This window comes from Ammospiza nelsoni, chromosome 4 (assembly GCF_027579445.1).
Source record: "Ammospiza nelsoni isolate bAmmNel1 chromosome 4, bAmmNel1.pri, whole genome shotgun sequence".
Taxonomy (NCBI): Eukaryota; Metazoa; Chordata; class Aves; order Passeriformes; family Passerellidae; genus Ammospiza; species Ammospiza nelsoni.
Genome location: NC_080636.1, coordinates 10,944,380 through 11,046,258, shown reverse-complemented (window position 1 = coordinate 11,046,258; position 101,879 = coordinate 10,944,380). Strand labels below are relative to the sequence as shown.

At 38.6% G+C, this 101,879-nt stretch overlaps 1 protein-coding gene across 2 annotated transcripts; it reads left to right on the top strand.

Annotated features, from left to right (window-relative positions):
- The first annotated feature begins 12,416 nt into the window (after window positions 1-12,416).
- Window positions 12,417-75,999, top strand: STIM2 (stromal interaction molecule 2). Of its 2 annotated transcripts, XM_059469751.1 has the most exons (13): window positions 12,417-12,688; window positions 48,167-48,297; window positions 58,604-58,718; window positions 65,584-65,695; window positions 66,344-66,459; window positions 67,671-67,848; window positions 68,749-68,926; window positions 69,501-69,668; window positions 69,861-69,961; window positions 70,207-70,445; window positions 73,714-73,915; window positions 74,189-74,337; window positions 74,727-74,999. In XM_059469751.1, the coding sequence occupies exons 1-13, from the start codon at window positions 12,511-12,513 to the stop codon at window positions 74,762-74,764; spliced, it is 1,905 nt and encodes a 634-aa protein (XP_059325734.1). In that variant the 5' UTR covers window positions 12,417-12,510; the 3' UTR covers window positions 74,765-74,999. The 2 variants fall into 2 exon arrangements, with proteins under 2 accessions (XP_059325734.1, XP_059325733.1); XM_059469750.1 differs by lacking the exon at window positions 74,189-74,337 and having other exon boundaries at window positions 12,418-12,688; window positions 74,727-75,999.
- The last annotated feature ends 25,880 nt before the right edge of the window (window positions 76,000-101,879 follow it).

Here is a 101,879-nt window from a genome sequence, read left to right as displayed (position 1 = left end):
TTTTTAAATTAGGCAATTAATAGTATACCTACCAAATTACAGCATTACTGGCCAATTTTGCTTTGGAGAAGCATCTCAGGATACTTGTCTTTTCTGTGGAGGACACAGTGCAGCACAAGTCTCCAGTTATTAAGAATGAGTCTGTGGTTAGGACAAGATGTTTGGCTTGGGTTAATCACCGTGCTTTATAAGACTGCAACAAATAAACAGTGGTACTGCCATCTGACTGAGCTAAATACTAACCAGGGATCAGCCTTAAAATTAATACAAAGGGAGAAATATTGCTTTTTTGGCAATTTTTTTGAGTCTCTGTTTAAGCCCAGGGAAGTTCACCTGATTTTGTGTCTTGTCAGACATTGGTGGTTACAGGAAGTGAACTTGAGGTTCTCTGAAGAAAGTTGCAGAGGGGCCTGAGTGTGCCCAGATTTCAAAATCAGCATGTTGTAGATGTTGGACTACTGATATGCGCAAACAGTTATCTCTAGAGAATTGGCTTTATGGAGGACAATGGTGCTTTGCCAAATGACATTGTGTTTGGCTGAACAGTTTGAACAAATTGTTTCTTTTGGAATTATAACCAAAATAAATGGAATATTTAACAAAAGAGTTAAAGACACACTTTGTGCAAGACAAAGCATGTGACCAATTGCAGTGCTTTGCTTTAAACAAAAAAGTCTGTATCATGTTGCTAAGAGACAAGCTGGAATCTGATAGTCAACGGCAAAATATTATGTTTTATTCACATAATATGTTTTAGTGGGTATCTGATTGTTCATTTTATTCAAGCAACATCTCTGAGTGTTACATTCTATGGGTTTGGGTTTTTTTTCTGAAAATCTCTATTTAGGATAGTTATACCCTAATAAGTCTAATTATAAATAGTAAATCAGCAGAAAATATTAAAAGCAATAATATTTAATTTTCTATGTGTTCAGTACTAATTCTTATCTATTTTTTTTTATAATAAGTCTAGTGTCACAACATTTTCCCTTTTCTCCCTTTTTTCCAAGTGCATCTGGGTTACAAAAACAAGGATTTCTTTGAAGCCCAATTGTGGGTCGTTAATGTTAACACCAAGTTCTAACTGTGGAAAACTGGCATAGTTACAGCTTGTGAAGGAAGTTCCAGTTGCTAGCAGCACTCACATTACTGGTGAAGTTCTCTCCATCATTTCTGACCTTAAGACATAATTAGATGTCTCATTTTAGTTTGTGATATATTCTCACTGGACTCAGTTTCTGAAAGCATTTCAGCTAGACGTGGGAAAGGGGTGTTAGGAGCATTAATGCCCCTCATTTCCATTAACACAGAGGCAGCAGAGCCCATCTGCCACCTCTGCCTCACCCAGTGCACTTCCACTGTGGGGAAAGCCATCCTTGAAAGAAAGGGAAAAGGTGTTCAAATGCTGTAAACTGACCTCTTCAATACAAAAAGCAATCATTTGCTACTTGTATTTTTAACAAAGTAAACTTTCTTCTACTGACTTAATATTGCATCTTTATTGAACAATTATTTTTTTTCTTATTTTAAAAGCTTGAATAAGTTTGTTAATCATACAAAAGAGAAAATGTCTTTTTGAAATGTTTGTATAAATTTTGAAATTCAGACTTGTACCACTAGATTTTTCTATTCCAGAGCTTTATCTTCTCTCTTCTCCTTTTGCTATGTTCAACAAATATCCTTACATAGTTCTTGTCTAATCTGGACTTCCTGTATGGGAATTACGGTTTACAGCTTAGAGAAAAATAGGAAACTTTCTGATTAGGGTTCCCCTGAGAAATATGTTTCTATTCTGTTACAAAGAAATTCTGGAAAAACTTTAAATTCAGTATCAGTCCATTCCTGCATTAGGTGGTAATGGGGATAAGGGATGAGGATTATAGTGCAGAGTTGGTTTAGGGCAAGTATTATTTATTTAGGCAGCTAATCAATATTCAGTCTTGAAAACACACAATTAAAAGGTGGAAGTGGTAGATGTTTGACTTTGCAACAATCTAGGTTAATAAAGACCTAAAGAGAGGTTTGCAATCTTAGAAAGCCAAATATATCAAAGATCTTCCTGTCAGTGCAGTCTTCCAGAAACAGCAGGAAGTGATGCCCAGGGTGTTTTCTTGAACATCCTAGGTGACCATTCTAAATGCAGACACTGGAGAGCTCTGTGGACAAAGGGAGTGCTGCATTGCCTGCCAGGATTTCAGGTAGAAGGGAGTAGTGAAAGAGAAGCAGGGAAACTGCAAGCACCATAGGAAGTGCAGATTTCCTCAGGCTGGGTGATAACCTAAGTGTTTACTCAAAGTTGGAAAAAACCTGTCTAAGACCTTGGCCACCTTGGCTTTGGAAGAAATCACAGACACAGCAGTGTTAGGCACTGACTTGCAAGCAAATAATGGAAAACATTGCCAGAAATCTCATCCCTACTACTAGGCTTTGGATGAGGGAAGGGCCAAGGTGGGAGATTGTACAAATAAACTTCTTTGTTTTGTATACACTAGATCTTTACACAGGATTCTAGAACATGAGACTAGGACAAAGTGAAATACTGTTTCCAGAGAAAAGACAGAAAATGTTAGGGCTAGAGTTAGGCTTAAGTTAACCTGGCAAGCTGGGCAAAGCTTACATGGTATCTACAATAGTCATACATAATGTTAGCAGCTGGACAGTTTTATCTAGTTTGTCAGATTTTCCTGGTCTTTGCAAAATGATGAAATTCTGCCCCTGAGATTTGTAGGGGTTTTTTCTTTTTTTTCTTTTATTTTTTTCTTTTAAGAAACTAGAGAGTTTTTTGAATATAAAGAGCATGAGTCTCTCTGACATGTAAGGTCCATCTTTGCCCATTCAGATGAGATTTTTTTGTTTTCATTGAATTATTAATTTTGTGTTTGTATATTATTATATGTATTTGTATTTTCCTAGTTTAAAAGCTTGATCTGTAATTTTTAGTTCTGTGTTTTCAACTCAAGGCTACTATTCTTCTTGCTAGGCAGTTCTGAACATTATTATAAAATCTCAGTTCAGTCTGTTTTATTTTATAAAGGAAAATATCACCTTCTTTTTCAGTAAAAATACATGCAATGTAAAATGTTTTAGAAGAAATAGCCCTTCATAGATGGAGATTTTTTGTTCACAAGTTCCAGACAGTTTAATAAAAAAAATATTCTGAGTTGAACTGGCTTTTTTTTTAGTTTAGTTTTTATAGAATTTACTGTAGATCTTCCAGAAAACTGGGCACAACCCAATGAAATTAGTATGTTCTTGATGCAAATGTAAGCCATCTTTTCAGTTTTCTATAGATGGAAGTTTTGTTCTATTACAGCGACCTGAGGAGGTCACTGGGGTGAGAGAAGGATGAGAATCTTGTTGATGATCAGAAGGCTGGATTTATTGATATATGATATATAATATATTATTACTATACTAAAAAGAATAAGGAGAGAAGTTGCAGAGGATTGCTAAGCTAAGAATAGAATAGCTAAGAATGAATAACAAAGTTCTGTATCCAGGGAATCTTTCCCCGAGCTGCTCCTGTGATTGGCCCTCAACTGCACACATGGAACATGAACCAATCACAGGTGCATCCTCTTGCATTCACAGCAGCTGATAACAATGGTTTACATTCTTCTTCCAGGGCCCTCAGCTTCCCAGAAGATGGACAAATCTGAAAGAAAGGATTTCTATGAAAAAATGTCTGCGACATTGTTCCTTCTTAGAAAACACCATGGTGAGATTTTTAAATGACAAGTGCAGGATAAATGACTCTCTCCTGACTTCAGTCCAGACATTTAAACAGAGATGGTTACTGATACTGCCCAGGAAATTGTTCCAATGCAAACAGGTCAGTGCTGTGCACTCTGCTTTTGGTGGGACCATGCCATTCAAAGGCAGGGCTATTATAGAACAGAAATGTTCTTTCAAGACTCAGTGCTTTATTAAGATTTCAGTGAGGATTAATGCTAGGCATTTAAGCTTTCTATTTCCTCCATAATGTAATATATTTTGAATTTTCACTAGCCCACTTACTCACTGTGAGTTTTCAGGCCGTGAGATATGTTAGATCTAAAAAGGGAAGTTTGTAGCGTTTAAGAAGTACACCACTTGTTCTTTTCAGCTTAAAACTCTCAGGACAAGGCAACCACCCTGTCTTAAGGAACAACACCCACTGCCATAGTTTATGTTTTACTGCAGTCCCTCTCCAGTAACTCCCTATAGGTGTCACACCTGCCTCAAGCCTTTACAGTTCAGAGCCATTAGCAACATACAAGGTGACCTGTAAGGTCCCTGCTAACCCAACCCATTCTGTGATTCTGTGAACCTAATTTTTTGGGTCATGTAGGTAACTGTTTCTTGAGCTTGTCTCTTCTTACAGATTACAGAGAGATTGTGTAGAAGAGACCTCCTCTGAAGTGATACCAAAACTTTCAGTATTGAGTGATGACAGACACTAATTCCAGGGGAAGGGGAACACTGCTGGTGCTAGCACAGGTAATCCCAGTGGGAGCACATCTTAGGAACCAAATACTCTTCTGAGTCTCCCTTTAGTCATTTTTTTTCTGAAGACATTCTCTGAAATTACTACAGCATAAACATGAAAGCAGATGCTAAAACATTAGGAAAAGTTTACCCATTGCTATGGGATGTGCATTCCAACTCCTTCATGCAGTGAGCAGTTTCTTTTATGGCTGCTTTCTGGTTATATCAGTAAGGCTTAGAAGGTATTTTGATTCCTGTGTCCCAAGAACAGGAAACAGAGAAAGGCATCAGGGGCAGTGTTAGTTGGTCATTTCCTAATGGATAAGAGACAGAACATACATTGTTTTTCCTGAAAGCTGATTTGCCTCTCCTCTCCATGTTTGAAAAGCTTCAGATCTTAGATGCTTATTTTAGTAAGAAATTAACAACCTGAAGTTCCCATTACTCTCTGTTGATTCTAAAGGGATTAAGAGTTGACTGTCTCAGATTTAGACTTTTAGTTGAGCCCTTCCCTGCATTTCCTATTAACTACTATAAACAGTTCAGAAAGAACTGCTCGAACTCATTAAGTAGAAGATAAAAAATATGACCTGTCCTATACAAGTCATATCAGAAAGCTGAAAAACTTTACTGAATACAGAACCTTTTTGTCTCATCCTAACCAAAACTGTCACAATTTCATAATGGGCAGATTAAGGAATAAAAAAAAGTCCAGATCCAAAGAAGATCATGAAAACTTGTTAGACTCCAATGCTCAAGGAAGCTTAGCACATTGCACACAATCTTGCAAGTACCACAACCTGCAAAGCAAGCAGTAACAAAAATGAACTGTGTTTACTCTTTCTGAAAACATAAGCAATGGATAAAATTTTACTCTTTTTAAGAATTCATTTTAATTTTTTTGTGAGAAATACAGCTGTTTGTAGCAAGTGATAACACCAAATGCCAGGGTTGTGTTCTGACAGTAGGAAGATGGTTTGTATCCAATGACCTTGTAACTGAGGATGCAGTCTCCAATGCTTTCCCCTCTATTACCCAACTCAAAACATATAAAAACTGAGGCAAAGAAAAAATATCTATTGTTTGATTTTCTTAGCAGTGGTTTTTATGTGTCCTTCAACTTTCTGGGTAATTTGAGACCAGCTTTCTCTGCCTCTGGAGAATGATCTTACTTACTACAGTCTGTGTCACTCACAGTACCTGGCAGTGCAATGCCACAGATATAGAGAGCTCCTGTTTACAGGATGTGCAACTTGCCTGCAGAAATTCCAGGAAACAGGCTGCTTGCTGTGACCTCAGAGCAGCCATTTCAATTCACCACAAGCCATCTGACAATGGAATTCTATTTACATGATACACATGTTCACTAGGCTTTTTATTGCTCTAATCTCCTACTCACTGAAGTTCTGACTTCTGATTGAGTGATTTCTCATTCCACTTTTCAATCAACAGCTTCTAAAAGTATCAAAACCACACTTGAAGTAAAAGCTTTTGCCAATTTCTTCTTGCTTCTTCAGAAGGTCATAAATAGTCTTTGTTCTTATCCCAAATATTATCTTAAAGGGACAAATGATTTCCATTGTAAATAATTAATCTGACAGCATTTTCTGACCATGCTCATTCAGGTAAAGAACAGCTCTATATATTATGAATTAAGCCTTTATTTAGACAAAAAAAATTTTGAAAGTTACTACTCACATTATTTTTAATGCAACAGTTACTTTATAGGCACTGAGAAAATGAAAACTGATCCCCAGAATGCCTCTACCTCAGACTCCATTCTGATTGTTCCTGTTACACGTGAGTAGGAACTATTTTCTCTGAGCAAAACCATACCCAAATGTGTCCCAGGAGGCATTCTTCAATACTTGCTGCACTCACAAGAATGTGCTAAATGACTCTGTCCAAATGATATTTTAATCGTGATTTTTTTAAATTGTGATTTTTATTCTTTTTTTTTTTTCACACAGTTGGTCAATATGCTTGTTATTAAATAAAAAGTAGCCATGTGCAGTAGTGACTCTCATCACCTCCTGATTGTGCTTTTCCTTGTTTCCTGTCTAGCAGGAAGGGAGGGAATAAGAAGACACAAAGCACTGACTGTCTCTGCTTAGGTAATGGCAGATTTAGAGATTTGCTGAGATTCAGGGAAAGTGAAAGAAATATTATGTACATACTGGGATCTTTTTTTTTTTGTTTTTTTTTTTTTTGGTGGTAAAATGCTCTGTTCTCCATTCCCTCTAAGATAGCCTTTTTTGGCCAGTCATGTCTATAGCTCTCACTTCTGTGTTGAAATTTGTTCAATTCTCACGTTGCTTGAAGAGTGAAAAAGTCAGCAATTTATTTTTAATGTATAGATTTGTTGTGTTAATATTGCTGTTCATTAAACATCAGGAATGGTTGCACTGATCATTTAAAGACAGTTTGAACTACAAATGAACCCATTATGATTTTACTGTGAATGCAATCAAAGTCTTGTTAAAATTTAATATGATGCTTGGACTTTTACAGTCTGGCAATCAATTTTGGCAAAACCAGCTGTATGTTCTGAGTAGATCGGATTATGAACTTTGTCATATCATGATGTCCAGGATTGTCCCTTGGTAGTTTTTAACATATTTCTGATCACTTAAATCTGTAAGGTAATTCATTTCCACAACCATTTTTGTGTTGCTCCAAATGGTCTTTAGCTGTCAAAATATGTAACAACCCATCACTTTGTTGTAATTTGACAAGCCAAAATACTCAAGATAGCAAGGTCCCTCCCTGCTCCTGCACCACCAGTAAGATTGTGTCCTGGCAACTGTTTGGCTCCTACTATAGATTCCAGAAATCCAAGTGCTGCCTGAAATATTTTATTCCCTCATTCTGCCATTGTTTTCCTTCAGACTCGGTATCTCCGGATGTGCCTCCAGATCTTGTGTAAACATATTGAGTCTTTGTTTATTTTTGAAATAAACAGAATCCAACCACAGTCTGCCTAGCCAACATCTTCTAACTGGAATGGCATTTCTGTTCCCATAAAGAACTCAACAATTTGAAAAAAGGATAAGCAAAGCTTCTATGCAAATACAAGAATCAGCTGCAATGAACACTTGCTGAACATTGTGTGTGTGTTCCAAGATTTCTTTTCTATTTGTCTTTACTCCATAAGTGTTAAAGAAAAAAATCTTCTGCAATGCCTGTGAGAATGCTGATTGAAAAAAAAAATTCTCAAACTAGGAAACTTAATTAAAAAGTTCTTTGCAGATCTGCAGCTCTTGTTTTGCCCTTAATGACTGCTCATTCTTTCTTATTGAAAGAGATTTTGTATTTTTTGCAGCATTTTAGCCTATTACCAGGGAATTTGCTCATTTGAGGGATATCTAGACTCATGGTCACTGATAAGATCCTAAGGGCTAATACTCCCATCAGATAAGGAAGATGTTTCACTGACCTCCATTCTCTGAGTTCAATTTTCTTATTGAACTGAGACAACAACTATGACCCATACTTTCTTAGTCCATTAACAGCTGGAACGACAGGACCACTTCAAATACTTTGTATAGGTTCCTCTTGAACTAACAGGTTTCCCTCCCCACAACATAAGCTTCAGTAATCCAGAAACAACCAAGAAGGGGTTCCTAAACGGACCCTCTCATCCTGGCAAATATATATCTTACAAAATTCCACCTTCATTTGATATTTTATCAGCACATGAAATCTGAGAACTAGAAAGTTTTACATAAATATTTCAAAATATAAATATTTATTTATAAATAAATATAAATAACTTCTCTAATCAAGAGAAGACATTTGAATTTTAATCTCAAGTCTATTCAAAAATGAATGTTTCTTTTCACAGCACTAATAGAATCAAATGTTTCTTGGACAACTTACAAATAATCTGAATTGCTTATCTGAATTTGAACTTATTGCCAGTTTGTATTTGCATTGTTTTTTTAACAAAAAAAAAATTGTATTAATTTCTGAGCCTTCTTTCCTTTAAGATGACCTTATAGCATTTTTTCCAAGTTCGTGCTTTGTTTCTGTTTCCCCACCAGGTTTCTTTCTCATCTGTTATTATTAGTCTGGCTCATTTTTCCTCATCAGTCTTCTCATCTACCCAGAGCATTCACAGCTTTTAGTTTGGAGAGACTGCAAATGGCACTAAAGGGCAGAAAAAAAATATTATTTTTCCTTTATTCTATTGTTCAGACCTGCTTCAGGTTTACTGTAGGGCTAGCTGAATGTATATATTGGAAAGAACTATTGGCATCAAACAACTCTGAAGAATATTTCTCCTCCCTTTTTCTGTTCAGATAAATCAATGTGGTGATTAAGGCTAGGTGAATGATAAAATTGCTAACAGGAAAGGCAACTCAAAGCAGTTAATACACATTAATAAAAGGGAAAAAAAGCTTTCTGCTCTGAAGATCAATGGAAGAATGCAGGACAGAACTCACATAAAAGCCTCTCAGGTTATCCATACGGCAAAGAACACTTAGAAAATTTGACCAAGACTGTAGGAGTCCATTAATACTCATCAGGATTCGTGACAGAAAGTAACATAAATGGCTGAACTCTTAAGGCTTCGAGACCAGTTTGCTCCCTGCAGAAAGATAAACGTAGGCACTTTTGGGAAATGCTGTTGCAACATTTTGTCAACAATGTGCATGTGTCAGTGCCAGACCTTCTTGGGGGTAGGTGGTTGTACTTGGAGCAGACCTGGAAACAAAGCAACTTTAACTTTTGCTCCCACTCTCAGGGTGTCCCACGCAGCGGAGCCCCATGTCCAGCATCCATGGCAGTTACACAGGACAGAAGTGACACCAGCTCTGAGGTTCTCCTCATGTCTGGGTTCCTCTTGGCTGGCAACAGGCAGAGATTTTGGATATGCCTCTTTGTAGCCTTTAGCAGCTGATAGGGATCAGTGTCTCTATCCTGTCTCACCTCTCTAAGTCATCAGGATTTCTTCATTGCTCTTCTCCAGAACAAGAGAAGTGTCTTGCAAAACTGCACACAGATGTGCTGGGTTGGATAATTTGGATGCCAATAGCATAGTCCGAGGTGAGAACTCTTTTGCTGCTGTGTGCTTCATTCAGCAACCCCATGCCCAGAAATTACCATCCATTCTCCATTCACAACAAATTCCAGCCCTTCTATTACAACTGTCTACATCCAGAGGTAGAGAAAGCATTCTAAATAGCAAGCATACCCCAAACCCACACAGCTCTGCTGATGGATGGGGCGGGTCACTAGTGATAAAGAACTGTGAAAAGGCTGAGATGCTCAAAGCCCTCTTTCCCTTGTTCTTTACTAGCAAGGTCAGCTCTTAGGGTTCACAGAGCCCTATGCCTACCTAGTTTGGCAAGGTTTGGAGGAGACTTCAGCAAATTTAGCAAATTACATGTTTGCAAGTCCTTAGAGCCGAACAGGAGCTGCTTGCAAAGGTGCTGAGGAAGGTGAGTAACTTCATTGTGCTGCTTCCTATCACCTTCTAAAGGCTGTGGCAATCAGATGGGATTTCCAGTTTTTGGGAAAAAGCAAATGTGACATCCATCATCAAAGCAAGGTGCAGGAAACTGCAGAGCAGTCATCCTTACCAAGTATCTCTCTCAGAGGAGATAATGAAGGAAAAGTTTCTGGCAGCCATTTCTGGGATGACAAAGGAGATGAATCACTTCTGAAAACCAGCACAGTTCCACCAACAAAGCTGCCTTTGGTCATGAGAGAGTTGGCTCTATGACTGAAGTGATAAGAGCAGCACATACTGATTTCAGCAAGGGTCTTTTGATGTGACATCCACAGCATCTTTGTAGTCCAGTAGGGACTGGGTAAGTAGATGAGGTGGATAGCAGTCTGAACCACTCTATTAAAAAGTATTGGTGACCAGTCTGAAATGAAACTGGCATCTTGTTATGAGTGATGTTCCTCAGGGCTGAGTAAGGGAGTTAGACTAGAGGAACTCTAGGGGTCACACATTTTTCTCTGGTTCTGTGATGAAGCCTTGCAGGGCACTCCTTTGAATATTGAAACCACAAATTATTTAGGTTTCTGTGGATTAATGGGTTAGGCTGCAGCCTTTCCTTGATTCTGAGCTCATGCAGCTGATTCAGCATGATATGAACTGGCACTGCATCGTGAAGCATTTCCAGCCAAGAAGCTTCTCACTGCGAGATCTGCTATGGTGTCCTGACCAGCAGTGACATCCCCTCAACTCCAGAACAGAGACATTGCTTGAAAACAATCCATTCCATGCTTGATGATTTGGGGACTTGAAGTTAAAAGCAGGAGGTGAGAATGAACCAATACTGAAAGAGGACTTTTATTAAGGATCATTTATTATTTTAGGCCCACATCGTTTTTATTGGAGCGTCCCCATCTCACAGCTATTCTGATGCAGAATAGGCTTTTCTTTACAGTGCTTGTGCAGTCTGGGTCTTTTGACTTCACTAACTCTCAGTTAAAACAGTTCACACTTGCTCAGGAAACTTGCCTCTTTCATGTGCCCTTTATGCATTCCTCTCTCTTTGTAATATAATATTAACTAATTAATTAAATTAACAGCTGGTTTCTTTGTTTCCATCTGGGAAATTTACTCTGCTCCAGCTCCCCTCCCAAAAGTTAAACAACACTGAACAAGCTTTCTTCAGATACAGGCTTTTCATTGTTCTCTTTGCACAAGATCTGGTCAGATACTGTTGGTCTTTAAAAGCTGTTGTATTCACCAGCAGAAATGGTAACGCCATGCACAGACTTCAAAATTCAATCAGAGTTCATTAGCTTTAGACACATTTTCCAAATCTTTATATGCTATATGATTACTTTTAAGTTTTGGTATTTTTTTCCCCATAAAAACATGTTTCAACTGGGATGGAGTTTGCATGCCAACTATATTAGTAGAGAAATTGTTTCCTGCTGCATTTCATAGTACTGTAATGATTTCAGACTTAGCTTTCCAGATTTTGCTGACCCACAGAAGCAGCCTGTACAACTCCATTTCGTGCTCCTGTCTCCTGCAAGGTCTACATAGCAGGCAAGGGCTTTTCTCAAGGCTCTTTCAACCCCTCTTCTGTTATTTCTTAGGTAATTGCAATAGTTAATAGAAAATGTAATGTTTATATAGCTTTTAGCACCTGTGTTGCATTTTTTTCTCACGTACTGTGTATCTAAGATAGTAGATTGAATTTGGTCTTTAAAGGCTGTGTTATTCTCGTTAAATGGCTCTAAACGGAATGCTGTAAAGTCCTGCAGGTTTGGACAGGACAAAGCACAGGCTTTACTGCCATTCAGTGGCTTGATGGAAACATCAGCAGCAAAAGTGGTTTTTTTTGGTAAAGATTTTAAGCACAATGAAATCACGGTTGAATCTTTGTGAAGAGTTAGTTCTCCTGGCTTCAGTTGTGTGAGATCAGATTTGAGACTCCTCCTTTTCTCGTTTTGTCGATGTTTTGAGAGTGCTGTAGTACACCCGAACCTGAACTTCAGGCAGTTCTCCTCAGGTGCGTGCCCTGGCCGTGCGATAAGGGCAAGTTTAACAAAGTCCAAGGTTTTGCCCTGTAGCTAAAACATCTTATTTTCACCTTGTGCCTTTCCCGGGTCCGGCCCAGCCGGTCTGGATCGGAGGGGTTCCGGGACACGCCAGGCGGCGCGGGGGTGCCGGCGCTCCGCGGGTCCCGGCGCGGGCTGCCGGGGAGCCGGGCGGGACCCCGCACCCCGACAGGAGTGCCCCGGAGCCCGGCCATGCAGGCACCTGCGGCTGCCGCCGGTCCGGCCCTGTCCTGTCCCGTCCTCTCCGGTCCGGTCCCGTCCGGGCCGCGCCGTCCGGGCAGCGGGACCGTGGCCGCGCGCCGCAGCCGCCCCCTCCCCGGTGACGTCACCGCGCGGTGACGTGTCGCCCGGCGGCGCGGGGACCGCCGGAAGCGGCGGGAGGCGGCGCGGAGCGGAGCGGAGCGGGTTGGTGCCGCCGGAGCGGCAGCGGCGCAGCGCGGAGCTCCAGCCCTGCGTTCCCTCCTTCCGTCCTTGTGTTCCTGCCTTCGCTCCGCGGCAACGCCGGTACCGATGAGCGGGCTCCGAGCGCCCGGCGTGCGGCCGGTGCCGACCTGCCTGCTCCTGCTGGGGCTGCTCCTGCCCGCCGCCGCCGCGGGCGCGGGGTGCGAGCTGGAGGCTGCGGACGGCGGCGGCGGCCGGCGGGGAGGACGGTGCGGCGCGGCCGGCTCTGCGGCGGAGCCGGTGACAGGTAACGGCCCCCGCGCGTCCCGCCGGCGGGCGGCTCTCGGCACAGGGGTGGGACGCCGCTCTCCCGGGCGCCTCCGAGCAGCCTCCCGCCGCCGCGGGGCCGGGCGCGGTGCGGCTCTGCAGAGGGCGCCGGGCCGGTCTGCAGGGGGTCCGGCGGCGGCGGCACTGCGGTACTGCCCGGCGCGGCCCTTCCCGGGAAGCAGCCCGCCGCAGGATGTGTGCAGGATCCTGTTGAACAGCGATATTGTTGAGATCCGGAGCCGCCGCTTCCGTGTCGGCTCCCGCGGTGCCGCCCGTGCCGGTGTCCGGGGCGCCGCCAGCCGCGGCCGAGCGCGCCCGCCCCGGCGCCGCACCCCGCACGGCCCGGAGCCGGCACGGGCAGCGCGCCGGTCCCGCTGTGTCGCTGCTCGGCTCCTGCAAGGCACAGTGGCCATCCCTGCCCCCAGGGCGGTTTAGTTCTCAGAGAAAGGGGAAGCATTCCAGCCTTCGCTTAATTCTTTAAAGAAAAGTCACATTACCGTACTTAGGGCAGTTGGGAATGCCTGCAATTAAACCAGCGGTTCTGCTGAAACATTTGAAATCTAATTTCGGCAGGCTTTGATGGCTCTGAATTGCTTATACGTATTCTGAATCTATCTTGTAATGACCAGGAGGAAGCTTTACTGCCTCTACACAGTTCACTTAGAAAAATGGCATTTGTACGTTAGGAAATTCTCGGAAACATTTAGAAGTTTGTCCAGTCTCATAATGTGCTTTTCCAAAAGCTCTGTAATTGAAAGGAAGAACTTGGAAGGTGGACGAAACAAGAAGAACCCATATCCCTTCAGAATCAAAGTAGTGTGCGTTTCTCAGAGAAAAACTTCTGATGTTGTTTGGAATATTATTGACACCCTGAACGGAAAGTGTTGAACTTCAGCTGATGACACACACCTAGTTTTCTTCTCTGCCCAACACCTTGAAGACATGAATTTTAGTTAGAATTAATGAAACTTCAGCAGCAGTCATGACATAACTCCAAGGTAGAGATGCAAGGCTACGTGATCTAGCGGGGGACGCGACATTCCTGCAGTGTGAATTGTCCAGACTGTTGGCTTGCAGGATGAACCAAAGGAAGCTGGAACATCCGCAGTCTGTGGAGCAGCAGTTGTACCTCCCAGGGGTGTTGTGGAAGTGCTGTATCAGAACAGCTCTTTCTGCTTTTTGATTGTGATTGATCTGGTTGTAGGTGGTGTTAAGCGGTTCTTACTATGAATACGGCTGATGCTGTCTACATTTTGTGCTTAATCAATTTTGATGTGTCAGTCTGTATGGAAAAAAACAAATTTTTTTAATGTTTTATGGACTGTAAAGGTACTGAGATGCCTATCAGTGGTGTTCTCTTCCACTTTGTAGTGACTGGTGAAGAAGAAATACAATTATTTGAGAAATCTAACATGCTCTAAGGGGATTTATTGTGTTACATGACAATATCGTCTGGAAAATACATATGCTTAAAAGCCATCTTACAAACTGTTTTAAATTTTAGGAGGTTTCAACATAGTTCTGTGTTCATCCACATGTAATAAATACATATTTCAATTTGTCATGGAGGTCGTTTGCCTATCTAACTAACTCTCAAATAGTTTTAAGTTATTTTTTGCAAAGCTGGAAGACCTCTTGAGCATTTGGAAAAAAACAGATGGCTTTTTCAGGGGGTGATTTTAGTTATATTATCTATCATTTTCCTAAAAGGCGAAAGTTCCAAATATGCTGCTGAGTTAGGAGAGAATATTAACACTTGTCTGGAGAACAACAGAACAAACTCTTAATTCACTAATCTTGACTGGTTTGAGAAGTACAATACAGAAGATAAAAAGCTGATGCACATAAAATGCTGTGCTAGGAAGAGGCTATGGGATGCTTAGATAGAGATGCTTGGGAAGCAGAGCTGTAGGAAATAATTCAGGACTTCTAGTCACAAATTGGTCCGAATGAGAAACATGCAGCTGGCAAAAGTAGATGCCATCCTTGGATATGTTGATTGAATTTAAAGTACAGAAGGTTTTTTTCTTTTTTTTTTTTTCTTTTTCCTTTTTGATTGCACTTTTGTGTCTAGGTTTGAGTATTAAATCATGTGGCTTGAGAGGTTGAGAACCTATGAATGAATTTTTTTTTAATTAGAGTATTGGATTATTTTGATGTGGTGGAAAAAGCTGTGGTATGGATATGTAAGAAATGGTTCACGGAAGCACTGCGAGTTTTTTAAAGCTTTTTTTTCTGTGTTTTTTTTTTTAACTTTCTTGTAATTGGGGTGTAGGTTAAGAGGAAGTAAATTTTTGTGGGTGTGATTTAGATTAAATATAGGCTGGAAAGTTTTTACCTATAACAGTCAAATTGTGTAGATTGTTAAACAGGTTCCCAGTATCAGAGGTTTTTATTAGCTTAGAGAGGAAGCTGGCAAAGATAATCTAGATGTTTGACAGAAAAGGGATGTGTAGTGATGAGTTTTAGGACTGAGGGAGAGCTTATGATTCTATTTTTGCCATATTTTATCAGATATTCAGGTATTTACTTAAGTGAGTATATAGATTATCATTACTGTTGTCTTTCCTGTGTGTGTGTGCCTTTTTAACAGTATTTTTAAATGACAGCTGAATATGTAGTGTGACTTGACTGTGCCTGAAGGTATTTAGTCATGATTATGAAAATTGGACCAACAGAACTGTCTCCCTTGGAGGGAACACCATGAGGCTGTTTGCTATTCACTCCAGCTCTGCTTGTTCATTGCTTAATTTGGTAGAAGGTTTTCAGGAACTTTCTGTTCTAAGCTTGAAGATAGCACTGGCTTTCCACATTTTTATATTCACCCAATTTTAAGTTGCTTTGTAGTTCTGGATTATTTTCATGTTTAAATTTAATTCCATGATCATGGATTAGCTTGGCTGCCTTTGGGTGCGACAGAGATCCTATACCTGTATTTGGCTAATAAATTTCTCTCTAATTATGTCTCACAATATTTGAGACCAGTTTTAACTACAGCACTGCATTGAAGCAATAATAGGCAACGTAATGTAACCTGTTTTTTTTTTTTAGTAATTCAAAGATTTTTCTTTAATTACATTTCTATTCTGGAACTTAGCCATCATATTAACACTCTGAGCTCTTCAAATTAATCAGGCTTTGGCATTTGAGAAGTGAAGGTTTCTGGAAAATGTGGTTTTAGCTGCAACTCTAGAGTTGGCTTAAGCTGTTCTAGTGTGGGTGGCTGTTTAAGTGGGGCTTTTTTCTCTGGATTGACCCCAGCTGGTCATGCAGGCAAGAGTTCCCAGAAGAGAGCTGGTAGGAGTAGTCATGCTCATCCCACTGCTGGAAACCCAGCGGGAGGGAAGGACTTGTACAGTCCCTCTCTGCTCCGTTACCACCTGACTCGCCCTGATGTTGTGATGAGCACTGTCTGTGGCTTTGGCCTGCAGGAATGTGACAAGAACCACAGGCAAGGGGTAAAACCATGAGTTGTTATCAGACTGTTTCCTAACTTACTTTAAGCCTAGCACCAGTGCAAAGGAGAGGGAGACCATGGTGTCAGGAGAGGGGAACAAGGATGGTCTGCTTCCTGTGATGGCACCTAGTCTGAACAGAGCTGTTCATAGAGTTTTATCACTAAGGTGGCTGTGAAACTCCATCAGTGACCTTTTTGGGGCTTGAATAATGCTTTTGGAATTTGGTGGTTGTGTGTGAGACTTCATTGTATGGTGAGCTAATACCAAGAGGACGGTGAATTCAGGCACACGGTGAAATGCTTTTGCATGACTAGTTTGGCATGCACTTGTCCTACAAGTTTGAGAGCTATGAGATTTCCATTGCTTTCTTAGTAAATTGCTAGTAGATTTCTCTAGCTATGGAGACTCAGCACTACAGGTTTGGGGTTTTTTTTGTTGTGTTTTTTTTTTTTTCCATTTCTTCAGTTTGCCTCTAGAAAAGCTCCTTGTAATCTGTTTTTACTATTTCTGGTGGGAGGACTAATTTCACGTCCTGTCTCTAAAGGGTGTTGACTTCAAGCTACTATTTACTTTTTGATAGCATCTCAATGCTGTCATTTGTCTTTGAAATAGAATGAGTTTCTCAGTTAAATTAAGTTTTTAATTTCTTAGCATGTTTTTTTATTTTTAGTGATGAAGAATAGAAGAAACTCAGGAGAGAGCTGTGTTTTGATAGCTCACTCAGCAGTTGCATTGTCATAACTGTGAGATACAGTTAAAAAAGCTGTGAGTGACTGGATTTGTAGACAGTTTTGAAACAAATATTAATAATTAATAAACAATTAACCAGGAAAAATCCTGGCCTTTATGTAGCTTAGTGACATTGGATTCCCACTCAGAGATTAGACAGCAAGCACTTGTAACTTCCTTTGCCCTTAGCAGAGTTTTTTTGCCTTACAGCCTTCCAGTGTTTTGATTGTAACTCTTCAGTGCTTCTGCCAGTGTGTTCTGCACCTTCTGGTGTCCTGTGAGGATTTTCCTTCACCTCTTCTGAGGATTCATTCTGAGTGTTTTCATTTAGACAGGTTATTTAGCTGGTATTTTTTTCCTGTGTTAGAGTAGTAGCATGTAGCAGACCCTTTCTTAATACCCCCAGTGTTGCTCCCTGGAATGCTGGAGCTCTGTCATCTCTCCAGCAGCAGGATTTTGTGCTGCCCTTTCAGCTGTGAGCTTTCTGAAGACAGCTCTGCTTTTCTGAGGAGCTCCTACCCGATTCTGCAAAGCTGGGCCCACGCAGCCTGGGCATGACTCATTTTCTTCTGCCTGACTCCAGGGATGCTGATCTGTCAGAGCTGCCGTGTATTTGTCAAAAGGGGACTGTGCCCAGTGACAGGAGCAGTTATCTTGATAAGATTTCCTATGATGATGCTACAACTGTGAAAATCACCTAAAAATACTGGGGTTTTTTAGCATTTGTATGAAGAAAGCAGTTTGATAGTCTTCTAATTGATTTTTAGGTAGTGTTCTCTAGCTTGGACATCTTTACATCTTTTTTGTGTTTAGTGTTCATTCTCAATCAATAGGAAGAAGAATGCATAGTAAAGAGCTGTGATGTGAGGAAGCTAAGAAAATTACTAGTGTTTTTTTTATTTTTTTTTTTTTTAAATATTAGTGCATGGTCAAAGACTCTTCAAAAGTTAAAAGTTTATTATTTTACATAAGTGCTGACTAATTTACTGCAGAAATCTGATATATGAGAAGACTTCTTTGGGATTAGTCTGTTACAACCTGTCTGTGAAACTGGCTTTTTGAAATACAGAAACTTGAGATATTTATCTTGACCACATAGGGAATGTGTAAAAAATTAATAAACACACAGTTTGTTTTTCTAAAAGAAGCATATACCCTTTTTTAGAAACCAAGGTAAGTTTCAAGTTATTACATAAGTTAGTGTTATTCTGCCTTTGGTTACTACTAAGTAGTGCCAGTTCCTATGGAAACTGCATATCTGAAAGAGGAGGGGTGAATAAAATTATCATGTGTTGTTAGAATTTAGAATCAGCACAAACAGAATGTGATGATTGTCAGAAAATTTTCCCTTGTTCACTTGATTTCTCTGAGCAATTCAAACTTAACTGAAGAGAGTTTATTTATACCTTTCCTCCCCCTGCCCCTTTATTCTGGATCTTGCTCATTTTCCTTCAAATCCAAAAAATCCCTGGCATTTTTCAGAGACCTGGTAGAGGCAGGCATCTTTAAATCTGTATAATGAGATGTAGAATTTTAACTAAAATTCATCTTGGAAATCAAAGATAATGTGCTTGTCAGTACAATTCAGAATTAAGAGCTCACAGCACTCAGAACTGTTGACTCATTCATTTCAACAGAATTCAAATTAAGAGGCAAGAGCCACTGACCTTTTTGATCTCATTCCTGCGGTGTCTGGCCAAGGTTTTTATATCAGGAGATTTTCTCTCCATGCAGGCAGTGTTCTGTTCCTGCAGGTGAATCTTCAGTGATTCCTAGATGTTGAGATGGGAAGGGAACCATCACTGAGTTACTGCAGCTGGTACTGCAAACCATAAGCAGCACCACAGAAACTTGTAAATTGGAATTGTTGTTGAGGCAACAACTGGAATTGTTGCTGGATTGTGTTAAGATTAACTTCTGCAGTAACTCAGAATTTATAGGAATGCAAAGATAGCTTAGATCCTTTTCCTCTAGGCAACAGTTTCTGTTTCCTACCTTTTCTTATGCATCATAAATAATTTAAAAACTCAGCAGCCCAGCCTTCTGGTACTGTCTCCAGCTAAAATTTTAATACCTGATTTATTTTTTGTGTGTGCTGTGTTTCTGTAGTTAATGTTCATTTCTAAGAAATTGTCACGTCCTCAGCCTCTAGAACTGAGTAGTTTACTAAAAACAGTAGGTTACCTTAACCTATTTAAAGCTGTGTTTAAAAGCAAACAAACCCAAACAAACCTTCTGATAGAGTATTCATTTAAGCAAGGTTGTCTTGAATAAAAATTTGCTTAAAATGTTTTGGTTTTCTAGGCTCTGTGTACTTTCTCCTTAAAAGGGGAAACTTTGTGAAAGTGTGGTCTGAATGCTCCTTCTCACTTTGTAGTTTAGAGTAAAGGAAGGGGTTAATTGTATGCAGTTATTAAACAAGTGTTACAGAGATAAAGAAACAGTTTTTCTCAGTTCCATCTAGTGGCTCTGTGAACTGAATTACTTAAATTCAGTTTCCTGCCAGTTAAATATGTTATTTAGAAAATAAATTTTCACACAAATGTTATTTTATTTTTAATAGTAAATAACTTCTTGTGGCTCCCCTGGATATTTGTCAAGAATATCTCCTGAATGGTGTGTTTTTTGTTTCTAAAATTTGTTTTTGTTTTGATTTGTTTTGTTTGATTGTTTTTTTTTTTTGATTATATGTAGCCTTGACAAATGAGTGAATGGCTCAATAAGTGATTATTTTTAAGATATACTCAGTTTTCATACAGAAGTATGTTCAGTGAGCTTTGGTGGGGAAATACAAGCTTTGACTAATAACTTTTGTCAGTCTGAATTTTCTTTTGTCCGAGCCACAGGCTTTACTTGAAATGCATTCCTCCCTCCTGCCCTCACTAGATGCATTAAGTAGATGAGTCTTCTATTTTTGTGCTTAGATCTAAAGCATACAAAAAGAATATTTTCTCTGTAGTTGTCTGGAAATGACAAGCTTGATTAGTTTTTCCTCATTTTGAAGTGTTACACAGTATTTTCATTTGAAGAACAACAAATAAGAAGTACTATACTGTTAACAAATAAAAATCCTATGCAAATCAGGTGTTCTGTGATGATTTTTAAGCAGATATGAAAGGTAGTTATTCTGAGTAGGAGTCTCCCTTCTAGCATAGTTTTAATTCTAGATTGCTATATATAGAAGGTTGCAAGGTAACTTCTTGCTGTAACATTGTATGTCTATATGAAAATACTGCTGGCTTCAGTTGTTTTCATTGCTTGAAGTATTAAAAATTGTTTTGAAGTGAAAATGAAATTGCCTTTTTTTTACTGCCAAGTACTTTTCACTGTTTTGCTAAATATGAAATTTAGATTATATAATATCATATAGTTCCAAAATTTATATTGTTAAGTGTCAGGAAGGAAAAATATATCCTTTCCTACTGGTAGATCTTAGTTGCAAATGAAATATATAGAGACAGTTCTGTTTTTCCCAGAGTGTATTTTTAGTTTTTATTTGAAAAGCTTAACTTTGCCAGTATTTTTGTGGAACCTGGCTGCCTCAGTCTCTTATTGATACCTGGTTCATGTTCCCTGAATATATTTACTGAAACTATCTGTGCTGTAGAAGGTATTCTAGTTACTTTGGAAGCAGCACACCAAAATGTCAGTCTAAAACACAGATAAGAGCCGCTGAAAAGGATTCCATTGACTTGAGTGTATGAGTGTATTCATTGGGATTGCACTCCAAGACTGCATTTAAAGTAAAAGAGATGTTTTGGTTTTGGTCCTGTGAAGCTCCACTGCTGCCGACTGGTTTCAGAGTGGCCGTGCTGGGGGCCTGGAGCTGTGCTGCTGTAGGGGATGTTGGTTGGCCGTGTGACTGCTTTACCTTGCCCTAGAAATGGGCTCTTTCTGCAGGAGGGGCTGCTCCTCCTGTGTGCTCGCTGCTTTCTCTCCCTCCCTGCCTGTTCTGGGTGTTCTCACTGCTCACTTGTCCTGTCTGCAGGTGTCTGCTTGGGGGAATCATTGAGCTCAAAGCTGGGGTTTCTCATCAGGATCAGGTCCTTGCTTCAGTTCAGTGCACTGCTGCACAACAGCATCTTGTGAGGAGATGAAAGTGTTGGGGGAAGTTATTATTAGCCATTTTAGTGGAAGCCTGCACATGCCAAGTAAATAGCAATTGAGAAAGGTGGGTAAGGGAAACTGAACTTATAAAAAAACAACATTTTACCCAGATGTTACCAACTGTGGATCTGGAAAGTGTCATTCAAAATTGATAAGGAAGTACTTTGGCTTTCCATAGTATGTGGGGAGGCTTTTAGATTAGCAGTAGAGCTGTGATTTTAGTAGGGCTCCTTAAAGAGATTAGTTATTGTAGATGATAGTAACTTTGCTTGCAGAAAAATGGATGGTTTGGAATGAAACTTTTGTTTTGGGAGTTAATTTGTTTTGTGCCTGTTGAGTTATTGTAAGAGAGTTTGTATCTCAAAATTAAAATGGCTTGGCAGGGATAATTATTTACTTCTATTAAGTGAAACTGATGAAATGAGATTTTACTAATACAGGATAATAAGAACATGTCCCATTCTGATTTGGCTGTAGATGTTTGTAAGCTAAAATCCCCACCTATCAGAACTCTAAATGCATCCAGTTGACTACTTTACTTTTATAAAAGAATCCAAGTAAAACTAGTTTGTTTTGTTTATTAAGTAAACATCCTAAGAAACTGTGCATCTGTGATGTGTTATTCTTTTGTCTCTGAAGCACTCGGAAGTTTGTTTTATGTTGCCTCATGTCTGTTTATAGTATCCCATGAACAGTAGTCAAGGCTTTAACTTCTCTTGATGTTGACAAGTGGTAAGAGTTCCTTATTCCAGCAGAGTGGGAGCTCTGTGTGCAGCCTGCTCTGTGATCAGGTTTCAGAAATCACAAAACAGCTGTGAACAATCCCAGGTGCTGTGTTGTCCTACTGGAAAAGAAAAGGATGCATCTTCACAGTACTAGACGGTTACAAATGGAGCATCAGAAATGGCTGGGAGTTTGGAGTGTAGTGGGGTGATGAACTGGGACTCAATCTAAGCTGCTGTTGCTTGCACAGGTCTCTGAAAGTATTTCATGATGCTGTGTGACATGGTAGTGCTGACATGCAACGGAGGGGTGCAGGGAGGGAAAAGAGGAGGGAGCTGACTTTAATGAGTGCTTTTGTACCATTCAGTGTATTCTTAGAGTTGATTTAACTGATTAAATGGATCTCTGATTAGCTGTTATACTTGAGATTTTTGGGAGTAATTGTGGATTGTTCTTTGGAAAAAGCCTGGGTGTTGGTCAGGAAGAAATACTACAAATTATGAATACTGAGAAATGGAATACTAATAATTGTCTCTTGAAAGGATATGTTAAACTAGAAAATACACAGAAACGCAGAGAATATTCTGAGTTAGAAGGGATCTGGAGGGATCATAGAGTCCCTGCCCCTAAGTAAATGACCCATACTGTGACTAAACCCACGTCCTTGGTGTGACTAGAGCCATGCTCTAACCAGCTGAGCTAAGATACTTGAATCAAGCTTGCCAGTGCTTTTATATACATATTTTTGTGTAAGATAATCTAGTAGACTCCTTGGTGTTAAAAGACCTGCCCTGTGGCCATTGTTCCTCAGAAGCTAAAGGCCTTCAGCATGTCTTCTTCCTCATGCTGAGCAGTTCAATTGTTGCTGGAATAATACACTGCAATTAGCTAAGCAAAGGTTGGATGAACACTGGGCTGGAAGCAAGGAAGGCCAAGAAGGTGGAGGGAGGGATGGATGGAAAAGCACTGTGATGGTCAAATGGGTTTCAAGTCTTAGGAGGGAGGTAGCAAGGGTGTGGTGGGCCTTTTTTGAAATAATGAGCACTATAAAGCAGGCAGCTGTAAGAAAACAGGTACATATTTTCATGCTGTGAGACCCGGAGGCATTAATTGTAGAATCAGCAGAATGTTTGAAAATAGAAATATCCCTGCCCTGCTTCCCAGTTTCCAGGGTGAAATGGGAGAACATGTCTGTATGAACAGGTACAGTTGAGCTAGCTCATTACAGTGGACTGTTTTGTTAAAGAAAAATCTGTTGTTTGGGGGGGAAAATTGTTGTTGCTATCACCCTCTGTACTGCATCATTTGCTGCTAGATAGTTCTTGACAAGATGGAGTTGGGTGGACACCTTGGAGTAAGAGTGGCTATTTCATATGTTTTTGCTAATCTTCTGTGAAATTACAGGTATGATTGTGTTGTTTGAGACAAAACAATTTGACAGTATAGTTGCCATTTCCATGATTTTTCTTTTTGTGCAAATGTTTAAAGTGATTGCTAAAGTAGAAAGAATAAGGGTAGAGTACTTAGAGGAGAATGTCATAATGTTGCAGTAAGCTGCATCATAATTTAGTTGCTTAGGTTTTGGGAGGTGTAACTAATTTTGTCTTTTCAGTTTGAGGACCAGCAAAATTTTTGCTGGCATTGACTTTTAAAATTGATTTTACTGAACTGTGTTTCTGCTGTTGATTTGTATTGGTTCGCAGTCTCCTAACACTGAAATTTCTTTCCTGGCAGAAGTTAGCAAAATCACAATGACTTTTTTGGTTTTGATTTTCTTACTTAGTTCATACTTAGTTTTCTGTACTCAAAAGGCTGTCAGCAGCACATTAACATTTGTATAGAAGCCAAAGAACAAGACAGCATTGCCTTGTTGTCCAAATTATTGTTTTTATTCTTTTAATAGGAATGTAATAGTTGATTGTTCATTTGAATAGATGTTCTTTATGCTTTAGTAGAAATGTCTTAAGAAGTGCTTCTTCTGATAATTTGTTGTTTGCTACTGTGTTTTTAGGTTCTGTGAAGTGTTTGAGAAGACTTCAGGCAGAGAATAAGCATACCAACTGAATATACAGAGTTTTCAGAGTTCAGTAATAGTGTCACTGCTTAAAGACCACATATTGTGGCTTGCTGTCTTTGGTCTTTGGCCTTCAGGTCTGACTGTGAGTGGCGATTTTAGGCAGCTGTAAGGTTTTAGGTGATAGTGACGATTTTGCAGGTTAGTCAACTAATTTTTGAAGATTATTCATCCAAATTAGTTCAGAAAATGAGCATTTGCTCTGTAGTTACTACCAGGGCATTCTTATTTGTAGGATACTGAGGGAACATAACTAACTTCTCAGACTTTGTGGCCTCTTGTATTTTTTTTATTCAGTCCACCATGTGCCCTGCCCCCAAAGGTTTATGAAGGTTATTGGAAAGAGAAGAATTGTTTCACTGCTTCTTATATGATTGTGGATACTTGAAGTGAAACTGTCTGGTCTTGTGTGTGCTCTGGAAGCTGACTGTAGAAATGTTTCATGAATTATGTCTAGTTCAGTTTGCCTTCTTCAAAATTTTGTTGATGTACGCAACTAAAATGAAAAGTGGAAGTGAAACACTCTGCTGGTAACGAAGACTTGTTGCACGTAAAAATTAAGGGAAATATGATGTTTAAAAGAGGGAAAATTGTGTTTGCTTTTCCAGGTCTGTGCTGTAGTTAGAATAATCATAAAGGATAAGCTTAATTCTTTTAAGTTAATTGAAAATGTAGTAAGAGACTGGTTAGAAGCTGGAAAGGAGCGAGTATTTAACTATCAAGACAGACCTTGGCGAGTTTTGCATTCAGAATGTTGAGGAAGACTGACTTAAATATGAAATTCTTTGTTGCCTTTTGCACACAAATGAGAATTGGAAAAATCAGTGGTAAACCATTATGGAAAGCAACATGTTATGTCCTAGGATCAGCTCAGAGGCTGCCATTTATACTCCTGATTGGGTGTTTCAAAGCTCCTTTTGTTTGGCTAGGTAGTGAATTTGACCTCAGCACCTGACCACAGAACAGTTTGTATTGTGTGGAGCTAAAGCATATAAGGAATTTGCCTAAAGTATTCTGCTTAACCCCAGGTTGTTTGATACCTCATGGAGAGGATAGTTCTGAGTCTTTTCTTAGTGTTGGTGTGTGAGCTGGGTGTAAGTTAGAGACATAGTAAAGGGTGAGTTATGACATTGATGCTGCTGTCGGGTACAGATGCCAACATCAATAATGAAGTTCTCAGTGTATTGCAGTGCTGGGGCAAGGTAAATGCTGTTCTTATAGAGAGTTTTAAGTAGCCTGTAATATTTGCATGACTAATGAGCCATTGTCTTTGATGTGTTCACCTACTTTATGAAGTAGCCTCAGCTGATAGTCTTGGATATTTTGAAACTTGCTACTTCTTTGGCCTATCTCAAACTGCTGTTAAACAGAGAATACTTCAAAGTACAAGCTGAAGCTAGTTTGTTAAATAGGCAAAATCCCTTGATTTTACAGATTGTATTTTTCTGTTAGCAACTGAAATGGTTATGAGGTTTAATTGTAATGAAAGTAACTTCAATATTTCATTCCTAACCTAGAAGATTTTAAAGACAATAGGTATACCTAAATATCTGAATATGGGTTAAATACTTCCATCAGAAATGATACTTTATTTTTGTTATTTTTATACTTGTGTTATCATGCAAAGGGAGGCTTTCAGGCATCCTCCAGTTCTCTCTTGGTTGTTGTTCCTTTCAGAGGAAATAGGGAAATAATGATTTGCATTTGGCAGGGCAGGCAGAAAGCTTTGTTTTTGCAATGCTGGGTGAAGCCTTGTGGTGGTTACTGGTGGGGTGCAGGGTGCAGGGCAGAGGAAAGCAGCCAGACCAGTAGCAGCTGCTGCTTCTCACACTGGAGATATCCAGCAGTGAGCCTGCTTCCTTCTTGGCTTTTCTGAGTGACTGTTGCTCATGCCAAGGCTATTGTTGTTGTTGTCCTGGGCTTTGAGAATGCAGCATCATTTGGGAGCTGGTGTTTCATACCATGCAAACTTCAAGATGTGGTTGGAAAAGCATATTTGCATTTACTATGCAGTTTCCTGCTTCACCTAGTCATATTATTTTAATTTGTTGTTTAACATCGTTGAGTTTGTAGGGCCCAGAGATGTTCAAGTGCATACCCACAATGTTACTGACCAGAATTTTTAGGCATAGGATTCATTTCAGGTCTTTTGAGGTGTCAGCATTTGGGCTCCTTCTGTAATAGACTAAAATTGTTTTGTTGTGAGATAGGAAATGCTGTTTGGGCATACGGACCTTGCCACTAAGTCTGCTCACTGTGTCAGATTTCTGTTGAGTGTGAAGATGACTCTTAGGTCAGAAACGGGTGAAAAAATATTGCTCATCTGGCTTTATGTGAGAACTGTTCTAAAAGCTTTATTCTGTTTAAGGATATATGTTTATATGTAAACAGAAATGTTTTTTGAGTCAGGGATTTTTGCCACATTTCTTTAATGTCTTTAAGTTTTTTGAATGCTACAGAACGAATAATTAATTTGATATTTATGTTTGCAATGCTTACTAAGTGCACTTAAGTTTTGTTTCCTCTGTTATTTAGTTTGAAAATGTTGCAGGATAAGGTTTCAGCCAATCAGTAATAGTACTTCAGAAGCTACAGTTAATGTTACTCAAGGAAAGGGAAGTGGTATTAACTCCTCCTCCTCATCTTTGATAGCCTTGTTAGCAATAATTTATTACTTTCAGGAGGTTTGAGCTTTCCTAGTAGATGGTTTATTTACTAGAGAAGATCAATGCTTGAATCACGTCAGCTTTTGAACTGTTTTACAAACTTTATCTGACTTGCAGTGTAACAGAAATTTTTAGGATGTAATGTTTCCTAAAATATTTGGTGAATTCTTTTTTAAAATGTCTTATCTGTTGCATGTGTCTTGCCTTGCTTTCTTCACCCCAGCATCAAATCCTGTACAGATTTTATATGTTCTGCATATTTTATATGTTCTGTACATATTTTATATGTTCAAGCACCTGTAACAGACTGTCTCAACTCCTTTGGTTTCCCACTTATTTTTTGCTCCAAGCTTAGAATGGAACAGGAATACTGAAAAGGTAAAGACAGCATTTCTCTAATGCTAAATTTTTGATGCAGGAGTTGTGTAGGTTTTGTAAAATGCTGGATGCAAGAGTACATAACTGGAAATGCCATCTAGATTCCAGAAAGAATTTCACTGCTTTACTGGATCTTTTTTGGGGGAGCATATAAGATGCACAGCTGGTTTCATAAGCTTCTGCCTGTGTTCATAAAGAATGTCAGAAGTAAGGAGTAGACTGCCATCAGTCAACATGGTTCTCTTAGCAGATAAGACTGAAGCAGAGCTATGGAAAAAAGGAAGAACAATTCCACCTCTGCATTAATTGCATCAGGGAGCTTAACGTTATGCTTTGTGCTTCACAGCAGAATGTTGTGCTGAATTAGAAATTGTGATATGCTCGCCCACAATCGTTCAGCATCGTGCAGCCGTGGTTGGTTTAGTCACAGGCACAGTGCTGGGCTGCCTGCTCTGCCTGTGAAGCTGCCACAGCCCTGGAGATGCTCCGAGTGGCTTATTAGCGTTCATTTCTTTTTCCAGTCAGAGGGATGAGAGTTGTGGGCAGTGCCTTTTTTTCTGGTGGCATAGACTTGTCTTTGAAAGATATCACAGAGACACAGAAAACCCAGAATCTTCAGGAATTTCTGGTAACATAATTTGCAGCTTGTTAGGAGGCTACAGTTGTCCTGTGTTTGAGGATCTTTCAGAAATTGTTGGGAATATCTGACAGGATTCTCCTGAGTGGCTGTTCACTTTTTTGGACTAACGTTGGAATCTGCAGGAGCTCCTGTCTGTTATCTCTGATTAATGCAAGTTGTAATAGATGAACATTTATTCCTAAGTTCTGCACTGTAATTCTGAGCACAGCAAATGTTTTTAATGTAATTAGGGCTTCTAGAAATCTTCCGGGGAGCTCTTTATATGCAAATCTTTTTAATAACTAAATATTTTTAGAAGTAATGATTTTTCTAATATAGAATTACTAACTTTGTCATGTAATTTTTAAAATATATATCTTTTTGTTTGGGGAAAACTCTGGCATTTGATGCCTCTTTACCTTCATTTTTGGTCTTTTCCTCAGTTGACTGTCCAGTGGAACTTGCTAAGCAATGGGTTAAAAAAATTCCAGAAGTAGATTTCTGTGCAGATTTTCCTTTTATATTGTTCAGAAAGTAGTTTGGTTCAGATAGAAGATAAATGATGTGAGGGAGAGTACTTGAGAAATCTGTTCTTAATAAATATGATGCACGGCCATTTAGATTAGTTAAGGCTGTATTACTGTCTGAATTTATTTTAACTTTTTGTAATTTCTGCCCAATTATTGAATGCCTGTATCATTGAATATATGCAAAAAGACTGTTTTATGCAGTGTGACAATGTAATATCCCTGAACTGGGACCTTGCTTGTGTATAGTGATGCTAGTAAATAACTGAACGTTCCATAGATATGAAATACTCCATGATTAAAAGTGTCATAGTCAGCTTTCAGCAAAAGTTATGTCAAAGTTTTCACTCTTCCATTCTCTCCATGCTCCTGCTTGCTGCAGTATGTGATGTCCCAAATTGCTGTCACTGGGGCCAGACCAGGTTGTAGAAAGAACAGAGTAAGGAGGGAGTGCCAGTCTGGCCCAATGAATGTTCCACAGGAGACAGGGACTGACTGAACATGGGCAGAGCAAATCAGTAAAAGCTGCCAGTGGAGTGAGGGTGGGTTGGGAAAACTCTGTAACAGTAGGGTAGCAAAGATTGTCCATGCTGTTCCATTGTAAAAAAATTTGAGTTATTTTTGCATTTTTTTAGGAAAGAAACCCCTGGCCATTAATGGCATACTATCCCAAAGACATAGAGGTGACAGATTGGTTTTGTGTAGGGTTGAGGGCTTGCATACACAGTTCCCAGCAGTAAACAAGCCAGGAAGCTGTGAAATGTTGCTTTGATTATTCCTTGTCTCCCATTTTTTTGGTGTATTTGTTCATGTAAGTAAATGATACTTTTTAGCTGTATAAATTTTATAACTGTAGAAGAAACAATTACAAAGCAAAACAGACATGCTAAATTAAGAAACATCTTTAATTATGTTGTTTATTTTTATAGGAGAAATATGGTGATTTTGAAATGTTCCACTCTGAGGGTGCCTGACAGGTTACATTGTGTATTTTTTATTCCACTCATGGCATATTCTTGCATACTTTTGTTACGTGCCTGGAAGTTCTTAGCTAATTCACTGACAAAGCACCTTTGTGTTTGGAGTAGGTTTACTTTTTTAAAAACCTTGGTTTAGCAGAATTTGTTTTAGTGGACGCATGAGAACAGATTGTCCAAAAGTCAGTAGCACTGAAAATATGCTGCAACAAATCCCAGAGGTTTTTCACTTTGTTGTACATAATTTAGCCTTACTTACAATTATTTGTTTTCTTCCAAAGACTTGGATAACAGACAAGGAGAATGCATGTATCATATTCTTTTCCTAACCCATTTTAAAGAAATTAATTAATGGAATCAAATTTTGGATGTAACTGTAGATCTTCACAGACTGTCCAAATACTGCATTCAGAACAAAGTGGTCTTGGGCACTATTTTTACTGCTTTCATAAAAGAATTAACTTGCATTTCTGCTGAGCATCTATCACTGTCATCTCTTACTCAGAAGCATATTGCTAAAATTTCACTTCCTGATATGACAGAGAATTCAATTCCTGTGGGATAAACTTTAACTAAAACATTGGTGTGTGCTTTTGTAAGCAAAAAGCCATGTTTATTATCCATGCTGCTGTTATGTAGAAATCCACAGTGGCTCTTTAGGGAGTTGTATTTTTTCCAGAGACTGCTCTGTCAGACAAAAACTGATGCTATTCACAAATAGGATTTTAGGCATGTTATTGTGTGATTTCCCTCCTGCACTGGTCCATGAGTAACTGATTAAAATCTTGTTTAACAGCCTAGTCATTACCTTACAAATTCAGAAAATAAATACCTTATCTAATATCTTGAAATAACCATCTGCCTGGGGCTTGAGAAAGGGTATTGCAAGAAGTCTAGTGCACAGCAATTTAATATAATTCTTCCTTACAAAAAACAATTACTAATTGCCTTGTGTCCTGAACTGTGAAGATACATTCCGGACTGCTTGATTTTTATCTTACCCAATATAAACAGGGCTTTATCTTCCATCACGTAGATCTCATTTGGAAGAAAATTGGTGTCTTGGACATGATGATCAGTAGATTTCATAATCGTAGCTATGTATCAAGGCATTTCTGTAAAGACAGTTTGTATCTAGTTTGTATCTTTTTTTATCTAGTAGCTTTTCAAAATACTGTCAATTGGAGAATAACTCTTCTTTATTTTCTGTTGTATGCTTTTGGTTTGTTTCCTTTCACTTTGTTATCCTTTGTATGCTTTTGGTTTGTTTTTCTTAACTTTTTTTTTTTTTTGCTTATGAAGACTTGTTTTCTTTTTTTTTTGCTTATGAAGACTTCCCCTTTCTTTCTTTGAAATTATGCTGATTCTGTTTAGAGATGAGATGAGCAGAGCAGTATGCAGAACTCAAGCAAAGAAGGTTTAATTACCTCTGCTTTTCTCTGTTTAGCAACTTTTAATAGCTGCTTATTAAGCAAACAATTTAATGGAGTTAACACCAATTAGCAATCTTTCTGGTAAGAAGTTCTCAAAAGCATTCCAGTATGTTTAATTACCTCAGGTGACTTAGTGTGCCAGTCAGCAATGGTCAGCTGCTCTGCCTCTTCCCCTCCACGTCTCCCTCTGCAGCTCAGACCTGAATTTCTCTGCAGATTGTCATAGGTGGTGCTTTCTGCTAACATGTTTTCCTTTGCCAACAGCAGAATTCAGTAGGAAGGAAGAAGATTGTTATGCTCAGTGTCATTTCTGCAGCTGAACTTACAGCTCTCCAGCAGGAAAAAAGGAAGTTTAGTGTTTGTTTCAGGCATAAAGTGGTTGTAAGCCTCTGAGTACAAAAGAAGTGCTTCATACATTGTGTTCAGTATTTCTCTGATGCATTTGTATCCTGTCTCTGAAGATTGTCTTCTGTTTGGTTTTACATGTCTCTTCTGTTGAGCACAAGAGCTTATGAAAAGGATTTTGTATGATCTACTGCTGTTGAGTTTGTCTACAAGTAAAATACTAGCTTTAAGAAACAAAGACCTTCAAGAAACAAAGTCAGTATTTTTCAGACAGAATTGAGTGCAGCTGTTTCTCTCCTAGAACATATTTATGAAATATTGTATTGATGAGGGAAGAGAAAACCCAATGTGCTCTGGTAGGCTGAGTTAAAAAGGCCCCTTATGGGGAGGGGTAATTTTCTCATCTTTGGTAAACACGTGATGTTAAATAGCAAACAATTGGAGGACGTTGTGTCAGGAATCTGTTGGCTCTGTGTGACCAAGCATTCCTGTGGATCCAAACAAGGCAAAATTTTCCTGATTTCTGCTAAAACATTTCACATATCAAATGATGAATGATACCACATTTTTTGGGGGGGGGGGTAACACTTATTAAGAAGAAACATTTTATTTATGTATTATGCATATTTATGCACAAACCTTTGGTAACGTTGCTTAGATTCTAGTGAGTTACTGTATCTCCAGTTGAATATGGAATTGTGGGGATTCTATTTCCTGTAGTTTCAACACATTTCTTGTCTCTCTATTGTCCCCTAACAGAAGGGGTGAACTGAGTGTGCAAGACCACAGACTGGTGATTATGTTCACTTTGTAAGTCCTGCTTGAGGCATGTGCAAGCTGAGTTAAATATTTGCACCCATACAGAAGAACTCAAAACTGACTTATGAAATCATCTTTCTGTTATCTTCCTCATTAGTTAATGGGGCACCAAAGGCTGCAGCTTCAGCTTGTGCTGCAGTTTGTTCTGGTGCTTTGTGCCTGTGCAGGGCAGCCAGGGTGGCTGGGCAGGGCAGCTCTGGTCGGAGCTGGGACGATGCTCCTGAGGAGAGAGAGGTTCTTGAGTTACTTGGGAGGCTCAGAGGTGACAGGCAGACACGAGGCAGCAGACATGGCTGTATGTTTGACCTGATTTCCTTGTTGCTGCTTGAAGCCTCTCTGAGGTGTGGCTTCTATCAGCCACATCTTCATGTGGGTGGGTAATTTGCTACACTGCAGAAACAGATTAATCAGACTCGTGTACAGTGTGCAGGCAGAGCAGCATGCAGATGCACTCTTAGGTTTGGATCAAGATGATAGGGATCATTGAACAAATTCTAACATTTTTTGAAGGATAAATGTACCATGAAACTGTTGCCAAGTTTCCTCTAAGTTGCCATCTGGCTTATTTTCAACAAGGTAGAAAACTGTTCTCAAAAGCTCCTCCTCCCTTCTGGGTCTTCCTAGGCTGCTGCAGGTGTTTTTCATATGTAGGTCAATGGGCCTGTGCTCAGGTATTGTTGTATGAACTTGGCATATATTGATGTGGTTTATTATGTAGCAATACATATGGGAATAAAAATAAAATATTGTGAGAACATATAAATCTTCAGATCCCATTTGTATCAAGATGTCTGTGTGAAAAATGGGGCTAAAATCTTACTTGTCTTCATTTTAATTTTCTGTAGCTGCTTGTGTTTTGTTTCCTCAAATATCTTTTATTTATGAGCTCCTATTTGTGCTCATGTGTGTACTTTTTTTTATGCATGTATAGAAGTACACAATTCTAACAAATGCTGTCTAATTTGAAAAGTGCGAGTGGATGTTAAAGCATATAAAATATCTCCTTTTATGGAAGTCCTTACCCTCTTGCTCTTTTTTGGAGCCATTTCAAATAGGTCTGCAGGTAGAAAGCCCTTTCAGGTAAGAAGAGCATGTGCTTGTGTTTATTAAAGGAGATTTTTTTAAAGGGTATATGAAGTTGCATGTGCTGGAGAGTAGGCAGGAATTAGAAATTAGTTGTTACTAGTTTTTAGAATAAAGGAATACTAGCTTTTAGCATAAAAAGCTGTGAAAATTCATGTTATGGAGCTAGTTATTTCATTTGTCACCTCATTGGTCTGCATTTTTGGAATCGCTTTTTCTTGTTTGGCCTGGAAGGGCGCACACAAATGATGGCAAAAGGAATGATTAATTTACAGGCAATGCTTTAGTAGCATCATAGGTTGCATTTTTAGTAAAGTAGATTTTTGTATTATCTCTGCCTGTATTTGCAAAATTTTGTTGCAATTTGAAAAATTGTACTCAGCTCTCAACTTTTTAAATTAAAGTTGTGGGGTTTTGTGTTTTCACTTGTTTGATGGTTTCTGTAAATTTTTGGTTATCTGTACTTGGACTAGCATGTACTTAATTTTTACCCCAGTCTAGCGCTCTTGCAGTTGTGTCTTTGCCTTTAATAGTTGTGTAATATTTATTTCAATTGCCAAGCTAAAAGAATTCTAAATATCAGGTTTTACTACAACACATAAACCTTTGTAAGGGATCAGCAAATCATTAACCATGTGGTCTTGTATCAAACAAGGGAATTTAAAGAACGCAAGTGTTTAAGTTTGTTTGTTGTAACTTACTTGTTGTACCCAAAATGTAAGTTTGTTTTTCTGTTGAAATAATTACAGTTCTTGGGGAAAAAAAAGAAGAACAGAGAAGCTGTTAAATTTTGCTGTCATAATTTGTATTGTCTTCTGACTTCTATATTCTCAAAACCTGCAGATTTAAAAGCCAATGAATCTTGCAATTGTTTACACCAGTACATTTAGTAAACTTAAGCAATGTTTGTTGCATTGATTTCTCTCTGTTTGTTACTTGAGACTGATTAAGTACTGTTACTTAAGTATGTTAATAATTTTACTCTGCTCACTGGGTAAGCTACTCCTGGCAGGGTGAGAGACAAGGTTTTGATTGATTGATTGCATTCTGTCCTACCTTGAGGCAATGCCCCAGCTCAGTGAGCAGTTCCATGGAACAGCTGATGCTGTTCAGAAAAGGTTGGAATTCTTTTGGGTGTTCTGTGTAAGTCCTGAATTTGCTTCAGGGTTTGCACCTTCTGTTAGATGTTACTGTAGGTAGCTACAAACAAATGAGCTCTGAGCTCAGTATTTTTCATATTAAGGTAGAACTTCTTTGAATTTAAGAACTGAACTCTATTGAGATGGATTTGGGTTTTTCAGGGTGTTATTGGTTGCATTAATTCTGCATATTAATTTCACTTCATATGTGGAATATTTTCTACAGCTTTCCAGCCAAAATATGGATAAAGTTGAAGGTTATCTAGGGTTGCAAATAATTTTGCAATTATTTGAATGTTTTTTGTAAGATGCTTTTGTTACGCTGCTCTTAAACAGATCAATGAAATTGATGGTTTACTATCTTGTCTCTTTTTCTATTATTTCCATACTCTTCTCTTTCCCTTCCCTCTGCTTTTGACTGCGACTTAGCTAACAGCATCTCACATCTTATTTTTGATCATGACTGCAGTTGTAGTGCAGTAACTTATGTAACACATTTTCATTAATTACTTTTTTGGCTTGTAAAAACATTTTCAAAAAAGCCTGTCTTTTCTTCCATTCTCCTTCTGCACATGAAAATTGCTAATTCTTCACAAGATGTTTTAAAACTTGGTAAATGCCATAAAGCCATATAAAACTTTTTTGAATGTATTAATTCCCAGAGAATCTCAGATGTCTCTATTATTAAATCACTGAAAGGAACGGTGAGGCTTCTTACCAAAACAATGTGGAATTTTGCTGGAACTTTAGAAGACTGGCAGTGTCAGAGAGTTTCTTTGCTCTAGCTATAGGACAGATGTGTAGACTTTCATAATAGATCTCACTTAAAAGTATGGGTTGCCATTTATTTGGGGCTACACATGGCCATGCAGGTAGATTTTTAGGGTTTTTTTTCCTTTATAAGGTTGTGCATACAAATTTCTCCTTGTGTAAAAAGCAGTTGGAACTGCAAGATACAAAGCAATTGTATACAAAGCAGTGTAGCTTTACAGAGATCCTCATTCTGGAATGAACATGCCTGTTCTTGTTGAGATGAATTCTTTCTTCTGGATGGTTATTGCCCTGTTCTCAAGCTCTGGGTTTCTACAGGCATACCAATTCTTGGCACCCTGTTCTCTTAGCATGCCTTAAGTTCCACTGAAACTCGTCTCTCTTCGTTATATTCAGTGTATTGGTCCTAACTGGTGTGATGGTAAAAACAAACGGATTTTGCCAAGGAATTGCTTAGGAGAAGTTTATTTGTATGCATGAATGAATACAGACATTCTTTACTATTGACACAAGATACATGTTAAAAGGAAGCAGAACTTGTGCACAGGTAATCCTCTCTGGGATTTGATCAGGACTTTCCAAGGGTTTCTTCACCTTACCTTGTTTCTTGTTCTAATTTACTTCATGCTTTGGGATGTAAATGTGCTGTGTCAGCAACTTCCTTAGTACAGAGTGCTTCCTAGGAGAAAATAGGGTGAGGACACAGTATTTCATAAATAAGGATGACATTTTTATTTGCATTTGTGAATTGGAGCCTCAGTATCAGGGGGTAGGGGAGGAAATGATGATGACACAGTTGTTTTTGTGGGATTTGCCTTTGCAAAGAGATGATAGATGCTGATTGAAAAGGGACCACTGAATGTCAAACTTGTGCTTTGACAAACTTGTAGAATGTCACCATTGCATAAGAACACATAATTTGGCCAGCTCCTAAACACTGAGGAGAAGTAAATTTATAGACTTGCTTAAAAGAAAGATTTCAAATTGAATTTCTGACATGCCTGGATGGAAGACTTTTCCTTTAATGCCTTGACACCTTCTCCTTTAAACAAATCTTAAGAATACCAAATTTAAATGTTAAAGAAGAAAATAAGGACAAATTGAGAACTTAACTGATGATTACTAAGCTAGTAGGAAAGTGGGTCAGTAGCATAGTCTGGTGTAGGCTGTGTGTAATGTTATCATAGGTAAAGGAAGTGAGAAAACCTGCATCTGCTTACAATATGGTGAGTGTACTAAGCTCCCAATTTACAGTGATACCACTTGAAGTAAACTAGAAAAGCCTTGGTTTTCGAAGTTGAGTTCTCTTTTCATGATAGCCTCATCTTTGTCATGTATGCAAGTACTGCTGTTCTTTTGTCTCCAATGTGTTTTCTCTAGAGAATTTTTGAATAGGAATGGGAATGAAATTTTTCTGAGTATATTCTCCTAGTTTGAAAAGTGTTGATATTTTTTTTTTTAATAGTGTTAACTGAGTAAGTTTAAAAACATTTTAGAGGCAATGTTATGGCCTTGGTTTGATATTGGTAGTAAAATTTCACTTGCATGAAGAGAACTTCAGCAAACATATTTAATGCCAGAAGAGGATTTTTTATGTGTGTCTGTTTTCATAGGAGCTGGAAACTTTTCTAAGTGTGACCTTATATGTGTTATATTTTCTTTGTTTAGTAGAGCAAATAGAGAATTTAGCATTTTGTTATGAGCAGTATGGCATAAATATGCTCCTGTTTTCTGGTATCAGCTGTATGTCAGTTGTACTCAGTATTTTTCAGAAATACAGAACAGAAGAATGCTGTCTGCCTGCTCCCAGCAGATGACTCGGCATAAAAAATACTTAAAAATTGTTACAGACAGAAAAAAAATTAAAGCGAAGATTTACAGCCTACAAGGCACTGTGTTGGTATAGAAAATATTAAAACATTTGTGCTGGTTGATAGATGTGACTGACACGGAATAGTTGTTTTTTGGATGTCAGCTTTTAGGGTATTGCATTTAGGGCATGAGAACAGAGATAAAGCCTGGAGTATGTATGTTCCTTACATTTGATTAAATCAAAGTGAGATTACAAGGCAGAATAGTATTACCAAATGTGTTTCTCAGAGATGTGAATGAACAGCTTCATATTGCCTGTGAAAGCCATAGCCCAGCAATAGGACGCCTAACAAAACAAGATAGAAACCCCAGCATATTTGAAAACAATTCTGATGTATTAAAATTGTTTTTTTTTTCTATATGTTGTACTTGCATGTATTTCTATGGGAAGCAGAATCACATTTCTTGTGAAATTAGCTTCCTGTGGTTTTTGAAAATGGAGTCTAATTGAATGTATTGAAGTAGAATTAATCTTTCATGGTTCTGGTTTATTTTTGTTTATGTTTAATGAAGGGCAAATGGCTTTTTTAACTCTAGGAAGTTGCTTCCTTTTTGATATTGAAAATTATGGACTGCCTGTATGTGTTGATACTTGATACATTAAGAGGAGGTAATGTAGTGGAAACACTTGTCTGTGGCAGTTTGACTCAGTGCCTGTTTTCCTGCTGCTGTCTGGTGGGGAGAGCAAACAGCACCTTCAGTAATGCAGTGCAAGGGATACAGCTCCATTTGCAGTATGTGTCCAGGAGAGTTGGAAAAACCTGGAATATTATTTTTCATGCATTAGTATTTTCAAATATGATAGACACAAATCAGTGTTAGTGTTTGAATTCTTATGTGACAAAACTATACACTTAAATTTCATGTTTAAATAAATAATATGTATAAATGCCATAAAGTATGTGTAATGAATCTCAGAAGTAAAAGTGTCATTGTCTGGGAAAAGCACACTGCCCTTCATTTCTTCTTGACTTTTCCCAGTGTGTGTCAGGAACATACAGAGGGGTTTAAATGAGGCCTGAAGAGTAGATTATATATCACCTAATGTCATTGGTTACCTTTAAGGATCTTATATCAATATTCTTTTGCAATTGGTTATAATTTCAGTTGTCACAGTCTTAAATTATAAAATGTCTTTTTACTTTCTTTCTTTCCTTTGAGCTTTCCTTAAGTATGTCTGTTTCTTCTCTTCAGAAAGTTGTCGTCTCATCTGCCAATAATAAAAATTTTTAAAAGTCCCTAAAGAGCAAAACAGTCCCAAACACAAAGCCATTTGGTTTTGTGTAGCCAAATGTCAGAGTTTGTCAGCTTTAGGACAGATTCTGTTATGCTGCTTTTTTATAGCCTTGTGTGTTTAGTTGTTAATGCATGTTCTGGCGCCAGGGTTTTGGAAAAGGGTCAAAAAAAATGGAGCTGAAATGAAGGCACAGCATAAATTAGGGCAGTGTTTGGGGCAGATGTGCACTCAGCAGACACCTTGAGCTTGCTGGTGTGTGTTTGTAGAGATGTGGTGTCTGTTTGTGCCGAGGACTGGCTGCTGCCCGAGTGGGCTGTGCCGGGAGATGGGGCTTCCCATGGCTCATGCTTGGAGAAAGGACAAATTGTTGGCTTGCTGGCACTGGTGTTTGAAACTGTTCTGGGAGATGTTGTGGAGAGATCTTTTTGAGTTCGCTATTACTTCATCTCCTGCTGTAGTGTTGCAAAGTTCTGTTTTAGGTTTTGTAAGGCTACAAAATACACTCGAAAAACACCTGATAGTTGTTAATTGCAACAAGTTGTCCAGGACACATCCTTGTCCTGCACCTCCTAGTAGTGAAAGCCAGGATCTAAACAATGAGGTGGAGTTTTCCACTCCAGTAGTGTAGATGTTGTTCCATTCGGTGTTTTCAGTGCTCGGTCCCTGCCGTGCTGCTGGCGGATTCAGCTGGAGCGTGGGGTTGGGGCTGTGCAGGGCATCTCTCTGCCTCTCGAGGTCTCCTCCTCCTCCTCCTCCTCCTCCCCTCACCTTTGCTGTCAGAAGTGTTTGTGCAGGTGCACAGAGATCAGATTCAGACGGGATCAGTTTCCCGAACCTTCCTGCAGCAGGATGGTACAAATGTGCTTGTGTTGGTACCAGGAAGGAGATGGTACAGGGACAGAAATGAACAGCAGGGGCAGGAACAATTAGAAATCCTTTTAGCATTAGTCTTTGGCTTATTCTGCCGTAGAGCATATGTGGAATTACTGTCTTGGCTCTTCCTTGCATCCCAAATATGCTCATGCTGTTGGGGAGAAGCTGTACAAGTGCTGTTTGTACAAAGTGTGCTGTTCAAGCAAATGGAGAGTTTCCCTTGTTGTGGTGTTCTGTATGCAGTGACTAGAGGTGGAATAGCACTACTTTAAACTTTTGTGCAAATTATATCTAACTCATTTTGATAGCAAGAGCCATGTGTTTGTAGCATGGACTTTTTGTTAAACAATCAGTCTGAACTAAATTTAACATGATAGAACTTATTGTAGGTTTTGGAGTTGTTTAATTACTGAATTTCTTCTTTTTCTACTCTGAGTGATTGCATTGCATGACTTTATGCACAGAGTATATCCTCAGTGTGTGCTCATTGTCTAAGAGCTGCCTTCTGTTTTATTCACCACTCTAACACCTATGAAATACATGCTGGAAAAGTACACCATTTCCTACTGTTTTTTTGGGCCCAGAAATACATTTGCCAGAATGGTATCAGACAAGATGTATCTAAGATATGTGCAGCTCTGGTTTATTCTAACATCCTGATAATTGTATATCTTACTAGCTGTGTTTGGTTTGAGCAAAAGCATAATGCTGATATGGTATCTCCCAAGATCAATGACTATTTAATTTTTTAATTTTTTTTTCTTCTTTATAGGATTGGGTTTTTTTAAAGGCTCTTTACGTCTAATTTCCATCAAATAAGCCAAGGTGAACTGAGACACCATAAGTAGATTTGTCAGCCTGGTTTATCACTTGGTGAAATTCATCATGAGAAAAATATTTAGCAGCATATTAGTAGGAGCAAAACTGCCAGTTATGCAATCTGGAGTTGGAGTGCTAACAGCAGAGCAGTTCACGTAAGCTTCTGGAAGTAGGCTAGTCCTTAACCAGCCAACAATCTGTACTACTGAATTTTCACAAAGGCTAATAGGACTCTTTAAAGAAAATTATATTTGTACATACTTAAAATTACTGGTTTGTTGAATGGAGCTAAAAGGAAGTGTTTCATTATGGTGTTAGTAAATAAAGTGAATCTATGCATTCAGTGCCTTTGTATTTCTGAAAGTATAAAAATGGGCTGGCAAATTTAGTACTCAAATCCTAACAGATTATATATATTAAAAAAAGAGTGCCCAGGTGCTTTATTTTAATCTTCTTTTATAGTAAATACTGTGTTACATCTTTTCAATATAGGTTTCAGTTCTATAATTTTGATATGATCTCTTAAAGTATAAATACATCTTGACAACATGTTGTTACAGGAACTGTGAGGGAACTGATGATGCTACAGATGGTGCTCACAGAGGATTAAATTTGATTCCTTGGTTGGAACAGTTAATAATATGAGTACTAGATCAAATGGTGTAGAAGAGTGAAGTAATTCAGTAATGCCAGCAATGTCATGCTTACATGCCTGATTCATGGATATGGGATATGATTATGAATCACATGTGAAAACAAATATATCAGAGGAAACACTGACGTGATTCAAACTTTAAGTTTAAAGATGTATACCTATATATTTAATTTTATATGAAAATAATTAATTTGACTTTAATAAACTCCTCTAACTTTAGAAAATTTCAATTTGTTTGTCTGAAAGTATCAGATGTTTTTTAAATTTTAAACCCACATCTGTAAAACTTTCTAAGCCTTTTATTAAGCTTAAAAAGAAAAATAAGGAGCCAAAATCCTTTTCTCCAGTGTTTTCCTCCCTTCACCTTTTTCACACTTGGAAGCTGTAAACTACCTTTTCAGTATGAAAAAATGTGTGACTTCTTAATATCAACCATATTATCACAGTTGCTATATTTTGCAGACACTGTCTTCCAAAAAGGAATTTAGTGGTTCATGCTCCTTCTAGGTCTTGAGCCATACTTGAATTGAAATGAATACACTCAATATTGATTATAGGCTTTCACCAGGTATCTGGAGATCAGACTTCCAGGTTAATGTATTAATAAGGATGGAATTCTGAGCAAGAAAATGAGTTTTTAGTAAGAAAATGGTTACCAGCATATTTGCTTTTGGAATCACATGGGCATGTTATCAGATATTTGAAGGTCACCTGTGTATATCACTTTTCTCATTTCCTGACCAAATTAAGAAAGTGGCTTAAATGCTATGCTGCTGCTCCTTCTTAAGAGCTGACAAATTCTTGGGCAGATTAAAGTATATAACCAGGGATATACTGCATCTTTTCCAGCTCCCTGCTGCTAGAAAAGAGCAGTAAAGAACTAATCAGACCTGAAATACACGAAAACATAGAAGCGTGATGTTATATGTGCTTAGATGTGTGTTATGCCTTGTCACCAAGTACATATGAATACAAATCTGTAATTTTTTTCATGAGATTGATGAACATTGTATTGAGAAATGAACTCAAAATTCACTAAATCCTTTTTCTCTAAATGCGTTTCTTCTAAACATATAGGGAAAATAAGATTGTCCTTTTAAATTTTGTTTGAGTGAAGGATGTGTTTATTCCAGGTGAATTCATGTCATATTTAAAAGTCTGTAAGTTTTTTTTTCTTGGAACTATTGTAATTTTACAGTGTTGATAATCACTATAATGTGCAGAGTACATCATACATTTCTGAAGATGCATTTAAACAGTCTTTACTACCAAATCATGAAAACTTAAATCTTTAAACTACTTTAAGTATTTCCCTTCTTGGTCTTTTACTAATAAATATAAGTAAAGTGAAAGAGACTTTTCTGTTGCTGAGAGCAAGTATCAAGCATGTGGCATCTTTTTTTTACTCTGAATATCCATCCATATGTGTTTGTAGGTTTGTATAGTAGGTATTATAGAAGTACAAGTAAAGTTAGAAGGAGGAAAAACCAGGATTTTAGGGGCTTGCGTAAGATGCATCTCCCAGTTTCCTCTGGTTCTGCTTTGTTAGGGTTGGCAGGAGTTCCTCTTCTAAATCAGTCTACTTTGACCATTGTATACAATAATTGTCGAACTTCCTCTTCCCTTCAAACTGTGTAATTGCTCAGGGAGGGTGTGGGAAGGAGATGGAAAAGCCATGAACTCATCTTCTTGATTTTTATGTAGTCAGACAGAGCAGCACTGTAATTTTAATAATTAATTTCCTATCAGTCTAAATGAAGTATTTATACTGATACTTTCATCTTGACAGAATGATCCTTGGCATGATTAACATATTCAACCCCCTTTTTGCAACTTCCTTTTTAAACAAGCATTACTGATTTGGAATAGTTGCTTTTAATGCAGTTACATTAAAGTAAAATTAATTTGCCATCAAATCTTATTCTCTAGGGAATTCCTGTCATATATTTTCCTTTGAGTTACTGTTTATCTGGGTATGAAGTTCTTAAACATTCTTCTGAGATAGTGTGTGATGTTTTGATGTCTTAATGAGCGACCAGAAAATTAAGTGCTTGCTGCTTCTTTTGAAGATTTTACCTTGGAAAGATTAGAAAAGCTTTAATAAACCTGCCTTAACAATTTTGTTAATAATATTATTTGACTGAATTTCTACTTTAAATAAACTGATCTCACTGATACTCTTTTTTTTTCCCAGTGCCTAGAGAATGAAGTTCAGAATTAGACAGCTTTTTTGTGGGTGTGGAGAGAGCAGAGATGAGCTAGTGATGATTTAAGAAAAAAAATCAAAGCCTTGCTTGCCTCATCAAGTTTCTATGCGGGGGAAAGAATCTAATTGATCTGTATATATGATAAGATACTGAAATAGCAGAATAAATGGACACTTTTCAGTAGTGACAAAATCAGATTTGAATCTCTCATGCGAAAATCGTTTGTTACGTATTGAAACTGTAATGATTTTTTTTAAGGCTGTTTGAAATGTCATTTTTTTATTGAAGGTGTTTAGTGGATTTTGAAAAAATCATGGCAATTTTCTTCCAGCTTATCTGCAAGTAGTTTGGGGCTTTTGTTGAATTTTTTTTTCCCTGTTAAACTGCAGTTTTACCAGTCACTAAACATTACATGTGTATTCAGAAGCAAGCGCTCCAGATACCAGACTTAGCAGTCAGGAGTTTAATATATGAATTTAATTACTGCTGTTGCATGAATTTATAAAGTCACTTGAATTTCTCATACAGAGCAATGGAAAAGCCCAATGTGAAACATTTTTAAAATCTTTGGGGACAACAATGTTCCAAATTTCCTTTCCTGTTGCACCTCTTCCCCTTGCCCTTGCCCTGCTGTCATTAATAAGCATTTTCCTCTTCAGGAAGCTCATTTAAATAGCATCACTGTTGTGGTTAGAAGATAAGGTATTCTATACTTTTAGTCAAAATTTTATCTGTTTGTTTTTTTTTTTTAATGTTTTTACTGGAAAAATGTGCTGCAATGATGAACTTTTATTTAAATAATTAGAGTGAAAAATTATGTCACAAATTACTTTTGTCAAGTTAACTCTTAGATGCTGCTCAGCCTACTTGCCATATGGAGGAGTTTAATTATTAAGAGTAGGAGTGATTTGCTTTGGGAGCTTTTAATTGAAAGATTAAAAGAAGCTCACTCTGAGGCTGTCTCAAGCATTTGAAGATTTTAGTGACAGGATATATTATGTAAGGATTTGACATAAAAACATGTTTGCCTTTACTGTGAATAAATTTATTTTGAACATCAGGTAAAATTCTTGAAAACACTTGCTTTTCAGTATTTTTATTAATCCCTGTTCTGTCTGACACTCCAATTTGTACTCAGGTCTTCAAAAATTGTTGTTCTTGTAAAGGTTTTTTGCCTTGAAAGGTGTCACTGAATTGATTAAGAAACTGCAGCACATTACTGTACATGTAAAACAGAAATGTCAGGGAATAGGAATCCCAGTTAGGTGAATATTCATTTGGCAGGGGGTTGAACATATTGTGGACACCTCCTTTGTGTCTGGAAAATGCAAAGAAATCCATGTCTGTCATGGCATACTGAAGCACAGTTATTTTAAGATGACAGTATGTACTTAGGAAGCTGATGCTTTATAGTGCTTGCCTTTTCTGTGAGGCTTCCCTTTATCCCCTATGGCTTTTTAGGAATGAGGAATCAGAAACCGGGAACAGCACGGTACACTTCTGAATTCATCAGCAAAAGACAGGCATGGGAACCCTGCAGGCTTCCATAGGACTGCCATATGTTATGATAAAAAACAAGCTTTTCTTTCTTGGTGAATGCTGAACATCCTCACAGAACAAAACCAATGTGTGGTAGTCAGGATCTTGAAATAACTCCCAACTGCTACATTGCTCTCAGTGAACTAATGGAAAAATTTAAAGGTATTTAAATTTTAGATTTGGAAGTGTCTACCTGATTCCAGGTATCTGTGAAAAATCATGCAACTTCTGTGTGTCCCTGTATTCTTAAGAAGGCTTTTTCAGACTTTGAAAAGTTCCAGACTGGAGCTGTGGACACCTGGTTGGAGTCATTCTGTCAGCTTGGCCCAGCCATAGCTGTTGTGCTCCAGTGTGTGTATGCAAAAGGAGGTGTGTGAGAGAGCTGCAGGCTTGTTCCCTCTGTTGGTCTGTCAGTCCCTTTTATTCTGAAGTCTGGAACATTTGCAGCTGTTTAGGGAGAGGCAAATGCAAGGTGCATGAAAGGCTATGAGGTGCATATACCTTTCTGCTTTCAAAACCCTTCTGATGGTGTAGTCCTAAATAAAGTTCAGGGGCTTTGTTGAGATGAGTGCTTGAGGATAAAGGGATATTTAATTTTCCTTACTGGCTTGTATTGACAATGTCACATTTTAAGTTTAACCTCTGTTGTCTTTAGGAAATGGAATAGAGAACTGTGAATCTAAAGTTGAGGAGAATTTCAAACTGAAATTCTTTTTGTAGTCTCACCTTATTTTAGTCTCACTGAAGAAGATTAAAGTGGGGGGGAAGGAGGGGTGGGGTGAAAGGGTGTGAAGTGTTATTTTCCCTTTACTTATAAAGTTTTCTTTATCTTGGGTTGGATAACTGTGCTTGGTTCATTATCAGACTGTCTCCTGTGGGAGCCTCCTGTGGACTGGTGAGGACTTCCCCTCTTGCCTTAGAGCTGGGAGGCACTTACTGCCTTAAGGCGGGAGGAAGGCTTGTTTAAAAATCCTCTGCCAAATTTTGTGAGCCACGAGTCTGACATTTAGTAGTTCAGGAACAAATTCCTTCCGTATTATGACCAGTATTTCTGAAACTTCCTTGCTTCTGAGCAACATGGAAAACTGAAGTATAAAATAACTTGTGCCTGGAGTGATATCTGCTGTGCCTTTATGCCTCTTGCCCACCTTGTCTCTTTTGTTTCCTTTGCTAATTCTTCTGTGCTTTTCATTAAAGGAAAACTCAAATTCCATGCTGTTGGTTCACTCCCTGAGTGAATTTATCATCTGTTCTTTCTTGTGGTGATGATTTTGGACTAAGCGTATTTATGACAACACACCAGACTAGGATGGAGAAATCGGTCTAGACGTTAACTCAGGCTTTTCCTTGAGGTCCAAGAGAAGGTCTGGAATCCCAGAACATCTTCAGTATTGTCAATTCAAAGTGAAAAATTATCAGCTAGGCTTATGATTTGTTGTGGGGCTTCAGGGCTATATTTATGGTGTTTGCTGTGTCTTGAGGCTTTGTCTCTTGGCTTTTGTCTTAAAAACTTCCCAGACATCCAGGTAACTAATCGTACTCCATCTAATATTAATTTGAATTGGTTTTGCCATGCAACTGAGGCAAACTACTGCATTGTAGAAATATTCTGTTGAACTGCAGATGATTAAATTTCCATCAGCTGTTTTTTGGATTTGGTAGGGCTCCATAGGTATGCTTGTGAAATGCTTTTCATATATTCTTTAGGTTGTGGCTTTGTAGTTTGGTTTGAGATTGTTCTCTGAGGAAAGGGATGACCAGTGTTGTCGGTCTGTCAGTCTAAAGGTTTAATTTTACCACATGAAAATAAGCTTGAAAATAAATCTGGATTCTCTTCAGAGTGGGTTAATTTTTATTAGAGTTGACATGTGGTCCTGCTCTTTTTCTCCGTCCCAAAAAGAGCAATTGGCACTCTATTGGCTCTTAAGAGAGAGATCAAGTGTTCTTGGAGCCAGCACATGGGACATTTGAAGCACAAGCAGCCTGTTTACTTCTCTCAAGAAAAGCCATAGCTCTTTAAAGTGCCTTCATGCTTAAATATCCTAAAAAGGCATATTTAAGATAAGTACTCTGATTAAGGGGACTGATCAGCCTCAGTTGTGAGAAAATGTATTCTGAGAAAACATTTTTGATTTGAAAAACTCTGCTGATTAAAATGAAAAAAAACCACATTTGAATGAGTGCTTGCAAACTGTGAACATGTATATCTGGAATTTTATTCCATGTTTGAATAGAATTAAGTACAAATTAAACAAGTTGGGTTTGTTTGAGGGATCTGTTTATGTTTTGACAACTATACTTTCTTCTAACTTAAGATACAGTATAGATCATAACTTGCAATACAGAGATTTTTCTTCTGATATGATTATATTTTAGTAAAATAATATTTTTTGTTCATGGCCATGGAACGTAATAATTAGAACTTTGAGGTGGTTCATTGTTATTGCAAGGGAAACCTTTCTACATGGAGCACCCTGTAGCTGGAGGAATAGGTCCTTCACTCCCTCAAATGATCGTAATTTTTTCATTGCAAGGCAAAAATCTAAATGCTGAGTATTGTGCAAATTAAACCTTTTGTAATAAATAAAAAATGGACAAATAAAATAGAATTTTTTAGTTTCAAAATAGATTTTAAAATTAACCCTTTCCCCTTCATATAATATCAGTTGCATTCCAAAGCTGAAAATTATATTGTTTGTGATTGGTCCAGTTTAATATTTAGTAATCAATAATAATAATAAGTATTTTATTAATTAAATATTTATTAATACTTAATAATTCAGTAGCTAATAAATATAGAAATCTGTCTTTGTATTAAGTGTTGCTTTTAGAAATACATGAAGTAGTTCTAAAATCAACACCTCTGTTCTTGGACAGTGTCAGTGAAGTGTTCAGGTTTTTTCTGCTGTGTTTTGTTTGTTTGTTTTTTTAATTGATGCCTGGGAACAGATAACAGGTTTCCTTTAACTCCTGTGTAGTAAAACTGAAGTATGAAGTAGGAATGCATTGACTCATGTCTAGCTGTGGAAGCCAGTCCTGTTAATTATGTGTCTGAGATTCCAGCTATGTCATGCTTGTTATCTTTGCACTTCCTGCTTTTGTAACCTTATACATTCCTTTATTTTGATTTTTAATTATTTTAAAATTTGTTTTAGAAAGGAAAGCAGAATCATGCTAATCCAGCTGGTATGAAATCATAAACGAAGTAATTTATTTTTTTCTGAAGACATTTGATTCCTCTCTTTTTCTACAAGTGCTTCCTTTACTTATATAAGTGAGCCTTTTAATAAATTCTGTAGCAACATGAAAGCTTAATTCTTTGATAGATTAGAAGGAGCAAAATTACTTATATACTCCCTCAATTTTTACTTGCATTGATATGATTTAAGTGTAGTGTAACAATTTATGGAACTAGTCAGTGCAGTTTTATAGTGGCTAGTACAGTGGGAATTTGTTACCTTATTTAAGTTCAATTTTGAAAAAAACTATTTCTGTATCTTTCTCCACCTTCTGTTCTTTGCAGGTGTTCAGTACATCAGAATTAATGTAATAGCTGCTATTAGTGAATGCCAAGGTCTGTGTAAAGCTGCTGTGGTGATGGTTGATCATGTGTTGTAGAATTTTGGAGCATTTGGCATGTACTTTGTAGAAGGGAAAGAACACAGATTTAGCAGTTTGATGTGGTGCAAGCTGAACCATCAGATGTGTGCAAATCATGAGCCTTCAGTAATGAATGCAAACGAAAGAGTTCTATTTTTGACTTGGAATCCTGCTCTACAGTGACTGCAGTTTGTGATCAGAGTGTACAGGACTAATACATCGTGTACGACTATCAGCTGAATTCCCTTTGTAGTGTGCTTTCTGCTCTTGCAGTCCTTGAGTATTTTGTGTTCAGTAGTACCACCTATTTAGAATTTGATCTGCAATGTGATTACTATTCCTTTATCTGTTTATGAAACTACGATTGTACCATATGACAATTCCTTCTCTTTTCCCCCACCGTTCTTTGTTTTGTTCAGACTTTCAGAAGAAGGGTGGGAAATGCAGTAGCTTTATTTGCCTCTGCACTGACATAAACTAAATGTGGATGATAAAGGAAAAAATGGAGATAGTAAGTTATTGGGATGGAAGAAATAAATGGAAGTCAAAAATATTCCAGTCTGTTTTTGGGACTCCTTCCTGAATAAAAAAACCAGTTGATTTGCACACACAAGCCTTTCACTTTTTTTTGTACGATTACTATTTTATGGTTAAATTTGATATCTGTGACCTGGTGATTATGTGCAACGAAGTACACATACGCAATGCAGAATTTTAAACCCTTTCTTTTGCTTGGGAGCTTTGTATTCTGAAGTGAAAGTAAATAACATTTCTGTTGTGTTGTTTGTTTTTGTTCTCCTCACTTTAGATCCCTGCAGTTCCCTGAGCCCGCCGTGCTTTACTGAGGAGGACCGGTTCAGCCTGGAGGCGCTCCGCATGATCCATAAGCAGATGGATGATGACAAAGATGGTGGAATCGAGGTAGATGAAAGTGATGAGGTAGGAGTAAAAATATTTTACTTGTGCATACGTGAAGTCTTTTTTTATCCTTTTGTTTTGTATAGCTGCTCTTTATCTTTCAGCACTTGAGTAGTTGTTGCTGTTCTTCTTTAATTCAGCCCTTTCCTCAGACACATATGGAAGGAAAGTAATTTCTGTATTTGTCTGAAGAGGGATATTACTGTCCATTGTTCTAGCCTAAAGGAAAGTTTTGCATGACTATATATAAAAGGTGCTACTTTTGTGATTGGTGTGAGAGGTGTGTAAAGGTGACTTAGCTTGCAGTAAGACAGTGGTGTGATCCATTGCTTGGTGTTGCAGTTTCTTCACTCACTTTTCTTGGTTGAGGCATCACTGGCTTATCTTATTTACCTTAGATCTGTTGCAGGCACTTCATGTTATAAAACAATACCTATTACAAAGAGCAGTCCAGAAGAAAGATTTCTGGTTTGGTTTACATTTTACAAACAAGTATTAAGGACATTGTCCTTACTAATGGTAAATTAAGTCCTCCAACCTAAGGAAGTTTTTGTGACTGTGTTTGAATGAGTTTGGTAGGTGCTCCTGGTGGTCCTGGCAAAGGACTTGCCCTTGCATTTACTCAACTTTACCATTGGGATTCTCAGAATTGCTTGAGTAGGAATGCAAATGTCTGTGTAGTTTGTTGTGCTTGCTTATTTTGCTTTCTGGCCGTTATTAGGCACACGCTTGACAACCAAGGGGAGTGAAGATGTCCCCTAAAAATGAGGGTATTGTCATGTGGTTCTGACACCCATTCTTACTGTAGATGAATGGGAGAAGAATCTAGCCCCGTTTTGTCATCCTTTTTTATAACATCTAGGGGAAGATTATTATTAACTCCATGAATGAGTTATGAATTATCATTGTCAAATTTAATGTGATGCTGCTTACTTTTCTGAGTGCCTATGTGCAAACAGCATCAACAGGCCCCATCCAGCCTGACTCTGAACTCTTCCAGGGATGGGGTCATCACAGCATCTCTGCACAGCCTGTTCCAGTGCCTCTTTACCCTCTAAGTAAAGAATTTGTTCCTAACATGTCATCTAAATCTCTTCTGTTTTAGTTTAAAACCACTCACCCTTGTTCTGTTGCTATCTGCCTGGGTAAATAGCTGTTCTCCCTCTATTTTATACTCCTCCTATATGTACTGAAGGTTGCAATAAGATCTTCCCGGAACCTTCTCCAGGCTGAACAGCCCAGCTCTCTCAGCCTGTCTCAAGATAGGTGCTCCAGTGCTCTGATCATCTTTGCTGACCAGACTTGTTTCAGCAGGTCAGTGTCTTTCTCGTGCTGGAGGCAGCACTCCAGGTGGGATCTCAGAAGAACAGAGGGGCAGAATCATTTCCCTCGACCTGCTGGCCACTCCTCTTTCAATGTAGCCGAGGATGCAGCTTTTTGGCCTGTGAGTGCACACTGTTGGCTCATGTTCAGCTTTTCATCCACCGGCATCCCCAAGTCCTTGGTAGGGTTGCTCTCAGTGACTTCTCCCAGTCTGTGTTCATGTCTTGCATTGCTCCAATGCCGGTGCAACGCCTTGTCCTTGGACTTCATGAGATTCTTATGGGCCCACTCCTTAGGTTTGTCCAGATCCCTCTGGATGGTATCTCTTTCTTCTTCTAGTTCAGCTGTGCTGTTCAGTTTCATGTCATCTGCAGACTTGCTGAGGTGCTCTGTCTGTGTTGTTGATGAAGGCATCAGCCCTGAAGGGCACTACTGATCACTGGCCTCCACCTGGACAGAGAAGGATTGACAGCTGTGTCCCTTCAGGCAGTTCCTTATCCATCAAATGATCCATCCTTCTAATCTGTCTCTCTCCAGTCTGGAGATGATGAGGATGTTTTGTGCCACTGTGTCAAAGGCCTTTCAATGATCTAGGTACATGACATTTGTCTGCCCCCATCAACCAGTGCAGTCACCCCACCATAGAAGGCCACCAGATCAGTCAGACACTGCCCTTAGTGAAGCCAAGCTGGATTGTCTCAGATCACTTCATTGTTTGTGCTGTAACATTGCTTCCATGAGGATCTGCTCCATCGTCTTCCAAAACACAGAGGTTTGAGGCTCAATGGTCTTTATTTTCTCAGGTCTGTGTTTCTCCTCTTTTTCAGCAGGAGTGACGTTTCCTTTTTCCTGATCACCAGGGACTTCACCTGACTACCATGAGTTTTCAAAAATAAGGCATATAGTCTGCCTTTGTTATTGCAGAATATTTGGTGCAGGCACAGTTCAGTCTGCAAGCTGAAACATTAGTGATGGAGTGTGAGCCTCCTGAGGAGCTTCCCAGTACTTTGATTGTTTCTCTTGTACTGCATTTTCTTATACACTGAAGCTGAGGAAGTTTCTGAAAGAAAATACTGGAACATTTATACATTGGAAACATTTTATTAGTATTCAGAAGATTTGCCCTGGTTTCCAGTGGACCATCTTTCTATCTGACCTTAATTTCTTCCTCTTCCAGAGAAAACAAGAGAAACTATGCTAAAGACCTGCTTAAATGGCTGAAATTATAATGGTTGATGAGGCATGCTGTTCAGCTGGGGTAATTAGAGATGGGTGAAACTATATGTTCAAACTACACATTGTGCATAAAATAAGATGACTTAATTGTAGCCCTTGTTTCTTCTAGTTCATTTTTAATTATTGAAGAAATATTTAATAACCCGCTCTGTGCAAAGTAGCACTTTTCTACATACAATTTCCATGCAAATCAGTGATGAATATGTATTTGCATAGAGTGCTTTCTTCTAAGACATTAAATGCAAACCTGAAATTAATGAAAAATGCAGTTTAATTGCAAGTTCAGCTCGTAAGTTGTTTTTCTTGTAGTGCTTTTACTAAATCTTTACCATTATCTTAAAAGATCTACATTTACACAACATAGTTACATAGTTACCTAATTACAGTAGGTCTGAATATGTACTAAATATGTCCTATTTATATTTCAGAACAAGATTTTTTTTTGTTTTGTCACAGTGGGTAATGCTGCTTATTCTGATTAAGAATGAGGACTGATAATTAAAAAACCCACTTTATTAGAAGTAAAGCTTACAAGGAATAGAGGGATTTTACTTAACAGCAGGGAATGGATTTTCTGTTTTATGCTGCATGGTTTTTACTTGCAAGACTCCTGAAGAGCAGCATATTGAGTATGTGGATTAGGTGTTGGCAGGAAGAATGTGACAAAGTAGAATAACTTTCTGCTGTTTTAGCAGCACTGCAACAGTGTTGCAAGGATATATTTACAACAAGGAAGGAAGTTCTTGTAAATAAGTTATTTTGAGACAGGAAGGTAAAAAGAGCTAAAGATGTTGAACTATTTATTTTAACTGTTTTAATTTGATAATTCCAACAGTTAACTCCCTACAGTGATTCCAGACATTTCATCTGCATGCAGTGTATTTTTCCTAATGTTTTCATGCCCTGTTTTAGGTTGTAGCTTGTTTTTCCTCTAAATGAAGGACCAAATGAAACCATTCTGTAAAGAAGGAATTTTTCTAGGATATTAAGAAATTTGAACGAAGATATTTCCTATTTTCTCAAAACCTATCTGATACTAGAAGACCTTTGGACGTACTTTGTACGGACTGGAAAGAAAGTTGTATTTGACTTTGATAAAGTTGATGTGAGGAAACCTGATCTAAATTTTTAGCATGGGATTTAATAGCAAAACATGAGGGATTTTGTTGAAGTCTTATTAGGAAGTTAGAGGGGCTCTAGTCTGAGCATGGAGTAGTTACTTATCACCACAGTTCCTTTTTTCCTTATTATTTGGTGTGGTACAGCAGAGAAAAAGAAAAAGGAAGAAAAAAAAGCCCTCTATGAGGGCAAACTAATATGGATTTTTCTATCAGACTTTGCTGGTATTATTACTTTATATGTCAAGGATTGTGATTGTTGAAGCTGGTTTCAGGAGGTAGGCTGTAAAGGGGTAAGTGAAAGGGAGAACGTGGTGTTACTAACTGAGGTTTTAGTCATGTGTTGTGGGAGGCTATCTGCCTCAGGAAGCATCTGTTGCACCATGGGAACTTGTTTTGTTTTAATGATGAGACACAAGCAATAAAACACACTTATCATATGTTCACTATTTACATAGGTTTTTCCTGTTTCCTTCACTTCCCATAGCAGGTCCTACATAAAGTAATTTCCTCAAGGAATCTCTCTGTAGTGTTAGAATAGGTTGATGTTTTTGAAGTGTTAGTATCTTGCTGTGTGTCTGATGTCTCACCAAGCTAAAGGCACAAATGTGCAGTTGTGCGTGGGATCTCTGGAGAGATCACTTCATATTTTGCTTAAGTTTTTTTAAGTAGATAACTGGAATTGTCACTTTATAAAAAAAGTGCAAACTGAACAAACCCCATAGAAAATCATCAACACCCTAACCCATGCCCTTCTCCCCAAAAATAATTTAAAAAAAGACAGAAAGTACAGTAAGGAGAAGAGACTGCAGCATTGAAAGCATCAGAGAATAGCTTTTAGCAGGATGGTCAAAGCAGTTGGGACCTCAGAGATGATATGCCAAAGTGACTGGCTTAAAAATGTTGTCTGGAGGCAAGAATCAAATAGAATCCAACTTTTGTGGGCTAAACCAGGGAAGATGATTCTCTTCTATACAGTGATTAAAGCAGGAGAAGTAGCTACCATGGCCTGGAATGATAATACTGTTATAGCACTTGGGCTGCAGTAAGTTTGACAGGCATAGGCTTCATTTTGTTCTCTGGAAATATACTCTTAGCAAGATGTTAAATGTCCTTTCAAATTCCCTTAGTATTTTGATTTTGTCATTGTCATTTATGTAATAAAAGTCCTTAAACTGGAGTTAATATTTCTGTAAACAACTTAATATTTTGGTGTCAGCTTTTTAGACAAAATTTTGCCTGTGGAAAAATATGTGCTGCAGTGGTTTAGAAATGGAGGATATTATAACTGTTTTTTTCATGATGGCTCCTGAGTGCATTTACATCTCACTGTGCAAGACATTCTGTTACAAACATTGGTCTTTGGAACAAGGATTTTGAGCTTCCTAACCAGTGCAGCAAATCCTTGCCCCCAAAGCTACTGGGTTACTTTGAATTCCTTAATTTGAGGAATAATAGAGGTCTTGAATAAATAGAGGTCTTTTTTGAATTGGTTTTTTTTTTTTTTTTTCATTCAACTGCTAATGTATTTGTCTCCAGGCAGAGTGTGTTTTAGTCTCCTGAAGTTTTGTAAGCAGCTCTGAACGTGTCTCGACAATTTATCTTTGCAGAGCAGGATAGGGAGCCAGGTCTTGTGTGAAAACACGGATGGTGTTAGTTGACAGCTGTGCCAGTGCAGAGAAGCCCTTTGCAGAGGCAGCACGTGTTCTCCTGGGTACGGTTGCATGGAAACCTTTCCAACGTGGCTTGGAGCAGACCTGCCTCACGCCTCGCCTCCTTGGAAGTGCTGAAGCTAACACGAAGCTGTCTGCACCTCTTTATTTAGTCCTGCTACAATGAAGTGATCCCTTGCAAGTTCTGTCTTGGCTTTGCAGAGTTTACTTTGCAGTAGATAGCTGCAGTTTTGTTTTCAGCTGGAGTAACTTTTTTTGATAGAATGTGTAGGTTATTTAAGATATACTTGATAATACTTTCCTGGCTGTGTCCTACGTTGTTCTTGTCATGTTTTATTGTTAATATTATTAAATATGTTTTATTTTACTTTATGGCATCTTTAGAAGCCATTTCTGTAGGGGAGGCAGTCATAGCTGAATCATGGTATGTTGCCATTTAAAAGCACATCTGCCATCATAATTTAGTCAGTATGTATGACACTGCAATAGCTGCAACAAATCTTGTAGCAAATAGATGTGAGGAAATGCACTAAAAGGCTGAAGTTGGAACTTTTGCTGATTTTTCCTTTGAAGGTGTAAATATGAAGGAAATAACACTGTTTGAGGAATAGATGCTCAAGGGTGTGAGTAATACCTGGCCAGGAGATGTTACTAATTGTTCTTAAACTTGTCAGTTAGAGTCTATTTTAAGCTGATGAAACTGAAAATCATAAACTTGAGCCTTCACCCAGAACAAAATATAAACATCATGAGAGTGGTTCCTGCTGCTGTTAGTGAGTGTGGTTAGTTTTACTTTTCCAGTGGCATTCTTGAAAGTATGCAATTGCTTGTTTGTCCTGAGTCTTGCAGCATCGATATTTTAACTTACTTTTCTTTCTTTTTTTTATTTTCTTTTTTTTTTTCCTCTTTCTTTTTAACAGCATATATGTGTGTGCTGTTATAGTACTTCTGGGATCAAAAGTAGTTTCAAGTCCAGGTGTGGTGTTTTTTTAATTCTGTACTTGTTTTTGGAGTAACTGCTTCAACCAATGATTATTTTTGTTTCATACAGAGTTTTTAGGCAACTTATCTTCTGCTTTCTTGGTTTCAACTTTGTAGTCTTAAAAGGACTTCTCCTTCCTGAGTAATTATGTTGGCTAAGATAATACTTAGATGTGTTTTTCTTAGAGCTTATTCTTTTAACCTCCCTGTTTAGAGTTATTTTTCTAACCTTTTCTTTGTATACTTAATGACCACAGCAACAAAAGAGAGATTAGCTGCCATGACAAAGAATAGAAAAATCCTCTTTTTAACTAGAGTTGTTCTGTTTTTGTCTTTCTTCAGTTTAGGTCCCAGTTCTTTTTCTTAAAGAAACACTTCCATATTAGGCCACTTTGGAAACAAAGATACAAAAGAAAGATGTTTGATGTTGTTATGTACCTCTTCCTCAGTGAATGCACTTACTCTTTGAAACACGGTGACCTCTTTCCAGATACGTGCACTGTCACTTTAGCGTTGTGACCTTGTGGTGTCAGAAGATCTCTTTGAGGAGAAGTCATCGTGGTTATTTTCTCGGGATCTGGGAGCAGTATGGGTAGGAGAGAAGAGGAGCTTTTCACTTGGAAGAAGTTCTCACTCAGAACTCAGTAGTACATCTCAGAGATATACTGTCTCTGCCTCTGAGCAGTAACTGTGCTGGTTACTACCTGCAAACTGCTTTCCACTTTGTGTTGACGCTCCCTTTTAAAAAGAGGGCGGTAGTTAAATCCTCCCGCGGCTGTCCCGGTGCGCGGGGCCCGTCCCGGTGCGCGGGGCCCGTCCCGGTGCGCGGGGCCCGTCCCGCTGGGCCCGTCCCGGTGCGCGGGGCCCGTCCCGCTGGGCCCGTCCCGCTGGGCCCGTCCCGCTGGGCCCGTCCCGCTGGGCCCGTCCCGCTCCTGGCGATCCCGCGCAGCGGAGCCGCTCCCGAGCGCCTGCGGGCGGCGCCCTCTGCGGGCGGCGCGGCGGAACTGCAGGCGGAGGGAGCCGCGCTCGTCCCTGGGCCTGGCCCGGTGCGATGGGCAGAGCTGCCGCACCTTGGAGCTTTATTTTTCAGTTGACATCTTCCTTCCCTTGACTTCTAACAATTGAGCAGTACTGTTGACAGCTATTCAGATTTTTCTTGACAGCACCTGTAACCGAACAAAAGTTGTCACCCTTCGATATTTTACAAATTTTACTGACAACTATCAGTAAAGGTAGCGAGTTTGTACAAACAAAAGTGATCTGAGTTTTAGCTGAGAAGACTCAAAATTGGGCCAAGCGTGGATATACAATATATTCTGTCCCTCTTCAGCAACTTGATCGCCTTACAACACTTGTTTTGGAAAAAAAGTGTCCCTGCTTGACATTTGGAGTCCCCAAGGGCTGTGCATCATCAGTCACTGGAAAGCTGAAGAGTGAGCGCTAGCATTTACCTTAACCCTCACGTGAAAAGAGATAATCTTTACAGAAAGGGACATATAAGACATGTTTTTGCTGTATTTTTAGTATGTTATTTGCAAGTTCCTGAAGGATGTTCTGGGGATGTCAGTTAACAGCAGATACTTGCAGTCTGGAGGGAAAAGGTAAGGTGGGAAAGCATCAGTTCTTTCCTGCTGTTCCATCTGTAAGACTGTACTATAATCTGGAAAGCTTTAGGGACATTAGTGGATAAGAAAATTATTTTGTTTGTTTTCTTTTTTTTAGCTCCTGCTCTTCAGTTTAGCCTTTAATAAACATGGAGTGGGAATGAACAAGACAATCCATCTTTCATTGCACGTTGCATGACAGTTGTAGAATTTGGCAGCTTCATGGTAGAATTGCCAATATGGGAAGTATTCAGAGTTCCCACTTGGATGATGGAATGTGCAACAGATATTTTCACAATTCCATACAGTTACAGCATACAGTCCTGTGCTTATTAAACCTTTTTACTGTTGCTGATCCATGGTTTTTCAGAAGATCTGTAATTGCCTTTGCCCCAGCAGGCTGCTATTTTCAGTTCTCACATATTTCATAAGTTTCTCATATATTTCTCATGTATATGCATGTGTGTGCTTATATATATTTATATATCTCGATTTATGCCATTCTTAGACACATGGGGAAAAGGAGTTAAAAATGCTTATGCAGCTTGTATGGGCTAAATGGAACTATTCTAGGAGTCAAAAGGCTTTACAAAATTAATGTCTGACAATCAGAAAAAGTTTTGAAGTAATAGATAAAAGTAAGAGGATTTACATCCAATCAGTGTTTTGATACTATGGCTCTGTGGTTTGCTTAAGGAGGGCAAACTAGTATGTTGTCCCAAATCCATCAGTTAGGGGAGAAACTTGAATCCATTCATAGTTTGAGATTCCCTCACATTCTAGTAAAAATATTTTAGTTAGGGAGAATTTGCATATTTAGTTAGGGGGAATTGCATATTTCTTTTCTTGCGTATTTCTGCTATTGTATACTCTTCCTTTTTATTAAGAGTTAATATTGTTATTTAGTGTTGGCTACTTTTCAGTGTCTCCTGCAGTTTCTGAATGGTGTACTCTGTAGGTTTGTTGGAAATGGAGCCTTTGTGGGATGCTCTGCCCTAGAGTTATTACCCAGACTGAATTTTAAGAATTGAGTTCTTTTGCAGTGCATCACTAGCATGGCTTTCTTCCTCACCCTTCTGGAAGTGGTGATGACATATGATCAGCTGTATAAAAGGCTGTTTTTTGACTTGGCTGTCATGACTCTCTGTAGCTGGTTTTGTTGGAGCAGCATCATTAAAGTTTATGAGCAGAGGAAAGCAAGCTGTCTACTGTGGAAGGTTACTTGGTTTTCTGGTACTGTTAGAACCAGATACTTGTTTTCTGATACTACTCCTAAGGTCTTCACCCACAGAGACTGTTCATGCAATGCTTTCAGGGACTGATACTTATGAAAGGTTTCCACTATTAACTAGTTGGAGGTCATTTACCAACTAGTGTTCCAACTTTTCTAGGCATTTGTGAGATCAAAATATTGAATGTATTTTGCAGTTCCATGGCTTTATTTGGGTATGTATTTGGAGAACTGTTTGTAGTGACTTGTGGAATACTGATACGACACTGCCATCATAAAATTGTATCACAGAACCATGGAATGGTTTGGGTTGGAAGAGACCTTAAAGATCATTTGATTCCAACTTCCCTGTTGTAGGCAGGGACATCTTGCACTAGCTCAGATTGCTCAGAGCCCAATCCAGCCTGGCCTTGAATGCTGCCAGGGATGGGGCATTTACAGCTTCTCTGCACAACATGTGCCAGTGCCTCACCACCCACTCTGTATGTCATGATTGCATGATATTCCTTTTTATAATGTTTGCTAAAAGGCTTCCTATTAATTACTGAAAATGAAGCAGCTTTATGTAATGCTTCTGTGCTTGAAGTGTAACCACTGAGGAATGATTAGCAAGCAGAAAATTGGCCCTTAGATGACTTCTGTTTTTTAATTCGATGAATAGAAGTCAAATTTTTGTTGTCTAATCAAAAGACTTTAATACTACTTGGTAAACAGCTTACTGTCATCCCTCAGGCAGTTGCATTTAACTGGTATGGCAGGATTCAGGCATTACTCATCCAAAAATGACTGGCACACTTTCAAATCTTACATGGCCTTGTTTTCAAGGAGGGGAAGTTGGTTAAATGTCATCAGAATAAAGAAGTGTACAGTGTGACTGTGTGGTGTGTTCCTGTAATCACCGTAAATCTGAGGCATACTAATGATTTTCAACTCAGTGCAGTGGCAACTGCATTGTCAGTTTTTCTAGGATTTAACAATTGTGAAAAACAAATCTTGTAAGAGGGTTTATCTTACCTTCTGAGTCTTTGATGCAGAAAACTCAGATCAATTCTCTGCTGCTTGCATGGGGAAGAACTGGGAAAGACTACCTGATTTCTGTGCAGTTTCTCTTCAGAAATCATCGTTTAGGCATTTAAGATTATGTTTTTCTCTTTTCTTCAGTTTCTAAGGGAAGATATGCAATACAAGGATGCCTCAAATAAACATAGTCACCTGCACAGAGAAGACAAGCATATCACCATTGAGGATCTGTGGAAACGCTGGAAAACATCTGAAGGTAGGTAAAGAAGCGTAGCTGAGCATGGCATAGGTATAATTCAACAATTTTTCCACCAAGTATAGAGTAGTGAATGAATGACCTCTTGAAGCATCTTCATCAGTCTGTTTTGACTCTGTTATTTATAGGCACACATAAATTTGATTAAGAACTCAGCTACAGGTAATTTCCTCTTCATATGCTTTGTGTATTGTAAACTAAGTAAACTAAGATAGTTTACGTGATGTTGTAATTTATCAAGGTGATGGTGCAAGTGCTAAATTCCAGATTAGCATGTTTTTGGTTTAATAAACCTGAAGAGTTTCTCCCAAGCTATTTAATTTTTTTTAATATAGTATTAAGTGGAAAATTCAATGCACTTTGATTTCGATTTTATTTGAGCTGCAAAGATCTAGAATTCTTAGTCCAAAGAATTTTTGAAAAATCTTCTTTAACATGGGATACAGTAAAATGCATTGACAACCCAACACCATCAGCCCTCCCTCACTTTGATTTAAATGAAATAAGTTGAGCCAACTATTCCAAGTATCAAAGGACAGTATTTGATCAGCACAGTGTTCATTGCCAAATATGTCCCAGGATATAGTGATTAAAAAAGAGATCTGAAATGTTAGAATTGTTAGGAGAAAAATACCTGACTTCCTCAGCCCCTTCCCCACCCCAGCCCTCATTCCAAAGGTGGTGTGCTGTCCTGGCTGTGGCCAGGCCAGGATTAATTTTCAGCAGCAGTCAGGAGGGGGCATGGCTGCAGCCAGGGTGTTATCCTACACCTGCACCCCACGTCACTGCTGGGAGCTGGAACTGGAGTGTGTCTCTGTGCCGGGGAGAGGAGATTCATTCCGGTGGATAAATATGGGCAACGGACCCATCTGGTATTTGTTTATTGTCAGGGGCTTTCCATGTGAGTAGTTTAGTTTTCTTATACCTTTTGTTATTGTATTGTTGCTCTTATTGTTCATTTTCTTATCTCATTGCTGTTTCCAGTAAATTGTTCCTATCTCGATTTGTGATCTTTACCCTTTGTGCCTCCAATTGGAGGGGGAGGGGAAACTGCACATGTTTGTAAAAGGACTGCTAAATTTGAGAATACCTAAACCACAGCTTGCTCTAATGGTGAGCATAGAGAGATCTAAAACTTGGTATGGGTCAAACAACTGAAAGTAAGAGCAGGAGGGGAATGAATCCAGGAATATGGCATTGGTTCATTCTGCTAATGCAGGAAGTCACTTAACTGCACTCTGAGGTAATGCATGGAGCGTTTGGAATGTTGTAAATTTTCTGTTTTAACCAGTAACTTTTGGCCTTATCTCTTCAAATATTCCTTAAATACTTACTCACTGAAGATCCTGTTCCCTGAAAGTATTGCAACTAAATTATCCGAAAAAATTATTTCCTCAAAACTGTAGGTGTAAGTCACGAGTAAGTGTTAAAAATTTAGGCTACAGTGATTCTAGAAGTATAGTTCATCTGTTGTGTATATCTTTATTCCAGTGTTCTTGAATGTAGTGAGTAAGACTCAAAAGACTTGGAGAGGAATGTCTCATCCCATTGTGTCTGCTTATAGTGGCTTTACTTTTATATCTTGCTGAGAGAACTAAAATTGCACCAGAGGGAGACCTTTAGAATGAGACTCCTGAGCAGTGTTACCAGTGGTCTGATGACTGTTAGAAAGCATGAAGCCCCTCAGAAAATGAACTACTTTAATTTGATTTTAGGTAACATGGAATATGTTGCCATTCCTTTATATGTTTTAGGAATTTTTGATTTATTTGTTTTTATGTGCCACTAGTTTACAGCAATTTGACTACATTAAATAAGAGGATGGAAGGTAGTGTAAATGATAGTATCAGTAATTTGAGACTTTTAACCAATCTGCTGAGCTATCTGTGTGAGAATTGCTAACTCTATTGCTCCTGACAGTATATACAGAAACATCTTCAGGGTCTACTGCTGCGTAGTTTATGCTGAGTAGAATTTGCCTATTCTTTGCCATAAAGCTTGCTTTATGTGGATGTTTGTCTTAAATATTTGTCAAATAGCTCAGAGGTGTTTTTGTTTAACATATTGGTGGTGCAAGACAGATAAGATGTGAGGGAAGAAAGCAAAAAAATGTCATTGCTGTTTGATGTCTCCTTTTAGGACTAAGGAAAGTAGAGGTTGCTTTTAAATAATTGAAAAGGATTTTATACACTGAATGTAACACTGAGGATTGGCTGCATTCAAAGCTCTAAAAATTGCCTAATAAAACAAGGGGCTTCAAAATACTGCTTTTTTGTATTTCTGGCACTGGGCAGGTTTTTGATGTCCCTGCCTGGTGCAGAATCCTTAAGGCATAGTCTAGGCTGGTGCAAATTAAAGGAAGTTCAAGGATGTTACAGGTTTTACCTGCATGGCAGGAGTAATATCATAGCTTGAATCAGCATCTAGCCTCTTGTTGCTGTGTTGCCACTCAGTTTAAAGGACTCCTTTGGTACTAAAAAAGACTATAATTTAATTTAGCTTAGTTAGAATGTGCTTTTTATGACCTTTGAATTTTTTAAAATCTAATTCTACAGACTGCTCTGTTTAGAGGAGTGACTATGAACTATCATAGCTGTTTAAAATGTAGAAAACACTTCTCTCTGAGAGTCTTCTGACTTCTATTACTGTTACTTTTCTTTCAATATAAATGCCTGTGTATGTGCTTGTTGGATGGTATTCTTTGTCTCCTAAATAAGCAGTATTATACATGTACTACAGAGTCTTTCAGCTATTCACAAGTAACAAACTTAATAGCTACTGTTAGGTTAATATCAAAGGTGTAGTATTTTTTCTGCAAAGGCCTTGAAGAGGTAGTAGTTTTGAGTGTGGAAAAGGGGACAGATGAACATTTGTTCATCTGTTCATCAGTATTTATTGATGTCTGAATAGCAGTCTTTGTACAATTATCTCTGGAGGTTCTCTCACTCAGTGGCACCTGCTGTCTCTCTTTGCCCCTGTAATGGGCTGTGGTTGTGTGAATTTGCTCTCTGAAGAGCAGGGTGTAGGTATTTAGTCTCAGTAGCAAGAGGGCTGTAAAATCAGTCCAGAGCCTTCAGCTGGGTGGTTCTCTGACCTGTCTCAGTGAGTAGGGCTGGATGCTGCATCCTTAGTGATGCAGAATTGTCCCTTGGGACTTGATTTTGTAGCCAAGTAAAGACTGTTCATAAATGCTTGGCTATTGTCAGACTTAATTTGAATCCTATCAAAACCTAGTTGCTACAAACAACTTAAAAAAAAAAAGTTTTTTTTTTTACCATTATGGCATATTTGAGCTTTAATGTATAGTATCTCCTATGGACTGCCCTATAATACAAAAAAACCTTCTTGCCTTCTATGTGTACCTTTTTTCCCTTTTAATTCTCTTTCCCTCTTGTAGAAAACAGGAGGTGAACTAAAGTCTGGTACATTATTTGTTAGGGTAAAAAGCTACAAAAATGGCTCTATATTTGGATGTGTGATCACCTGTTGTATTCTGATGTACTACTGCACAAGTGTTCTTGCAGCAACTGGGAATAAACTGCATACCACAAACATGTTGTGGTTGCCTTGCTCTCTAATCATTTGCTGTCTCAGGTTTTAAATATCTGGAGGTTGGAAATGAATGCAAGCAGGGCTTGGCTAAGGATGAGTTAGTTACATAATGCTGCATACTGCTGATGTTACTGCTGAAGGTCCTAGAAACTAAGTTTTGAATCCTTTTGTGTGATACGATAAATTTAACATGATGATAAATGTAACACAAGAAACTGATAAATAGACTGATCTTTTAATTACTATGGGTTAATAATGAGAAACTTTCATACAGGCCCAGTTAAAGCTACTTTTGCTGTCTTCACCTTCAGGTATGATGGTAGAAGAGTTGAAAAGAAGTAGAAAAAAAACCCCAAAACTCAAACTTGTGGTTGAATAAAATAGCTGATGGAGGGCTAGAGACTGAGTACTGCTCTTCTATACCTGCCTGCCCAAAATATGTTGCTGACATCCTCTCTCTGAAGGTATCTCTTTGTAAAAAGAGTTGTGAGAGAGAAGAATGTTATAATTACTCTGTAATGCTAAATGCATTTAACTTACAGTAATTGTGGATTGTTACTCTGCTGTCTGAAGTATACTGCTTTCTTTTGTGGTGATAAATTAAGTAAAAATTACAGCCTCAGCTAATTGGTGTGAATTGGCACCTTCTAATTGGCAGTGCTGATCAAGATGAGTTTCAGCTGCCTTGCTTGCCCTTCAGTGCACCTGGTCCTGGTGAATATCACACTTGCCTCGTGTCATGTTTCAGTGCTGCTTGTGGAGAAGGGCCAGTTTGCTTTTCAGTACTTTATGCTGTTGCAGAACAAACATATCTGTATGTCATGAAGTCTTAGTGGAGACAAGTCAGGTAATATTCCTGACCAACACATGGTGTATGGAAGTTAACAACAAAAAGAAGCAGTCTGAATGTTTTCACTGATTGATAGCATAGGAAAGTAAGAACAGTGTAGTTTAGAGTCTGAGTCCACCTGCAAAATTTGGGGATCTGGGGGCACTGACACTGGACTTCTGTGAATGAAGAATTAGTTTACATAATAAATCTAAATTTCTTGCAAAATATGTATGTGAAAAGAGATTCAGATGTTGACATCTCAGAGTAAGAGATGACAATATATATTCATAGCTTAAATGGTTGAGTGGTCAGTTAAAGGACACAACACAAATAAAGAAGTAATTGATATTATTTTTAATAAATGAGTAACAGTGTAAGAGTACAGAGAGTACAAGTTTCAGTTCTAGTTTAGGATAGACTGTGGTTACTTCTTTTTGCAGTTTCTGTACTAATGGACGTATCTGATACAGTGACAATAATGAATAATAAAGTGCTTTTTCCAGAGTGTAACTGATCTGTCTGGGAAAATTTCATGGATAGTCTATGAAGAAAACATCACACCAGTCTAAGCAGTGCAACAGATGTGATTTGCTCTATGGTAAACCACTTAAATGTGTAGCTAATTTCTTTCAGGATAATATGTTTAGTCTTACCACTGGATTATAGAAACCTATAAATTTATGTAAAATTTGGCAGAGTGTCTACAAAATTCTTTCATCAGTAGAAGTGAAAAGTCTCAATGGTATTTTTAACCCTTGCCCATGATTTACAAACTCAGTGAATTGTGTGACTTCTGAAATGGAGTGTTCTGTAGAGTCAGTGATAGTCTGTAGTGTGCAGTGGCTGTTTTAGGTGGCTTTTTCTCATGTCACAACAAAACAATGCTTTTACTTTGGATCAGTCATGAACATATTTCTAGAATGCAGTTAAGGTGATATCTTTCTGGAGGATTTTACCACTCTTTTGATACTTGTAATGACCAGCCAAATGACTTTGAATGATTTGTAAATTGGATTGCTTATTATTCACATAACAGTGTTAAGAGTTTTTGCAATTGGGAAACTACTTATTTATAAATGGAGCCCAGATATTTTGCATAAAATCTTAGAGTAATGTGGTAAATTGTAATATTGTAATATGACAAAACCAAGTGTGTGTCAAATCAATACCTGACTGTAGCTTACAGGGACAGAAGGAAATGGGACAGCAGACTGGGGACGTTGTGTAGCCATTCATATGGATAGATTACAAGAGATTTGTACCGAGTTTGTTTTTGAAGCTGTGAGTCTGTGAAATGTGTTCTGTCTCCACCTATCAGGAATGATAATAATCCTAAAATGTTTAAGCTTATTTTGCAGCTGTGCTAGTGTAGACAAGAGACCTAGAAGTCCTTATTTCATTTACAGTGTGAACTGAAATATGAATTTGAACTCATAAAAATTTCCATTGCATGCAGCTTTACCTGTCAAGCTTTCAGCAGTGCTTCCTAAAGGATTATTGGCAAAAGTCACCACTGAGAATGTGTCCTATCATCTGTGCCTAGCACGGTCACATGAAGGTAGTGCTAGATAGAGAAATGTTCAAAAAACCCTCAATTTTTCATTTGAATACATGTCTGTCCAGAAAGAGACCATCCCTGTTTCTTTCCTATGCAGACAGACTTTTGCAGACTATAAATGGAGTGAACAATTTCCCTTCAGTTTTGTCAGTGAAGCTGCAAACTGCAGCAGCTGCTCTGTAAGGGACAGAAATGTGATTTTTTTTTTTTTTGTAGTATCTGTGGGTAGTATTTTCTTAGCACATCTGTAGCTATGAATGTTTATGTAGAGTGTTGCTGTTATTAAGGAAAATTGTTAATTATTCTCTACATTTTTAGTATTTTTTCGTAAAGTATTTTTGCATATCATTCCACTTTTCTTGGACATGTTTGAGAGAGATTTAATAGTTTTCCTGTTACATTCCTTCTGTCTTTTGGTGTTTTCTTTCAGTCTCCTCTCTCCTTCTCTTGTCAGCTCCCATTTTGTGGTTAGAAAGCATAAGCCTCTAAGAAACAAGTTCTTAAGGCATCATCCTGGGGAAGATCTTGGTACATTGCCTCAAATGGTTACAGCACCAGCTGATGTGTGTTTAGTTCTGCAAGGGTAGTGAGGACAAAGGGGGTGGAATCAGTGTAAGGAGTTGAAAGTCACAAGATGCTGTCCTGATTGAAACTAAAGCAAAAGACTCAATTGTTCTGTGAAAGTTTTAGTAAAGAAATACTTCTATTGGTTCCATGCTTGTTTATTTCTAGTTTGCCTAGGCTTTCACAGGGGAGCATGTAATGAAAAAGGTAAAATGCCAGAAACACCTTGGTAATGCTAATTTTTCTGGAATTATATTTGCCTAAGCTCTTCTGGTTATTGTAACCTGCTTTTCTACTGCTTGTCTTCTAAGCTGTTGATTCTTTAGTAAAAACCTAAGGTAATTGAATTCTTCTTTCAGTTCATAACTGGACTCAAGAGGACACTCTTCAGTGGCTCTCAGATTTTGTTGAATTGCCCCAATATGAAAAGAATTTTAGAGACAGCAATGTCAATGGAACAACACTTCCCAGGTAAATATATCTTCTGGATTAGTTTCAGATAATTCTCCATAGGTTGCTACATTAGTTTAAATGGTAGGAACAACTATGTGAACCTAAACTCAAACAAGGTACAGTCAAATGCAGGAAAAGAGAAGTGTCCTTGCAGTTTTGAAGAGGTGGCTGCAGTTTTTTTTCTGCCAGAATATTTCAAAATACAACTTCCCTAAAAGTTTTATTTCTTTCTGTGGGCCTTATCAAAGGTCACATAATTCTATGTGGTAGCAAACTTCCTTTTGAACATCTTCTGATTTATTGTATGGGTATATAGTGCTATGGAACTCTAAAATACCTTTACTGGAGCATAAATACCACACCTGAGCATTGCATGTATTTAGGAGTTGGTGTCACAAGTCTGTGAATATACCTTTAACTGTGCAGAATGGGTTTATTTAATGATTTTTTTCCAAAAAGAAAAGAATAGTTAAATGACTTTATTTTCTTTTTTTGCCACATGCTGATATGCATTTCTATAGCATTACTGCTGTATTGTATTTCTCACTCTTAATTGCATAGCTGTAATCTGTGTAACTGTGGGAAATGCTACTGATGTCTTTTTTGCATAGAGTGATTTTGAATATAGTTTATGGAATAGGTAACATTTTGTCTTGTCATTAACAGGATAGCAGTAAATGAACATGCTTTCATGATCTCTCACTTGAAAATAATTGACCGGAGTCACAGACAGAAGCTTCAGCTTAAAGCCTTGGATGTTGTTTTGTTTGGACCTCTCACTCGTTAGTAACTTTTTGGAGTTTTTTTCTTATCTCTTGATTGTAGGAATTCAACAGAGCATATTTTCCATGACACTTGATAGTGTAGATAGGACAGCTTATCTGTTTTGTGGATGTGCTGAGGGATTGCTTGGCATGCGTTGTGGAACTCTGCAATGAATTAAAAAAAGTTATTTAGGTGCTGTGAGCAGAACAAAGGTTCACTTCTGTGCATAAGATCATGTAGAAATTTTAGTATAAGCCCACTTGACAGATGGGTGTTGGCTTTTGTGTCACAAGAAGTGTCCTCTAAATATTTTTGACTGTTTAAATTGCATTTATGGCTAAGGTTACATGCATTTCTCAGTTAGCTTGGACAGTACAGCTGGGATGCCGAAATGAGAGGGGATGACTTTCCCCAAGAAGAAAAAATGAGATGGTGATGCAAATCCAACACCTGTGTTTTGTGCATACCTGAGTTTAGGTGCAGTTAAATTTAATGCAGGAGTTCCACATCTGGCCCATTTTACCATATGCAGCCATGTCCATAGCTCATCACCAGCGCTCTGCACGCCTGCTTGTACACAGTTACAGCTCTGCTCTGGTGCTGTGCATGTCAGGTGCTCCTGAACTACTCAGGCCAGATCTGAGCTGGAGTCACTTTGTGTTAGACCTTTAATGCTCACAGAAACTGTCTTTACAGAGGTGCAAGTGACTTTAAAATTTGTACTAACAAAGATGTATTATGTGAATCTTGAATTTGATAATTTGACAATCCAACTTTTAAAAAGTGCTGATGTTACCATTTTGATTTTTCCCAAGTGCATTTTTAACTCAGCATAAGGTATTTAAGAGGGTGCAGACTGGAAAGAACTTGCTCAAATCTAATTACACCTCCTACTGGCCTGATGCAGTGCAATTGTGGAACTCTATTTTAACTCTAAATAAAGGTACTGAGTATGTACTGTGAAGGGGTTTAGTAAGCTTTTCTCAGTCTAATGAATGTTTTAGTATAGATGAAGTAAATTGTATTAGAGCAGACCTGCTTATGTTGTATGAAAATGCTGTGGAATACATTTGAAAGATAGTTGTTGAAAGTGGTTTGAGGTAAATGAGCTAGAATTCTGTTTAGCATTAGGTTCTGTCACCTTTTAGGCTGGGGAGAGGTGGGGGAAGGCCTTAATCTGTTGTCTGTATCAATGAACTAGTTAATGATGGTGTTGTTCTCTGCACAGGTCCCCCTCACAACTGGATGAAGGATTTTATATTAACAGTTTCTATAGTTATTGGTTTTGGAGGCTGCTGGTTTGCATATACACAGAACAGAACCTCAAGAGAACATATCACAAAAATGATGAAGGACTTAGAAAGTCTCCAAACAGCAGAGCAAAGTCTTCTTGACTTGCAGGAAAGGTATAAAACCTAAAAGAAAAAAAAAAAAAGTTGTCCTTTTGTTTTGAGGTTAAACATAAATGCAGATCCTTTACAGTCTTAAGTTTTTTGCATTAACTGCCTTTGGATTGTGTTCTTCCCTTTGTATGGCAATTGTGATTTCAGTGGTGCTGATTTCTTGGGTAGAGATTGCTCCTGGATATTTTAGCAGGCAATACAAACTTGTGGATGAAGGTAGAGAATAGTGGCTGAGTTTTTCCTACAGATTTACATGTATGTATTGTTGTTTTCATATAATTACAGTTTATTTTAAATAGTTACATACATGGGAATGAGAACACCTTTTTCTCTTTTTAAGCTTTCAAGATTGAAACAGACCTGAGCTGTTTAGTTTCTATTGCATATATAGCAGTGTGAAAGCTGATAGTCTGTGGTGCACCTGTAACACAGTTGTCTATAGAGATTTGTATTTTGATACTACACTTTTAATGACAGTTCACTTAAAAGTTTGGGTATTTTGCCTGGCATGGATATCACGTTGTGTGATGTAATTGCTGCTGATTCATGAAGCTTGCAGAGTCTTTATTATCACAGAGTGGTTGAGGTTGGAAGAGACTTCTGGAGTTCATCTTGTCCAGCCCCTCCTGCTCAAGCAGGTCCATCTAGAACAGGTTGCCTAGGACCATGTGCAGGTGGCTTCTGAATATGTCCAAGGATGGAGACTCTACCACCTCTCTGGGCAACCTGTGCCAGTGTTCAGTCACTCTCATGGTGAAAGTGTTTCCTGATGTTCAGATGGAACTTCATGTGCTTTGGTTTGTGCCCATTGCCCTGTTGCTGGATGCATTTTGTTATCCTGAGGACTACAACTTTTAACAAATATGCTGTATATTTTCTCATATTTTTTGTTCAATTCTGAAGGCTTGAGAAGGCACAAGAAGAGAATAGAAACGTTGCTGTTGAAAAGCAAAATCTGGAGCGCAAAATGATGGATGAGATCAATGATGCAAAACGTGAAGCTCATCGCCTCAGGGAATTGAGAGAGGGAGCTGAATGTGAGCTCAGCAGGCTCAAATATGCAGAGGAAGAGTTAGTACAGGTACCTGCCAGCTGTTAATAAATGTAGTGTTGACTTTATATTGGTCCTAGTTTTATTAGATCCTCAGTAGTGTTTAAAACAGCATTCCCCAAATGCTGGATTTGAATGGAAAAATTCTAAGAGTTCTTAATGATTGTCTGTCAGTCATGCCATTATCTAGTAAAATAATCCTGAAAATATTAGAAGCTGTAAACTTTGTATATTAGCTTATCATAATATTTTGGGATTCACAGAAAAAAAATACACAAAAGCTCTTTTTATCTTGTTGTTAGAAGAGAGAGAGTAGCTTTGTTTCATCTGAGCAGCAATAAACTTGGATTTGTTGTACTAAAAAAATTATCATCTTACAAAAATATTTAAACTTTGAATTAGGGACTATATAACATTGGAAAAAATATGGAAGGTCATATGCTAGATTTCAGAGCTGCCAGATCTGCATACCTGACAACAACCAGCACACACCAAAACTCTGTCAAGCTTTGCTATTTTGCTGTGGGCTATAAAGGTGCTTATAGTTCACCTGTTAGTTCTAATGATACTTTTGGTGACACTTTCATTTCTTCTTGATTGCTAGGTTCGTATGGCTTTAAAAAAGGCTGAGAAGGAGTTTGAGTTGAGAAGTAATTGGTCTGTTCCTGAAGCTTTGCAGAAGTGGCTTCAGTTAACACACGAAGTTGAAGTACAATATTACAATATCAAAAGACAGCATGCAGAAATGCAATTAGCAATTGCTAAAGATGAGGTAATAAATTATTCTTCAGCTACTTAATTTTTCTGATTTGTTGCTAGAGATATGAAATAGTAAACACAAAGCAGATAAGCATTTGTGTTTTTTCTCTGAATTGTTGTTTGCTACATGTCAATATTGCTAATGTTTTGTCATCTGTTAAGTATATTACTAGTTTTATGCATTTCACTTTACTTTGCTTTTTAGGCAGAAAAGATAAAAAAGAAGAGAAGCACTGTATTTGGAACACTACATGTTGCTCACAGCTCCTCCCTGGATGAAGTGGACCATAAAATTCTTGAAGCAAAGTAAGAGGGTTACTGGGACAGGATGCATATTCTTTTGTGATTATTTGCTTCTGGAACAGAACTCCCGGAGAGTTACGGAATTGAGTGTCTTAGTGGTTTTGCACTTTACAAAAGCAATTTAAAAAATACTAAAATGTGAATATTTCAACAGCTGTAATGGTTCTTCTGGTATGCTGGAATGAATGTGTTGCTTTGCTTTATCAATAAGTACAGTGTATATAATTTTAATATGTGCCTTTTTTCAGGAAAGCACTCTCTGAGTTGACGACGTGTTTGCGGGAGCGTCTTTATCGATGGCAGCAGATTGAGAAGATTTGTGGGTTTCAAATCGCACACAATTCTGGGCTACCAAGCTTGACCTCCTCTCTCTACTCTGATCACAGCTGGGTAGTTATGCCTCGAGTTTCCATTCCTCCCTACCCAATTGCAGGGGGAGTTGATGACTTAGATGAAGACACTCCTCCAATAGTTTCACAGTTTCATGGTAAGTGATGAGCTCAGTAAAAAGACAGGGGAAAAGTTGTGAGACATGGGATTTTCAAGTCAGGTGGGAGAAGAGTACTGAAATCAAACAGGATTAGATCAAAGTCAAAAAGACCAAAATTCTCTGTAGGATTTCAGATACTAGCTCCAGTGAGACTTAAATGGCAAAGTTTTGCAGTAAAGATAGCATGAAGAAAAAGCCTCTCATTTGTTTCAGTGGGGGAGTGGGGCAAATTCAGCTACGGTTTTGAAAGTGGTTGTCAACCTTGGATTGCTACTTAAACAAAAGTTTGTAATGAATAATGCTGAGTTTGTTAGCTCAGATGGAAGGGATGAGGTTAGTCCAGGGTTCCTTGAGCTATGAGAAAGATCACATCCTTTGGGAGGCCGCATGCTACATAGCCTTGTGCACATTCTTTAGTGATTGGAACAAAATCCTGTTGTTGTTCAAGGGAGGCTTTCAGACGGAATGTTTGTGTTTGGATACAGTGGGTTGGTTGTTTGAGTGTCTGTCGGAGAGGCAGAGTTCTGGAGGGAGAGAAGTCCAGCTTTGGTTAAACTATGATCAGAAGAAATACACTGGGGATTCAGACCACCCTTGCATCATGAGTCATTGTGTCAGAACAAGAACCTGCTTCATGGAGCTCGTGATTAACTGGATTCCAGAGGCAAATCGAAAAGATGAGCTCCCATGCAGTTATTCAAACAAGCTGTTTGAAGCTGAGGAATGAGTGGGAAGGAAAACTGTCATGTGGCTACATTTTTCTTCCAGGGCTGGGATTCTCAGAAGAAATTCAAACTGTATTTTAAAATAGCATAAGGTCGCCACTTTGCTGGCTTTACTTAGTATGCCTTGGACACTGGTTTTTCTTCTTAATGTACCAACCTTTTTTTCTGCAGACCACAGTGAAAAGTTCATTAATCCTCTTGCAACTTACTGCAAGTTCTGATCACTTTTAAGGAATACTGTTTCTCTAGTTGTCTTCAGTGCAAATACTTTGATTTAAACCCTAGCAACAAATTTATTGGAGACCCAATGAAATATGGATTCCTAGAGTTAAGCATCCAGTTCTGTATTGAGAAGCCTGTGGTCTGATTTCAAAATGAAGAGCTCCATTTATTGTCGTGATTTTCCAGATGGTCTAAAATGACAACACTTGGATATGTGTAAAAAACTTCACACTTGTGAGTTTTTTTAGTCACTCTTCTCATTTAACTCTTGCTTAGAAGTGAAGCCAGAGAAGAAAGTGCAGTTGATTCAAAGGAATTACGATTAGAAAAGGACTGTACTGTTTGTAAGAGCATACTTAGCTGAAACTTTACTGTATGAGGAAAATATGCTAAATGATCTGTTGTTGAAACTAGTGTTGAGGAGTCAAATTATTGTAGGTTAGTTCAGTAAATACTGAATTATTCCCATCCTTTAGACAAAAATAACAAATACACCGAGGAAGGACAGAAGCATAATGGCTTGTCTTGGTCATGAGGCTTCAGGCAAAATGCCCTGTGCAGGAGGTCACTTAAGAAAGGGGCTATTTCCATCACTGGATCTAAAGGACTGGGATATTGCCTGGCCCCAGCATCCTTTGGACTCATAAACAAAATTTGAAATGACAAAATTTGAAGTCTGTTGGACAGGCTTCTTTGTGCCAGAGCAATTGCGTTGATAGGCTTATATGGTGTCAAGTAATAGAGCTGTTTGGTCAATCTCAAGTTGAAGAACAAAAATGGATTGAGAAATAGTGTCTGACACTGGAAAAAAGTCCTTACAGCTGGAAGGTAGTAGTGAAACTTCTATTTTTCCATTGACTCATTAGGATTCAGCTGGTTCGTTGATTTAGTGAGCTTCATTTGCTCTGGAAAATTCTACATGTTCAATTGTCATAGCTGAATTCTTCATATCCCTGTGTATATACACCTACAAAGGATCAAAATGCTTGTTACTTCTCTGAAAATTCACCAATGGTGCAGTCTTGGTTTGTTTTTTTGTTTGTTTGTTTTTGTTTTTTTTTTTTATTTTTATGCCAGTAAGTAGGATGGTATCTGATTTACCTGGACCTGTAGCAAGATTTCCTAAAGAGATTCTTACTCTCTTATCTCAGTTCACATTTGCTCTTTGAGGATTTTTTTTTTGTAATTACACAAGATGATTTTTGAGCTCCTAACGTGCTTTTATGGTCAGTAGTTTAGTAAGTAACTGCACCTTTTAGTAAGTACTGTTTAGATTTCCTGTACTAAAAGAGAGTGGACTACTTGTCCTTTTCTGAGATTCTAGGAAGGGAAACTGTAGCTTATATGATGATAAACTGGCATTGCAGAAAATAAAATGTATTGTGTCAGGCTAGACATCCTTGTCTACAGAAAAAATTGAAGGGATTTTTAGCGTGTTGTGGTTGTTAAACAATTTTGAACACCAGTAAAGGTCTGGTGTATCTTACATAAGCAGTGTTGCATTCCATGGGACAGTTTGAGGAGGGGTGTGAAAATCCTGGGACTTGTAACAGCTAGCCTGGAAAGAGGTCTGTAGTTTTTTTTCTGTACAAGTATTGCTGCCTAATAATCTTTTGAAGGAGTAATTGGATTAGGAACATTTGAGTTTATCACTTCCTGTTGGGTACTTTGCTGATGAAGTCTTGCGTGGCCGTCTCCACCCATTCTTAGTATTTTTACTTCCAGAAATTCATAGTTAGCCTGGCAACAGACAATGTTATCTAAAAGAAAGTTCTTGATCTTAAAGTTAGGCTGAATTATGTATTTTCTGTCAAGTTGTGTAAATGAAATTGGTCTTCTCTATCTAGCCTATTTTTCAAGTAGTGTAGTGTGTAGCAGTTGGCTGTTTGGTTAGTCGTACCTACATTGCAAAACTTTTACAATTTTCTAACCTCCAAATCACCACACAAAATACAGGACATTGTGTAACATACTAATTTCAGCACCGCTGTTTTTAGTTTATGAAGGATTGGGAGTTTCAGTAGAATCTTTCTTTTTGTTCTCAAGAGAGCACAGTGAGCCAGAGCTTTGGTGTACTTGGTCAGGGTAGTATTTGGCAGGCACAAAATCTCTGCAGTTGCATCTTGATTAGCTGCTTCATCTAACTGTAGAACGTATGAGGTGTGTCAGTCTTTGTTCCTCTGAAACTGTCAAGCAATGTCAAAGTTGTTTAAAAGTCACTGTCACCGAAGCAGATACCTGCTACTTAGTCTTCAGAGTAGATACTGTTAACATCAATGTCACTTGGAGGGTTTTGGTTTGCTTTTTCTCTGCCTCAGGGTCCATTCTAAAAGCTCCCAGCACTCTGGCAAGAAGCAGTAGCTTGTGTAGATCAAGACGCAGTGTTGTGCCATCATCTCCACAGTCGCAGCACGCTCTGCACTCCCCTGACCCTGACATCCTCTCTGTGTCGAGCTGCCCAGCTCTCTATCGAACTGAAGAGGAGGAGGAAGCCATTTACTTCTCTGCTGATAAACAATGGTACGGAGATTAGCAAACAGCACTTGCAACTCTTGATAGGATTATTGAGACTAACAGTTTAGAATTAGAGGTTAAACCAAGCCAAAAGTTAAAGTAATCTGTAGGATAATATAAATTAATATAGTCTACGCGGAGCAGAGAGTTCTTGTCTGGTATGTGTATGTAAATAGCTAGCATGTCATGTACAGTTAAGTAATGTTACAATCCAGGGTGCACTGAACTAACCCTGATTCTCCATTACAATATGTTACTGGCTCTTACATCTGAAACTAGGATCAAAAGCAATGTCAGCTACTGGGCGAAGAGGAGATGGATGGTAACACAATTCTTACAGCATGTTGAGCGTGTACCTACTCTTGTTACATGGCCTCATAGGAAAAGGTTAAATTCCTTTTGGAAGGAGCAAATGAGCTTGTTGAAAGGTAGGGACACTTGTCCTGAAGAAACTTTTTGTATATGATAGGCTTAAATCTCCTTCTTTCATTTCATAACTTTTCCGACTTCACGTGCCAGAAAGATAGCCTTTGTTCTTTGAAGTGAAATACAAATGACTATTTCTGGGCGGATGCTGCTGCTCACAAAAGCAAGATTGCACAAACTAATTCCCTTAAGTTTAGATAATAAAATGATGTAATGCAAGTTGTAACTTAAAATGTTTAACTTAATTTTTTTTTTGTTTAATTAACTACTAAGGAAAACTGTGGGTGGTGCTTTTAGACTAATGTTATTGATTCTGAATTAATTTCCTTTTTAACTCTATGAAGACAATTGTAGTTTCATTATGTTTTCTTTTCTCTCTGCTCTGACTCAGGGAAGTACAGGAAACAGGTTCGGAATGTGACTCCTTAAATTCATCCATTGGAAGAAAACAGTCTCCTCCAGCAAGTCTTGAGATGTACCAGACAATTTCTCCTCAGAAAGTATCACCAGAAGAATTCTCACTGGAGGAATCATCTACGGGAGACTCCTCTTCTCTGACTGCAGATGTTTCTAGGGGCTCTCCTGACTGTGTAGGCATGGCAGAAACTAAGAGCATGATCTTTAGTCCTGCAAGCAAAGTTTATAATGGAATCCTGGAGAAGTCTTGCAGCATGAACCAACTTTCAACTGGGATCCCCGTCCCAAAGCCTCGTCACACCTCGTGCTCCTCGACTGGCAGTGACAGCAAACCCAGCCATGAAGCTGCTTCTGTCCCCAGGATAAGCAGCATCCCACAGGACCTCTACCAGAATGGTGAAAAAAATAAAAAGCCATCAAAAATAAAAAACCTCTTTAAGAAGAAGTGTAAGTGAGGTGGGCAGAAGAGAACCTATAGTAATATTATGAGAACTCCATTTTTTAAATCTTTAGGAATGTAATTCCATTTGAGCATCCCAGAGTGGATGCCCCAATGGAATACTCTGTAGGTCACCTATATTTAATGACTGTACTGTCAACGGTTGTGCCAGCTGTCAATGACAAATCATTAAAACGTTCAGACAGTTTACATTCATTTCTGCCTATTTATTTCTTTATTTTTTTAGGTTGTCTTTTTCAGCTTTTTTTTTTTTACTTTGATTTGTTGAGCTTTTTAAAGTTTATTCATAAACCCTTTTTAAGCCACTCTGGACTCCTAAGCTTTAATGGACTAGTAAGCCTTCCTGGGCTTGCCAAAGTTTCTTGTTTACTGGAGCATCTTCCTATCTTTCCATAGAAATAGGACATTTATCTCCTGGACTTTAAGGAAAATAAAAGAAGTAGAACTAAATGAATTGCACTACTATTTTACAGACTGGAACAGTCTCTGCAAGTGAAACTGAAAGACTTGTATTTGACTGAGAAGATGAATCTTTTCACTTTTAGATCTTTTGGGGTTTTTAAGTAAAATTTAGCATTTCTAATTGACTTGATTTCTGGAAATGGAAATGTCATGCTTTTATTATGGGAAGCTTTGTTAGATGCATTTATTATTAGAATGGTTCAAGTCCTGCTGTAAAGATCATTTTTTTCCCAGGACTTTCACTGTGATTTTAATTCACTGCAGGCTGTATGAGAAACAAACAAAAAAAAAAAAGAAAAAAAGAAAAAAAAAAGAAAATAGTAAATTACCAAGAGAACAGGCTCTTGATTCCTTATGCAAGATGGTTGTGAAACTTCACTGAAGACTGAAAAAATTCACCTCTCAAAATGAGGAGGGGGAATAGTAGCTTTTGTTTACAGATTGACAGACAATGGACATTTGGGTTGTGAAAGTTTGTACTGTGGTAAAGATAATAAATTGGAAACATTATTGTGCTTGGGAATGTTCCAATTCCAGCTGATGCTTGTTTCAGACATGTTTCAGAGGTCCTGTTAATTGGAAGCTGTCGTAGACTACATTGCTTATGCTTACTGCTGTGTATAAGTTATTATATTTTTTGAATTAGTTATTATTGTCTTAATGTCCTCCTTTTGTAAGATTTCATACACTTTATTTTTGTATAGTTTGAAGATTTAGCTGTTCAGAGATGTCTGAAGTAAATGGTATAATTTTATAATGCATACTGTTATACTAACTCATAATTTTAGATATAAAGATAGATATAAAGGTGAGATGACTGCTTCAGATAAAAGAAATTTTTGTGAAGCTTTTTTAGGGAGAGGTGAAATTACTGTGAGATAACAAGGAAGCCTTCTTAGGGTAGCAGTAGCTAGGTGTTCAAAACCATATTTTTATTTTTTTTTAAACAGTTGGAGACAAGAAATATATGGCTTAAGCAACAGTGCCTTTTATTCAGTTTGAAAATATTAATATACTGAGCAGGAATTTCTTCTGAGGTACATTCCAAGGAAATACCTCCTGCTCTAGTCAGCAGAAGCAATTTAGCCAGTGATGACTAAACAGTCTCAGATCTTCCACAGGGGTGTTCTCATTGCCTCAGTAGCAGGTGCCACCGCCAGGGACTTGTGACTGGGGGCTCACTTCTTGCCACTATGTATGTGATGTACTGTGTGACAGAATTACTCACAGACTGCCTACATTTTTTCTAGTAAGGAGCCTTCAAAACCTGTAGCTAATTGAAATCAAATGATATGTGTCTTTTCTATCATTTTCTATTTAGGTTTCACTGTACATACCCAATGTGTTTGTTCTCTCCTCAAGAAGTGGTGGTGATTTTAACAGGTTGACTGTGATTAGTGACATGGCTGAAAGAGAAGGGTTATAAAATGGGGTGGAGACCTTGCATTTGCAAGTACTATACATGTCCTGGTACCTTGGTTAATTCCTTAAGAGAACAGAAATAATCCAGAGTTCTGTTGTCTAACAGAGACTGATTGTAGGCCATCTATGCAGAAAATCATGGGACAAATCAATTATTTGATAAAGTTTGGTGAAGAAAAAATTAGTGGAATAGAAAATAATGAGAACATAATATTGTTCCAATATTCTCTGAATCATCAGATTGACCAGCTGTAGCTTCAAAATAAAGCAATTGCAAGGTAGCAATGGTCTCTTTGAACAAAGATTGTGCACTCTGTACATGGCAGACAGCAAAAAGCAGTGATGAAAAAAGACTTGTGCCGAAGAACCACCTCAGTGCTGAGCCTTCCAGAGCTGTAGCTTAAACCCTGATGAAGTACTTGAACATCTACAAAGGGAACAATTACTTTTATGCAAGTAGGGAACTTCCTGTGCCTCCCAAACAACATGGAGAAAACTACTACCAGAAAAACCTTGGTGCACTTGAGAAGGCCATAGCGATAATTGAGTTTAAAATAAGATCTGGGGCTGGATAGTAGATCTTGGTGTGAGGTTTGAGTAACTCTGTCTCTATCATTACCAAAAAAGATGAAGTGGCATTTTGGTACTGGAGAGTAAGCATTTACACATGGAGAAAAAGTTGGTACTGAGTAGTGGAAGGGCAGCACTTCTTAATTCTGATATCAAAATTGGGCAAACTCAAATGTTGAGAAGCCAGAACAGACAAATTTAGTTTTCTGTAGTAAGTGTAGCTAAAAGTGAAATAGAGGAGGTATTGAGCTCTTTATTGGCTGAGAGTTAAAGTGCTAAGTATATTTTTAAAGAAACAATTTAACTATTTTCTGGTAAAAATACTTCTTTGTACTGTGCAAACAAATCAGATAAGATTATCATAGTGGTAGATTTTAGCTTCAAAATGGCAAACCTTTGGAGCACAGACAACTCTCAACTCAGTGTATCACTGGCTGTAACTTTATAGCTGCTTCTTAATAGAGAACAAAAAGCTTAAATTAATACAATCAGAAGTGGTGAATATTATATGTTGGAGGACAAACGAATTCTATGTTAATTGAGTTTATTTTTTATTATTTTAATAGCCACTTGCATTTCTTGCCATTTAAATTTGTCCACAATGTAAGTGGCCTCCATGGCTCCTCCTGCAGAAATCCCCATCTTTAAATGGTTCGAGTCATGTTGTTGAAGGGTGCTGAGAGCACTGGCTCTGAGGCAGATCTTCACTGGCAGTCATCAAATCCAGTCTTAGCATTGAAGTACCTGGCACACATCTGTTATGAAATAACAGGAAACTGAATCTCACATCCAGATCTAAGAATGAGACAATGTGCCTCAGAAGGTTCTCTGTTCCATTTGCTGCCAGTGTGACTTGAACTTGCTGGCAGTCAGTGAGTGCAGCCAGCATTCCAACCCCCAGCATTCAAAGGGTGTTTCAGTCACTTGAGACAGTCAGCTAGTGTCATTAGAGATTGGTTTGTGGGGTTTTATTTTGTTTGTTTGTTTTGGGTGCTTTTTTGTGGGGTTTTATTTTGTTTGTTTGTTTTGGGTGCTTTTTTGCTTTTTTTAGCTAAAATCCATGTTCTGTTTTTAATTATCTGGTATTTCAGAAGATGAGGTTCTTTGCTATTTAAATGTTTTGTTAGAGTACTTTGCCAGGACAGCAGCTTCTTTGTGGAAATTGCCTAGAAGACTTCTCCCTGTTTAAGGTTGCTGTTTAAGTCACTTGTAAAATGAAGTGTCAAATATAAGATTCTGTATAAAGAAGGAAAAAAATCCCAGTTCTTCCAAAATGAAACAAATACAAACCTTTCCACAATTCTTACTAAAGCTACGTGACACTTGATTAGCATAAAAGTTTTGGGAAAGGCATTTTGGTTACCATGGGGAATGCTTTTTACCATCTTATGGTGGGCTTAGAGATAAAACCAGCTGATTGCATTTGCATTTTTTGGTTTTTCATTTTGGTTGGTTCCCCTCCATCCCTCATCCCCACAGCTCAGTGATGGAACTTAAAATTGTTCATTGGCAGTTCCAGGCATATGTCAACTTTTCTTCCCCCACTGGTACCTAGGTAGTGGATTACCCTCTGCTTCCTGAAGGGCAGTTTGCTGAAAAGGAAAAATTCTCAATTGTCATCCAAGTAGTAATGTTAGAGTAAGAATGTGGTTCCTTGTTTGGAAGCCTAGAAGATGATGAAGCCAAGAATACTTGATTTCAGTTTTCTTACGATATTTATGCATGCCAGCTGGAGTTAGGCAGTAATTTACACCTGATTAAAAGCCTAAAAAGATAACACTAATTAGAAATTAAAGCTTTCAAGATTTTGCCTTTTGCTTCCCAAAATATGGGAACATGGCTTGCACAGGAGGGAGATGAGCTGATTAGTAATACTTGTATCACCAGCCTTTAGAGTTTCAGGATAGTTTCATTCTGTTTCCATGATACATTGCTGGAGAGGGATTGCTGCCTTATTTTCATAAATATTTTTTCCCCATTCAATTACAAGCATATTTTTGAGCAATGAAGAATGTAAATGATTTTTTTTAAAAAGCCAAATACAGGAATTACTAATTCTTGGACCTCTTGTCTATTTGCTTATCTCCTTGTGCAACAGGTTAAGTTGGATGAATACATTTTTCTAATCTCTTCCAGTTGCTCTTGCTGTAGGGGTGTGTTAATATCTCATGCTTGAATCACTGCTCCAAATTGCTTGTAGGCATTTTAACCTGGATGCTGCATCTTCATAATTCATGGTGAAGCCCCCTATGCCTGGTTGAGTCTAAGTGCTGCTAACATTTTCTGCTAATGGCACAGATGTTGGGACAACTAATAACCAAAAATTGCCTGCAGAGTTTGGCTGCCTGACAGTGTAGATGTTTAGGTGACCATTCTTTGTGGCTTCATTAGCAGTTCAAATGTGTCATTCAGGTATTCAACAGGTAGTTTTTGCTTCCAGCCCAGTGCAGATGGTGTTTTTCTGACTCTCCACTTAGTCTTCTGTTACATAAACAGAATGCACCAATTGATAAAAGTGGTAACAATATCAAATGTTAAACTATTATTCCTGGGTGCTCTTGCATCTGGCATTGCTGAAGCAGATGTCAGTACTTACCAATCTACTTCAGGCATTCAGAAATAAAGTAGATTTGTGTTATCTTTTGTTTTTCTTTACAACTTTAAATCTCAAATTTTTCAGATTCTATGTGTGTGTTCTGTGTATTTAATGCTTTGCTGAAATGAAAGTGGGAAGGTCGATTTCTGCTTAGATGTTCAGGATTACACATTTGAGCAGGGTGAAAAGAAATGCCTCTTGTTCATTGGAGAGGATGAAAAATGTTTGGTGGCATTTAATCTCCTAAGGAACACTCACAATTTAGATTGCTGGAGATAAGAGGTACATTCAGTCTCAACACTTTCAGATCAGTAACTTATTATCCAACATAAAAATCCCACTCTTTTCTTTACATGTACTCTCTAGGGTACATGTAAAGACAGGGTACCTTCTTATTTCTGATTTCTATTCTGTTTTTCACCCAGCATTAAATTTAGTAGTTACAGTACTAACCGGGGTGATTGCCACCTCAGAGCAGTTTCAGAGAACATTAAGTAGCATGTCTTAATGTCAGTTTTGGTTTAATATGTGCTAAAGACACCTGAATCAAAACTTTGTCCTTCACATTCCTTTTATTTTAATTCAACTCAGTTATTTGTGAACCCTGTCCTGTTAAAAAATAAACAGGTACTGGTAGTTGTTTATAGTTTAGAGCATTACAGGCCTTTTTCAGTTGGGAATTACTAGTAGATAAATGATAAATAGTTGCCTTTTAAAAACTTTGTCACAGTTGGATATTGTAAAAACACTACTGTACTTCAGGTGAATGAGGTGGAGCATTGGCTGGTGTGATTTGTGTATGAGTGGTAAAATTATCCTTTAATTATCCTTTGATTGTTTATTTGTGTCTTAAGTTAATGCTGCACAATTATTTTCAGACTTGAATTCATTTAAAATTAAGGTCAGTATGTCTAACACTACAAAAGTCGGTCTTCAGTTGTCAGCCATCACTCCATTCTTACAGAAATGAATGACAATCTTAAATATTTGTACTGGCTTGTTAGCTTGTTGGTTGGTAATGGATTCTGGTAAGTCTTCAGGTGAAGGCAGAGAACTTCTGAAGTGAACTAGGTAACCTGTGTTCTTTATCAGCTTTCAAACCCATCTCCCAGTAAGATGGAGTCTCCCCAGGGGAATGTAGATGTACTTACTGCTTGGAACTTTGTAGTTAATTATATTTGGCTCTCTAATTCTAATAACTTGCATGTGTGCTATGCTTGCTTGCTTTTCAATAGCTGACAAAATCTATAGGAGATCTTGGGAGTTTGTCTTAAAAAATTGCTGTTATAAAAAATAAAAGACTGACAAGAGAAATCTGTCAGGCTGTGAACTGAATAGAATGAACAAAGAGACCAGCTGTTGTCTAAAAGTATGGTTTAAATAATTCTTAATGAAATGAATTGGGTAGCACATTGTCTGTTTTCACATCGCTCTCCTCCAAGCAACAAATATAATTAGAATACCCTAGACTTCAGCAAGGCTGTTTGGGAGATGTCTTGCCCTGTTTTTATTTTTAATTTAAATAATGTTGAGTTGTAGTGAGTGTTCAGCATATTAATGCCTGACTTAAAAGATTAGCAGAATTTGAATGACTTGCAATGTTTTGTTTAATTACTGCTTTATAAAAATGTAGATACTTGCATAAAGCCCATTGGATCTGGATATGTTTTAATGACATAGCAAGAAGAGGACCAAGACAAGTAAATGTGTGCAAAATTTGAATCTTAAGATGTTTACTGTTCTGGGAAGAGATGTTCTCCATGCAGATTCTGCTCTTCCTCTGCTCTTGGCTTCTGTTGGTTTTCATTAGTTGAACTAAAACAAGAAAGCCTTCAGACTGGCTAGTTTCTGTCTCTAATATATACACTGTACTTGCTTTTAACCTCACCTATTGCATGTTGTTAATGCTGTACACAAATGCATTTGGGGTATTTCTTTGGTGTTGTACAGCATGATGCATTTCATCCCCTTTTCTAGTTTACCTCCCATTAGCTATATATTGCTTTACAACTGGAAAATAACCCTGAATTTGGGGGAATTTAGTCTGTTTGCATATAAAAATCTTTTTTTTTCTTTCTTTTCTGTGAGTCTTATGAGAAATGTCCTGCTTGGAGAGTCTCAGACAGTATTTTCCTGTGTTTATTCATGTTACTTTGCTTTACTTTATAAGTGAAAATTGATTTTATTGATTTCTGATGTGTTGTTGCACTTAATGTTGAATAAATCTGACTTTCATTTTGAAAAGTGAAACTGTGTTAGTGAAAATGTTATGTAATTTTAATTGATCTTAGCCTGTTCCCTGAGTATGTAATCTTTTATTTTTTTTTTTTTAAATTTTATCTTGAGATAAGTTTTCTTGGTTCTTCTTAGGGTTCTGGCCAGTATTTCTTTTTTCATGCTGTTATTAAAGCTTGACAGCAATATTACTGTGAAAGGAAAGGTAGAGACCATTTTGTTTGCAACTAGAGTGCTACACTCAGGTTTGTAAAAGCAGAGTCTTACTGCTTTTGCTTGAAAAATCCTTTCTGCGTTTAGGTTGTCTAACATTTTGAAGATTTGGGATTTTGGGCTTGTGCGGTTTTGTTTTCTTTTCACTCTTTCTTTTCTTTTCCCTTCTGAACAAGCTGAAAAGCCTTTCCAAGTGACTGCTGGAATAATACGTAGCCTTGTGATTTTGAGCATGAGGATTGGTTTGAGAGCCTGTGGCTCTCTACCAGAAAAAAACCCAAAAAAACAACCCTTGTTGTTTAATATTCCTTTTAACTTGTAGCTCAGAGAAGGAGGAAGCTCAAGAAGAGCTTTTCCAATCAGCTTCTCTTGTAACTAAAAATCCCACTTCTGTGGAGGTGGCAAGATTGTGGTGGGGTAAATCAGTGAGTGACAACACAGGTGAACCATGGGTTCAATATTAATCATGTTTTATCCCTTAAAAATGGATATTGATAATTGAGTCTGTATATAAATTATGTTCAACTGTAGTTATCTAATACAGCCCACTTCAGAAGCAATAATTTAGTGAGTGTGTGTGTGAGTTGGTCACTGGTTTCACTTCAATTTGCCCTTGGTGTTGTTGATTAAACAGTGGTAACAGTTTATCAGTGGGGAAATCATATAGGCTGGCAAAGCCTAAATCAGCATCTTCAGAGAGCTAAATTATTGGGAACCTGCTGTTAATTTCTCCTGCAAATGTTGATTGAGCTATTAAGCATAGCTTATAAGAAATGGCTTATTTTACTGCAAGACTTGGCACCCAAGCAAGTGGAACACAGAGCATTCTAATCCCAAAGGGCATTACTGAGTTTTGGTTAATTAACAGCTTCAGCAAGCTGGAATGCAGTCAGTGAAGTCAGGGTTTGATTTTTTTTTTTCTGATGAACTACATTTGACTACTATTGAATCAAAGTCCATTGCCTTGCACTGCCAAAACTCAGCTTTTAAACTCACAGTTTTTCCAATTTCACTGGTGGTGGAATCACTTGTGAAATTCTGTAGTGTCCTGCTTGCCCTAAGTGAGGTGGAGGATGTGAAATAGGGTTGAAATGGGACAGGTAATCTCCTGTAAGGTCTTTGGGCATTTAGCTGTTCCTAGGCTTAGAGTGTTCCTGGTTGTTTTGGAACATTTTCAGAAAGGTCTATCATATACTCCCTGTTGCTTTGAGTGCCTTGTAAGGATGTGCTAAGTATCCACAAATACATCAACACAGTGGGAAATATTTATTTATTCAAGGAATTTATTTGTATTCAAAGAGAAGTTTAGTTGAATTTCTGTGTGCTTAATGCTGCAGTACTTGTCTGTTTCAATCCTTCCTCTTCCACTTCTGTGTTTCAAAGAGGAAGTTAACTATTTAAGTTCTAAATGCCAGGTTTTGTCTGTATTCTAGGAGGTCTTATCTTTCAGCCTATAGCTAATCATATCCTGGAAGCAGTTTCTGAACCTCATGCTGGATTTCCTGTTGTTCTCTTTACTACTAAACTATCCACTCTCCAGTTTTTCTCATCAGTTCTATACAGAAGATGCTTAGCAATAGAGAAATATTCCAGGGGTTGTCACAATTACAGCCTGGGAGTGCAGGCACATGAATAATTGTGTGGATGAAGAAAGAGACAGGGGGCAGGGGCACAGGAGAAGAAGGGATATACCATGGATTGTTTGTCCTCTGCAATGTAGGAGTCTGGAATAATGATTGAACGTACAAGTTATGCATGAGGGAAGCTCAAACACAGACTAATTGCTCCTGCTCTTAAGAAATACACCCTTTTTTAAGGTGTAGATATAAGATCCTAAGGAGGATTGTCAGTGGAAATACTGCTTTGTGTTAAAAAAAAGGTAAATTCTGCTTTTTGCTCAGTCTCTACTGTGTGTAAATTTTTTGTAGCAATTTTAGATAAGATACTTTTAGAAAGATAAATAAAACATCAGAAATAACATCTGATACACCTCTGGAGATGGCGCGTCATCTACCAGGAAGACTGCAAGACAGATAACTACCCTAAATATCTACAACAAAAACTCCCAACCAACCAACCAACCGCCCCCACCTTCCAAATTCCCCCAAACCCCATCCATGTTTTGTTAAAAGTATTTTCTTTTTTCAGATTGCTGTTGCCTAGTTGGAGCATATAACAGCCTGGATAACTGCAGCTTACATTGTCAGAGATTTTGATTAATTTCAGAAGAGACATAAGAAACACACACAGGGTTTTGATAAAGTTGGCAAACTTAATGTATCTCCAGTACCTAACAAGCAAAGGGCTTCTGAATGTGAACTTTTCCTAATAAAGTTCCTGTCACTTTGAAGAGTCCTTGCATTCCTGCATCTAGACATTGCTTGGCCACAGGCGTGCTTTAAGTCTGTAGTTTCTGCTTTGATGTATGACTTCTGATTTGTAACCAGTATAAATTCCAAAATTAATATGTAACAGTTAAAAAAGATCAATTTCAAAAACCTCAATTTAGAAACTTCTCGTAGAAAAGAATACATCCTTTAAAGACAAGTTTTCCAGTGTAGGCTAACTAAATACAACAATTAATTGTGGTTTGGTGATTTTTATTTCTTTCAGTCATCTGCTCAACCCATCAGTGGCAGCATTGCCTTCAATATGAAGTTATGTTTTGGAGTGAATCTGACTTTTGTCTTTGTAATGCAGTGAAAAGTTTCTGCAGTGCAATCTGTGTTCTTCAATGGCCTTGTGCAGCCTCCTAAAGCAGGTCTGGGACACCTCTGCTGCTTTCTTGTTAGCAATGTATCTCCTCATCCTACAGGCAAACCTTAGGCTTTTAATTTTTTTTCAAGGTTTTTTATTGGAGTTTTGCTTTGTTATTGTTATTATTGATTGGAGTTTTCTGCCTGGAATACTGCAGTGCAGGCAGGTGTGGCCAGAGCTACTGTGCATTGCTGGTGATCAGTGGTGTGTCTGAGAGAGCTGCTGTAGCTACTCAGTACCGCTGCTAATATTAGCCAGATACAAATATACCAATTGAGGCTCTGCAGGCAGTGGAGAAAATTCTCTAATTTCTACCTAAATCATGCCAATATAAATTAAGGAAAAGCCTTCAAGGAGCTCTAGTTACTGCAGTCTCGAATCAGGTAATTTTCTTGAAAAAAAAAAAGAGTTAATATTTTATTCTTCAATACCCCAAAGTAGTGTGAATGAAAGGAAACATGGTAGTTCTACTCGGAGTTCTTCAAACCCTTTATGACAGTGCTCATGACATAGCAGCCAGGAATTAAGAAACTAAAAGGAGTAATATGTTTGGGTACTTGATAGGAACAGTGAAAGCACCTTGTTATATTTTTTAGTCTTTGTTTTCATTAAGGATGTGCACTAAAAAGTGTACAAGAACAATTAGATGATTAGTTTTGTTAATATCAACTAATTTATCCTATAGAATGCTCTAGATGTAGTTTAGATGTGAGGAAAGAGACTTGGCAGCCTGATGTAGGATCTGGTATGGAGCTGCTAATCAACAACTAATGTGCTAATTTGCACATTGGATGTGTACTACTGATAAGGACATTTTTAGTGTGGCCAGTTGTGCAAGGTAATCATCAGTTGCTGTGGTAATAATTTCTCTTGTAAAAGCTAACTTTGCTCTTTTTGAGTCATCATATTGAGAGATGTAATGTACTGTTCAGCATTAAAGAATCTAAAGAAAAACACAAATGGGGCTCCTCCACATTTCTGACCAGACTCCTGCTGTTCAGACCCTCATTAGTAAAACTGCATGGTAATAATTTCAAAATTATTTTGAGATTCTGTATTTTAAAGATAAAGGTCCTGCAGGAGTACTGTGAAAGGGAGCTCCACAAAGGCAGAAATGCCAGCTGGCATTATCAGTTAAAGGCTATAGACTTCCCCATGCCTTGTTCCTGAGTGTGTAGCAGAAAATACAGTTCTGCTCATGCTCACCATTTCATTTAGAGCTATTGAAATCAAATGTAAGGTCTCCAATAACACATATTCACTCCTTTCTCTAGATTATCTTAAATATGCTCTTAACCAAAATTATGAAGAGTGTTTGCCCCATACTACTTACTTACATCTGTAGGTAAAGGTGGTGCCTCTTGGTTCAAACCAAGCTGTTCTGAGATTTACATGGAGATAATTCAGCCTTCCTTGGCACTAATTTGCTGTAACTATTTTGGATTTGTATCTGCTGTAGTTAAGAATTCTCAGGTGTCCTATTTTCCAGGGAATCTCCGACAAACCTTTATCAAAGAGCTGTGATTGATTTTTTTGTTGCATTACAACCAAACATTAATTTTTTCTTTTGTTCCAGAGAGAGAAGGGGGTGGATGTTATCCATGTCTTTAAAAGATGCTCTCCATCTCCAAGCACTGTGTAAACTGGCATATGTTAGATTTCAAACATCAGTGGAGAAAGCAGCACTGTAATTCACACGTTTTCATTTGACAGTTAGGTCGCAAATATGCTCACATTCAACTTGTTGGTTATTACTGCTGCTCCTTTTCACAAGGGAAATTAGTATTCACATTAGAGGATGACTTCTCTGCAAAGAATTACATAAACTAGGCAGGCAACTCCATTTCTTAGCTTTTTGTGAAAAAAGCCTTTTACTTTTTACTGTATTCCCTGTCTGGGGGAAGTCAAACATTCATTTAAACAGAAAGGCTTGGAAATTAAACATATAATTCTCTCACTTTAGGTGCAGCCTGAGCTCTGCTGAAACATTGGCTGTTTCCTCTTTTTTCTCGAGGGTTTTGCAGTGGTGAATGACTGTTTTAGTGCTGTGTGCCCATGAAACAGCACATTCACAATTTTCCTACTGAAGATTTGGGGAAATATGAGTGTCCTACTGGGATGCTTTTCTATATATAAGAAAAGAGGGGATTTTAGCAGTAAAGGACACCTGCTTTGATCAGTACTGTACTGTAGGGTGTGACTGAAGCAATGGAGAATTTGGGGGACAGAGAATAATATAAATGGCAGGAATTCAAAGATCACATTGGTATTACTTTTCAGGAAAATACTGTTGGATTGTGGGTCTATAGCTGGAAGCCTCCTTGCTCCTTGAATTTTATAGCTTACTGGTATGGACACCAGAAAGATTTATCAACACCTGTGGATTTTAGGTGGGTTTAAAATATTATCCTATCAATTGGAAACACTTGAATAGTGTTCTATCAACTTGCCAGCTTGATATTACAGCTCATGTAACTTAGCTAGGGGGCTTCTTCCAAATAATGTGTTCCAATTAGGTTATTACTAATGTTTCTGTTGCAGTTCTGCCCCCCATCTCTGGTTGTATGATATGGTCAGCTTCTTGCTAAGTCCTGCTGGAAGTGCAACTAAAACCTTAATTGTAGACTCTTTAGTTGCACTTTCTTTCCACAACACTGTAGAACTGGGTTGTAGAAATACACAGAAAATGTCTGTTGTGTATGAAAACACAAGGTACAATCTCACTGTGGAAGAATATAATTTAATATAACTTACGTTCTACACTATTGCAGGTCGTTTACCTGTGTTTAGTGAAAATGAAGTGGTGTGGTGTTTTTCTCTGTTTTTTTATTGATAACACAACAGTAATGTCGTGCTCTGAGCTGGGAAGAAGTTTGCTTCATGAACCTTACACAACTTTTTACAGCCCTCTTCATCTTAAGTGGCTCTGGAAATACCTGAGAAAACTACAGGACTTTCAAAGCTGCTTTTAATGAACTGGTAGGACTTTGTTCTTTCTGTTTCAGGAGACAGATAAAGCAGTCCCTGCTGTGGGTGCCCACTGCACCCCAGGTTAGTGTTTGATCTGCCCTGGCTGCTGCTGGCTGTGCTTTGTGTGATTTGAGGGCTGTACCTGATAAGACTCAACCCTGAGCAGCTCAGCCAGGTTCTATCTAGATGAAATAGCTAGCTACTGCCTAGCATGGCAATATTCACACTAGTGTGACAGGGGAAAAAAATCCCAAACCCCAAAAGTTTCCTTAAAAGAAAATTGACAATGTCTGCTTCAAGCTCAACATCAGCTAGTGTGTGTGTGGGATTTTTATATATATATATATATATATATATATATATATATATATACACACACATATATATACATATACATATATACATATATATATACATACATATATACATACATATGTATGTATGTAGCAATAAATAGATGGCTAAGTATTTATATAAATTTCCACTAATACCTTAGAGCAATGAATCTTTCAAGTGGAAAATTCAGTTGTTTTGTCTACTGTCACTTTGAAGTGAGAGATTTCTTTTGTCTTCTGGCCCTTCAAAGGTGAGTGTTGGCAAAGATGTGCCTTTAGATCTTTGCTCTAATGAATATAAATAGATAACATAATGCATTTAGCTAAGCTACAGAAGCTGAAATCTAGTTCTCATTGTCACTTATTTATTTTGTGACTTTTAATTAGACAGTTCAATTGTTTGGTAAAATAAAGGCAATAGTGACTGGCTTCTTGCAAGGGGTTGAATGAAGGTTAAGCTTCTGTTAATTAAAAGTACTATACCAGATTAAGGGATAGAACTTCTGAGAGCTAAGCATTTTTTTTCTTGCAAAGAAAAGTGGTGATTTTCCAAAGCTGCATTAAACTCTCCTCTGTCGTTCAAGATACTGTAACCTATTCAAATTTTAGAGGGTGAGGGGTGTGGGGAGGAGTGAATGAAAAGTAAAATGAAAATCCTGGAAAGAGTATATTATAAAAAGCAGGTTTCACCTTCTTTCATCTTAAACAGGGACTTTCATAAAGTGACATGATGGGGGAATGGAAAAGATACAAAAGTATTGAGAATGTAAAACCTAAGTGGTATGAAAATATCAAAAATACTTTCAGTAGTGCTCTCAATGTATTTCACATCTGTATTCTAGCTATTTGAAAACCCTGTATATGTTAATGGAGTGCACACAAATAGGAGAGAGGAATATTCAAGCTTATCCCTTCATTTCTACTCATTAGCTGACAACATTAACATTAGTATTCTGCTAGAGCATAGTCCCTGTTTCTGTAGTTTGTGTTTCCATTCTGGAAAAAGTCTTGCAGCTTGTCTTAATTGGAATCCAATGCTCTCAGTGAGCCCTCCTAGTTTTTCAAAAGTGTTCTGAGCTCTTACTGTAGGTGAAATTTTTGCAGGTTTAACCTGCTGGTGGATTGCAGTTAGTAGATGAGAATGTCTGACAGTCTCTGATTTCTTTCTGTATGTTGAGTTTTAAACATATTGGGGGAAAGTCAGTTTATTTTTTTTCTTTTAAAAATAATTATTTCGGTCTTATTCAGTCACCAGAACACGGGTCACAGTGTCACAGAACCTTTAGAATCAGAAGGAACCACTGGGGACTGTCTAATCTAACACCCATGCTGAATGCAGGGTTGCCTACAGCAGGTTGTTCAGGACTACATTCAGTTTGGTATTGTGTATCTCCACAAATGGAGATTCCACAGTATTTTTTGTGCTGGGATTGCTCCAGTTCATCTCTGTTGTGTGTCTGTACTGGGGAGTGCAGGGCTGGTCCCAGCACCTATGTTGTGTATCACCACTGGAAGTATCATCTGTTCACTATCTTTATTGATGACATGGATGAGGGGACTGAGTCTTTCACTGTAAATTTGCAGATGGCACTAAGCTGGGAGTGTGTGTTGATCTGTTGGAGGATAGGAGGGCTCTGCAGAGAGGCCTGGAATGGTTGGATGGGTGGGCAGAGTCTAACAGGATGAAGTTTAATAAATCCAAGTGTCAAGTCCTGCATTTTGGCCACAAAACCCCCTGCAGCACTACAGGTTGGGGATGGTGTGTTTGGACAGTCCCCAGGCAGAAAGGGCCCTGGGGGTGCTGGTGACAGCCGGCTGAACACGAGCCAGCAGGGAGCCCTGGTGGCCAAGAAGGCCAAGGGCATCCTGGCCTGTGCCAGGAGCAGTGTGGCCAGCAGGAGCAGGGAGGTCATCCTGCCCCTGTGCTCAGCACTGGTGAGGCCACACCCTGAGTGCTGTGTCCAGCTCTGGCCCCTCAGTTTGGGAAGGACCTTGGGACACTTGAGCACATCCAGAGGAGGCAGCGAGGCTGGAGAGGGGCTGGGAACACAAACCTTGTGAGGAACCCCTGAGGGAGCTGGGGGTGCTCAGCCTGGAGAACAGGAGACTCAGGGGTGACCTTACCACTCTCTACAACTCCCTGAAAGGTGTTTGCAGCCAGGTAGGGTTGGTCTCTTTCTCCAGGTGCCAGCTGACAGAACCAGAGGGCACAGTCTCAAGCTGCACCAAGGGAACATAGTTTGGATATTAGGAAAAAAGCTTTTAATGGAAAGAGTGATAAAGTACTGGAATAGTCTCTCTGAGGAGGTGGTGGAGTCACCATCGCTGGATGTGTTTAAAAAAGACTGGATGTGGGACTCAGTGCCATGGTTTAGTTGAGGTGTTAGGGATGGGTTGGACTTGATGATCTTGAAGGTTTCCTCCAACCTCGTGATTCTGTGATTTCCCTCTGCCTGCTGGCTTGGCTCTGCCTAGTGCTTCTGGATTGTTTCAAGGGTGCAGGGTGACTCAAGTTCACCAGGATCCCCCAGCCCTTCTCTCCAGAGCTGCTTTCCTTCCATTTGCCCCAAACACCTGTGCTGGTGCATGGCCTTATTTCTTCCCAAATGCATGACTTTAAATTTGATTTCCCTGAACTTCATGAGGTTTCTGTTTGCGTATTTCTCCTTCACTGCTGTGTTCCCTTGGAATGGCAGCAAAGCAACATAGCCATCTGGTGTATCAGCCACTCCTCCCCAAAATTTATCATCTGCAACCTTGCTGTTGGCATGCTCCATTCCATCTTTCAGTTCATTAATGAAGATGTTAAACAGTACTGGCCCCAGTATCAACCTCAGGGATACATTAGTGATTGTCCTTCAGCCAGGCCTTGTACTGCTGATCACAGCAACCATCTGAGCCTGGCAGTTCAACCAGTTTTCAATCTACTTTATTGTCCACTTATCTAGTCTGTATTTAGTCAGTGTATCTATAAGAAAGTCATGTGAGACTGGCAAAAGCCTTGATGAAGCAAAGATAAACCACATCCACGATTCTCTTCTCACCCACGGAGCTCATAGGTTTGTTGTGGAAGGCTGTCAGGCTGTTCAGGTATGAGTATAAACTCTAAGTTTATGCTGACTCATCACCTTTTGAGGGCACTTGGAAATAGCTTCCAGGATTATTTGGTGCACCACCTTGCCAGGGTTTGAAGTGAGGCCAGTTGGCCTGTAGTTTCTCATATTTGCCTCCTTATCCTTCTGGAAGATGACACTTGCTGTCTTCCAGTTGTCAGGAACCTTCTTCAGCCCCTATGACCTTTCAAAGATCATTGATGGTGGTCTTACAATGACATTGGCTGCCTCCCTCAGTACTTGTGTGTGCATCCATCCCTTCTCTACTGACAGCATTTCCCTGCTCCAGACATTTTCACTGATTTCAAGAACCTGAGATTTCTGAAAGGCAGATCTTGCTAGGAAGGACCACAGTGTGGGAGGCACTGAGTGCCTCAGCCTTATCAGTGTTGCCTGCTACTATAGAGCCCATTCAGCAGCACACTGCCCCTAATCTTCCTTAAGCTGCTCGTATGCCTGTAGAAGCCTTTCATATTGCCTTTTGTGTCTCTCACTGGGTTCAGCTTCAGATGGGCTTTGATGTATCTAACTCCATTACTACTCACTTGGGCAGTATCTCTGTGTTCTTCCTGGGTCACTTGTCCCTGCTGTCATCTCTTATTTTTCCTTTTGATAGATGAGTTTTGTCAGGAACTTCCTGTTCATCTGTGCAGGAGTCCTTTCTGCACATTGGGAGAGACAAATCTTGAGACTGGAGGAGGTGACTCAACAAAAATCCAACTGCTGCCCCACTCTTTTCTCCAGGACTGTACTCCACATGGTTCCTCAAAGGGAGGAAACCAAAAATACTTTCCTGGAGTGCAGGGTCTTGCTATTTGTCCTCTCCCCTCCTTTCTGCATCCTGAGCTCCACAATTCATGATTGCCTCCAGCCTTCACACTCCCTGCACTAACTCTGACTGGGATGGAGTTAATTTCTGTGCAGAAAATACCTGTTAAGTGCCATGTTTTGGACTGATGACCAAAGTGAAGCTCATTACACACCAATATTTTCATTACCGCTGAACAGTGCTAACACACTATTAAGGCCTTCTCTGTTTCTTACTCTGCTGCAGTGAGGAGGTTGGAGGTGGACATGAGGCTGACTCCAACTGAACAAAAGGAGATTCCATAACATTGTTCTCAGCCATAGAACTGGGAATCAGTTTTCCAGGGGTTGCTGTTGCTCAGAACTTTAGTTGGGCATTAGTTGGCTGGTGCTAAACAATTGTTTTTGCAAACTTTTTGTTGTTCACCATTCCTTTCCCCCTCCTATCCCAACCTGCAATTTTTCTCACTTTTGTTCCTCTTTTAATTCATTCCCTCAGCACTCTGCAGAAGGCAGTGAGTGAGCAGCTGTATGGGGCTGAGGTGCTTGTGGGGCTTAAATCACAACACCCCTGGCTAGTTGTTCTTTCTTTGAAAGGATGAAGCCCAGCAGAGAATCTGCCCTTTTTGGCTGGCTTTTGGGGGATCACTTGTGTCAGAAAGTCATCATTAATGCACTCCTGAAACATCCTCACTTACTTCAGTTACTTGTGCTCTGCTCTATTATCCCTCCCAGATACTGGGGTGTTCAAAGCCTGCATGAGCAGGGCCAGTGCATGGGGGACTTGTACAATTGCCTGAAGAAGGCCACAAAAACCCAATACACATCCACCCCTTGCAGGAGCTGTGTGAGTTCCCCACCATGTTCCATGGTCCCAGGCAGATCTGAGCCCTGCCAGTTGTGTGCAGGCCTCCAAGGCCTGGTGTCTGCCCATTGAGCACTGGCGCTTCAGAGAGGCACTCAGTCACCCTGGCTGCGTGTTGATAACGTGACTGATGCCACAAAGACCTATCACACCAGTTATTGAACCTCAGAACGTGTCCTTCGGTGTGTTTCTGCTGTGATGGAGATGAGCTGAAAGGACGTAGCGGTGGACAGTGAATGCTTGCTGCTCTCGGCTCCCAGGATCCACTCTGCCTGTTTACTCCTGGTTCCTAGAATAGAAAATGTTTTGCTCCCCAGGGAGTCAGCAATGATTGGTGCAGTATTGAAAAATGTGCTAAAGGTTGAGAGAGGAAAAAATGTTCTCTGACTTCTGGAGGGAAATGTCAAGTGAAAGAACTTGAGGCATAGGGTGTTTGGAAGAAATGTGATACTCAAAGGTCAAATGATTGGAAGAAGGTTGAGACTAGCAGATTTGAAAAGAAAGGTGAATGTATTCAAGGTTAGGAAGATAACAGAATATACAGAAATAATAGCAGGACTGGGAAATGCTAATAACACATAATCCTGCAAATGACAAGAAAAGAAAGAAAGGTCAGAAGAAACCAGTACTTTAAAAAAGTATCTATGCTTCATAAATCACATAAAAATCAACTGCTCTGTTCTGAGTAATCCTTGACTTTATTTTCTCTGTCCTAGGATGTATGTAGGTCGATGTGATCTGAAATGGAACCAGAATCATTTTGCTTTCAAGGGCTTGCTTCCCTATACTTTGCTTCAATGGCTTTCTTTCCTGCATCCCTTGGGTGTGATAATGGCATTCTGTGAATCATAATAGCAGTGCAGAGCTTAATTAATGTTTGCAAAACACTTAGATCCTCAGATGAAGTGTGCTATGTGCATTCGGTGCAACACATTATTGCCAATAAGCAGAGGCTATTTTTAATTCCAGCAACAACTGATCTTTGGTGCTTTTTTTTGTCACCAGAACAACCCCATGAGGATGGCCAGGAAGGGTCATGCCAAGGTTCACTTATCTCACAATCTCAGCTTCAGGAGTAGCAGGTGTTTAAGGAACAGATCTGCACAAAAGACAGAGGCGTTATCTGGCAAACTCTCCTGGCTTCTGGAAACAAATTTTTAAAGACTTTGTGATCTGAAGGTTACATCCAATACTTGCACCTGGAGGGAATTCTTGTCCCTGCCTTTCCAGCCAATGCTCGGTGAGCCAAGGGATTAACCTTGCATACCCTCTATAGGGTGTTCTTCCCTGACTGAAAAAGAGAAAATAGAGGAAGAAAATAATATATTTAGTTTTTTTCAGTCGCAAGCAAATCTCCATCCACATCGATGACAAATGTATTTGAGTCACTAGAGTATAAATTATGTGTTATTTGGTACTTTGACTGCTCATGGAAGAGCTCAGCATATGTCCTTTCAGCCCCCAGAAAAGGATGTTATTGCTTTAAATTTATCAGAATCTGTAAAACCACAGATTCCTGTCTGAGGAGACATAAGTTCTTTGTTCTTGTGAGTAAGACAACTGGATGTAGAGGCATTAGTTCATAGTAATGAGATGTTAAAATCCTGGCTTTTATATAAATTAAAGATCATCAGCTCTATGTAAGGAATTACTTTGTCTTGCTATTGCCTCACTTTTCCCCTCCCAGCTAACAGACAGTGTTTAATGTATCGACTGGCAGCAGGGTTTGGCCTCCAAAATAGAAATATTTAAAAATATAACATATATATATATACACACACGTGTACATATATATGAATGAACTGTAACAATTTTTATGTTCAGTTGGATTATAATTTTCTTAATTTTCTGATTTGGTCAAATAGTCTAATTCTGGATTTAAAAACCTTGCTAAGGGAATTCTCTTCCATTTATATGGGGAAACATATAACTTCTATGTGAAGACTTGGAAATATTTGGAGAAGTGTGTAATGAAATGGCCAAAAAAATGTAAATTATCTCAGCTGTATTTATTATATATTTCACCTGGTTCTATGGCAATGCTGCTGATTTTGATAGCAAGCAGCCAACTAAATATTTTGTAGCATGCCTTAAAAAATAAATGAATAAACCCATAATATTTGCATTTAATTATCTGCCAGAGAAAGTATCTCTTCCATTTCAAATTAGTCAAGCAGACAGTATATGTTCACCAAAATCTTTCTATCTTGGACATAAATTTTACTCTAGGTGGCAGAATTGCTCTATCTGCAGCACACAAAGAACAGATTAAGAAACAAAAAATGGTTAATGATACAGATCTCCCTAGTGTGAATAATTCTTGTTCCCTAAATCAGCTGCCTTATTTTTCCAATAGTGTCAAATGTATCAGTAAGCAGGTAGAATTCATAAACTGTGTTTTTTTTTTTTTAAAGGAGAAAAAATAATAGTGTTTTCCTATATAAGAAGTGCCTGGCTCAATTAGAAGCTGCAGGATTTTTTGTAAAGTGCAATTGCTGGGAAGTGCTGATACTCGCAGCAGCTTTGAGGGGATGTGCAGGAGCTGCCTGGAGATTCCTGGGAGGGGCTGAGGCTGGGGGAAGAGCTGAGCTTTCCAGCAGGGCTATGTCAAATTCCGTGCATATGAAGGGATTAAATTGTAACACAAAACGCATGTTAAAGAGGGAGATGGGACACTTCGAACACCTTTGTGAGGAAGCTGTTCTCTCAGGCTGAATACATTTGTGTAAACTGCTCTGTGCACTGTAAGAGCCCAGAAGGATTGAGCCCCTCTAATGGTTACCTAGGTAAACACTTCAGCCCCTCTAATGGTTACCTAGGTAAACACCCTCCTACATCCTCTAATTCCAAGATTTTTGGAACATTAGATATAATTTCTTTATTGGCCAGTGTAATATATTTAATCATAATTCCTTGTGTCCTTCTGGCACTGTTTCTGAACTTTAGGTTATAGAAGGTAAAAAGGGGGCAGTGAAAGCTTTCAGGCGGAGGGACGTTTCAATTAGACTCATTAGAAAGTCAGACATTTCAAGTCTAGGAAATCTTTCTGGAGCTGTGGAGGGGGTAGAGAATTCCAAGGAAGTTCATGTTCTTCCCTCCCCAGCTTTAGTGATGCTACTCCTCTGTTTAGTACGTGTTTTGATCATCCACAGGGTTGGGCTCCCTCTCCACCCATGGTGAGTATGTTATTGCTACTCCTAAATGAAAACTATTTAGAAAAAAATCTTCTCAGTGCTTACCATTTGTTCTGGATTTTGTAGCAGGGCTGGTGTTGTGGGAGTTAAAACACTATTTTGTAGTGCTGCTCCCAAGACTGATGTTCCCCTTCTTTGCAAGGTGGGGAGTGTTAGCTGGACACATAAATGTAAATATTATTTATTTACATTTATGAAATATGAGGGAGAGAAAAAGTATCCTTTTTTTCCAAGTTATGCTGCATTTTACCAAAAGCTTTCTATATTTTTAGTGGTTTAAAAAGAGAGTAAAGCAATTACAGCATTGGCTTGCAAGCCTCTCCTTGAACCTGGAGAAAGTGAATTTTCTTTCCTCCTTCTCATAGAAAATAGGATTGTAGACTACATGCTTGTCTTTGGTTTGTAGACCACCTCGACTTTTTTTCTTTTCTCTTATTGGCTTGTTGCAGTATTGTCTGCTGTGTGTTTTGAGTAGAAAGCACCTTTTACTCATGCTGAGTACAACTTTCCTTCTTGGAGGACTCATTGAAATGAAATGGCACTGCTTTGTAAAAGCAGGGAATAGAAGTCCTTTACAAGAGTGTGAATGCAGTCCTTGCCTGAGCACACCAGAAGCAAGAACAGAAGGTGGAAGGCTCCCATGGCTATTTATCCCTGGATATTTTGAAGTGTATTTTTTTACTTGATTTCACTTTAGTCAGCAGTTTGTGAGACTGTGTGGGTGTATGTAGAGGTATGTCAAAGTGATTGTGTGGGGAACATGGGAACACTTCTTTCTGTAAGATTATCTGGTCAAGGACCTTGTCAAATGTGATAAAAAGGAGAAAAAGGGAAGCAATAACTGAAACACAGCGACAGACCTGGCAGACAAACATAACGGAACAAAGACAAGAAGCAAAGAAAAATGAATTAATGATTTGCTAACAAATGGGCACTTTAAAACTGCTAAAGTTGTAATCCTGAGGGTCCAGGATGTTGCAAAGGGTTGTTGGTTCTGCCCACACTGGCGGGGAAATGTTGCCGGGCTTGCAAGGGTTGCAGGGTGAACAGAGAGGCGAGAATCTTGACTCCATGATCAGAAGGCTGGATTTATTATTTTATGCTATATATTACATTATTACTATACTAATAGGAATAGAGAGAAAGTTTCAGAAGCTTGCTATGCTAAGAATAGAATCTCAGGTGCACCTGCTGCATGCCACAGCAGCAGATAACCAGTGTTTACATTCTTTTTCTGGGGCCTCAGCTTCCCAGAAGGAAAAATCCTAAAGAAAGGATTTTTCACAATAGATGTCTGTGACAGGGAAATCTGCATGGGAAGGGAGTCAAAGGGAAACCATGGATATGGACAGAAAGGGATATTAAAAAGGTGTTGCTCACTTGTAAACAAAACTGGTCAGTACTGACTGAGCCCTACACTGATCACAGTCTGTGTGTCTGATCTGCTGATCAGATCCTGCCTTAAAGATTTGCTGCAGAATCCCTGCGTGGGGGTGCTGCAGAGGCCAGCTGCTGTGGTGCTGTGTGAATGGATTTGGAGCAGCTGGAGCCGTGTGGGGGTGTGGGCTCCTTTGGCCTGTGATGTCCCTCGCTGGGGCCAGTGGCATCTGTGTGCCACCCTCGGCTGTGCGGGGCGGCCTCGTCCCCACCGGTGTGACAGGAGCTCAGTGCCCACGGCTGGGGCTGGCTCAGAGCCTGCGTGTGCCCAGAGCAGCTGTGCCTGGGGGTGCTCATGCTCCAGCCACCCAGGAGGGGACCTGAGGGGGCAGGAGGGGCAGGGGTGTGGGCAGAGGGGCTCTGCTGGCACTTGGGGGATGCACGAATGTGTGTGTGTGTGTGTGCACTGGGCTGTCTGGTTTGTGTTCTGGGGAGGTGTTGAAGGCAGCACCTTGTCTGTGGCAGCCTGTGTGACCAGCCCTGTCAGCTCCTGGATATCTGTGCAGCTTTGCCAGTGGCTGAACCTGCAAGTGGAAAAGCAGCAGCCACATCCCTCGGGCTGAGCACAGAGAGGAGCTCCCATGCACTGGGCTGGGCCCCAGGGACCAGGACAGAGTCCTGGCCTGGAGATGCTGGAGTTTGTATCAGTTTTGTTTGCTCCCAACACCCCTAAACAAAGCTTTTTTGGTAAAGGGGAAATTAGGAGAACCATCCCCATGAGGGGTTTCTTGCCTTTTTTTTTTTTTTTTTAACTGCGAGAGGCAAAAGTATGTATAAATAACTAAAAATTGTAATGTAGATGTTTCAGGAAAATATCAATACTTGAATTTATGAAAAAACTCATTCAGCTTGGCTCAAAGGCTTCTAAATATTTTTAAACAGGAATGAGAGAATGCTGTGCCGATTTCCATGCTTCATCTTTATTTATGTATAAATCCTCAAAGCTTATAAGTTTAGCATTTCTATTGACTATAAAAGCAGCATTTTATTGACTAAAACTTGTATGAATTTGCTTTCTTACTGCTTCTAAAAAATTAAATCAACCCCATTACCAAATAGAATTGAAGACTGTCTTCAATTGCTCAATTTGTTTGTAGGAAATCTGTTGTGTTTACTTTTCAAAACTTCCCAAAATTTGTGGTCTATATTTTGGGGAACATTTTGACTCTCGAGGGATTTTGGCACTCAGCATGCTAACTAGTGCTGCTGCAATGCAACCATTTGTCATTAGGGAGTCTTGAAGGTCCTCAGCATTAATGCTGCTCTGCGCTGCTTGATTTGACAAGACTGGTGTTTCTACAGATTACTCATACCTTGTTGTCAATGGAAAAGGTCATAAAAAACTGGATTTTTCCAATCTAATAATATTTCTTAATTTTTAGTTTCTTAAATTTAAACAAAATACTTTCTCCTTGCTATAGGAGAATTGAACTAATTCTCCTTAGATAGTAACTGCAATTCTTGTGCTGTTCTATTTTGGGAGAATAGGTTTATATTATCACCTCTCTATAAAACTGTTCAGAGGTCACCTTTTGTGACATCATTTTTCTTCTACTTGCTCTAGTCACCGTGAGGAGATTCTGTTCTCTGTGAAGCAGGAAGCTCTATGCTAATATTTTTTAATGTGCTTTCCACAGGGGTTTGCTATCAAGTAACATAAACTGATGTTCAGGAGGTGAGGGTTACTACCTTTGTAGCTGTTCCCTGTACAAGAGGAATGTCATACTCTTACATGTTTTTAATGTTAATGAAGCTATCTTACAAAAGGATTTTTACAGTGTTTTATGAAGCTATTGTACAAAGGATTTTTGACTGTGTTTTATGAAGCTCTCATACAAGTGAAACCTCAAAACCCACCACTTTACCAAGTACTATGCACAATTTTATTTATGTGAGCTGCAAACAGTATTGTGTCAACACAGGGTGTCTATTCCACCCTTATTAACATAGCATTAGCTAAAAGTGTCTTAGCTTCTCTCTGAGATGTCAGTTTGTGCGCTTTGACCTTTATATCAATGTGCCCCTCATTTTCCCCCAGCAATATCATTTCAGTCTTTTACTACTCAAACAGTGATGGAAAAGATTTGCCTGCCCTCTTGAAACCAGTGTGCTGTGAGCTGCTGTGCTGCTGCAGAGCCCATCAGGGAAAAACCTGTGCAGGGGTGTTGCCACCAGATAAGCTGGCTGCCTGGTGGGGCTGCTGTGGCTTCACTGAGAAAACCTGGAGACAACCTAGTAGTAAATATTTGCTCAAGTATTTTGCCTTTTAATCAAAAGACAGAAGTCAGCTTTCAGAAGGTTTTTTTATTATTCTCAATTTGGAGCTTTTCTTTGTGGAAAACACATTTTAGCAGAAGTGCAAGCCATTTTAGGGAATGGTTGTAACACTGTATGTGTGTGACCTGCAGAGAAAAGAGAGGTGTGAGAAATCTGTGATTGCATAACAAAGCAATATGATGATTTATAGGTCTGATGATTTTCAACCTACAAAGAGCCCTCACAGGCAGAAAAAATAATTTGAAGTTGAGTAGTTTTCAAAATATTATCTGAACATGTACAGTCTACGCTGCATCCCTAATCCTGTTATTGAAAAGGAATAATGCAACACAGTAAATGCTGAAAAGGAAGTGCTGACCACTCCCTGCATTAATAGGGGTTGATCAGAATAAAGATAAATGTTTTGCAATTAAAAGGTGTTTCAATGGAGTTTGATGCATGCTGGAACATTGTTTCAGTATTAGTCATAATATTTCATCACTTTTGCAGTACCTAAAATGTGTCCCTACCTGACATGCCCTGTATCCTTGCCCTTAAAATGTGCTGTTTATCAGCCATAACTCTCCTTACATTTTGAAGAAGGTGGGGTTCTGTTTTTTTTTCCTGCAGCCACTGGCAATCTGACAAGTCTTTTCTGCATTTGAGCACTCCTGAGATAGTTGTTCTGCTGGCATTGCCTGTCCTTCTCCTAAACAGTGAAGAGATTGCCCAGACCCTAATGCCTGATTGCCTTCTGTATTTTTGGCCTGAAGTGTTTTTCACTATCTGGAAGAAAAGGGACAAGCTTATGTGATTACATGTATTTTAAGGAACAGTTTTGTTTCAAAGGGAAGTGCAGATTGGGTTATACCTTATCAATGTACAACTTTTATAAGGAAGGTATGCTGAGAAAATGAGCTTCCAGGGGCAAATAGTGAACAAGAGTCTTAGGGGACAGCTGATTTATTCTTTTCCTCATAAGAGGGAGAGATGCCAAGGGATTTGTTTGGTAGTGCTAGCTCTGATTCCTTACCTGTTGAAAGAGGTCATCTAAGTCAGCCTAGGCACAGTAAGGTGACAGGGTTAGGGAAGAGGAGAAGTAATCTTGGAGCTAATAAAGATTCAACCTTCTTCTTCAAAATCCATGCAGATGTGTCATTCATCTATTGCCAGGGAACGATTAATACTAAAACATTATTAATGATTAGAAATGGCAAAGTTGAGATTGGATAGGTGGCACATGTTGGAAAGTGAAGGATGATGAAAGATTATTGTGTCAACAGTGGATTAGAGATCCTTGAACAAAATGCATCCATTTATGGGCTAGATTTTCAGGAGTTATGGAATTTTTGTTTAGTGGTGGGGACTTTTTTGGTATTTTTTTTTTAAACCTAAGCAAAGATGCTACCTGAAAACTAAGCAGCTTTAAAATTTT

Excerpts from the sequence above, each read along its gene's own strand:
- STIM2 (XM_059469750.1), top strand. The coding sequence starts at position 12,511 with ATGAGCGGGCTCCGAGCGCCCGGCGTGCGGCCGGTGCCGACCTGCCTG. Across the intron at positions 58,719-65,583 it reads ACGCTGGAAAACATCTGAAG|TTCATAACTGGACTCAAGAG; the intron begins GTAGGTAAAGAA and ends TTCTTCTTTCAG. Across the intron at positions 70,446-73,713 it reads AATAGTTTCACAGTTTCATG|GGTCCATTCTAAAAGCTCCC; the intron begins GTAAGTGATGAG and ends TCTCTGCCTCAG.